This window comes from Canis lupus, chromosome 34, assembly GCF_003254725.2.
Source record: "Canis lupus dingo isolate Sandy chromosome 34, ASM325472v2, whole genome shotgun sequence".
Lineage (NCBI taxonomy): Eukaryota > Metazoa > Chordata > Mammalia > Carnivora > Canidae > Canis > Canis lupus.
Genome location: NC_064276.1, coordinates 10,029,778 through 10,173,956, shown reverse-complemented (window position 1 = coordinate 10,173,956; position 144,179 = coordinate 10,029,778). Strand labels below are relative to the sequence as shown.

The following is a 144,179-nucleotide window of genomic DNA, read 5'->3' as shown; positions in this document are numbered from 1 at the left end:
CCCCTCCCCTTTCAGCACTTTATAGATTTTATTCTTGGTCTTCTGGCTTTCACTGAGCCTAAGAAGAAGTCTGTAGTCACTATTATCTGTGTTCCCTTGAAACATGTACTTCCACCCCCTTTAACCCCAGGTGTCTTGTGTGGTTTTCTTTGTATTTATCTTGGTTGGGTTTGGCAAGTTTTTTCATTAATTTGTAAAAGTATGCACTGTTATTTATTCAAATATATTCTTGATCCCTTTCTCAGAAACTCCAAATATATTTATATTAGATTATTTGATATTTCCATAGGTCACTGAGGCTCTAGTTTTTGTTGTTGTTCTTGTTGTTTTGTCTTTTCTCCTCCTCTGTATGCTTCTTTTTGGATATATTGCTGTATCTTTAAGTCCCCTAATCTTTCCTTCTGTGGTGGATAGCACTCACTCGCCCTTTCGTTTTTGGATGATGGCTTTATATTCCATGGCATGAAAATGGATTACCATAACTTATTCACCCATTTACCCAATAAGAACACATCTATATTATTTTTAGGTGTTTGCTATTTTCACTGATCATACAAAAAACATCCTTGTGCATATATTCCTATTTAATTTTGTTTCTGTATGATAGGGTACCAGGTCTGAGATTTCTGAGTAAAAAAATATTTTTTTTCTCATTTCAAAAGTATTGCCAAGTGTTGCTGCTTTCCACATATTCTGTTTCACACATCTGTTTGATTATATTCTTATATAGTTGACAAAAAATAGTTAATGTGATGATTTCATACATTTTATTTCAGCACAGTCTTCCTTCCCCCCCCCCCCCGTGCTTGGATGTCTGCTCCCTCTGCCCTCCAAATTATACTTTTCTGTGGTACTTAATCTGCTAAGTCCATCAGTGATTTTTCTTTTTAGATATTGACTTTTTACCTCTAGAAGTTCCATTTGGCTCTTGGCTGAATTTTTATAAGGTACAGCATGAGAAAGCACAACACATAAAATTGAGCACAATATAAATCAATGACCCAAACCAACCAAACAAAACCCTGCATGTGCTTTTATGTAATAATATGTACATATTTAGTATAAGATACATACTAGATTGCCTAGGGAGAGGAAGCTATAACACTACTATAAATAATGACAAAATTAACCTTCTTATATGAGAACCTATGTGCATAAACTCTACAGTTTACAATGAAGTGGAAATGGTAGAGTATAAGACATGGCTTCCCCAACTCCACCAGATATTCCACCTGAGCTGGGTGATGGTGATGGAGATGATGAAGAGGATGAAGCTGAGGTCTGCATTTGACCACTGAATCTTTTTTTTTTTTTAAGTATATACATTTATTTATAATATTCTTTCTGGCCTCAGTTTTAGAAATGGATGTTATTCTTTTACTTTGTCCATTTCATTCAAGTTTTCAAATCTGGTTTAGGAAATAGCTTAGTCTAACCCAAGCAAGAAAATGAAAAAAAAAAAACATTAATGGGAAAATGTGCATACATATTTTCTTTGTCAAATATTTAGTTACTAAATACAAGTGAGTAATTGCCATTAGCCAGAGTGAGTATGCTTTATATGCCATGTTGAAAATTCATTAATAAATGAAACTTGCTGAGAATCATTTCTAAAAAAGAAAGACTTATATTTAAGAAATTGTGTGATTTCTCTTTATAAAACTCATTTTTTAGGCCTCTTGGCAGATCTCAACATCCTGTCTGCCATGGAAGAAAATAATATATCTGATATAGATGAAAATTTTCAAACATTAAATATGAGTCTCTTAGCAACCACAGAGATTTAAAGAGTTCACTTTCTTAATACCCATTGAGAAGTGTGTCAATGATTAAATGTTTCCTAAAAGAAAGATATGGAGCACCACCGACTTGGGAGGGTCTTGTGGAAGGCTCATGTGATTGATAGTCCCAACCCCCCTGATAACACTTGGCAGCAGTCTTGATGTATTGTCCACCTTCACAGCCATCTTGGTAAGTGAGGCTGTGTGTCAGAGTCTGGGATGGCAGTTAGTGGGCTTTTTGGTGACTTTCTGTGAGTAAGTCTCATTTGTAATCCATTTGATGATTTGATATATAGTATTATGTGAAAGCAAATGTGATATTTCTGAGGATTGATATTCAAATTCTTCACAATCCAAATATTTATACTCCGGGTTCTGAACCAAGCAGATAACAAGAGCTCAGTTAGTCATTTCTAAGAAAGAAAAGTTATATTCAAGGAATGGAATAATTTTACAAATATTATAGTACTTCCAGTACTTAGTAAAAATAAGTGCTCAATTTGAAAGAGAGTCTCCAAGAGGGAATATAAGACACCCAGTAAATGAGCTGAAATGTTCTCCTCACAGTAAACTTTTCTAACATGAGACATTTTTTAGACTTTTGATATGATCTGTAATTTAGCTCAAGTTTGGATCATTCTTGGAATAATAAAGAATCTCTCTGTTGTTTTCTGATGTCATGCAAGGCAGTCTTTTTCTTTTTCTTTTTTTTTCCCCATCTGCTTGGCCAGTTCTTCCGAGTGCTTAGTTGGTGTAGCTACCGGGGTGTAGCAGCCATGGAAATACCCAGCAGGGGATGGGGAAGTCCCTGTTCTCTGGATCTATGTTTCTAGGGACATATATGCTCATGGGGACATCACCACTCTGTGCCAACTGGCAGGATGGCACTGGAAGTTCTGTATGCTCTGTCCACCATGCCGCAAACTGTGCCATGACAGTCCCTCTGGGAAGGGTAGTAAGTTCTCCACCTCTGGAAAGAGAGTCAAGATCCTCATGGGGCAAGGAGTGAAAACTAAGTTCATATTTGCTAGGAAAAAAATCTAAGAGCACGCACCTAGTCAAAAAATAAAAGCAACTTCAAGATGTCAGATAGATGATGAATCATGAATCTCTACATAAGAATATATGTGAAAATGATTTAGGGCTTTTGATTATATATAAATTCCCAATACATAAGCAATGATGGGTTTCCATCACAACCGGATGTTATCTTAGTTCTTATTCATAAATACCTGGTATCTAGATGTGACCAGGAGGCTGTGCATGCTTGTCAGACATTACTCCAGTGGTGTGCTTAACTTGGGGGTGCATACTGAAAGAGGAAATATCTGGGTCTTGGGGGACATTTCAGTTATTGGTACTGAGGAAAAGAAACTTTTATTATGGAATAAAATATAGGGATTGCATCTCTAAACTGACACAAGTAGGATTTACTTCAAAAGAGATTATGGTCATCCTGGGTGGCTCAGTGGTTTGGCGCCACCTTCGGCCCAGGGCATGATCCTGGAGACCCGGGATCAAGGCCCACGTTGGGCTCCTTGCGTGGAGCCTCCTCTCTCTGCCTATGTCTCTGCCTCTCTCTCTGTGTGTGTCTCTCATAAATAAATAAATAAAATCTTTTAAATAAAAAGAAAGGCTGAAAGTATGACTAAACTTAAAAAAAAGAGAGAGAGAGATTTATTTGGGGGCTCCTTTAAGGGGTTGTTTATTCCAGTATACAAGGAACCTTGTTAGGAAGTCACCTGTGTATCCAGGAATCCCACTGAGGTTACCTGGAGCTCCAAGTACAGGTGACTTAGGGATGATGTGTCACTCTGCTGGGGTTGCTGTAACAAAATACCAGCCTGGGCCATTTAAACAGCACACTTTTATTTTCCCACAGTTTTGGAGGCTGGAAGTTTAATACCAAGGCACCAGCAGGAATGGTGTCTGGTGAGAGCTGTCTCCTAAGCTTGCAGGTGGCTTTTCTCGTGTCTTCTCTTCCTGGGACACAAGTCCTACTGGATTAGGGCCCATCCTTCCACCTGACTAACCTTAGTTACCTCTGTACAAGGGCCCCATCTTCCCGTAGCCACATTCTGTGCTAGGAAGTGCTAGGGGGCAGGATTTCAACATATGCATGGAGGGGGGACACAGTCGTGTCTTTCAGGGACAATATGAGATCTAAATGGTTTATCAGGGTGAAGGGGTCTGTAAGCAAGTTCCAAAGACTTGAGTAGGCTCTTCTGGAAAGTAATCGCGTTTGAGGAATTTTGTGTTTTCAAGTGCTTAATTGGTGTGCATGTTTTTGTGTGTGTGTCTTGATGTCTTCGGCAGAAGTGAGGCTAAAACCCCTTAAGATTAGCAACAGCATTCCACTTCCCAGAAATAATAAAATTCTGACTAGTCTTGAAAGCAAGAAGACCCTACCAATGGGGAGCTCTCCATTCTTCGAAAGGATTTCTCTGGTACTTTCTCCTACACACCCCATGTCGAGGCTCAGCAGCCCTACCATTTTTGGCACAGCGTGGATGCAGCTTCTGGCCCTGGCTCACGTGTCCTGGGTGTCCAGTGTGTGAATTTGTCACCAGCAGAGCCACACTCCTGGGGCTCCTAGGATCACGCTCTCCCCTCTCTCAGGGAACAGACCTCTAAGGGACTTAGCAACACAGCTATTTCTAACTTGGGCAGTTGTGGTCAGGAAAGCACTTGTCAAAACTTTTAGTAAGTGTCCTCGGGGAGCAGAAGCCACATGACCACCGTGTGACACTGTGATAGATTCTCCAGGCGGAGGGGCTGGTGCCTGGATCCCACGGCTAGAAATCACGAGGCTACATGAATGAATGAACGAATGAATGATCAAGTAAATAAATCAAATAACTGGAATCACTTGCAGGGACTATTGAAAACTGCCGCTCACATTTTTATTTTACAGTGCTGGTAATTGCTTCCTTTCTGTGCCCTATGGCTACAATAGATTTTTTCCTCATAATTATAATTTCAGCAAATTTTTTGCAATTGTAAAATACTGAAATTTTAAAGAAATCCAGCTGTCATTCCCCATTGAGCAGAGGTTCGTTTTATGCTGTTAATTCAGTTGTCTTCCTCACTCTGGGCACCCAGCTCCAAGGACTCTTTACAGGGACGGATTTATGATGGATGCCATCTGGTCTGATAGAAGGAAACAGATATTGATTCTTAATATTTTCTCCCAACATGTTTACCCTAGGATAATACAGCAGCTGTGTGGCAGCTTGTCTCGGAGTGGAAAGGATTATTACCACTGCCTTTTGATGAGATAAATTACCTAGGATGACTTGAATAGCTAAAGGGTATACTTTGATGTTATGTCGCTTCATTTACCCTTATGACTAAATGATTATTGATTTTATATTTTTAAGCTCTTGAAACGTGAAAATAAGTTGGTGGAGGAGCCTGGCTGTGTTAGTTTTATTAATTTATTTCTGCGGGGCATAATTCACTTTGGACCAGGTTGTGAAGGTTTTGGGTTCATGACCGACTGTAGATACAGTTGCAAAGAAATGGCTTATTTATATAGTCATTGCAAGTAGTCCCAAAATCAATACAGTCTGGGATTGGATGATTAAACTCAGTCCCTTTGTGGGGCTCACTCCTGTAGCCTGCTGCCGGAATCATCTTGACTACAGCAGATCCATGTGATCAAGTGAACAAATAGCAAGTTTGTTCAAGTTGAAATATTATTTTTTTTGCCATCATTTTTTTTTTTATCTGCTGGGCTCACTCAACGACATTTTAACAACCTGGGAAAAAAAAAAGTGGTTGATTGACTACTTCAATGAAATCAGTAATCTGCATTGAGAGTGGCCTCCTGGGCCTTCTAGAACACCAGAGTGTTCTGGACTCGGTGCACCTTTTGATCAGAGGTCCCGCAGCACACCAGGCTTAGTCCTGGGTGCTTCTGCCACAGAAGGGAACCGAGGTGTGCCCTAAACCACAGCTACTCTGCAGGGTTCAGGACTCCAGCATCTCTGCAAGCCCGTGGCAGAGACCCACGTATTCCTGTGAAGTGTTGTCTTTCCTGTGTTCCTTTAATGTGCTGGCACCGTCTGGGGCATACTTGTACCCCTCCATTCCTCATCCACTGCTCCCTGGTCAAAGGCACAAAAACTGTCTATAGAAAGTAGGGAAAAAAAAAAAAAGGACTGTTTTGCTTTAGTTTTCCTAATTTTCCACTTTATTTTTGCAGATTTTTAAACATAATTCACGACGTCTCACGTATTCCTTGTTAAAAATAAAATCTGATTCGACTGCTGAGCCTCAGGGGTATCTTTGAGATGGAGTTTACATTTGGAATTGGGATATTCGACTTTTTTTTTTTTTTTTAATCTTTGCTGGCCTCACACTCAGAGCTGGGGACAGCTCAGATGCTGGGTGAGGGGACCTGCGTAGAAAGGACAGATATTCTAGGAAGATCCTGCATTCATTTATGCAGACCGCCAAAATGCAGAATAAACTGAGGCCGGGGCGGGGGGGGCATGGTGAGGAGGGAAACCTAGGCCTTATTTTTATTTTAGCAAAGTTCCTAGTTGGAGAGTTCCCTTCTCTGGGCCCGTCCTCACCTTGGTGGCTGGACCTTAACTGTTTTAAGGGATGGGTGGGGATCATTCCCTGATGGGCCTCGTCCTGGGATGGTATTTTTAAAGCCAAAAGTATATATATATAAAAGTATATATGTGTGTATATATACATATATATATAAAGTAAAAGTATATATATGTATATATATATAAAAGTATATATATATATATACTGATTAAATTTGGTAATATTATTTTTTGCCTTGGAAACTTACTTCACATGCAGCTATGTGTTTGTACAACCTAAAACCTGCTAACCAAGGTAACTGTACTACAGACGTGCAGGAAGCAAATGCAAGGTATTTCATTTCCCAGACAGGACTTCTCAATGTTGTAAGTGATAGTGGCACGTTTTACAGAGTTAAAAAAGGTGTAAAACACTTCTTACTTTAGTCAGTGTGTATGTATAATTAATGTGTAGTAAATTATATGGCTCCGGTTTAAAGCTTGTTTAAATGCATAGAATTTGAAGTGGAATGAAGAAATAAAATAACTTTTGGAGCACTGTAATGTAATATGTTGATCAATTTTATAGGGGAGTGGTGAATATTTAATTAATCACCTTTTGACAATTATTCACACTGGTCGGGATCAAGGTCTCCATTAAAGCCGAAGAATAGCTTCATTACAAACGACCCATAAAAGTGTCAAGTGCTGGCTGGGAAGACAAGTAATTTCCTCTCCCTTTAAAACCATTAGATGGAATGATGGGGGTGGGGAAGGTGACCAAGTGCATAATCGCGTGATTACAAAGAAAAGCTTAAACAGTAAATTTGACAGCTAGGTTGGAGAGGGTAGTGGAGAAGGGTTATAAAGCGACGCCTGCATTCCTTCCAGGAGCTTTTAATTTTCTAAGATGACAGGAGTGACGCCATTCTATTTTTTGCTGGACTTTGTCTTCATCTTGCAGTATTTGCCTAGGGGTTAGGCTTGCCAGTTCTGTCCTACTGGCGGCTGTAAGGGAGGGGTACCACTGACTTTTTTCCGAGACGCCTCTCTGGGTGAGTCTCAGCAGAGGGAGGACACATTGGCTGCCATCCTGATCGATGCCTGCGAAGGTGGCCCATTGGGATGGCGTCTGGACAGCGGGAGGTGGGGGGGGGCAATGTGTCAATGGAATCAGCACATGCATTCTTGGGCTGGCTTTGATGACTCCCAGCAGAGTGACCATCATGGCTCCTATCTGCCCGAGAACAATCTAGAAAGTTGATAACCACTTACATTGTACTGGATCTGTTTCCTAAATCTTCGACACTGGCCAAGAATCCTTAACGTGTATCAGTGTTCAGACGCCAACACAGGTCTCGGGGTCCAGGAACCTGCACAGATAATTTCCCTGAATGAAGACTATTTTCTTTCCTGAATGTTCAGTGATGACAATTCGTTGGTGAGAATGTCAGGATTGCACGGCCCTCAAGAAACTAGTATAGAATAGACTTGTTCTTAGGATTTTTCTCCTCCCCTGCCAGCGGAGGGAGGCGTACTAGGTGTTCAGAGCAAATTTCAGTAGGAATCCTGCTGGATGGAAGGCCTGCAGGCCGAGGTCTCGGTGTTGTCATGAGGGTTTCAGACCCTGAATTTAGCTATGATTATACGTAGCCTCCTTAGCTGTTAGAATTTTCCTAAAACCGGGCAAAGCGCAAGCAGCTCCTCCTTGCTCTAATGGAAACAGGTGATACTTGGGATTACAGAAGTTCAGCAGGTCTTCGCTGACGCTGAGACGCGTTTCCTAAACCCGACTTCTCTTTATTTCTTTGAACCTCTTGGATTTTAAGGTCCTACACCCAGGGGCAGCTGGCTCTGAGGCACACACCCCCACACACAAGTTCAAGTGGCCACTCTTAAAAACTAATGGCTATTGACTCTCGTTGGACTTTCTGTGATGTTATCTGACCCCGTAAAGACTTTGCGGTATGCCATTTACATTGTATCTGGTGGTTGTATAATCATTATTGATTTTCCTTGTGTGTAGTACCTATGTCAAACAACCTAATATATTTAAATGGTGATTATTTCAGTTCTATATCTACTATTAGATAAGATCAAAGGTAGTTAAATGTGCGGGTAGATGGGGAGAAAGATAGCCTAATGTACTTGTGCTCTACTCATGCTATTATACAACTCAGCAACAATTGAGAGTATTTAATAATTAACTTTCTAAACGAGGTTGAGATTTTGGGCCTGCAGAAGAATGAGGCTGGCAGATGGGGGGAAAGCATCCCGGACTTGCCGCGGAAGGCGCCGCGGCTGTGTGAATGCCAGCCTCGGGATGGATTGCTTTTCAAAGATCCTGGGAAATCACTCTGTGCTTAATTTAGTCCTTGTTTTTGTACAAATGCTCCTGAAGAAATGAGAACCAAATCTAGACTGTTCTGTAATTTCCCGCAAGAGGTGGTCACAGCTCATCTGAGGAGTGGGGTGCCCCTGGAGCCCCAGCCCAGTGGCGAGCAGGCCCCCCAAGGTCAATCTCAGGGGTGGCATAACAATTGTGCTTCATCAACCAGCCAATGGTGCCCTGTTGCACTGCGGGACGTCGTCTGGCCAGGCACATTTATCTGAAGGCTCAGTAGGCTGATTTTGTGGCTGTTTCAGAATTTTCTGAATATCATTTTGTTTTCAAAATCATGGTGGACTTGGAATTCTGTGTGACCTGTGTAAATAGATGCTTATTATTTTGAAAAGCACTAATAGTACATCCAAGACAATCTAATGAAAATTAATGGCAGGTCCACAAAAAAACAAAACAAAACAAAAAGAACAACCCAAATCTTAGAATGAGGCTTAACATACATACCCCAATAGACACCCATGAAGATTATTGTTCGTCGCCTCTCTGCACCGTGATTTGTGCCACATTGGAATGATCCCTGTGCCCTGTTCCTCATCCCCGGGCCCTGGGTGGGGTGGGGGAAGGTGCCACACTGGGGGCCTGACAGGCTCATGGCCTCCATGGCGTCCTTAGAATCGTTCCTCAGAAGGTGTCCTGGGACCACACGTGTTCCCCTTCACATAACGTTTGTTGGAAGTTATCTGTTCAGTCATGGGGGCTGACGGAGCTCCAGGCTTTCCCCGGGGCCGCAGCTGCTGTGGGGTCAGGTGCACCTGTGGGAATGGTCTCATTTAACGGACTGGTTCGCATTTGCAGACAAAAAGTTCTTGGGGCAAAACTCACTGAAACATCTCTTAAGGTTTCTAAAATCTTTTGGGATCTGGTTTTATGTAAAGCCAAACAATACCTAGTGGAAGGGAGCCAGTCAGGGATGGGCCTGGGCTCCAAGTGGAGAAACCCCCGGGGAACCCGGTGAGGCTGCCCCCCGAGGCCAGGTGAGCCAGCACATACTCGAGGCTCTCTGCGAGGCATGGTGTTGTCCCCATCACAAGCCACCTGCTGTGGGACGTAAGGGACACAGATGGACATGCCGTTGTGCATTTCCCTCAATTTCCCCAAACGCCATGCTATAGCTGTGCCATAAAAACTGAGCTCCAAAAGATCCTTAGGTACGTTTTACCTTGATGATGGTGGAATAAAATTTTTTGGGTCATTCCTCTCAAAATTCAACAACCTTACTGAGAACATTTCATCAGATTTTCATTTGATATGCTGATTTTAACCGATTTCATATTTAGGATTGGAGCCTTGTTACAATATTTACCCTTTATAAAAAATATTTTATTTATCTGTCTCTCTCATGAGAGACACAGAGAGAGGCAGAGACACAGGCAGAGGGAGAAGCAGGCTCCGTGCAGGGAACCCGATGTGAGACTTGATCCCAGGACCCCGGGATCAGGTCCTGAGCCAAAGGCAGATGCTCTACCACTGAGCCACTCAGGTGCCCCCAATATTTCCTTTTTAAACTAATCTCATATGTTTAGTGACATTATTATTATTATTATTTTACTTATCTTATATTGTCTTCTTGTAGATCAAATCATGGTCAGCAAATATAAGAGATATTTTAAATTTTAGGGGGACGGTGTATCACCAACTGTTTTTTTTTGTGAGCAATCTGATCTTGGAACATGAATTTTATGCACTGCAAGAACTGGTCACTCTTGACCGCAGTGCGGTAGGAAGCGGCCGTCCTCTACACAATAGCACATCTGGTCGCCAGCGTTCGCAGCCTGGTGCAAGCAACCTCGAGGGAAGCATGTCTTGAGAGAACGGGAAGCCCCTCGTTCCAGTGTTCAGCGGGTGCTTCCCAGGTGTGGTGCCGTGCAGAATCAAGGCAGGATGGGCACAACCCATGGCCTTCCGTGGGCAGACGGGATGTGCACACACACGCTCATCCACGGGATGAGGACTTTGGGCTGTGCACCGTGGTGGCTGTTCAAGCCAAGAGCGATTCCACAGGCCGCAGTCACCGGAGTGGGTGGCAGCCCTGCTGGGAGCCGGCTCCCCCATGGGAGGGGGTCTCCACATCGGCTGGGGAGCACCTCAGTAGAGTCTGGAAAGCCTGGAAGCCCTGAAAGGAGACTGTGCTGCCTCAGGCTGGGTTCTCCCAGAGTTGGCTCTGGGCCTAGGCGTCCTGCGTCGGGGGGATTCCTGAAGGACCCGTCGGGGAGGCAGGCACAGGGCCTGGAAGGGGAGGAGCCCCGCTGGGCACAGGGTCCAGCAAACCATGAAGGGAACCCTGGATGATGCCCCAGGACGGGGTGGGACTTAGGGGTAAGGGTAGGTGGGACACTCCCTCCCCCACCCCTGGAGGACTGCTCAGGGCCAGCCCCAGGAGGATGTTGCTTGTCAATTCCTTGGCACCGCCAGCTCAGGGGAAGTAGGTTCTAGAAGGCCCTGGCTCAGGTGCATGGGGAAGAGGTCTGAGGGGGCACAGGAAGCACACAGACCAAGAGACAGGGAGACGTGTTGGCTCTAGACCATTACTTGCAGCTCAAGATTCTTTCCCCTGCAGCCTTGGGATTGGAACAAGCAGGACACAGAGAATGGTTTTACGTTTGACCAGTGGGCAAACATCCGCGCTGCTCACCAGGGCTGAGTCGGTCCCTGGGAGCCCCTGGCACCCTTCACGGTGGCATCCTACATGCACACACACTCATGCACACACCGCCTACTCCACAGACATCCAGCATGCGTGGACTTGGGCGCACACGTGAGCACACGCGCACTCACGTGTACCTCCTCAGTGTCTGCGTGAGCCCATGTCCTGCAGGCCCGTGTGATTGCTGCCCGTGTTCATCTCCTCTGATGTCCTCTGTCCTGTGGAATCACTCCAAGGCTGACTACCCATGAGTGGATTTCTATCTGATGCTGTAGGGAAATGAAGTCACCCGAGCATTGAGTTCCGGTGGAGAGGGCTGCTGCAGCGCCACCAGACGGCTAATCCATCCGCTCTTAACAACACGGGCTTCTCGGGGGAGGCATGTTTTCAGGGGTAACCATGGTAGGTCCGCGGCCTCCAGACCTGCTTTCTCTATAGTGAAGTTGACTGACTCTAACTACATCTTCAGCTACGGAGATAGCATTTTTCCTTGCTTATTATTTTGATATATTTTTACGCAGATTGCAAGCCGACTTCCCAACTTGTCGGAGAAAGCAGCTCTGGTTGTGATGGTTCAGCCGACGTGATGGCAAATGGTCTCCTGGGACCCGTAGGCCCCAAGGACAGAGCCTGCTCACAGGCGGGCAAGTGGGGTGCTAGCTTCATGCTCGCCGGCGTATTTACATTTCACACAGCAGGTCTGAGGACAGGTTTGAGTCTTGGCATTTTTTATTTCAAATTCAGGGAATATCTTTATATTTTATTTCATAGTGTATATTGGCATGAGAAAGAAAAGATAATGAACCAAACTCTTTCTAATTGAAAACTTAACGCAAACCAGAAGGGGTCACCGTTGGAGCCCCGTGGCCGACCAGGCTCCCGCCATCCTCGGGTCTCCCTTGATGCCATGGACTTATCCCTCTATATTCTCTTTAAATTTCTGTATCTTTTGCTTGGTAAAGTAGTTGTAGTGCTGGCGTATTTACAGAGTGCTTCTGTGACTGGCAGGTTCCGTCCGCTGCATGAGAAGATGCTTACAGCACCTGCGCAAGCTGCCATGGGCAGGACAGGTGCCCCGCGCCCCGTGCCCCAGCCCAGCACCCTAAGCCCCGCACCCCACATCCCAGCTCTGTGCCCTGCACCCCAGCCCTACACCCTGTGCCCTGCACCCTATGCCCTGGCCCAGTGCCCTGAGCCCCACACCCCGAGTCCCAGCCTTGCACCCTGAGCCCTGCTCCCCGCGCCCCAGCCCAGCGCCCTGAGCCCTGTGCCCTGTGTGCCAGCCACGCACCCTGAGCCCCACTCTCTGTGCCCAGCCCTGCACCCTGTGCCCCGCGCCCCGGCCCCACACAGGAGCTGTGTCACTTCCCTGCTCAGGGTAATGTCTCTGGCCCTTTGAAAACTCGCTTCCGTGTCACGCTGTGTCCCATGGGTGGGAGCCTCATTCCACCCTGCGTGAATCCATTTGGAACAAGCCAAGGGAGCAGAAGGGGAAGGAAGTGCTGGTTTTTGCTCCTTCCCAGTGATTTCTGCCCAGTGGCCCCAGCGACAACTTCCCAGCGGGATTACGGAGCAACCGCGCCGGTGAAGTCGGGATACATGGTCTTGGGGGAGGTTCCTAACAGGGGTGGTTTTATTTTTTTATTTTTTTATTTTTTAAATTTTTTTTAAAAATTTTTTATTTATTTATGATAGGCACACAGTGAGAGAGAGAGAGAGGCAGAGACACAGGCAGAGGGAGAAGCAGGCTCCATGCACCGGAAGCCCGACGTGGGATTCGATCCCGGGTCTCCAGGATCGCACCCTGGGCCAAAGGCAGGCGCCAAACCGCTGCGCCACCCAGGGATCCCCAACAGGGGTGGTTTTAAAGGTGGACACAGACATTTTAAATTTGAACATTTAACCCAGAATGACGTGTCCACCAAACACTTAATGAGCTCCTATCTCTGGAAGTCATAAAGCTAAACGCCCAGAAAGCCTTTTGACGTTTCTGTTGCTGTTTCCTGCGATTCCTTCCAGCTCATACACGGAACAGAGACTCAGGTCTATGGAGGTTCTGTGGTCTTTGCAGAAACCCTGACCCCGACGCATCCGCGCCAGTGAGCACTTATTGGGAAGCTCCAGGCTCCCGAGAGCGGAGTTGACTTTGTTTTCACTTCCACGTGCTGTGGAAGCATCTCTAGCCACGACATTTCTGTGAGGAATTATCTGCATCCCACCAAGAATTCCCCAATGCCACAGTGCTGGCTTCCCTCAGCTAATCAGCCCTGCCATGTATATAGAAATGTGCTTCATTTTTAATCAAAGAATAGCATTTTAGATCTCTCCCTGCCCCTTGTTGTCCTGTGGTTTAGTTTGTTTGCTTTAATAAGAGGAGCTTACTGGCTCTCACAATAGACAAGCCCAGAAGTTGGTATGGAAATCAGGCATGGCTTGATCAAGCCTCTGGCTGGTCTAGCTATGATTGTCTTAGAATTGCCCTCGTCTGCTAGTGGCTGTCAGCCCAGAATCACTTCTCTCATTGTGGTGAATGAGGAACAACTTCTACTCTGTACTTTCCTGAGGACAGGGTACGGTCCTGAGCAGGTGTTTTCTCCAGGTTCATCCACCCGAATGGGGTCACAGGGCTCTGCTGACCATGGGGTTGAGTACTCGTTGACCTTCCATTGCCAGGGGCTTCACTGCAGGTGCTACTACCACCTGCTTCCCCCAGAGCAGACCCTGGAAGGATGACGGAAGCCATCGTTGTCATGCATGTACTTTAGTGCACAGAGAGTAATCCAATAGCATTGATGATCCTGCTGCAAGTTTCAAGAATGGGTCACGGGGATGGAAAAGTCTCTGAAAAGAGGCCCAGGAGAACCTGCCAGTTCTTCCCTCAGCCTGAACCTGCCCATACCCTGGTTCACAGCACAGGGGCCCTGTGTTGCATGTCGTGAGCACTTAGGGTAGAATGTGTCTAACTCCACTCCCCCTTCCCTTTGACCCCACCTCCCCACAATGCTGAGCTCTTGGCCTTTCACCCTGACCTCAAGCCCGGCCTCTGGCTTCTTGCCCCAATATTGGGAACATAGCTCTCCCTACTACATTGAATTGAGTCACTTGCCAACCCTGGAATCAAATGTGGACTTTTGGAGACTTCCCCACCCTGGCCCTTTTCCTGGCTGGGGTCCCTCTGCACCTGAGGGCTGCCTGGGAGGACAGGGGTGGGTTTGGATAAGCACATCAGTGCTTCCAGATAGAGGAGAGTTTGTCACATCACCGAGCTCTCTGAGGTTTGACGTTCAGAGTGACCCAGAGGAGGTCAGGGCCATAGTACCTGTGACCAGAGGCCGAACCCATCAGAGGCTCCTAGAAGATACCAGGACCATGTAGTCAATGTTGTTTCAAGACAACAAAACAGCCAGGTGCTGCAGAGTAAAATGATGTTTAAAATCCGACTCTAGGCAAGCCTGGGTGGCTTAGCGGTTGGGCACCTGACTTTAGCTCAGATCGTGATCCCGGGATCTAGGATCCAGTCCTGCATCGGGCTCCCTGTGAGGAGCCTGTTTCTCCGTCTGCCTGTGTCTCTGCCTCTCTCTTCTGTGTCTCTCATGAATAAATAAATAAATCTTTAAAAAAATAAAAATAAAATCCAACTCTTGCCCTCAGGGTGCTTGCTTTCTGTCTTTTTTATTTTTTCCTCTGGGAGACAAGGGATTTATGCAGACAATAATAAATCTGCTGTGAAAGCACATTTTCCACTTAAAGAGTGCTGTGCTCATTATTTTCATAAAGTCAGCACTACTATAGATGTAGAAAGGAATAACCCAGAGGCCTGGGAGACACCTGCAGAAAGGGAAGCCTCTCACGCAAGGCTGGGTTTCTGCGGAGCCCCAGGGCCCATGGGTGGGGACATACGCGGTCCGTAAGAAGGCACAGCCAGGAGCAAGGGTGGGGTCAGGACACTGAGTCCCTGAATGCCCTGGGAGAGAGTGTGCACTTCATTTGTGGATCTGTTAGGCAGAAAGTGATGTGAATGCATTTTGATTTTATCAGGAAACTGGGGCTGGCCTGGGGTGAGTCACCGAGGGGGAAGTCATGAGCAGGGGTGGATGGGATGGTGAGGCCAGGTAAGGCAGGGGAAGGACAGTGCAAGAGCACTGTGGCCCCAGCGCACAGTGAAAGCAAGAGTGGTCTTGACATTTCTGGCCTTCAGGATGGAAAGGATGCAATACTGAACCAAGAAGCACAGAGAAGGTGCCAGTGAAGGGTGGGCCATCTGGTCGACCTGCATGCTCTGGGCTGGCACTGAGGACTGCAGGTGGAAAGGGGTGGAGAGGGGCCGTGAGTGACATGGTTGGGGTGCCTTCACTGTCTCGTCTTGGTGGGTCTTCCTTGGTGACACCGCCAATAGCCCCCAAGGCCACAGGTCTGAGGGGAGGCAGCTCAGCAGGCTTGTGGGCCAGGGAAGGAAGATGTGGGTCTGACAGTGGTTGTTATCATCATATCAATCCCCGAGGGGTAAGTAGGATTCATTCAGGTGGATGTGAGGGGCCGGACACACCTGTAGATGGAGCCTGGCAATGCGGGGAGAGGCAGAGGCAGGTCATGAGCCCCATCCAGAGGCAGGAGGAGCAAAGTCAGCCTGGCATCCCTGGCATCTTTATAAAGGAAAACACTCCTTGGAAAATAAGAAAGTGTGGGAACCTGGGTGGGACCCCCCGGCTCCATGAGTCGGTGTGACTCCAAGACCGGGCAGGGGGCCAGCGGGAGACCTCCCAGCAGTGGGCCCGGGGTGCTGAGTGTGCTCCTCTGCCATTCTGTTTGGTCAAAATGGGCTTGAATCACCACATTCAAAAGGTAGAGGCAACCACTCTGGGTGGATGAGGGGGGGATGCTGTGATGTACATGATGTATACAAAAGTTTCTGGAAGTTTCCCGTCGAGAATAGGAAGTAGCTACAGAAGTGAGCGGACTGCTCAGCAGCCTCACCGTGAGCTGACATCTTCCTCTCTGAGATCAGCTTTTATTTGCCAAGCGTCGCATGGAAAGCAGCAGACCCCCAGGCCCAGTGACCACCGCCGTTATGCAAACACGCGCCCCGACTGCGCGGCTGCCCCGGACCGCAGGCTCAGCCAGGACAAGTCACTCCCGCCTCCAACGTGGATAACGGCGTGTCCACAATCACATGCTCCAGATACTTAGGTCTAGATTTATTATTATTGCTAATAATAATGAAAACGAGGACTGCTTATGCTCTACCACCGTCCTCTACAAAAATTGATTTTCCTGAGGTCTGCGTGGTGTTCTAAGACTCCCTTTTCTTTAGTTTCCGAGGTGGATGGGTATTTCATTGCCTCCATCCCCTAAATTCCAAACGAATGATCGACAGGCTATTGATACCCTCACAAGAGGATGGTTTTAAGATCACATGTCTCTCTCTAATGCCTTTATGATTCAATCGATCACAGACATTGGGCAGACCCTTTGATTTGTACCGAGGAGCTCCTTTTAAGTCAGGAGAAGGCCCACGCATGGAGATGTCTTTCCCTCCAGACCCTCCAGCCCCGCGTCTTCTAAGCAGGCCCTCCTCTGGCGGAGGAGGTGGGTCTGGACGGGGGCTGCCCCGCTTTTCCCAGCAGAGGGCTTCCATCCAGGAAAGGCAGCCCCGTGTTATTAAGCGGTAATTAAACCCTCCAGGACCAGTCCTTCACGCTAGCTAATCTTGGTGACTGTTTACATGATACTATTTGTTAAATGGCAGAGTTTATTGATTTGGCAAATTCAGTCCCACATTGTAGATTTTCTCCCACTCTGTGTTGCTACATGTGGTTCAGCATTTTTAAATGTCAACTGCAAAGTATTATTGATCGGTAATTAAAAGTGTAGAGAAAAATTAGCATAGTAGAAGTTTACGGTCATTAGTACAAGTACCGTCGGGCAATTATTTAGTATGTTTTAACATTTATTTCCCTTCCTGTTATTGACATAGAGTATGATGCTCACCCAACAGTTTTTGTTTTGCTAAAAAGGAAAGTTTTAACATCAATAAGAATTAATGACATACAATTCTTTTTGAAAATTTGCCTGTCGGTTTCCCTGGTGCATAAATAAGCTAATCCAGAGAGTTCTTTGTGCTCTGAGCAGCATGAAAGAGAAGGCTCAGCTCTGAGGGGCTGCTGGAGGGACCACGTGGCTCCCCAGGACCTGGTGGTGGGTGTCCTGGCTGGCACCGTGCAGGGAAGCCTCGGGTGCGAGCTAGGCGGGAGTGACAGACCACACGGCACTTGGCCCCGTGTTTATCCCAGACATTCTCGGACACATCACGGGCTGCGAGGTTCCACAGTGTCTTTGTAAGTGGACCTATACTGAGGTGCTGTGACGGGTTTTATCCTGAAAACACGGTCCCCCCATTAGGTGTAACCACTGCCCTCAGAGAGCTGTACTCTGTAATGTTTAAAAATCTAAACCACAAAACCAACATCACAGGTGCGCTCCCTATGGGAGTGTGGCCTGATATGGGATGGGGACGAGAATAGCCAGAAGGTTCTCTGGGCTCAGGAGTGAGCTGCTGGCATGACCGCATTTGTGTAAGGAACGGGACTTGGGAAGAGTTCGTGAACTGGGGTGCTTGGACTGCAGGTGGAGTTCCTACAGAACTCGGTCCACAAGCTTGCTTCAGAAGCCTGGGTATGATGTATGTTATATATGGTTAAGGGCCTGGGAAGCGTGCTTCATAAGGGAAGGGTCTTGGGGAGCTCAGGGCAGTGGCTAGGGGCAGCATGGCAGAGGGGAGGGCAGCCAAGAAGGCACACAGACCCTAGTGGAAGGAGAGGTGACAGATGGAGTCATCACTGTTCCCACCCATCCATGCACCCCTCCTGCCCTCCTCCCTTCCTTCCACCAAATCAGCACTTACAAGACCTGTAGGTCGAGTCACTTTGAAAGAGCCTATTATCTACTAGAAAACATAGAACTTGAGCGACTTTGAAATAGAATGATGCCTTCCGTGGTATGCAGATACTCTGTTGCTGTGCCCAGATACTCTGGAGACTCTGAGTTGCATGGACAGGCATCTGCAGATGTTGGGGGAGCCTTTGCATGCCCGAGAGGTGATCGATTGGGAGCTTGGAGGAGGTAGGGAGGGGGGCTTTCCAGTTCGAATAAAGAGGGTTCGGGAATGCTGGCAGAGAAATGTCAGCCAAGGGTGAAGAAGACCCAGGAGAGCAGAGTTGGAGGTGGGAAAAGGTTGTTGAATTTGACAAGAACCAGGTGGTCATGACCTTTGGAGGGAGTGTTTTTGATGCCGCAGTAACATGAACTTACATCACGGGAACTCGAGAAATAGAGTGGATGGACTAACATAAAAGTACCTCGTGTGCGTGATAACTGCAAAGGGAAGTGCAATCAAATACAACCAGGTAGGGAGTTAAAGAAACAAGGGGGCCCAAGGGATGGGAAGGAGAATGCAACCTTGCCATGGAGCAGGTGGAAAGCAATCCCGGAGGAAGGCACAGGGTGGCTCGCAGGCCAGTCTTCTGCGGTGGCGGCCCTGTCTGCTCCCTCCCTCCCTTCCTGGCACCTGTTGCAATTGTTGGCATCTGGCTGCCGGTCCAGGAATACTGCTGAGTGGTCAAGTGATGAATGTCCGAGAGAGAGCCCTGAGGGACAGTGAGGAGATGGCCGGGCGGAAGGCATCTCAGGCCTAGCTGGACCAAGCCCGTGGGCCGGGTGGAGTCATGCTTAAAGGTGGACCTTGGTACCACATTCCCTGAGACACTATCGTGCCCCTGTCCCTTGTCAGGTGGCGATTTCTGACATTATAGTTACATTAACTTCCCCAGACCCAGTGCACTCACACAGAAACGGGGGCAAGCCTACTGCTGGCTTACAAGCTCTGCTTGGGGGGTGCCTGAGCAGCTCAGTCAGCTGAGGGCGGCTCAGGGGGCACCTGGGCAGCTCAGTCGGGTGAGCATCGGACTGCTGCTTTTGTGCAGGTCTTGACCTCAGAGCAAGACGGAGCCCCCGGTTGGGCTCTGCACTTAGAGCAGAGTCTGCTGGGGGTTGTGTCTCTCTCCCTCTGCTCCTCCCCACCCCTGGCCCTTGTGCACACAATCTCTCTTTCATAAATAAAATCTTAAAAAAAAAAAGTTCTGATTTGAAGGCTAAATGAGATAAAGTTTGTAAGATGGTTAGCAGTGCCTGGAATGATGACCATGCAATAAACGTGGGCTGTTTCTACCATTGTCTCAGGCCCTGGGGTTATCAAGCATCTGAAGTACATCTAGACAGAAAAATGGAATCCATGGACATAGGCACACGTCCACTGAGAGAGTGCCACGTGCGATGAAGTACGTTTCCCGCAATGATAGATCTATCATCTTACACACCAACATACATTTGGTCTGTTTGGGCTCAGCAGGCACCGGACAGAGGGTCCCACGAGCATGAGGGAGATGTGCACACAGGGGCATGGCCATGGTTGGGGAGCAGAAGGAGAACCCAGCGGTTGGTTAACCGTTCTGCAGGGATGGAAGGAAAATGCTCCCCAGGGATGGAAGGAAGCCAGGCTGGGACCGGGGGTGACCAGTTCATGCAAATGGCAGTCACGACACAAATAAGCATCAGGGACCACCATGGAGACGCCAGGAAGGGCAAAGGACTGCACGTGCAGGGGAAGTATACTATAGGAGTACTTTGGTTTTTGCCCTTTTTTTCTAGAAAACACACCTAAGAAGCATGTAGACATTACAGGGCACAGATTTTGGTGTGAAGGAGTGTGGCGATGCTGCTTCTGTACCAGACTGTGCTCCCCATCAGGGGAAATGTTCAAACAGCCCCAATCACCCCCACTGGGGGCCGGCATCCTGTGGGCGGCTGCCTGATGTGACCTATACCATGTTTCCATTTGGAATATGCTGGATACGGTTTTAGAGCAGCCAGGAAAGGGCAGACTGCCCACTCCAGGCTGGAGGAGACCAACAGGCACAGATTCCAAGATCCTAGGATATAAGAGTGTAGGTTTGAGGAAACAGGACTCCATGCTCCCCTGAAGCCAGCATGGTTCGGTGGCCTTGGGGAGTGGGTAGAGGAGGCATCAATGGTGTCCACTTGACATATTTGGGTCTTCTCTGGAACCCATGTAGGTTCATTTTCAGGAGCTAAGTGATGGTCCCAGAAAGTCAGAGGAGGCTCAGAGCCACAAAACCAGTTAATAAAGGCTGCAGGTCAGACTCAGACCAGGCCGGAAGCAGTGGGCCTGGTGTCCTGCTTCCCAGAGCTAGTGCCCATGCATCATCTGCTCCTTCTTCCCTGTGGGCACGTGTTCACCTCGTCAGCCACGCACTCATCCTCTCATCCCTTGAGGTTGAATGCCTTCCAGGTGGGCCCCAGAGATGCACAGTAGAGGGCTTGTCCATGCTGCCCTCACCTGGGGTGGAACCCACTCTGAAGCTCACAGGCTGGGGGTGAGCTTCTCATTTGGGGGGCATGGGGGTCGTAGCCCAGGAAACCAATGCCTGGGCCCTAGACCAGCCACTTCCAAAGCTCGGGTGTATCTCCTTGTTGAGGGGCCCCCCAGGAGAGGAGTTCCAGCTGCAGGAGACTCTGTAGCCCGCGGGGTCTCTGCCCACAGGTGGATGTACGTGGCCGTGCTGCAGGAGGCTAGGCACCTTGCGGCAGGGACAGAGGGCCCAGGTGCATTCCCGGGGGCTCAGAATGCACCCACCACGCTCACCTGTGGGGAGGAGGGCAGGCTCTTTGACTCCTGTGGCAGGGGAGTGGGTAAAACCCGGGCACGGCATTGGGGGTGGAAGGATGGTCCTTCTGGAGCAACTCATGCCAGATTCTGGGAAGGGGAGCCCTGCTCTGCCACAGGGGGCTTTTGGTTTTCCGCTGGATGATTGTCCTTGGGCCTCCAGTTATGTTTTCTAACACTTGAAATGCCACCTAAGGTCCAGAAATAGGTAGACTTTTTTTTTAAAGATTTTATTTATTTATTCGTGAAAGACACAGAGCGAGAGAGAGGCAGAGCCACAGGCAGAGGGAAAGGCAGGCTCCAAGCAGGGAGCCCGATGTGGGCTGGGTCTCCAGGATCATATCCCAGGCTGAAGGCAGTGCTAAACTGCTGGGCCACTGGGGCTGCCCTGAAAATAGGTAGACTTTAGATGTGGGGCTGGGGACAGGCGCTGTGCTGGTGGGGAGTCAGTTTTCGGATTCCCGCACCGCTGGCCCCCCTGGCAGGAGGTGAAAGGTGCAACTAGCACTGTCCGTGCCAGCCTGCTGCCCACTGATGTAAGAAGCCCAAGTCCTCAGCCAGCTCAAAACTAAAGATTTTAAATGAAATTCAGTGGAACGAGTTCGTTAGAAGCACTGCTCCAAGCGAAGGTGCCAGCGAGGTCCCCAGAGTTTGCGAGCCCCCAGGGGAAGGAGGTTTGGGCTAGGCTGGGACTGGCGGGGGAGCATCACTCCACTGGAGAAGCGCCGATCCCGCAGAGGATGTCACCATTTAATAATTTAGCAAGCTCTTCTGTAAAAGAATTGAAATCTATTAAAAGCCGTATTTCCATTTCATTAATAAATGCTATATAGGAACAACAAATAACCAAATAATTAAAGCAAATCCAATCTCTTAATGCAAACAGCCTTTAAACAATCCTTAATTTGTTTTTAAATATAAATATGAAATAACACCCAACCCTTCAAAGAATCCCTTCCCGAGCTTTGCTTTCCTTAGTTCTGCCTCTTTAGTTTTAGCTGTGAGTGGAAACTCTTTCATCTGGCGGCATCCGCTGCCCGTCTCTCTGCTGCCGACGGGGAGTTAGGATTTTTCTTTGCTGGTGATTGATTTGATACAGTGAATTAAGCATCTGTCACTTAAGGTCACTAACATCTTGGACATTAAAACTTGAAATTACGATTTGGAGTGTAAGTTTGGGCATAAAGTATCGTGAGACGTTCCATTTGATTTCTCTAATTTATATGACTCATTTATTTTTTTTTCATTTTTAAACAATTGCACAGTCTGTTACTTGGGTGTGTTTACTGAACGTCTCCAGTGCTGGGGATACCAGTTGTTCAACAGCTTTTTACTTTCTCAAGATCATCCTAAGAGAAGTAAAAACAGAGAAGAGTCACACATGTCTTCCTTTTCTTCTCCTCCTTATTGTTATGCTGCATTTGTGCTTCAAAGATTTTCAGGTAGAAAACTCTAGACTTTCTCCAAGATAATTCTCTGACTCCCACCTGCTGTCTGGCAACAGCGCTATGCTTATCTCACAGAGGGTAAGGATGAGGCTCAGTGAGAGCTAAGAGACGGGCTCAAGGTCAAGTGACAATGGCTGAAACACGGTCACATGGCTTCTGGCTAGCTGTTCACCGAGCATTATGCCATACTACATGTGGAAAATATCTGTTGCTCCACAAAATCACATCATGAGCATTATCTGTGATACAAATGTCTTTTATTTTCATGGACAAGCACATCCCATTCCAATAAAGGAAAAAAGGATATTTCTTTGCCTACCAAATACCATATACTCACAAAAAGGCATTTCTCAGACAATGTTCCAAAGTGAATGAGAAATAAGCCCATACTTATTGTCTGGAAAAAAAACATTTCTGCATTTCCTTTGTTAAAAAGTATCTCCCATTTAATTTTGTATCTTTATAGTTTCTAAGTTTGGTTTTTTTTTTTTAATTATAGATTGAATCTAATGGTATCTCTGGAAACTTGAGAGGAAGAGCTTGTTTACTGATGGTTCCTTAAAACAAAGTCTTTCTTGAAATGCCAAAGTCTTGAAGATTTAATATGATTATATTTTGGTAATCGGAAGGCTTTTCTTACATATGATATCAGAGAATGTCTCGAAGTCCTAGACTGCTCCCACAGCCACTTAGTCATCCTGTAAATGGGATATAGTCCTAAATATTCTCCTTTCCAATGCACAACATCGTATATATGTCTTGAAAGCAAGACATTGGTACAGAAGGCATTTGTAAGACATCAAGCATGATTGAATATGAGCCAGACCTCTCGTCCCAACCTTTGATGGAGTTGAAATCAATCCCTTTGAGTGGAATGGTCTTATTTCATCACCTCAAACTATGTATTAGCACAGGCCCTAGCTATAGGCTGCACCTGCTGACACACCATGGGGTGGTGTGTGGCCATGCTGGGTGGGCCCAGTTGAGCATCACCAGTCATGGAGTCCCTGACCTAAGACAGACAAGGTCAGGCCAGTGCTTGCTGACAGTGTTCTCAGACCATCATGGGCCTGGATGATCTTACCATTCCTGTTGCTTGGTCATGTGATATCTTCTCACCCCCCACCCGGCCCCCCATCTCACACCCACACCCCTAGGGCTGATTTCTTCTCACCCCTACCCTTAATCGAGCAGTGATTATCTCTCACTTGCTGGCCTTTTCTTTTCCAATAGCTTTAAGAAAGTGAAATCACCCAGCAAAGACAGACTCTGACTGACTGCTTCTCCCAGGGAATCTGATATAGAGTCTTCAAAGGGAACCAGGGCCAGTGGGTCAGTGTGGAGCCTGGCCTCCATCACCCAATGACACCCAAGTGTGCCCATGCTCTGCTTACCCATGAGCCAGGAAGTCAGGGCACCTCTCGGGTGGCAGAAGTGTAGAAGGCTGTCCCCCAGAGCCCGGGTCACCAGGATGCTGACATCTGCTGGGAAGGGAGGGCTGATGCTGGCCAGACAACTCTGGTGGGAGGAGTCCTTCCCTTATATCACTGGATGCCACAAACACGTCCTGTGGGCCTACAACCTTGAGGATTTGAAGGCAGGCTGCCTAGAGCTCAGATGTGAAGACCCTCCCTGGGGGCTTTCAAGCCATGCCCTGACAGGACACTCCAGGAAGGGAGCACTGCTTTCTGGGGGTGACAGGTCTTTCCAGGGAAGAGGAGGCATTTGGTGGGAGAACCTGTCAGGTTGTAGGGCTTGACAGGGAGATTTGGCTGGGAAAGAAGCAGCAGGGTGCAGATCAGTGGCCACAGACTGCTTTTGTTCCCCGCAAAGAACCAGTAGACCAGCCCAGCAGCGTGGGAAATCCTCCTACAAGCACAGAGCTTGGTGGTTATTTCACATCAGTGGGACAGACATCAGGTTTATTCTGTGACTGAGTTTTCACTTAGCGATGTGGGTCTTAGAGAGTCTTTGTTACCAGAATGTCTTATATGTGGTTGTGACTAAAAAGCCTCTGTTTGCCACAGTGAATTATAGCATGAACAAGAATAGTGTCAGATCTGCTCAATGTTCTTGCTTACTGAGTTTGCATTTTTGTGCTCCTGGGTGATAACTCAAAGTTGTATCAAAGGTCAGTTATTTTTTTTAAAGATTTTATTTATTTATTCATGAGAGACACAGAGAGGGAGAGAGGCAGAGACACAGACAGGGAGAAGCAGGCTAAATGCAAGGACTCCGATGTGGAACCCAATCCCGGGACTCCAGGATCACGCCCTGAGCCGAAGGCAGATGCTTAACCACTGAGCCACCCAGGCATCCCAAAACGTCAGTTATTTTTGTAAATGAGAAAGTAGAATAATACAGAAAAATGAAATAGAACACACAGAAAAGTGGAAATAATGTGACAATCTGATGAGCAATGGGGAAACTCACCTACATATGAGATACAGAATTAGTGGGTATATGTTACCAGAGCCCCCTTGCCTGTGTTGGAGGCAAGCATATGTCCACTAGCATATGTCTCACATGGTGCATGCAGTGTGGTGTCAGGGGACTGGACCCCCACACATTTAAATCCAGCTTCAATGCAGATAAAAATGGTGAACAAAAACAAAGCACTGTGAGAATATTATTGCAGAATCTGAGATGGATTGTTTTATTGCTAAAGTGGAAGAGGTTAGAGGCCCTGTGGGCACAGAGATCGCGTCTGCTTGGATGGTTCCCGACCTGGACTCACTGCTGCCCTGACGACCGAGTGCGCCTGGGAATGACCACGTCTCCAAACTTTGGTTTTTCTATTTGAAATTAGACATAAGAGCAACCCCCTTGGGCCATGGTGGGATGTAGGTGACCCTCATCAGTGAGAGAAGTGGCTGCCACATGACAGGTGCGTGTCCATGCTGAGGCCACCGCTGGGCTCTGACCAGCATCATGAGCCTCCCAGAAACACCCAGCAATTTGTTGTTTCTACCGAATGAATCTCATCAAAATTACTTCATAATGACCCCAAATATTATCTGTAAGTTGAATGCTTTTCTAATATATCCTGGAGAATATTTGGAAGATGTTCATTTAATTTTTTTAAGTTTTAAGTTTCCTTACTACAATCGGGAGACATTTAGTTTTTCGACCCAGAAATCCTAAATATTAATCTTGTGATTATTAAAGACATCATAAATTTGGGGGTCATGGACATATTCTGTTAAACATTTATTGTTTGAAAAATCATCCATGTAGAGAATCCTGTTATTTCCTCTGTGCTTGGTCTTGAACAGAGCAAATGATTATCACTGAAGCCAGTCTGAGTTCACTCTTTGCTGCCTTAGCTTGGTGCACCTTTCATCCAAAATTATTTCATTTGGAAACAATTTATTTTGGAAGCCAATGGGAAAAAGGTGCATGTTTTTCAAAATCTTTTGGATGAAAGGTATGATTGAGAGATATATTTTTTTTAATTTTTGGAATAACATGTGAATAAATCCCCTCCAGCCCGAGCCACGCAGAGTTCAGTTCAGAATGGCACCATATCGTGGGAAGTTGTAGACGCGGGGTGAGGCGGTCGTGCCCCGAGGCTCCTCTTCGGTCTCACGGCCGAGGCCACCGTGACTCAGGCTCCGGATGTGACACCGCTCCTAGAGGACGAATTCCCCATTTACCACACGTCTCTGCTGCAATCTGGCCGAAGCAGCAGAGGGGAGCACCCACCTGCCACGAACAGATTGTATGGCACTGATGTGGAAAGCTTACTTCATTTTTGGACAAACAATTTTATGGTCTTCAGGGCAAATGTATTTGTTGACCATCATAAGAAAAATGAAAACTCACATACCCTGAAATACAGAACGTGTTCGTTCTGCTTTTCCGAAAACAGCGCTCACGGTGCTCCGACCTGGACGTGCAGGTGCCGGGAGGAAATGCAGGGCCTGCTCGGGCTCCCACTCCATTTCCCACGGCCAAACAGCACGGACAAGGCACCCAAACTTTTCCGTCCATTTACATGTGCTTTTTGATCAAACTTGTCTCTGAATATGCCCGAATGAACTTGAGCTCTCTCCCCGTTTACTTCTCAGCCCCTCATGGATGTAATTTTATAGGCTTGTCGATTTTACGTGAAATGTGTCTATACTAACTAATCCAAAATAAGATGACAGTGAGCCCTGACATCTAAATCTTTTAACTCTGAACGCCTCTTACTTTTTCAATTCTCGGTGATATAAAAACATTACTGTTAAGTACATGTGTTAAGCACTTGTGTGGATCCCTTTGAACCCTACCCCGCTGCGTTCGTGAGCAATGGGTGTGTGTGCGTTTCTGTGTACACAAGCAAATATCATCAGAAACCCTTTCGCTGTGATGGTAACCTTTCCATACACTTTCCAACTCGTCTGGGTTTTCTCGAAGGTCGATTGGGTTTTCAGCTGTGTTATCTGCTAGGTGTTTGATGGAGTGGTCCAGATAACAGGCGAGAGCAAAGGGAAGAGAATTTTTTGAAGATCAAAAGTGGCTCTTCATTTTGTTATCTGACCCCATCTGTTGTCATAGTAACAGGTTTCTTTTAACCTCTGTCATGGGATGATTTGTCTCTATCTGCTCCGAATTCTCTTTTGACTGAGGAGCTGCTTCGACAGCGTCTCGGCCGCTCCAGTCTCCCTGTGAAGCCCCGCCGAGGGGGCCGAGGCTCGGCTCCCAGGCCGGAAAGGATTTAAATTACATTTTCAATTTAAGCTGCTATCTTAATTTCGGAGGAGATAAAGCCAACACAGACGCTTTCTCCCCTGGTTTTACAATGTATAAGTAAATGTCATTTAGAAATGAAATGAATTAACGTGTTGACTCGGTAACATCCAGGACAGGCTTAATATCGCGCCGCATCCGTGACAGCCTGTAAAGTGACCAAGCGCAGGACGCTCGCTGTTTGAAGCGAACTTTTAATGAAAGGGACAGAAGACGAGCTGATCTCATTTCCTCTGCTGCTCCGGGGGGAGGCGCGGAGGTGTGCGGCTCCCGGCATGCCCGCCGTGTTCTGCAGTCCGCGCACATCGGGCCACGAGCCACGGCAGTCGGCCGTTTGTTTTTAAACAAAGCTTTTGGAAAACTGCGTTTCAGAAGGTGAGATTTCTCTTGTCGGTCATTTTGAGCGATTTGATGCAAGTGCAAAATTCCTTTTAGGTTTTGCCCCTGAAGAGGCCTTAGAAATGACGGCTGCAGTGCCCCGTGGTCCGTGGGCAGGCTCAGAAGCTCCCGGGCCTGGGGCTGCTGCCCGGCCGGGTCAGGGTGGTTCTGGAAGCCGCCTGCCGCCCATGCGGGGTGCAGGCTGCAGGGTCCTGCTCACCGCTCCTTCTGCTCACTCTCCCTTCACCTGCAAAGGCCAGGCGGCTCCTCGGCCCAGATCACTCCAGTGGCCTCATGTCCACATGCCAAGGACTGGAGGTGCATAGGCTCTGTTAAGTCAAAATGTGTGACCCTACAGTTTTCCTTTGGCTAAAAACAAAACAAAACAAAAAAACAAAAAACAACACAAGACAAAGGAAAACAAAACCCTCCCTCGAAGCACAAAGCACCTTACACACATTCCTGAGAGGTGACTCCGTAGACAAGACCAGCCACTGAGCAGTTTCCTAACGGACTTTCAGAGACCAGTGAGCCGGTCCAGGTCCTGGCTCTAGACGCACCCGGTTCTGCTGTGGAAGCTTCCTTCTAAGAACATGAGGCTCTCCCAACGGCCACCTGACGCAGGGAGAATATCTCGGCCCAAATGGTCCTGGCCAGGACAGAGGCCACCACGGGGAATGGAGCAGACACCCCATGGACGCCCTTCGGAATGATGCCTCTCCTCACCTAGTCGGGCATGGCGCGCTATCCTCTGCGACCTCGCTGTGGTCATCTATGATGTGCAGGCGATAGCATCCGCCCCACAAGACTCTAAATAGACGACACAATTTTCTAGAATGCTCACAAAGAGCCTGATGTGGGGCAAGCCTGTTGTCCCTGCTGTCGGCGGCTGAGCATAGGAGCTGCCCCGGATGCCACCTGCCCTGCTTTCTGCGGTCCCTGTCTCCGCAGGTGAGATCGCATTTGGGGGCATCGCCAGGGTCAAAGGCACGTGTTGGAATACTTAGGGCTAAGTTTTGTAAACTCCCCACCAAAAGGTGGGGGACGGCGTAGGGATAATCACCTGCAAAACGTCAGAACTCCGTTCCTGGCCTGGGAGGGGACTGGCGGTGTCTGGTGGAGACCTCAGCCTCCCGCAGCTCTTGGTCCACGAGGGGGACTTGTCTTCTTGCCTGCTCTACAGAAGGTCTGACCTGATGGGCGAACGTCGGTCCTTCTGGGATCATCCCTTCTCTCCGTTAACCTCACCTTTGCATCACGCAGGCAACTCCAGCAGGAACACACGGGAGAAAGCTGTGAGTGGCCGGGACAGGTGCCAAACACACCAGCCCACGCTTCTCACAGCAAGGTGCTTCCTCAAGCCCCACTCGACCCCGGGCTCTCTTCCTAAGACCTGCGTAGCTCAAGTTTGCCACGTGTGTGCACAGCGGGTCGGGAGCTGCAAGCCAGCGAAGGGGAAGAAAGTTCTCAGGACCAGAAGCCAGCGGTGGCTGAGGCCAGGGGAGGCGGGAGCAGAGATGCCCCACCCTGCAGCCGTGGTCCTGATGCTGGGTCAGCGGAGGTAAAGGGGGAATTCTGACTTTTATGGCCAGAGCGGTGATTAATATCTTTTCATAATAAAATTATTAAAACCCACATCTCAATATTCTCTTATAACGATTATCAGGTAAAATGTTTAGAACGTGTTGGGGTGTGTTTCCTCCCCAGCACTCCGCAGGATGAAGGACTTGGGGATAAAGGGAACCAGGATGGTAATCTTGGGTCATTTAAATATTCACCGAGATAGTGAAGTCAACTTGTGAGATTTGGATGCAACTCGACATGCTTTCATTTCTGCCCATAAATGCTTAACAAAAACACAAGGGTTCCCAAAAGGGAGTGTAGGGAGTTAGACGGTACAGTGTATCGAATTTATTCCTCAGAATCTTGAGTGTTAGCCTCAAATTTGGTAAATTGGATGCATTTATTAATCTGACTTTCAAAAGGAACTTTTAGGTAGAATAAGTTCTGTTCTCTAAAAAGCTATCTAGGTTTTACTTTTAGGCCAACTGGTTGAAACACAACTTTCTGGACCTTCCAAAATATACTTTTAAAAAGCATTACATGTTCAACTTCTTAAAAACAGTAAAGATAATTTCAATGGGTTCACTTAGACTGTTGGCTACTAAATGCACATTTAGCAACATTTTTATTTATCTATTTATTTATTTATTTATTTATTTATTTATTTAGCCTGACATGTAGTTAAACTGAAAATATACATTGTTTTCCTTTATTTTGTGACTTCCTTGTCTTCCCGAGCATGTTAGGTGACATACACAGTTTATCTCTACCACAGGTCAGAACAGGCGAACAGGAAGCTCCTAAAGACAAGAGAAACAGGGTCAGGGGCGTGTTGCTTACAAAAGTGGTGTTTTTAGGGTTCCAGAAACAAAATCCTTCCTGGAGCAGGTTTTTCCAAAGAAGTGACAAAAAAACCCAATCCCCTGGCACCTGTGTGCAGGGCCATCCCTGACACCACCCCGCAGTACAGAAGCCTGGCTGTGTCGAGACACATGTCTGTAGGGACCACTTCATGCAGCACAGCACCTGCCCACTGACTGATATGGATGTGGGTGTGCTTGCCTCCCCGACACCAAAGTTTGCCGGGTCCTGTCCGACGGGCCGCTTCGCCACAGAATCCTCAGGCACATCACCTTTCTATGAACACCACACATTTCTTGCATTTAAAATCTTTAGTACCCTCTGACATTAGAGCTTCTGCAGTGTGTTACCAAGCTAGTTATGTCCCCAGCTACTCTTTGAAGTCAATTACACTCAAATACAAATATTAGCAGAGTTTAGATGCTAAAGCCATCAGTTGTGTGTCACTTTGAATCATTGTGTTTTCTCTGAACCATGAGGGAGGTCCTAAATGAGTAGGGTTATACTTCATGACCTCAGAACATGCCTCATGTTAGTAACATTTAGGAATAAAACCATGAAAAGCTCGTAGACAAACTACTGGACCGATGTTTTCAGGCAAACCTATTGCCTTGTTTTTGTTTTTACATGAAAATGGTTTCTAAAAGCCTTATGAACAGTTCAAAAAAATGGATCTTTTGCAATCAGTAGGAAGTCACTTATCAGTTGCACATGATATATGAGACACTGCTCAGAAATGATGTGATCAGACAATATACCTTATGTTAATTGTATTCGATACCTGGTTTGTTTGTTTGTTATTTATTTATTTATTTATTTATTTATTTATTTATCTCTCTCTCTCTTTTTTTTTATTGGAGTTCAATTTGCCATCATATAGCATAACACCCAGTGCTCATCCCATCAAGTGCCCCCCTCAGTGCCCGTCACCCAGTCACCCCCACCCCCCGCCCACCTCCCTTTACACCACCCCTTGTTCGTTTCCCAGAGTTAGGAGTCTCTCATGTTCTGTCTCCCTCTCTGATATTTACCACTCATTTTTTCTCCTTTCCCCTTTATTCCCTTTCTCTATTCTTTATATTCCCCAAATGAATGAGACCATATAATGTTTGTCCTTCTCCGATTGACTTATTTCACTCAGCATAATACCCTCCAGTTCCATCCACGTCGAAGCAAATGGTGGGTATTTGTCGTTTCTAATGGCTGAGGAATATTCCATTGCATACATAGACCACATCTTCTTTATCCATTCATCTTTCGATGGACACTGAAGCTCCTTCCACAGTTTGGCTATTGTGGACATTGCTGCTATAAACATTGGGGTGCAGGTGCCCTGGCGTTTCACTGCATCTGTATCTTTGGGGTAAATCCCCAACAGTGCAATTGCTGGGTCGTAGGGCAGGTCTATTTTTAACTCTTTGGGGAACCTCCACACAGTTTTCCAGAGTGGCTGCACCAGTTCCCATTCCCACCAACAGTGCAAGAGGATTCCCCTTTCTCCACATCCTCTCCAACATTTGTTGTTTCCTGCCTTGTTAATTTTCCCCATTCTCACTGGTATGAGGTGGATACCTGGTTTTAAGCACATATCTAAAAACAGGTAAAAAGGTCAAGAGAAAATGATGAAAATCAGTGGAAAAGGTAGAGAAGAAAATTTTTAAAAAAGAAAAGAGAAATAAAAAAGAAAAAGAAAAAAAGATCCAGTTATTTCTCCCCATGTGGATCACATCTAGTAGGAGAGACTTTATAGAAACTTAAGATGGAGAAAAGACGGCCCTAGGCCTTCTAATTAGAAAAAGCTATCACTGTTTTAAATGGATTAAATCAATATAAAAATAGCACAGAAGTAGTATCTAACAACTGTATCAAAAGGAATGAGTGGGTGCCAGCAGAAATGGACTTTCTTCACATGATCTACTGTCATCCCTAGTTGTCTTTCTTTTAACTCTAAAATCCCATTAAAATAAGAGTTTAGTTTTGAACATTGTTATGTATGTGGTTCCTTTTTCATTAAGACTTTCCCCCCACAGAAAGCATTTTCAAGTAGTTTTCAAAAGCTCTCCCACCAGACTTGTCTGTGAGAAGCAGGCAGAAGAGGGTCTGGCTTCTTCAGATCTGCAGACTTGGGCTCTCCCAGCAGGTCAGACCTCAGGAGAGGACTTTGTCATATGGAAATGTTTAGCGGTCCAGCTCATAGCCTGTGGAGGCCGCCTTTTATCTTTGCAGGGTTTGAACATGATCCTTTCAAAGCCAGATAACCCAGGAAAGGCCTTGCAGTGAGTGCCCGGTACGCGCTCCCAAGCCCCGGACGTAAGTCCCTGCGGAATCAGTTTCTAGAATTCGATAAGGAGGCTCTCCTGTAGGGGTCTACTTGGGCTTCAATCTTCATGTCTCTGCAAAATAATATGCTCTCGTCACTTTTTTTTTAACCAGCAGAAGCAATTTTAAAATTGAAAACATAAGTTAGCTATAAACTCAGGCTTTGAGATTTATTTGAATTTGCACAACTTTTAAGTATGTTGCAGTATTTGAAATCACCCTGAACACTCAACCTTGTCAGTTCTGTTTGAAGATCCTTTGCCTATGTCTGATCCCCAAATCTACACACTCTGACTTCTTAGCTAATTTTAGAAAAACAGTGCATTCTTACTAATTTCTCAGTAATAGAGCACTGCAAATGATAAAGATCTGGCATTTAGGACAGATGAGATCAGATGCAGATTGTTATTGGCCAGAATCTGTCAGTAGAGATTTTCCTCTCATGAGAGGAGAGTTTGCCAAAGAACCTGACCAGCTGCCTGTACAGCAGAGTGTCCTCTGGGTCTTTATTTCATGTCCCCCAGGAGTCCTGACGACCACTGACTGCTTCTCCAACTACCTGGCAGGAAGGACCAGGATTGCCCTACCTCCAATCCAGAGCAGACCATTTTATTTTATATATTTATTTTTTGGTAAAATACAATAACAATTAATTTAAATAATGAAAGAATAAACTTTTAGCTTACTAAGTTCAATAGACATAAAATTATTCTTTCTTAATGCTATAATAGTTGTTAAATGTTTACTTGAAATTTCTGTCTTTAGCTGGGACTGGACAGAGGGCAAACCATTTGCAGACTATCACTGCTAAACTGTGTCTATGGCCAATTGATTTTGAACAACAGTGCCAAGATCATTGAGTGGGGAGAGAATAGTTTTTACAACAATGGTACTGTGACAGGGACACCTGAGTGGCTCAGTGATTGAGCGTCTGCCCCTGCTCAGGGCTTGATCCTGGGGTTCTGGGATCGAGTCCCCTAGCGGGCTCCCCACAGGGAGCCTGCTTCTCCCTCTGCTTATGTCTCTGCCTTTCTCTGTGTCTCTCATGAATAAATAAAGAAAATCTTTTTTTTTTTTTAATGGTGCTGTGACAACTGGATGGCCACACGCAAAAGGATGAAGTTGGATCCTTACACCATTTACAAAATTAACTCAAAATGGATCAATGACCTAAACGTATGAACTAAAACAATAAAACTCTTAGAAAAACATTTAGGGGTAAATTTTCATGGTGGATTGTAGGTATGACACCAAAAGTATGAGTAAAGTACAAAACAGACAGGTGGGACGTCATCAAAATGAAAAACGTCTGGGCTTCAAAGGATGCCATGAAGAAATTTAAAAGACAATGGATAGAATGAGAGAAAATATTCACAAATTACATATCTGATAAGAGGTTTGTGCATGGAGTACATAAGGAACTCTTGCACTCAAAAATAAAAGGCAAATAATTCAATTTTAAAAATGGACAAAGGATCTGAATAGACACTTCCCCAAGAAAGATACACAAATGTGCAATAAACAAATGAAAGAATGTTTCATATCATTAACCACCAGTGAAATGCAAATCAGAATCACAACGAGATAGTACTTCCCACCTACCAGGAAGGCTAGAATCCAAAGTCAGATAAAAACACACATGGGCATGGATATAGAAACATCAGAACTGTCATACACTGTTGGTGGGATGGTGGAGGGTGCAGCCACTTTGGAAGCAGACTGGTGGCTCCTGAAGAGATTAAATTAAACATGGACTCACATAGGACTCAGCAATTCCACTCCTAGATATACAGTCAAGATAAAGAACAACGCTCTCCACACAAAAGTTTGAACACAGATGTTCACAGCAGCACAAATCATAATGGCCAAAGATTGAAACAACTCTAGTGCACATCAGCGTATGAATGGATAAGCAAATACGATCCATCCCTGCGATGGAAGACCACTCCTCCACAAAAGGGGGTGAAATCCTGACCTAGGGTATAAGAACCACAAAAACGTGAGGCTAGGTGAAAGAAGCCAAACAAAAAGCCACACATTTTATGACTCTAGGTATGTAAAATGTCCAGAATAGGCAAATCTACAGAGATGGAACGTCGATTAGTGTTTCCTTGGGGCTGGGGCCACGGAGCGGTAAGGGAGTTACAGCTAAAGAGTTTGAGGCTCTAATATTGACTGTGCTGACAGTCGCATATAACTGTGAGTGTACCCACTACTACTGAGTTGTATGTTTTGAGTAGATGAATTATTTAATATGTAAATTATATTCCAACAAAACTGTATCAAAACGATGTCCCAGGTAAACCCCTCATCCCGTGTGTACCATGTGTGAGCTCCCCACTGTCGGAGAAAGCCTATCATCCCGCTCCCTGAGGTGCTGCCCAGGGATGTGAAACTATGCTGGGCTGCCCTTCCAGTCCAGGACAAGTGGCATCTGTAGTGAATCCAATTGCAACCTCACACGTCCCAGAGGCAGGCTCCTTGCCCTGCCAAAGCACCAGCTGGTGTCCAGCCCTACAGACGGAAGGATGTGAAGGAAACTCCGTCCCTCCCTCTGGAAGCCCTGCGCTCTGCTCTCTTCCACAACCTTCTCTATGTGGTTTGCTCCCAGGATATTCAGAAGACCTTTTCTCCAGGAAGTAGTGCAAACGGAGGCAGAATGTCATCTCCCCGCGATTTGGGAAGAGTCTCCACCACCCAGCAGTACTTGATATCAGGATAGATGGTGGAGGGCATCCACCCTGAAAGACCATTTCTCTCACTTCCACCCTTGCTCACCATCTCACCATCTGTTCACTTACACAAACACTAGTCTTTCTTACTCAAGGCAACTGACATTTTGGGTGCCCTGGTAAACCTTAAGAGAGAAACGGATCCTACAGCTCTGGCCAGGTGCTCTTCTGGATTTCAGGTCTATGGAACGAATGCCGTTGACCTGTCAGCAGTCAGCCATTCAAAGTCTCGTCCCCTCCTCAAACCATGTGACATGATTATCTGCCATTTCTTTAAAGAGGCCAGGAGATAAATAGAATGCCACAGAGAATTCCATCACCCGTGGATGTAGCTGTGTGCATCAGAGCTTCTATGCAACTTTGCTTCATGAGCAGGTGGGGGAGCACCGCAAGGGAGATTCATTCAGCAATTTGGCCACTTTTTCTGGAAGCCTACTCCTGATTTATTCTACTCTAACTTTAGAATTATAAAGAATGTAGGATATGGGGCACCTGGGTGGCTCAGTGGTTGAGTATCTGCCTTAGGCTCAGGGCATGATCCCGAGGTCCTGGGATCGAGTCCCACATCAGGTTCCCCACAGGGATCCTGCTTCTCCCTCTGCCTGTGTCTCTGTGTCTCTCTCTGTGTCTCTCATGAATAAACAAATAAAATCTTTAAAAAAAAGAATGTAGGATATACAATGAAAATTAGAATGACCTATTTAAATGGACACTTTGTGCCTAATGAAAATAAAACCTCTTGACTTCATATAGAGACAAAAAGATAAAAACTGTCTATGCAAAAACTTTAAAACTTTTCGAGAAGGAAAAACAATTGAACTGCTGTTTTGGTTTTCATTAAGCTGTGCACAGTGTTGGTGGCTTTGGCCCATTTTGACACCAAAGCCTCGCGTCCCAGTATCTGGTCTGGGATCTGACACTTGCAGTCTGGGGGCATGACAAGCATGATGGCTCAGCGTGAGTCCACACAGCTGCTCGAAGGCCCCCTTTATGGAGGGAAATGAGGTGGTTGTTCCACAACCAAAGAGGTTTTGCTCCCCAGATGTATCCCTTTGTTCCTCTGTGGACGGCTGCCTATCCCCCAGCTTGTCTTTATCAGCGCACTTGTAGGTGAGCACAGGCTGGAATATTTGATGTGGGGCAAGTCAAGTTGTTTTTAAAAATTAAAAGTCATGAAGCTGTCTTCCTGACTGGTGGTATTTGATCCTTAGCACCGGCTTCCTAGCTCGTCCCTTAAAACACAGATCATCTTGGGGAGGAGGAAAGAAAGAAAGGTAGGAAAGGTAGAGAGTGTTCAGAAGCCCCTCTTTTGCTTCAGGTATTTCGTGTATCGACCACGTTCCATTTCTTATAACAATCCTTTGGGATCGATGGTATTATTATTGATATTTTAAAAATGAGCAATCTGAAGCTAAAGATGTTTATGGAACTGGTCAAAAATCACAAAAAAAGCTTACAGAATAGGAGCAAGAAAGACTGGACAGCCACTGTCTTGTGGTCTGCACACCGATCCCCGATGGCCAAGAGACACTTTCACAGGACGATTTTCATCCCCCTTGGGTAGGTCTAGGGGACCATGTTAAATTGGTAGAGTCTCACCTGGTTGCCTTCCTTCCTGCATCCCATGCTCTTCATTGCTACTGCTTCCCCAAAAGTTGTAGAACCCAAGAGGCTGGTGTTTGGTTGGAAAGTTTGATATGGAAATGGTGGTAACTGCTGTAAACATTCAGGTGTGCAATGCTGCTGGGAGGGTTGGCCTGTTTGTGGATTCGTACAGTGTGCAAATCACGTCAGCTGGCTGACATGGGCACTTCAGCTCTGGCTCAGTAAATAGTCACCCGGGTGCCTGGCCTGCTAAGTTTGCGTGTGAAATGGGCTTTTATAAAAACAGCCCCTGCAGTGCACGTTTATTCCCCAAGTGGGCTCCACTGCCCTCCGGGGGGTTTCCTCGGGTGCCCACCTCTATCATGCCCCATATGGAAAGGCTCTGCTGTGGACAGTAGCCTGGAAGAGCTCCAGGACACCCTCAACTGTTCAGTAGGAGCATTTGCTTTTGCATTTTTAAAAGACTTTACTTTTTTAGGTTCAAGTAGAATTGAAAGGAAGGTACAGAGATTTTGCGTAGAGTCCCTATCCCCACAGCAGCCTCCACCCCCATGAACATCCCCCAGCAGAGTGGTGCTATCGTTATGATGGATGAACCTACAGAAACACAGTTTACATTGGGTTCGTTCTTGGAGTGGTGTGCTCCTTGGGTGTGGACAAGTGTGATGACACATATCCACCATGAAGGTATCATACGGAGTATTTTCACTGCTCTAGAAATCCTCTGTGCTCTACTTACTCACCCCTCCTCTTTTACTGGGAAATCCCTCATCTTTTTACTGTCTTCATATTTTCACATTTTCCAGAATAGAGTTGGAATTATACAGTGTGAAAGCATTTGAAGTTGACGTCTTTCACTTAGTAATAAGCATTTAAGATCCCTCGTGTCTTTTGGTGCCTTGAAAGCTCATCTCTTTGTAGTGATGAATAATATTCCCTTATCTGGATGCACCACAGTTCACGTATCCATTCACCCATTGAGGGACATCTTGGTTGCTCCTAAGTTTTGGCAATTACGAATAAAGCTGCTATAAACACCCACGTGTGGGGTTCAGCTCCTTTGGATAAACACCAAGGAGCATGATTGCTGGGCCGTATGGAGGTAAGAGTAGGTTTAGTTCTGTAAGAAGTTTCCAAACTGTCTTCCAGAGTGGTTGTGTTGCTTTTCATCTCCACGAGCAGGGAATGAGTGCTTTCCTGGCTCCATCGGATTGGTGTTCGGTGTCGACAGTGTTCTGGAGTTCTGGATTTGGGCTCTTCCAACACGTGTATACTGGAATCTCAACATTATTTTTACCCTTGTTTTTCACCAAGCTTTTCCACATCCCTGGGATAGATTTTCAAACATCCAATAGATCTAGAATATAAAGCCTTCTGATATTCCTTGTCAGGATTTGGTACTTTATTCCCTGTGCTGTGTGTGTGTGTTAGAGGTGGGAGGTGCAATTGTAGACTAAAGGTGTCATTAGCTGACCTAACTAATGTTATCAAACCCATCTGCTGTAACTAATGTGGATACACAGAGCACCAGTAATAAAACGTCACCATCTCTTCAGCTGGATGGTTGCAGTCTGTGTTTATTGGTTAAATACTCGAGATAGAATCAATTCAACACTTTTTATGGTTTTTTTTTTTTTTGCTATAAAAGGTAGCCCAATAGAGAAAATCAGCATTTATTGAGTACCTACTGTGTTTAGAACCTGTGGTAGATGCTTTTGTGTTGTTATTTTTGAGCCCCACAACACCCCTAGACTGGTAAGATCCATGGACTCTAGATTCTGGGGCTGGGCCTCAGACGTTGTCAGTCACTGACTGCACAGCTGGCCCACAGTGGAGCTTGGGTGTTGGTGATACACTGCTCAGGCTCTTTCTCATCCACCAATAGCCCATGCGCCATCATGGAAACTTTGTAAATTAATAACTGTACTCACTGAGTCTGACCACATGCTCAGCTGGAGCCATTTGTTATTTCCCATCCAGAGGCTAAAACTGGGCTGTCTAGATGGTTACTGGAGTCTCTGTTTCACAGATAAGCAGAGGGGGCCATAAAAATCCTTGATAAATGTCCCAAGGTTACACACCAAAGCCCTGAGTCCCTTCCTGGTCTGCTAGCTTCACGTCTCCTATCTCCTTCATGCACTGAAAGACTCTATGACAGAAAACTTTCAAGAGCATAGTGTTTAATAAAGAAGTGTTGAAATACAAAATAATGTAATAATGTAATATCCTTTTTCTTTTTTCTTTTTAAATATTTTATTTATTTATTCATGAGAGACAGAGAGAGGGAGAGAGAAAGAGAGAAAGAGAGAGAGAGAAAGAGAGACAGGCAGAGGGAGAAGCAGGCTCCATGCAGGGAACCCGATGTGGAACTCAATTCCGGGACTCCAGGATCATGCCCTGGGCCAAAGGCAAGTGCTCAACCGCTGAGCCACCCAGGCATCCCAACAGTATCCCTTTTCAAACATAAAGACTCTTAACTCTGGGAAACGAACTAGGGGTGGTGGAAGGGGAGGAGGGTAGGGGGTGGGGGTGAATGGGTGACGGGCACTGAGGGGGGCACTTGATGGGATGAGCACTGGGTGTTATTCTGTATGTTGGCAAATTGAACACCAATAAAAATAAATTTATTATTAATAAAGAAAGAAAGAAAGAAAAATAAAAATGAACCCATAGAAACAAAATTAAAAAAATAATAACTTTATTTAAGTATGATTTAGATGTCATAAAATTCATCCATTTTCAGGGTCCAAGTTAATGATTTTCAGTAAATGTACAAGTCATGCAACCACCACCTGTCTAATTTTAGAACATTTAAGTCATCCTCCAAAGAAAGCATGTGTCTCCTTGTATGTACTCTGCATTCTCACCCCACAACCCCACAACCACTGATCTACTTTCTTTCCCTATGCCTTCTCTGGGTATTTCATATAAATGGAGTTGTAATGTGTGTAACTTTTGTGACCAACTTCTCTCACTTAACATAATCCCTTTCAGATTTCCCCATGCTTTGGATTGGTACTGCATTCCTTTCCATTACTGAATAGCATTCCATATATGAATATACCATTTCCTTCATTCATTTGCCCACTGATGACCACTTGGGTCATTTTCACTTTTGTGCTACTGTGAATAATATTCACATTCAAGTCTTGTCTGGATATATGTTTCCATTTGGGGGTTAGGTTCCTAGTATTCTCTCTCTCTCCCTCTCTTTTTAAAAGTAGGTTCCATGCCCAGCATGGAGCGCAATGCCGGGCTTGAACTCATGACACCGACATCAAGACCTGTGCTGAGATCAAAAGTCTGACATGTAAATGACTGAGCTACGCAGGCACCCCGTAGTATTATCTCTTTAATGCACATGTAATATTCAAGCTTACAAAGGTCTAAAATTTTTTTATTCATTTTAAAAGAAAGTGTAGTGTTTTGAGCATATAAATACAGGTGTATATGTTCTTTCTTACCTATGACTGGGGTGATGAGCTGAATGTATGAGAATGGATTAACATTCTGCAAATTCCCCATATGCATCACTACATATTTTCTTTCCTTTTTAATGTTATTGGAGAATCCGATTAAGCCTGTGATCTATGTAAAAGAACACAGGTGACAAATCTGTGTTGAAGGAGAGAGCAAGAAGAGTTTATTTCTAAATTAACAGGGTTGACTAAGCGATAGCTGCTCTATTGGAGAAAATCCTGCTATCCCTGTGAGTCCCGTTATCTCTCCAACGGGAATAGTGATTGTCACACTGATCCGAGGGGGTCATGGAGGTGAAGTACCTGAAATCTGTTCTGTGTAGAGAAAAATACCAGAAAACGTGTTTCCCAGGGATGAACGCAGGCAGGAGCTCAGATGTGGGAACTTACAAATCTCAGGTGTTGAAAGCTCTAAAATTACAAAGGACCAAGTATCTGAAGCACTAGGTTTCTAGGTGTAAGATCTGAGTACAGAGAGGAGAAACAAGATTTGGGTTAGTCAGATCATTCAAATGAGTGGATGATCTGGACTCATTATAATTTTTTCTATGTCATGTTTTTAAACTGAACAGTTTGAAGTGAATAGTTCAAAATGTAATGTACACATATCACTGGCGTGAATTTTATGAATTTGGGTACATATCTCCTTCCTATCAGCAATGACAATTACCACAATCAATGCTGGCATGACGGCACCATTTGATGAGCTCTGGAAAGCAGGGGAAGGAAGCTGCATTCTGTCCACTGGGCTGCATTTCTGGGCTCATTGGGTCTGCACCGTGATCCTCACATGCCACCTATAAACTAGACAAATGGAATTGGGAGAGTCTCTTTTTCTCCCCCAACACACACCAGCCTCCGGGTTCCCAGGAGGAAATCGCAGTGAGGTCTGTTCAACTGTTCACCTGTCATAGAACTTTACTCTGCAGGTTCTAGCCATGGATACAAAACAAGCTAACATACTGGAAAGAAAGAGACAAGAGTCACATCATTTTCAGAAAATGACCATTCCTCTAAAAATCTCAAGAGAAAGAATGAAAACTATTTGTTCCATGAGTTTAGCCAAAGATTTGGGTAGAGGACGTTGAGGGACGGCTCACTGTTCGATCTCGAGACTGGGCTTGTGTTCACGTCAAGAGCCAGGGAGAATATATGACAGTAGAGGAGTTCTTTCTCTGTGACAACAGAACACTGAGTGTTCTTAGAACATCAAGAAAGAGGGCAGCCCGGTAGCTCAGCAGTTTAGCACTGCCTTCAGCTCAGGGCCTGATCCTGGAGACCCAGGATCGAGTCCCGCGTCAGGCTCCCTGCATGGAGCCTGTTTCTCCCTCTGCCTGTGTCTCTGCCTCCCTCTCCCTCTCCCTCTCCCTCTCCCTCCCTCTCTCTCTCTCTCTCTCTGTGTGTGTGTGTGTGTGCCTCTCATGAATAAATAAAATCTTTAAAAAAAAGAACATCAAGAAAGAAACATACCAGAAACACACAGGATGCCAAAGAAGACAGTGATCTCATCTAAAGTAACCGGACTGGTGAGGTCAAAGCCAGGCTCCTGGACAAGATTCATCACTGTTGGTTACTCATCTCCCTGAGTTGATTTATAATACTATGCAATTCCAATCAAAATGCTAAGGCTCACCAAACGTCTAAATGGATGTTATAGTTGAGATAGTTTCAAAGAGTACTGGGAGAGCTTCTATAGTTGCCCGACAGCCCAAGGTGCACTAGGCTATGATACAGATCGGTGAGCAAAGGAAAGAGAGGGAGAAATAAAACAGGGTGGTCATACCAGAAACAGTCTGAATTACCACAAAACCTTCAATGGACGATGAGTGAGGCGTTTGGAATGATCCAAGAAAGGGTCACTACCAGGTCTCTGCTGTGTACCCCACGCTAAAGCAAACCCAGAGGGCTGGAACTCAGTGCAAGTCGGAAACAGAAGATGTCCACATGAGGGCAGACAGCACATCCATCTCCCTCAGAATAACATCAGAGATCACAGCCATAAGAGCCTTAATTAAGAAAAGTCGTTTAGTGTGTAAATCAATCAATACCATCAACACATTGACAGTCACGCAACAAAACAGGACAAAGTTGTGCCCCCCCATGCTCTCCCCACCACGGCTGACAAAGGATTTTTATTCTTTGTGTGGAATAACGAGAAAACCTATAATAAAGAAAAGATGTAACAATCCACATGAGAAATGATAGCAACCATGTTTTACGAAAGATAAATGAATGAGCCTTAAAAAAAATTCTTAGAAATAAGAAAAATAAAACTTTAGATTGTGAGAGAAGTTTTACCTGCCAGATTGGCTTGGATTTGAAAGAACACCACCGTTCAGTGCTGGCGGTGGCTCAGGGAGGCGGGGGCGGAAGCACTGTGCAACCTCTCTGACCTCTCTCAAGGATGTGGTGGCATCGTGTAAGCAAAATGTTCCCTCGCCTATATGTGTGTGAGAACTCACTTGGTTAAGCATGTGAACATACAGTAATACACCCACTAGGTATGAAGAGAACATTTTGCTCAACACATAGGTACACATTATCCTCCACAGAGGGTTGCATGGGGAGTTACAACAGACATATTACAAAAGAATAATGTTTCTGACCTTATGGTAGTAAAATTTCTAGTTTGTTTAAATCTGTTTTCTAAGCAACTGTGTTTTTGGCATTGAGGGTATTCTGATAATATAAGAAACACTCCTTGAGATTTTGGGGGCAAGATGGTGGAAGAGTAGGGGCCCCAAGTCACCTGTCCCCACCAACTTACCTAGATAACTTTCAAATCATCCTGAAAACCTATGAATTTGGCCTGAGATTTAGAGAGAACAGCTGGAACGCTACAGTGAGAAGAGTTTGTGCTGCTATCAAGGTAGGAAGACGGAAAAAAAAAAAAAAAAAAAGAAACACTCCTTGAAAAAAATAGAATGCTTTAGTTCATGAAAAAGTAATTCAATAAGTAGCCGTAATATTAATATATGAATAATTTAAAATAGGATACAACAGATGGTTTCTTCTTTAAATAACCCTTGTACTCCTGAAAAGAGAAAAGTATGAGCCAAGAGATAAGTACAAGAATAAATCTCAGCACATACAGAAAGCAAGGACAGCTGACTCTCTACTCTTCTGAGTATCCGTGGCAGGACATAAAGAGCGGAATAATCCCGTGTGTTGGAATGCACACTCACTTTTGCAGGACTTGGGATGTCTAATTCCCCCAAGGAGGCAGAGTTTTCGCAGAAACCCAGCACAACTGATCCCTGGAGGCAGAGTTCTCGCAGGAACCCAGCACAACTTGAAGCACCATGACCCTATTGGGGTCTGAACAGAAACATGCGGCAAAAGCGCGTGGCACAGAAAAGTGAGCCTGCCTCTGTGACCCTTCGAGAAACCAGGCCGCCTGACACAGAGACAAGGATGACAAAAGCAACACGCACAAAGGACTTATTTGAGTTCAGGGGCAAATCTTGTAGGGTCCACTTTCTGCTGAGCTACCACGTGGAACAAGATCACGATTACTTTGAATAAAATTTTTTTTAAACGGACTAAAATATTTTCTGTTTTTATAGCATTTGATAAAGTCAGGGAGTTTTTTGATGTGCTCCCTTTTAAAGTGAATGTATGCCTTTTTGGCAACTTTGATATTTCATTCGAAGGGAGTGTAATAAACTGTTTTCTTTGTATTGATTGAAGAAATATGGTGCTTATTTTTTTGCTCGGTTTTCTAGTAGTTGTTCAATAGGGTTAGAGGGCAACGCCATCTGTTTCCTAACAGGACATTTTGTGTAAGATTTGCAAGTCCTACAGGCACCTTTAAGCATGGATAAATATGCACCCTTGGTTTCAGATGGCTAGTTTTTTACTACCAAAGGATGATTATGTTGTGTGCCTTGAGACATTGGCCATAATATATTTCCTGTCCCTTTATTGCATTTTGGAATCATAAACAATGACTGTTTGGCTCAAAGCCATTTATTCAGCCCAAAAAGACATTATTTGCACAACAAAAATCAATAAAAATGTTACTAGGTCTGGCTGGATACTTTGCTTAACTGTGATATTTGTCTATCACTGATGGCATACCATCTCTCGCAGGAGACTGAGGCCAAAACGCAGCTATTGATCCAGTCAGCGATGATGGATACTGGCATTTGGAAAGGGCTGCTGTAGAGAATCTCGATTAAAAAAATATTTCTAGGTTTTGCCTGGAGCAGAGTCAAGATAACCCGACTGAGGAGATTTTCTCTGTTCTGTTGGGCTTCTCCCTCTTGTGGTGGAGAAGCGCTCCGGACCAAAGTCATTATTGAAAGAATTAAGTCAATCTCTGTTTAGCCAAAGGCTTTGGCATCATATCAAGCTTAGCTGATTGAGACCCCATCCCCTGTCCTTTTCATCACCTCAAAGCTTGGGGAAAGCATTTTATAGACGCCGAGGGTGGGGAGGTGCCCTGCGAGGCTCCGGTCTGCCTTTTCTCTCTTTCTGTGTCATCTGTTTACATCTAGAAAAATAGGACCAGCTCCCCCCCACCCAAATAATTAACTATGCAGCACCACTTTTGAAATGAGCAATTTGGTGAAGACTGAAGACGTTAGCTGAGACCGAGCTGGCAGTGATACAGAAAACATACCAAATAGGCTATAGACAATTTATTGCAGCGAGCTTGAGGAAAAAAAAAAAAGTGATATATTATCCTCCAGTCTCATAAATTTAAAATATGAAATTGTTTTTCATTTTTCACTTGCTATCTCCCCCCCTCCAGCATAAATCTGACCCATGGAGCCGTGGTGGAAGGTGGTAGGAGGTGGGAAATATTTTTATTTTATTTTACTCCATTTCATTTTATTTTATGTATTCATGTATTTATGCCACACCTTCTCCGAAAAGAGTCGGTGGAAAAAATGGAGCTATTTGAGTAGAGGTCCAGCGTTCCATCAGCCAAGGGCGGGCACCCCGATGGGCTCCCCGGAGGGCAGCTGTGCAACCCGCTGGGCGCTGCTGCAGGCTCGCAAGCTCGGAGCAGCTTCTGGAGCTGGGCTCTGGGTGCCGCCGTGTCCCCAGGGTAGAGGGGGGCACCCCGCTAGGGTGGCTCCTGTGGTTCTCCCACCTGCCACGAGCCTGCTCTTTCTCTCAACCATTCAGGGCCCTGGGCCAGTCCAGCGAGGTGGAGCTGCTGAGCCTTTCCCGCTCCATTGTGAAGAGCTGTTCCCCTTCTGCCCTTAAACCCACAACACTGGTTCTGAAGTCCTCGCATGCTTCTATTATTAACCATTAGTATTTTTAATCTCCAAAATCATCTGTTTGGGTCGCAAATGAGTTGAATCCACAGTTAGAAACCCACACATATTGCCAGCGACGCCTCTTCCCAGGTGGGAAATTCTGTGGGTGGTTTAGATCAAGTTGTGACTTTTGTGAGAAGTGAGTGCTTCTGACACATTACTCTGTATCCACGACTCAGTCTAGTGCATGTGAGATTTACACTGATTATAGTTGAGTTAGTCTTTTACATCATGTATGACTTCCTAGGCTTGTATTGTGGCTACATTTGTCAGTGGACAAAAAGCATCACATCATGGGAATTCAGAGCATATTTTTAGGAGGTTAAATGGCTAGCAAACATTTAAATGCATTTTCTCTTTACATAAAATGTTTACATTTCTGTTTACATTTTCTGTTTGCCAAAAGCATATATACATACCATGTATATCACATATAGGTACATTACATATGTGTATCTGCGACACACACGTGCGTGAGTACGTGTGTGTGTGCATGTGGTCATTTCCTGGCCTCGGTAGCTGTCGATGCATTTGCCCCAGTGTATTCTTACAAGTCTGTTTTCCACCATGCTGGATTTGTTCATGTTAATGAGCTCAGATGAGCAGACCTTTTGAGGTTAGCATTTCTGACGACTGCTCAGCTACTGCTCCACACACTTTAGAAAAACCGGCTCCGAGAGCTCTTTGCGGCGCTAGGTCCACCTGGAGACTTGCATGCACCTCTCTTGCTACTTTCCTACACATGCATGCTCACCAGTGATTAAAATGTACTCCCCTTTCATCTTGCAAGAGAGAAAAACCCAGTGAGGCTTCGAATCTGAAGCAGATGCCCTTTAAACACTGCGAGACAAACACAGACCCGTGGCTTGTTCCCCATGTAACAGCTCTCTCCAAATTAATAGGAGAATAAATACTATGAAGCTCCTTGTAAATGACAGTGAACAAATCAATTCTGCCCCAAATAGATTTTTGTCTTATCCTGCTGGCTCTCCTAAAATTTAAATGGGCTTTAAAGATGTCTATTTTGCAAGTTGAGGAATGGGTTGGCTGACACTCCTTCTTGCTCATCATCGCCTTATTTGTGTGGCGATTCTTTTCCTACAATCCATTCCGGTCCTGATTTAGCCTGTTTCTTTTAGTTCCTTTTAGTACTTGGCTTCATATTAATGGCTTCCATGTGAGATCTTAATTTTCATTCCTGGTAAAATGGGTAATAGTCTCTTCCTTATAGAGCAGAGTCCCGGGCTGCATATTGGACAGGAATGTGCTTGCGTCTGGGAGGGGTTCCAAGAACAATAGATTGTGGATGTTGTTGTTTTTAATCAACTGAGAAACCACCCTAATTAGAGGACTTTAACACATATTTGTTGAATGACTGTTGAAGTGAACGTGTATTTAGCTGAAGTTTAATGCTAAATCTAGTTAAGTTAATTGCAGCTAAATTGTCTTTTCAATGACTAATCCAGCAGAGTGTGAATGGTAAATTATCTTCATTTGAACAACAAAAGACCACCAGCCAGGAATTATTTTTGGAAAAGCCAGGGCCAAGGATAACGTCTGTTTTGCAAGTAAATCCAACCACAATTGAGATGGCTCCTTGATTTTCCAGCAACGCCACTCTCCTCTGCCTGGATGGTGCTGTTCTATGCTATTATTAGGGGAAAGCGATATTTTGTGATACCAAAACCGTGTGGGGGCAGGGGTGGGTGAAAAATTCATTTAGCATGTAATTCATTAGCAGATGTAGGACCTTGATGCAATATTGTATTCAGATGATGCTTGAGAGATCTAAACAGCCAGCATAGCACGTGGAAGAGATTGAGTAAATACTTTTCTTCTCTCGGATCGATTCTATTGATTGTCATTAAAGCAGCGAGCTCAAAACAATGAAGTGGTTTCTAATTTCCAGGCTCCAGGTGGAGCCTGCTCTGGCTCTTCCTCTTTCCAGTTAAGAGCATCATTAAATGTAAGAGCAAACAGCACATTGAGAGGCCAAGTGTTTTATTAATTCATCATCAGAATTATCTCCGTGCATTAATATTAATAGCCTCAAATTGGATTTCATTTAAGAGGTGAAATAAATATGCAGATAGTAAAAGCCTGCACAGCCCGAGCGCCTTGTGATGGGCATTCACCTGGAGCTCCACCACAGGAGGGCTACGCTCACACCTTCCTCCCTGGGCCAGAGGTGCCTGGAGGCAGAGCAGGTGTTTGCAAACGTCCACGTCCACCGCAGCTGGGGGACCCAGCCGGACCAGGGGGAGCAGGAGCAGGGCCCTGGCTGGGTATGGGGTCAGGGGCACAGGTGGGCGCTCTCCTCAGATACCTTGGGGTTCCTCATTTCTTATTCAGCACGACAGACATGATTCCACGGCATGTGTCAGCTGCAGTGACGTGTCTGATCTGCGGGCTCTTCCTCCTGTTGTGTGTGTGGAAGGGCTGCGCAAAGCATGAGGTTGAGTCACTTTGGTGCAAACCAAACTTTTCTGCAGATGACTTCATTCCCCGATGAAGATGAGAAGATGAGAGATGGGGTCATACTGCAGGATATACCAAGGTGAGAGCTTCCACGGAAGACGTAAAATTCTTCGGTTTTTGTTAGAAGGTCTTTGACATGATTGGAGTGAAGTAGAAAGTTCTTTGGGTATTTCCCAATCAGGTGTGTGATTCTCTGCTCAGGTACCCCCGTTAGCCAGGGCTGCCGCGACAAAGAACCGGGAACAGGTGGCTCACAGCAACCCAAACGATGGCCTCACGGGCTTGACGTCCAGTGTCCAGGCTCAGGGTGTATGCGCCCCCTGGGGGACCCTGGCCGGGCTTCTCACCTCTCAGCTCTGCTGGTGGGGATAGTCCCTGCGCCTGGTTGAGGCTGTGCGGCTCAGCCCCACTGCCCAGTCATACGGCCTCCTGTGCCCAGGGCTCTGACGTCATACGAGGACCCCTAGAGGGTCCCCCCCCCACCCTGAGGATGCCATCCTGACTGTACCTGCAGAAGCCCTCTTTCCAGATGAGGTCGCATGCACAGATAGGACTCTGACCTATATTTTGTGGGTGGGACACAATTCTCCCAATAACACCAGGATACTTTTGATAAAGGAAAAATATGTGTTTGTAGAGTAGTACAGCGAGAGCTGCAGGAGCATGCACACACTGCACACCTGGGAAAGGTGCAGGTGCTCAAAGACAGGAGGGCGAGGTGGCTGACCGTGACCTTGCAGGTGCTGATGGATGGCACTCACCGCGGCCCCCAGAAGGACCAGACCGCGAATTGTGTTGGACAAGGCCCATCTCACAAGGTGTAGCATGGAAGACACAGCCCTAAAGAGTCTCACACACCTGCGCTCCCTCGGCACTCAGGTCTCAGCCTTGCCTTGCAGGCTCTCAGGACACCTCACACCTCATAGGGAGCTGCTCACCCTGGGAGGAGGGATGCTGCCTCAGGGTGGCGCAGGGTCCAGAGGATTCTGGGTCTCAGGGGGTTTCGTGGAGAAAGGATGCAGAGATGTGAAGTACTTTCAGGCCACCCGACATCTTTCTCATAATTTTGTAAGAGGTTTTCTTTTGTGCCATGTAACCGGCCCCATTTAAAATCCTGCACTTCTTCGGGCAGACGTGGTGTCTGTTCAGGGGCTGGGGGGCTTTTGACAATTCCTACTCCAAGAGAATGTGCCTTTCCTGTGCATTATTCAAGGTGGCAGTGATACCCTTACCACCTAGGTGGGGCAGAAGAGAAGTCCCATCCTGCTCCCTTCCAGTCCAGAACACCTGCCTTGTCTGCTAATTCCTCGCTGCAGACCCACGAAGCCCTTTGACTTGTCCGTTCCCGCCTGAGCCCCTCAGCTCAACTGCATTTCAACCCCTCTCGCTGTCCAATCTACATTGCTGACACAGCTTCCTCTCCTTTAACTGCCTTATGTATAAAAAAATAAGAGCAAATTCTTATTTACCCACCTCAGAACATCAAGATACTTGCATTTAAAGATTAATTTGTTGTATTATAATGCATTCTCCTGTTAGAACATTTCAGAATAGACACACATATATTCCAACATAATGGATGATTTCTTTCTTAAATTGTATTTCAAATGAGCAGTTAATGATTTCTGAGGCTGGAAACTGAAAGAGAAAGGAAGTGAACAGAATCCTATAATTAATTTAACCATATACAAAAGTAGACTTTCGGGGAGGGGAAACACAATGGAAATGCTAATGTATTTTATACATAATTTCTGTCCTGTTTCAAAATAATATTGTATTAGGAAGAGGAGTTTTTAAGATAAACAGTTCTGAATCTGAATCAAAGTTCCTATACAAACACTTTCCGGACCTGAACTCGACACTCCTGTGATTCTGTTCAAGATTTCCGACCTCAAGTAGAGATGTCTCTTCAATGTCCATGTAGTGTTTCAGTTGTTTAGGCTTTGGCTGAAGGGCCAAGGAGTGGTTATGATGATGTCTAGAAATAAAGCAGGGCATTTGCAATACATTGCACTCATGCCAGATGGGCATCTGAAGCACCAGAGCACCAAGGATGGTGCAAGGTTCGCAGGGCACAGGGGCAGGGCAGGGCTCACCTCCAGGGCCTCTGTGGAGTTTTGGGAGGACTTGTGGACACAGGACAACCCTCTGGGCCTGGGCACACACATGAGACTGTGCCTCTGCCCAGACCCTCCTGGCGGGACCTGTGGCATTGATCGATCAAGAATGAGTGACCAGGGACGCCCGGATGGCTCAGTGGTTGAGCATCTGCCTTCGGCTCAAGTCATGATCTCAGGGTCCTGGGATCGAGCCCCACATTGGGTTCCCTGCTCTGCAGGGAGTGTGCTTCTCCCTCTCTCTCTGCCTGCTGCTTCCCCTGCTTGTGTGTTTGCATGTACACCCTTTTGTGGTTAAATACATAAATAAATCTTTAAAAAACAAAATGAAATAAAAAAAGAATGAGTAACCAAATGGGTCTGAGGCTCTGTCCTTTGTGTAATTTGGTCCTGTTACTTAACCCTTAATGATTTTTTGTCGCTGTCATTCTTGATCTATTCTTGTAGCAGAATCTCTTTTAGATGCAAACCTTCTATTTCTACTGGAAAGAAAGGAAACGAACAGAATCTTGTAAGTAATTTAACCATATACAAAAGTAAACTTCTGGGGAGGAGAATGCAGTCCTAGGTGTGCGTAGGAAGGTGTTTGGGCTGTGACAAATATGTGCTTACATATATACACACTCTTCACACGCACATATAAATGCATATGTCCATGCATATGCGTATGTGTATATACATGCATATACGCATATATGTGATTTCAGCTTTTGTTCTCCCCCAGATCATTTTACAAACACTTCTCACTATGGAGAAGAGATGAAGCTCATGCTGACAGTTTATGTAGCTTCTCCAGCTGCAGATCCCCAGCCCCTCTCTGCTTGACCTCCAGGCTGACAGTCCAGGATGAGTCGGTGGATTTACGCAGCACAGATGGGGACAGAGCATTCTCTAGGCTTTCCTTTTTTGTCATGGAGGAGGCATTGTTTTTGGACACTGCTCAGCATTGTTTTTGCTCATTCCACAAGGCCCTGTGACCCACTCTCTTGTCTATCTTGAAGCCCTATGTGTTCTTGCGTGGTGACTCTCTCACTCCTGTTTAGGCAGAACTGTGACCTGGGTTTCAATTCCATACACGGACATCGGCTTCATTTCAAATGTCCTGTCACATCAAACAATACAGATATATACATCTAGATACTAGGTGATTTTAATTATTGGCAATAGATTCCCAGGAGTTGGGCTAGACCAAAAAATATGTAATTTTCATTTTTAAAGGAGATTCCAGATTGCTTATCAAAAGTCAAATAACTCACAGCCCTACAAAGAATGTATGGGAGGATCTTTTTTCCTAGCGTTCCTGCATGGAACTAAGATATATTTTTTAAAGTTTTCTTTTCTTTATGCAACCCCGGGTGGCTCAGTGGTTTAGCGCTACCTTCAGCTCAGGGCCTGATCCTGGAGACCCGGGATTGAGTCCCACGTTGGGCTCCTTGCATGGAGCCTGCTTCTCCCTCTGCCTGTGTCTGTGCCTCTCTCTCTCTCTCTCTTTCTCTCTCTCTCTCCTGTGTCTCTCATGAATAAATAAATACAATCTTAAAAAAAAAAAGGTTTTCTTTTTTAAGCTGTGAGTTATTTAATACATCGTTTTAAAACTTCCAAGTTTTGAGATTTCCTTAAAATGCTCATCTGTTTTTTTTTCTTTTATTCTTGAAGATTTTGGCTTACATGATGCTACTGGGAACTAGCATTTACTGACATTTTCTTAAGGATGTCCCTAATTCATACAATTTTTGTAATAGTTTCATGTTTGAAGAGGATATACACATTCTTCTGGTTGTACTCTAACCGCAAAATTGTATTCAGGCCAGACTTATTCAAAGCAAAATTGTATTCTTACTTGTTTGGGGGGATATTTTATCTGGGCAAAGAATGTTCAAATAGTTCCCCTTGTATTCTGATGAACTTTTGCTTCATTGCAAAGTTTTATTGTTAGAGGTATGTGTTTTATTTACTTGTAACTCTTTGCTAGATTTTGTGTTTATACATATAGCAGGCCTCATAATAACAACTCATTTGTTCTTGTTAATCACCGTTTGCATGAACTCTATTTTCTCTGAGAGCCTTCTGATTACCATTTCCGTCCCAGATTGTTTCCTGATTTGCACTGCATTTACTTGTCACTTGCGGTGGGCAGGCCCTGACAAGCTTACAAATGATCTTCACTCCTGGCATCCAAGTCCTTGAAGATGGGCTTCATCTAGTGACTTACTTTTCAGGAGCAGAATGTGACAAAGGTGATGGATTGCCGCTTCCAAGAATAGGTTATCAAGAGTCATGCTTTCCCACTTCCCCTGTCTCTTTGCACTTGCTCCCTCTAATGAAATAAGCTGCCATGAGCTACCCCAGGTAACAAAAAAACAGTGAGCAAGGAGACCTGCAGTCCTACAACCAATCCTGCTGACAACCACCAAGTGAGTTTGGATTCTGCCCCAGTCGAGCCTAAGATGAAACCACGGCCCAGGGCAACCTCTTGACTGCAGCCATGGGAGCTAATAAGCATCTGCCATCTTAAGCCTCTGAGTTTGGGGTGATATCTTATACAGTAGTGTATAATGAAGACACAAAAAGAATGTATTTGTGAAGCCTCTCTAATATTAGACTCTTTTGTGAAATAATTGAGTTTTATCAATTCCATATAGTGGTTGTCATTACTCTTCAGTATCTTTATTTTTTTTTTAATTTTTTTATGATAGTCACAGAGAGAGAGAGAGAGAGAGAGAGAGAGAGAGGGGCAGAGGGAGAAGCAGGCTCCATGCACCAGGAGCCCGACGTGGGATTCGATCCCGGGTCTCCAGGATCGCACTCTGGGCCAAAGGCAGGCGCCAAACCACTGCGCCACCCAGGGATCCCTCTTCAGTATCTTTAGACTCATTTTTGTTGCCTTATTTTATTTAGTTTGGCTGTTCTTTTAAATTTTTAACATGTGAAATTAAGTTAAGTAAACGCACTTTAAATGATGTCGTTCTATGAATATCTAAACTTAGGGCATGTCCTTATTCTTCCACACAAAGCATTTGTGTTAGAAGTATCTTCGACATTATCTGTTTGAATCAGTTATTGTCTCTTTATGACTCAAACACTTATTGTATTTTAAAGGTCAATTTTACTGACTTTGTTATTCAATACGGACAATGTCTAAAACACTCTTCTTTTGTTTTCAAACATTAAATCCTTATCTTATTTGGTAAATGGTCTTAGAGTTTAAATATATGTATATCTATCTATATCTATCTATCTATATCTATCTATCTATCTATCTATCTATCTATCTATCTATCATCTATATTTTATTTGCATTTTTTTATGCAGAATTTACTCCCAGGCCATAAGTTTTTGTTTCTTCAGCTTCTTTGGGTATTTTTTTTCTTTTGTGCAACTTCCTTTTTGGTTTAGGAGCAATCTGCTCTCTCTCCATCGGGATCCTCTTGTTGCGGCAGGGAGAGGTCATGTGTGGGTTAACCCACCCTAAGCCCTGTAAGCTCTACCCCATATCTTGGGGGCTTTGTTCACCTGGACATGCTCAGTGACCAGAGATTCTACATTTAAACCCTTAAGTTCAGCAATTACTCTCTGTATTTTTAAACATGTGCAATAAAAATTCAGTGCTGTGTTTTGGGCCACTGACTGAGTCCAGACCCACTGCTTGGCCTGGGCATACCACCCAACTCCACCATCACAGTGAGGGAGTGGCACACACTGCTTCTGCAAAATGACATCTTTCAGACACTTGGTGGCCTTTTGGATGTGCTTACCCTTGATGGCCTGGGCACTTTCACCTGTGTTCTTAAAGTAAACACAATCATTTGAACCTCTTGATTTGCATGATTTTGTAGGGTTTTCTGGGTCAAGTGACTAGTAAACCATTTTCAGAGATCACCTAGGGTGCTTCAAAATATTTTTATTCTGAGCTTCAAAGCTGTAAGTATTGTTGTGTAGCATACCAAGGAGAAGTCTCAAGCCAAATGAAGTCTTGTTCATTTTTAAGAAATTCAGTTAGTGTTTTTTTAAAAGAATTTACTGTTTTCTTCTGATCTTTGCAGTTCTAAAATTTCATCAAGGGATGGATGCCTTCAGAAGTAAATAAAACTTTTAGAATTTATGATACTTAACCTTGTGTCTGTGTGTATGTGTGTGGCAGGGCCCAGGGCAAGTGTTTTAAACTGTAATATTCAAATTAAAGAATTTCTTCTCCTCCTCCTCCTTCTTTCTACTGCTAATTTAAGATAGATTCCTTTCCTTTGCTTCCCCTGGAACTCTACTGAACATATACTGTACCTTGTGCTTATACTCTACAGGTCTCCTAGATGTTCTGAGTGTCCTTGGCTCTGAGTAACACTGATGTTGCCGCTCCCTGAATTTGACCCTCATCCACACCTACTCTTCTATTCTATTTATTCAATTCAATTTGTTAAGAACTCATTAGTTTTTTGTTTTTTGCTTTGTGTTTAGATCTCCTCTTCTTTGTATGTGAGAGCCTCTTTAATCTCTCTTAGGATATCTGTTCTAATTATTTTAAAGTCTTTTTCTGTTTGTTTTATTCTGTCCTCATAGGGTTTCAGTTTTCCTGTTATTTAGATTAAGACTTCTCTTTTATTGTGTTAGTTTTTCTAAGTGTTTGCACGTTTTGGGTTGTTTGCTTCTATTTACATTGAGGACAGTTTTTCCCACGTTGCAACTGATTTCCCAGACTGGCATCATTTCTCTCTTAGTGCCCTGTTTCTACTTCATGGTATTTATTTTTACTCTCCATTTGGAGTGTCTCTGGAATCACCGTCACCTTTGTAGGAAGTTTGTCTTGTATTGGGGACTATGATTTCTCACTCTTGTGTTCCCCAAGCTGATTGGTCATCTAAGAATTTACCAGTGTTCCTTCATGGAGACAGTATTTGCTGGCTTCTGTTTTGTCTAATGACCTGCAGGATTTCTTCCTGTGCTTGTTATTTTTATAAAATTTGGCTGAAAGGACATGTACTCAGTGTTCCTTCTTAAGTCTCTCTGTAAACACAGTCCTATTCTTACGATGCCATGTGCTATTGGGAAAAAAAAATCATTAACATTGCCAGTAGTTATTTTGCTTATTCAAAGCTTCCCAGAAAATTTGAAATCACATAAAATTTATTTGGATGTGCTCTATTCCTCTCTCCAAGCAACTTTTCTATCTTGGTCAAAAAGACTGATCACAACCATTCCACATTCCTGTTATCAAAAATTTGAATATTATCAATAGTCTTATTTCATCATGTATATTTTATTAATTAGTATTATTGTATATTTAGTATTAATTAGAAAACACCTTTATCCATCTGTTATCCCTTTGTATAGAAAATCATTCTGATCTGTGGTAAGAATGAGCTGTCACAGCGTGCCACCCAGGCCTTTAGTGTCTTCTCCAAATCCATTCACTGTAAGCGTACAGGCTTCTTTGGGGATAGAAGCAAGCCAAACCACCTGGATCTCCTCTGAGAGTGCACCTGACCAGAGACAGGTGAGAAGCACCTCTTCAGTTTCCCATCAAACCAGACACGTCAGTGCAGTCAGTGGCCACAGGGTCAGACAACAGTGCATGAGGGGACATCGTCCTCTATGGTGGCCTCCCAGGTCCTCAGAGAAACATGTGTAGAAGTTGGGTTACAGCTTTAAAGGGGGCTAGAGCCCCAGCCTCCCTGACTTTAAATCATTAACCTGGGTAGGCCAACCCAATACAGCAAGGCAACACCTTGCTGAACCTCAGTAGGCACTTCCAAGGTCGCTTCCCATGGTTGGCCATCAGTGTTCTCCAATGGAGGAGTTTATGTGCTTGTGATATGGATTCAGGAGGACCAAGGCCCAGGGGCACCTGCTCTGGAATATTGAATCTGCACTGGCCATATGAACATCTTGACTGGCTTAGAAAATTATAGTATGCGAACTAATAAAAATCTTACACATTTCCCTCTCATACTTTTTCAGATTAAGTTGCAAGCACATTCCACAAAATACATACGGCATGAGTCAGTGGAATAGGGCCACATCCCCTGAGTATCTAGGCCAGCTAGGAGACACACTTGGAACCCACAAGACTGCCAAATACTGTCGTGGAAAATAAGGGATAATGAATATATAAATTAAAATTTATTATGTGGAAAATACATAATCTAATGGAGCAACTATATCTAGAAAAAATAAAAATTTATCCTAATCATTGAAACTTTAAAGAACTAAAACAATATATAGCAATTAATAAAGCAGGAAAATATTTCAATATCTACTTATGAAAAGTGGGTAAAAGTCATTAGATAATTTCCCTTGAATGCTCTATCTGCTTATAGATATGACTCTTTCCCCAAAGTCTCAATGTGATGTACATCGTAAGTGCTAAGATGATGGAGATCATCATTTGCTTTTTGACAAGGTAAAGAAGCATATTTAAAAATATTCCAGAGTAAATGTAGACAAGCATACCCATAATGTGTATGGTGTATGTGTGTGGATCTTGCTAATGTATGCACTATATGTACATTATAAAATGCTTTGAAATCATAGATTTTTCATGAAAATTACAATTCTAATACATTTGAGGCTTTTAAAGAATTATTTTTTAAAGAAGACTTTTAAATTCCCAGCAAAATTGGGCAGAAGGTATGGATATTTCTTATGATACCCTGCCCCGCCCCCCATGCACAGCACCCCTCCCATCAACACCTCCTCCAAAGGGGTACATTTGTTATAGCTGATGAGGCTGCACAGACATGTCATCATCACCCAAAGTCCATAGTTTACTGGAGGATTTAATCTTGCTGGTGTATGGATTTGGGCAAATTTGTAATGACGTAAATCCACCACTATAGCATCAGAGTATTTCACTGCCCTGAAAATCTTTTATGATCTGCCTACTAATCTTTCCTCCTTGAACCCCAACCACCCCTGATCTTTCTATGGCCTCCATAGTTTTGCCTTTTCCAGAATGTCATGGAGTGGGAATCATGCAGTGTATGATAGCCTTGCAACCAGGAATATGCACTTCTGATTCCTCCAAGTCTTTTTATGGCTTCGTAGCTCATTCTTTTTAATCCTATCCCTGAATAACATTCCATCACATGGGAGAACCAGAGCTCATCCACTCATCTACTGAAGGGCAGCTTGGTTGCTCCAAGGTTTAGCAATTATGAATAAAATTGTTATAAACGTCCATGTGCAGATTTTTCTGTCCGTACAAGTTTTCAGCCTCTTTGAGTGAATGTCAAGGAATGATTGTTGGATCATATGCTAAGAGTATCTTTATTTTTGTAAGAAACGACCAAACTGTTTTCCAAGGAGGCTGTTATATTAGCTTTGAAAATAAAATTTCTTTGATGATGCAGAGCTGTGATTTTGTTTCACAATTTCCAATAAATTTTTCCAAGTCCCAACACCATTTTAAGCTTGTTAGTTTTCCAACTGTTGGCAAATTTCATCTAGGGGAGGAGAAGCAAAAACACCATATGAGACCCCTGTGCCCAGAAGGTGATGCTTGGGAGATAGATTGGAAAGATAATTTTCCTTTCTACAGAGGTGATTAAAAAATAAACATAAAAATAAACATACACATACACATACATACACACATAGACACACATATGTGTGCATACATGTCTATGTGTCAGACACTTAGACACATGCACACACATATGCACACACACATAGGCACATGGACACATAGATGCATACACACATACATATGCACACACATAGACACATACACACGTAGATACATGTACCTACACACATGCACACATATAGACACATGCAGACACATGCACTCATGCACACATACATATACACACACAGACACACATATACACATAGATGCATACACACATGCACATATCGATGCATACACACATGTACACTCATGCACACATATATATGCACGCACACACATAGACACATGCACACACATGCATACACAGTCGATGAATGATGGAAGGAGATCTGCTGTACCACAGAACTACAGATGCTAACACCTGGCAGTGTGGACAGTGCAGAGGGAGCGGATTGGTGGCCCAGGGCTATGTAGTAAGTCAGCACACGCCAGGCGGCTTGAAACAGAAGTTTATTCTCATCATTCTAGAGGCCAGAAGTACAAAGTAAAGCTGCAACAGGGCTGTACTCCTTGCGAGGGCTCTAGGGTGCCTCCCTCTTTGCGTCTTCTGGTTTCTGGTGGCTTCGGTTGTCCCCGGGCTCATGGCTGAATCCCTTCAATCTCCCCTCTGTGTGTCTGTGCCTCTCCTCTGCTCTCAGGGGTACCTGCCAGTGCACAGAAGGCCTTCCTAGAGACAGAAGACCTCATCTTAATTATATCGGCAAAGACCTTCCTTGCAAACAAGGTCACATCCCAAGTTCCCAGGTGGGTTTGAATTTTGGAGGAACACCATTCAACCTGCTGTAGAGACAAAAGCACGGAAAGACAGAGAAGGGAAAGGAGAGGCGAAGAGGGGACAGATGTACAGACAGGATAGGCTTTTGTTGACGTTGGTCATAAATGAGTTCAGTGGAGCGCGGTCCCCCTGAAATGTGCAGCAAGTATTGAAATTATTAAATGAATTTTCCATAAATTTGTGTTTCTAAACATTTTTTAAAATCTAAATGAACAGAATATTTTATTACAGGTCCCAGAAAATAATAGTCTAATTTTAGAGCTGCAAGTATATAATCATTTATGAGCAGCATTTAATGTACACTTGTTTTTAGATTTTTCTGACTTCCTTATACTTTTAAATTATTATATAACAACACTTAGCACATTTTTAGTAAAAAGGTTAATTCTTAGATTCTCACCACATACACTTCATCAGTATTTCAAATTATTGTGTCCCATTAACTGTTCTCTTTTTTTTAAAGATTTATTTATGTATTTATTTATGAGAGAGAGAGAGAGAGAAGCAGAGACACAGGAGGAGGGAGAAGCAGGCTCCATGCCGGGAGCCCGACGCGGAACTCAATCCCGGGACTCCAGGACCGCGCCCTGGGCCAAAGGCAGGCGCTAAACCGCTGAGCCACCCAGGGATCCCCCCATTAACTGTTTTCATAATCTGCAGATCTGAGTCTTGCTGAAGTGATTCCCCAAGTGGTCCAAGTTTATTACTGGGGTCGCTCACGTCTACTGCAGGTGAGCGAGTTTGGCGATTGCTGAACTAGCAGCTCTGTGAGCGTACAGCCAGAATAACTGCAGAGCGAGGCTGCGATCTGGGTCTGAATCTTGTTGTTCTCGGTCTGGTACCTGTCATGGTTTGTCATCTGCCCTGGCCTTTGTCACCCTACCTGCAAATTCGGGCTGATAAAGCTCATTTGTCTGGAAATACTGCATCACAGGTTCAAAACCAGAAAGCTCCTCAGAGATGTGAAGCTTCTGGGAGAGTTCAGAGTCTATCTGCAGCCTCCGTAGGGGGCTCCACCCCGTGTGGTGGGACCATGTCTCCAGCCCCCAGCATCTGTCTGTCCCTGGGCGGGGAGGAGACAGCAGGCTCCTGGAGGTCTAGCTCCACTGTGCTCTCCCTGGACAGGGATTCCAGGTGAGACCACCCAGTGCTGATGGCAGTGCTGATCCCTGCACAGGCCACTTGGTGCTGGCCAGGCCTCCTGGGGGTGGGAGGATAATCATTTCCTCGAAGAGGAGACAAGGCTTGACCCACTTCACAGGAGTTTCTGAAAGCTCCGGGACCGGAGCAGGGCAGCACCGCCAAGGAAACACGGCCACGCACCCTCGTGTCTGTGTTCCCAAACCATCTCCAGCGAGCTGTGGCACAGCTGGGAGTCGGGGTGTCCGGTGTTCTCCACACCGTGCAGCTCACCACGGAGCTGCATGGCTGACACAGGTGTGGCAGCAGGCAGTGGGGACCCTTTATAAACTGATGAGAACCAGGACTATTCTGTCCCTGTCGGACATTTTTTAAAAAAGAAAACATTATTTGCTACCACCTAATTCAAAATGTCAATGCTATTTCAAATAAGGTGGAAAAAAGACACAATTATTCACCAAAACTTAAATAATTTATGTAGCTTATATTTAGAATCTCTGGTGTGTTTACTAAAACCCTAAAGAGCATCATATTTCAGACTGTGATGCCTTTTGACTCCTCTTTCTAGCAAGACTACACTTAGCAAATACATAAGCCAGAAAATGCCCAGTACAGGAAATTTTTCCCCAAAAGAAAGATTAAGTAAGCAAACCACCCGGATGTCCACTTAGGCCAAGCTCAGCCAGCTGCAGTAGAACTTCCACTACGTCTTCATGGGTTTGCACAGGACTGACACCACTGAGCGTGAAGGAAATGCATTATGCATAGCACTCATTTAGCTACGTAAAAGTTTGTCTTAAAATACTAGATTTCGAATGAGAGCAAGCTTGTCTACATATGCTTTAGTGGATAGATCTGAATTAGAACTTGAGGACAAAAACAATCTACCCAAGCCTCTACTTAAAACAAGGAACAAGAGATTCTAGTTCAAATATTGAGTTTTTAGGAGCACACTATTTTTAGACAGTAAATTTTCTTTTCTCCAAGTTTCCCCAGGATTTGCTCAGTTAAAGCCTGAGCTGAAGATTAAGAAAGAAAACAAAAACAAAAACAAAAACAAAAAAAGTTCCCTCTGACCAGCACTCATCCTTCACCTACTATGAACTGCTTATTTCCCGGTGGGGTCCCGTGGGCTCTGCAGTCGGAAACGCTGGAACTCCATCACGCGCCTTGGCTGGTTCTCCACAGGAGAGGCTGGAAAAGAATTGTAATGTGAAATTATTTACTTTCTGAGTCAGGTTAATTAAAACCCTCAAGTCTGTGCCTATTCGAGCTAAATAATGTAATTAAAAAGACATTTAGTTTTTCACCTGTTCATTATAGCATTTACAGTAACAAATGTTTTCCCTGAAATTACAAACTGGTTTCCATTTTTAATCTTCTGGTTCATGATTTTCTGCTCCCAACTTTCTGACCAATTCCCTTCAGGTGGGAGGCTGCAAGTGGATCTCACACTCGGCTTTTTTGGAGGTAGCTGCCTCCCCGTGGAGCGTGGACTGTGGCACACAGTTTAATAGGCAAATGTGGCAGGTGAGTGAGCAGCCAGTGAGCCCCAGGTCTGCATCCTGGTGGGGCGCCCTTCAGTGACCTCAAGTCTTGCTCTCTTTCCGTCCCCATCTCCTAAACACAAACTAAAGGCATAATAAGAATATGGATCATGGTTTGTCATCCTCTTGTTAAGGAAGAGCACGATTAGGGTCGGTGAGCCTCGCGGTGCCAAACGCTCCTGGTGTGGACGGTCGCCCGACCCAGCTCCCGTGTGCAGGTGGCCACCTGTCCCCACGACTATGGCTTTGTGGAGAGTCTGAAACTACAGCCCTTCAAGATCGGCGCTTGGGTATTTCTCTAGATATTAAATTTAAAAACAAGTTCATATAAAGTTCATAGAAAAGGTAAATTTGTCATTTTGAACTGCAACCTTACGTGAAAAGACAATGGGGAGAGCAAATAGCTGGGAGCCTACTGCAGTGTCTTCGGGGGACGGCAATAAATTGCCGGGACGTTTTTATGGAGTTTCTTAACCTCTGGCCTTTGGAGGTGGAGAGATCAATAAGATATTAAGAAAATCATGAATTAATGTTTCCTAGAGTGTAGACATCAGTAAGAGCTCTGCGGTTTCGGTGACTGTCCACAGCAGGAGGCGGGCGGCTCCGGGGGGCTGTGCGAGGTCGCGGGGCAGCCTGTCTCCACCCGCGGCTGCCGAGGGCTTCACGGGGCCACGCGAGCCTCGAGGTCTCGGAATGTTCCCCGGGACGTTGTGAAGACGTCTCTAGGGGAAAGGAAACACGAATCAGCCTCATCCATTAAGGGAAATCACTCCTGCGGCAGTTAGTAGGCTTTCGAATTGACTCACGTGATGTTTAAACTCCCCGAGGCTGTGGGGATTAGATTTCCTATGATTGGCGGAAATACACATTTTCCACCCTTCCATTATCTATTGGGACGTATGTCTGTCTAGGAGGCGTGAGGCGCCTTTCCCTCGTCTGCTTCTCCCTGCCTGGAGCCGAGGGCACACCCGCTGGGGCCGACTCCAGGTTTGTAGGTACAGGGCATCATGGCAGGGGGGACACACAGGCACACCTGGAGATGGGGATCCGGCCCGTGGGCGCTGGCCTCGGCTTTCGTGCCCGCTCGGCACTCAGTGCGAGTGGCCATGGCACTCCTTGCTCTGCGGCTGCACCACCAGACCTGCGACAGGCCGCATTCCAGCGGTCCTTGTCAAGCAGGTGAGTTCCAGCTGCTACACCCCCGTGTCAAGGGTGGAATGGAAAATTGTGCAAGACAAATGTTTACAGGCTCACCTGGACACAGTGACTCCTGGCTCAACGCAGTAGGATGGCTTCTGGGGACACTCAGAGTAGAACACCGACCCCACCAGGTGCCCTCCGGCCCCGGCCCACCACGACCTGTCCAAACAACATCTCCCATGCTCTCGGGGCTGTGAAAATCCATTGGCCACTCCAGCTTTGCAGCCCGGGGTCACCCTCTGGCTCCCCCTTGGGGGCACCTCCCTCTCCCTGCAGGCCTGGGCCCGTGGGGTCCCTGCAGGAGCATCCCCGTCCCCATCCCACCTCCTGGGACCTCGGCCATCTGTCAGGGACCTGTTTGCTGCTCCCTCCCAGCCCAGGAGGGCGGGCCCCAAGGCCAGGGCTCCATCTGCCCTGTTGGCCGTGTGTCCTCAGTGCCAGAGCAGCGCCTGGTGTCCCGGGCAGAGCCGAGGGTAAAGAGACACCTCATGGTATCCACGAGGTACCTGGTGGGGTTCTGGCTTTGTCCTCCTGACAGCTCCCGGAGCAGGCAGGATCTGCCTGTTTCATTCGAGAACACTGAGGCAGGGAGAGCCTGGTGCATGCGGCTCCCATGGGCAGCACCGGTATTAGCCTGGGAGCTGTGGATCCTGAGTCTGTCCTGCCTTCCAGTCTGCCCTGCCCTCCCCAGCCTCACCCTGCCCTGCACTGCCCTGCCTGGCCCGGCCTTGCCTTGCCCTCCCCTGCCCTGCCCTCCACGGGCCCACCCTGTCCTGCCCTGCCTGGCCCCATCCTGCCCTGCCCTCCCCTGCCCTGTCATCCCCAGTCCTGCCCAGCCCCACCCTGTTATGCCCTCCCCTGCCCTCCCCTGTCCCACCCTAGGGATTAGCCTTTGACATTTTCTACTGCCCTGCCCTCCCCTGCCTTGCCCTGCTCTGCCCTGCCCTCCCCTGCCCTATTGTCCCCTGCCCTCCCCTGCCTTGCCCTGCCCTCCCCTGCCCTGTTGTCCCCAGCCCTGCCCGGCCCCACCCTGCCTTGCCCTCCCCTGCCCTCCCCTGCCTTCTCCTGCCCGGACCTGCCCAGGAGGACGTAGTGCGTGTGTCGGCCTATCAGTGTCCAAAATGAGCTCCCGCCTCCTGTCCTCGTGGTCAGTGCTCGCAGGTGGACAGCGAGACGTCTGGGGTGTCTGTGGGCCAGGTAGACCGTTGGAAGTCCCCCAGCCCAGCCACAGTCCCCTCCCCTAAAGGACAGACACCTGCGGGGGGACCAGCCCCTGCTGTCCGAGCGGTCACCGAGCTGCCCCCACCCCGCTGTCTCCATCTCAGCCTGCTCTGAGTCGATGCTGTAACTGGAGCCTCGTGGCAGCGAAGGTCGGTCTCCACCTTCACGGGGGAGGACACAGCGGGGGTGGGGGGACATCCTGTCACTGTCCGGTCAGCAGGAGAAGGCTCCCCATTCCTTGGACGGTCAGGATCCAGTGCGATACCAGGGAGGAGCTAGCAGTGTGCCCCTGACACTCGGGCGCTGGCCGGGGCCCCTCGGCCCCCAAGCCCCGGCTGGGACGCGGATGCAGGCCCACTGGTGGAGAGCCAGGGCTGCCCCCGATGGACGGGCTGGGCGCTGGAGGTCAGCAGCCAGGCGGGGGTTTCCCTTCCACCCCTTTCAGCCTTGTGAGTTTTGTGCCATATGCATATGTCACCATCCAGAGCTTGTTTTTTGGCTTTGTTTAAAATAATCACCATAAAAACGGGCACGGAACTTCCAAGTATGTGACCTGGGAATTAGCCTTGACATTTTCTCCAGCCGATTCTGCTGCTTGGCTATGTCACCTCAGGAAGGTCATCCCTGATCAAGGCACATCCTACTCCACAGAGGGAGCCACTGAGTTCCCAGCAACCGCCTGGAAAGAGGAAGCCCGAGTGCAGAAGAAAGGGGCGGAGTCGTGGTACCTGCAGGGCAGCGTCGTGCCCGGTGGTTCCGGGGATTGAGATGGTACATGCCTTACGGGCATCACCACAGAAAGGGCACGTGCCCTTGGTGAAGGCGTGCATTGTCTTTCCTATTGGCTGAAAGTCACCTCCTCTGTGTGTGATGGGCTCGGGAGAGTTCTCTTAGGGAACTGTGGCTTATAAAACTGAGTGGAAACTGGAAATTTTGGATCTAATTGGGTACATCAATCAGCCAAGGTGGAGAGCTGCTTCTTCACTGGTAAGGGGAGCAGCAATCCTTTTTTAGGAGAATCTGAGATGAGGACACTTCTTTCCCAACAGGGCAAGTGGCATGAATAGGTCTGTAAGCACAGGTGATCCTGAGCACGCGGACTCACAGATTGTCCCCGACCACAGTAGCCCCTAGGCCCCTGTCACCGCTGCGGTGAATGGCAGCCCCGTGCTCCATCCGTGCTGTGTCCAGCGGGAAAGGCCGCGCCGCGTGACAGCCCCTGGAGGACCTGCCCCTCGTGGGCCACTGACTTGCCAGCCCGTGTCGGCCGGGCCGAGGGGGCTGCGCACCCCACTCCACTGCCAGCAGCCCGGGCTGCTCTCTATGCTGCAGAAGATGCCCGCCCCCTGGCACCAGCACCACACTCTGATGATGCGCAAAACTGAAAGTTGTCTGGAACACCAGATTCTGAACAAAATGCCTGTGAATAATGTGTGTCCATGTGGCATTGGCAGGCGGGTCCTGGTGGCTGTGTCTGTGATGGCGGAGCCTGGAGGCTTGGGGAAGTGACACCCAAGCCCACGCTGCCCATGTGTGCTTACAAACAGAAGCGGTGCCACTTGGAGCTTCCAAGGTGAGTAGCCACATCACGATGTGACTTGCCCGCCAGCCTTGGGTGAAGGGCATGTGGTGTTAAAAACCCATATAAAATGCTGCTCTTTATTTTGAGAGCTACAGGAGCAGAAGGCTTCTCTGTGCTGCCCAGGGAAGAGTGGGTCCGCGGCCGGCAGGTGCTCCACCCTTAGAAACCTGCCCACCAGACGGCTCCTGCTGCTTCTGGGCCGGGCCAGGTAGGGGGCAGCTGAGCCTAAGAAGCAGGTTTGCCATCTTCTGGGCCCACATGGGGCCTCATCTTGTCAGGGAGTCGGGAGCCCTGAGGACTCGGGGGCCTGGGGAGCCACAAGGGCTCGGTAGCACTTGTGAGCCTGCCAGATGCTTGTGTGGGTGTGGGTACCGTCCCCACCCCCAAGTCCCCGTGACCCTTGAGGAAGAAGCTTGGGTCATACCTGCTCCAGGTGCCCCTGTGACCCAAGCATGGCCCAGAGGCACATGGAAGGAGACACTAAGTACCCACTGGGTCTCCTCTCGGGAGGCCGAATCCTAAGTGCAGCATTACAGAGGTGGGGGGGCCTGTGGCCACGGGGACAGAGAGAAGCAGAGACTGGGGCACCATGGGAACCTTCCTGCACCTGAGGGGTGGCTAGACGCACCATCACATGGTCCACAGGATGTCCTGAGCCCCAGAGTCCTGCTGCTGAAGGTCACGGGGTGCTTTGAAGATCAGGTGACCAGGGTGGCAGGGGGTCCTCCCAGCCTGGGGTGCTGCTGAGTGTCGTGGCCACTGGCCACAACTGCCCGCATTCTGGTGTCAGCAGAAGAAAAGCTAGACCTGTCATTATTGGCATCATGCCTCAGGAAAAATTACAGTTTTATTAGGTGAACTATTAGAACTAGTAAGAGCTCAGGAAGTTTTCCATATACAGAATTCAGCAGCGCGTCATTGAACCAGCAATGGCCATTCAAAAGTACAAATTGTTCATGACAGTCCCAGATACTACAAAGGTTCTCCAGTTAATTTTACCAGGAACACACAAAGCCTCTATAAAGAAGCCTTTAAAATCCTAACAGAGGACATAGAATCTGATCTGAGTGAATTGGAGAGATTTTCATGCTCTTAGCTGGGGCGGCTCTAAAGATGCCAATTCTCTCAAACTTATCTCTATCATTAATGAAATCCCAATCAACAGTCTAGTTTGATATACAGTAAATTTATTTATTTATTTATTTTTTAAATTTTTATTTATTTATGATAGTCACAGAGAGAGAGAGAGAGGCAGAGACACAGGCAGAGGGAGAAGCAGGCTCCATGCACCGGGAGCCTGACGTGGGATTCGATCTCGGGTCTCCAGGATCGCGCCCTGGGCCAAAGGCAGGCGCTAAACCACTGCGCCACCCAGGGATCCCGATATACAGTAAATTTAAATTTTAGTGGAAGAAACAATAAAAAAAATAAAAAGTAAACACACACACACACAAAAAAAACAAAAAAACAAAAAATTTAGTGGAAGAACACAATTTCATGAAGATCTACATTAACCTTATAAAACAGAAGGCAGCAGGCTGGCCCTTCCAGATATTAAGAAATACATGGTCACACTAATAAACATGTCGGTGTTGACATAAAACCAGGCAAATGGAAAAATGGAACAGGGCAGAGATCTGTGTCTCGGAGGACTGGAAATACGATAAAGGTGGTCCTCAAACCACTAGAGAGCAAATTTGTTGCTTAGCAGATGGTGTTGAGAAGAGAGACTCACCACAGACAGTGGTGGACTTGAGCAACAGGCCTACATGTGACATGATGGCTGTTCAGTTACTAGAAAATGTGGGAGCCATGCAAGATTTGGGAGTGGAGGAGGACTCTTGAGATAAATCTCTACAAGAAGAGCCACAGGATGCTCCAAGAAGATGCTGTCAGGTGGGGATGCAAATGCCGGGGTGGGCAGGGGAGCTGGGGCAGAGGGACAGGAACGCGGTTGTACTCTCTATTCATATTTCCAGGCTATCCTTAAGTCAAGCGCGCAGAAAGTGGGTCAACCCAAGTGATGAATTGAGTGGGAAAAATGCTTTGGGAAGAGCCCATTATAAGGTCATCAATTTATTAAAGTAAGTGTGCAGTGTCAGACCATGCCAGCTTCAACTTCCCATTCGCATGGCTAAGAACGGATCTTTCCTATAATTTACTGGAATCATAATTGACAGAGATTCAATTATTCTTGAACACATGAACTGTAAAGTGCTAAAATGATAGGTTCTTTTTTATTCATGGGAATATATATTTTTAATCGTCTTTCAGAAAGTCATTAGGAAGGGACAATTGGGTAACAATTAAGTTTTCTTTTACAAATGTAATTAAACATACACTTTTGTGTTTAATTTCAGGTTTCTTTTGCAATGAAGCACAAGGGCTGCACTGAGGAAACCCCACACCCAGGCAGCACACTCCCCCACTCCACCCCTCAGAGGTTTTCTCAATGAGCAGCATGCCACTGCGTGAGGCAGGACTTGGTGGCCTCATGACCTCTCCCCATAGTTTACGGAAGTGATTCAAAACCATGCATCATAAAATAAATGAGTTCTCCTCCAAGCAGAGGAAGAAGTGAATTCTATGAAACCAGTAAGTAAACTGGAGGCTACGCAATGCAGCTGGCGTGCAAAGGGTAGTTGCCGTGAGGGTCTGCTGCTCATCCATCAAACGCCCGTGGCACAGGAGGGATTTCATGGGACAGTGCAGCTCCTGGTGTCCAGATTCAGCAAGATGGGCTCGGAGCCTGGGTCCCTGTCATGCCAGCTAAGTGCAGCAAGGTGCGTTGTCCACACTCTGTTCTCCAGGGTAGAAGTTAGATGAGATCAGTGGTGGCAATGCTCATACAGGTGGCATGATCATTATTATTATTTCTGTTTAGGTGCAAATAAAAGTACAGACAAGCCATTCAGGATCAATCTGTAGAGGTGAGATAAACAAATATAAAATCAAACTCAACAATAGTTGGATAGGATTACTGAAGGACCAGTGACAGGTTTTATGAGATCCGTTTAACAGACAAGCCACTGAAGAGCATATAAATAAGGGTGTATAAATCCCCATTCAGTGCCAGGAGAAGCTCTTACTCCTGCAGAGGTGGAGGGAGCTAACTACTTCCAAGTCAGCTTCTGGAGGGGTCTTTAAAGGATTTTGCAGGCTCCGTTTGCAGACCTGTCTCCTTCACTGCACTTTGAGCTGAGGTAGGTGCTAAATAAACCTCCAGGATTCACCCAGGCTCAGCAGACACAGCCTGCATGACTTCCGGGGGCTCTCCACTTGCAGGCAATAAGTGAGCAGGAATGACTCACTAGACCAGCCTGGAAATCAGATCTCTCTTTTTGTCAGATGTCAGCTGAGTATCTCTAATCAGGGGGACTTCTTCACAGTGGCAACACCAGCACAGTCAAAATTAGCTTGGGCTTGTTGCCATGAGAAGGGGCAAGTGTATCTTTTACCTATGGCCATTTCCGGGTGATTCTTGCTCACCTTGGTACTCAGTCCTGTGTCTCTCTCCTCCCAAGAGTGATGCCACCTTTCAGGCTCTGCAGCTTGTGTTACTGATGGTTCTGTGTTCTCAACCTCAACCCAAGGCAGGATGGTACTTGGTCACTTATTGGCGTTAGGAATGGGACTTTCTCCAAACCATAGGCTTTTGATAGTGGCTATTAGTGGGTATGGGTTATTATTGGAGATTAGCTGGCTAATGTTGATATTAGGTACTTGTAAATGATAGGAACAAAATTTCTATTCCTACCATAAATATTCAGAGGTGCTGGTTGCAGTTATTGTTAGCAACACATGGAGGTGTGCTTAAAGCTTAAAAAGTGCCTTTTGTGCTCTGGACCCCATATGTTCAACACATTATCCTATGTTCCAACCAGGCACAGTTGTCAGTGTGGACCAGCAGCCCACATTGCCTGCGTGGTAGCTCCAGTGGAGACCTCTAGCCTAGGCCCTTGGTACCCATGTTGGTGCCACAGAGAATGCGGGAGAATCAGTTGGCTCTAGAGCCTTCCCCCAGGACACTGGGTCTGCTAGGCTGTGCTGTGCTCAATCACTTGCTGCCCACTCCTGTGAAGACAGTTGTGTGTCCCTGCCCCCCAATAGCAGGTGTAGGTGTATGAATCACTTTGGCCAATGAAATGCTAGTGGGAAGGACACCTGCCATTTCTGGGCAGCTGCTTTCACCCAAATGCAAAGTGTTTTTTCCTTCTACCTCAACAGGGACTGCCATGGTCTTCAGCCTGAACCCCAGAAGAAAGGAGGGATGTGGAGCAGAGCAGCAGTCACCCTACCACTGGCATGTAGTACAAGAGAGAAAGAGACTATGTGAGGCCCTCCTCACTCCTTGAGTGGTTATGGTCACCTGTTCCAGAAGCACAGCGTCAGGAAAGCTGAGGGCTTCACCCTCATATACATAAAAGTGGTAAGAGAATTTTCATCCTCAGCCATTTACTGCCTTCTTAGAAGTCATTCTTGTGCATCTTCAAATGCAAAAGCACACCTCAGTGTACTGCCTTGCAGGTGAAAGTTTTTATGCTAACATTTTGAAAGTAATCACTGATAATAATCTGAGCACTTCCTATATACTTCAGGGACCAATTTGCTTAAGATAAGTCCGATGGCATCTTAAAAGCCATCTATGAAAAGCCCACAGCAAATATCATTCTCAATGGGGAAGCACTGGGAGCCTTTCCCCTAAGATCAGGAACAAGACAGGGATGTCCACTCTCACCACTGCTGTTCAACATAGTACTGGAAGTCCTAGCCTCAGCAATCAGGCAACAAAAAGACATTAAAGGCATTCAAATTGGCAAAGAAGAAGTCCAACTCTCCCTCTTCGCCGATGACATGATACTCTACGTAGAAAACCCAAAAGTCTCCACCCCAAGATTGCTAGAACTCATACAGCAATTCGGTAGCGTGGCAGGATACAAAATCAATGCCCAGAAGTCAGTGGCATTTCTATACACTAACAATGAGACTGAAGAAAGAGAAATTAAGGAGTCAATCCCATTTACAATTGCACCCAAAAGCATAAGATACCTAGGAATAAACCTAACCAAAGATGTAAAGGATCTATACCCTCAAAACTATAGAACACTTCTGAAAGAAATTGAGGAAGACACAAAGAGATGGAAAAATATTCCATGCTCATGGATTGGCAGAATTAATATTGTGAAAATGTCAATGTTACCCAGGGCAATATACACGTTTAATGCAATCCCTATCAAAATACCATGGACTTTCTTCAGAGAGTTAGAACAAATTATTTTAAGATTTGTGTGGAATCAGAAAAGACCCCAAATAGCCAGGGGAATTTTAAAAAAGGAAACCATATCTGGGGGCATCACAATGCCAGATTTCAGGTTGTACTACAAAGCTGTGGTCATCAAGACAGTGTGGTACTGGCACAAAAACAGACACATAGATCAGTGGAACAGAATAGAGAATCCAGAAGTGGACCCTGAACTTCATGGGCAACTAATATTCGATAAAGGAGGAAAGACTATCCATTGGAAGAAAAACAGTCTCTTCAATAAATGGTGCTGGGAAAATTGGACATCCACATGCAGAAGAATGAAACTAGACCACTCTCTTTCACCATACACAAAGATAAACTCAAAATGGATGAAAGATCTAAATGTGAGACAAGATTCCATCAAAATCCTAGAGGAGAACACAGGCAACACCCTTTTTGAACTCGGCCATAGTAACTTCTTGCAAGATACATCCACGAAGGCAAAAGAAACAAAAGCAAAAATGAACTATTGGGACTTCATCAAGATAAGAAGCTTTTGCACAGCAAAGGATACAGTCAACAAAACTCAAAGACAACCTACAGAATGGGAGAAGATATTTGCAAATGACATATCAGATAAAGGGCTAGTTTCCAAGATCTATAAAGAACTTATTAAACTCAACACCAAAGAAACAAACAATCCAATCATGAAATGGGCAAAAGACATGAACAGAAATCTCACAGAGGAAGACATAGACATGGCCAACATGCATATGAGAAAATGCTCTGCATCCCTTGCCATCAGGGAAATACAAATCAAAACCACAATGAGATACCACCTCACACCAGTGAGAATGGGGCAAATTAACAAGGCAGGAAACAACAAATGTTGGAGGGGATGCGGAGAAAAGGGAACCCTCTTACACTGTTGGTGGGAATGTGAACTGGTGCAGCCACTCTGGAAAACTGTGTGGAGGTTCCTCAAACAGTTAAAAATAGACCTGCCCTACGACCCAGCAATTGCACTGTTGGGGATTTACCCCAAAGATACAGATGCAATGAAACGCCGGGACACCTGCACCCCAATGTTTGTAGCAGCAATGGCCACGATAGCCAAACTGTGGAAGGAGCCTCGGTGTCCAACGAAAGATGAATGGATAAAGAAGATGTGGTTTATGTATACAATGGAATATTACTCAGCTATTAGAAATAACAAATACCCACCATTTGCTTCAACGTGGATGGAACTGGAGGGTATTATGCTGAGTGAAGTAAGTCAGTCGGAGAAGGACAAACATTATATGTTCTCATTCATTTGGGGAATATAAATAATAGTGAAAGGGAATATAAGGGAAGGGAGAAGAAATGTGTGGGAAATATCAGAAAGGGAGACAGAACGTAAAGACTGCTAACTCTGGGAAACGAACTAGGGGTGGTAGAAGGGGAGGAGGGCGGGGGGTGGGAGTGAATGGGTGACGGGCACTGGGTGTTATTCTGTATGAGTAAATTGAACACCAATAAAAAATAAATTAAAAAAAAAGATAAGTCCGATGGGAATGATATTGTTATTATGACCCACACACACTTGAACAGTGGCTAGTACTCACCTGTGTTGGCCAACTGGAGCTGGGATTTAAACCCAAGCACTAGAGCTCTGGCTCAAAACTCCACACACTTTCCCCAATGGTGCTAGTATCACCCTGTGAAAACCTGCATGTAATTATAGCCAACAGTGGGAGTGGGGTTGAACATGATCTAATTAATTCCACCCTGGAGGAAGCTCTGGGAAGAAGTGTATAAGCGCTTCCTACCACAGAAGGAGAAAGGAAAGAATCCGGTTGCACATAAAAGGATTCCCTTGAATCTGGATGCTGCTTCTGGACCCTGCTAACATGTTGCTTCTCCTACTGGCTACAGCCAAATCCTGCAGGTGTAAATCGTGATACTTCATTTCCACATAGTCTCTTCTGTTCCCCTCTTTGGGAGGACATCTGGAAGGGAACCTCAGCCAGAAGAACATCTGTCTATGCCCTCACCAACACCTGACCGAGTGTAATGGCTTAGAGCAAAACGACATCAGGGAGTTGACAGTGCTGACACTAAGGAGCCACATGGAATGGATGATACAGTTTTTTGTATTCTTTATTTTCAGAAAAAAAAAACAACATAAGATTTTCCTAATGATGAAATTGCTTATTTTGTATTTTATTGCTATAGCAACAAGATGGTCAATAGTATTATGATAATTTAAATAGTTGATGGAATTCTTCATTTTGTATGTTTTTATTCAGAGCAATAAGCCACTTTTACAGTTAATATCACTGTACTTTTTATGTATATTATCTTTGTGTTCATTAAATATACTTCTATCAGCATAAAAATCCACTCAACACATTAATTCTAAGTAGTAGCTAATTTATTATTTTTGTTTGTATTTTAACCTGTAGCAATGAAATAGATTCTATAAAGTATTGCTACATTTTTGTCTTTAAAACTTGCTGTAAATGATGAATACAAAAACTCAATGTCATTAGGTATACAAATGTTCTTCTTGGCAAAAAGTTGATTTTATTTATAGTGTAGGAAAATCTAATTTCTTTGACAGATTGAACGTGTGCCTATAGGAAGACCAGAGAAGTTGAGAACACTTGTTCCAGAAATGGTAATTCTATTTTATTATCATTTCCTGCCCACAGTTACAGAGCCTGGAAAAGTTGAGCAGAAGCCACATCACCAAGGCCTCCATATCTCCCTGAGTGCTGACATGACATCCTATTGTTGGCTATGAGTCACTTTGTTGCAGGGAGGTGTCTTTCCCAGGGCGATGGTACCTGTGGTCTGGTCCTTTCACCAGAACAATTTAAATACAAGTCAATTATCAGGAAGGTAAGAAAAGCAGCCAAGAAAGCTCAAGTGCAGTATGCCCATGGTGACCTCCACATGAGCAGACAGCCAGCCTTCTCCAGAGAAAGACTCCATCACAGTATGAGTGGGAAGCCTTTTCTACAGGCATTCAGCCCCTCATATGGTTCTTGTCTGGATCAACGTTGGCTTTATAAGAACCGATCGTCTGAAATGGAGTTAATGGGATAAGTCAGAAGACAGTTGTGCTTGCTTAGCTGGGCTCTGCCCAGTGAAAACTAAAGCCATGATTTAGTGCTTTGGAATCAGGAGAATGTGAACTGGTTTTGGAGAAGCATTTTGCAAGAAATCAAAGCAGGAGAGGTTCAATGGTCTAGTTCTTTAAGCATCTATACTGTTTTATGGGCTGTGGCCAATAACAGCAACAACCTTGTTGCATAAGCCTGCTTATCTCCCATACTCTCTGTTCTCACTCACCACTCTCCCATCTCTGGGAGCAGCTGGGTTAGGAAGGACACTGTGCAGCTTACAGATGTAGAGACAGTCATACAGATATGCTGCTGAACTTTTCAGAGGTACTCACCACAGGTCAAAGCAGGAACCACTGTTCTTCTGATGGCCCATCCCTTCTCCTCTGCACCACAGTGTGTGTGTGTGTGTGTGTGTGTGTATGTGTGTGTGAGCTTAAGTGAGTTTGAGTAAGTGTGTGTGAGCCAGCGTGAGTATACATGTGAGTGTTACAATAAAATTTGCAGTTTTGAAATCTCTCCCAAGAAGCAATAAGAAGAGTGAGTTTGTGTCTCTAAACTTTGTTGGTGTAGGTTTCTATTGAAGGTTGTTAAGAATTGGTGTTGAAAGCAGTACAAATAAAACTTAAAGTATGGTCCTCCTGACTAAACACTATTTGCCTTCATCAAAACCCATAAGAAGAAAAATAAAGGAGAAATAATTTTTAAAAAGAGAAATGCCATCTTCAATTAAACAGAAGAATTTCCACAACTAACAAAAACAAACCAGGAAGACAATGTGCCAAGTCCTGTAAAATTGTGCCAAATCCTCAAAAATGATACATATGTAATAACCACGCCAAAGATGTTTTTTAAGTGCAATGAGATCTAGGGCCGTGGTTGGACCACAGAAGAGCAAACCCAATTCAATACCAAGTAATGTCAGGGGAGAAGAAGCTGAAGGGAAAATTATGCTGACCAGCATTTCCATCATCTCCAGCTTGGCTCCTTTGCAGAGGAATTGACTCTGGGGTGGGTGGTAGGAGTGAGGCCAGACAAGGAGGCAGCAAGGACTGCTGGCATTGTGGAGAGCGTGGATGGAGAACTTCTGCAAATTACATGGTATGCATTCCTCAGATAAAACAATTATCAGATATTTCAAAATGTGTTTGATACCCCCTATTAAGTCTTGTTCAAAAGTAAATGTTTTTCCAAGTAATTTCCATGTGCTTCTCCCTAGGCTTTTCTTAACAAAGATCTGGCACCAGAAAAATGAATAATAATCACAAAGGAACTAAACAGGGACCTGGCCTAAAGATTTAGGAAATAAAAGAAGAAAAGTAGTATAAGCAAAAAAAGTAAATGAACAAAAAAATATGAAAATGGTTGCCAAACTGTCAGATGACTGGTTCACCATAATCTTAAAGATATTGCAGACAATATCAGCTATCAAAAAATAAACTCAAAAAACAAACATAAACGTTTAAAAGGGAGACTATACAATCATAGAAGAAAGGAATAATGCATTTTCAGAGTTCTGGAAATACATTTAATATGGAAAAGAAAGGCATTTACAGAAATTAAAGTTATGTTATAAATAAACCAAGGGAAAAAGCTAGAATAAATGCGATTTAAAACCAAAGAATATTGTAAAAGTCTTTAGCAAAACATAATATATTTAATGTAGTGAATATCTGTCATTTATTCCAGTCACCTAGCATATGAATTTTTTCTATGTTTAGTGAATATCTCATTTTTGCCATATTGTATGCCCAGATTCCCTTACGTATAAGACTCATGTGTCACTTGGGTGTTGTCACTTGCCAATAAACACCTATAGAAGACTGGGTAAAACAGAAGAAAGGATTAATGAATCTAAAGACAGGTTAGTAGAATGTATCCAAACTGAAAGAGAGAGAAAGAGAGGCAAAGAGAGAATAGAATTACACACATAGCTATGGTGAAGCCATTTCATGAGTACAGGTGGAGTCCAGAAGAAAAAGGAAAAATAACAGGCAGAATAAATACTGAAATAGATAATTACTGAGCATTTTCCAAAGTTTGTAAAAGAAGACATCAACCCACTGATTCTAGAAACTCATTGAACTCAAAGCAATAAAACCAAAGCAATTCAACAAGACAGACTTATACCTAAGTATATCACAGTCAAGTTCTTTAAAAATAAATTTTAAAATATCTGAAAGGAAGCAAAGACAAGAGAAACAAGAGACGTTGCATACGAAGGAGCAAAAAATAGACTTACGGATGACTTTTGAACAGAAATTATGAAAGATAGAAGACAATAGATATTTAAAGAGTCCACGGGGAAATCTACCAGCCTTAAATTTATTACCAGCAAACTTGCACTATAATAATCATTCCAGAATATTCTTCAGGATACACAATAATGTTCTATATGGAAGCACATAGCTTTAGGAAAGACCAAAAAGCACCTGAAAAGCATACGTCAGTAAACATATAAAACAATGTTGCCTATGTAGAGCAAAAACAAATAACTACAATTTGAAGTGTGTGCAATATATGTGTACCCATAAAATACATCACAAAATGACATAAAATGTAGGAGAGAGTAAATGGACATAAACTTATAAGATTTTTTTTCCAAAGTTTAGATGATAGTAATACTATTTTATTTAAAGTAAAGTATAATAGGTCAAAGATGCATATAGTAGCTTTGGAATAGCTACAAAAAGAAATTCTATAACCAAAGAGTTAATAAAAAATACATAATCAAAACAAGTTAAAGAGACAAAGAAGAATAAAAGATTAGAAATAAATGGAACAAACTGAAAACAAATATGTAGATGATTGACTTAAATCCAAATATGTAAGTAATTAGGCTAAATGTAAATGGGTTAAACATTCCACTTAAATTGCAAAGACAGTCAAGTTGGGTAAAAGTACAAAATTAAACTATGTGCTGTTTGCCATAGGTGCACTAAACATAAAGGCAAAGAATATGTCATTATAGAGTCTACAAACATGAAAAAGGCAATAAACAATTTTGTCAATCTATTTAAAATGAACATTTCTTAGAATTGATACACCCCTGGAAAAATACATGATGTTAGAACTGACAGAAGAATAAGTCTTAATAAAATCTTTAAAAAGGTGTGTGTGTGTGTGGGGGGGGCAGCCCAGGTAGCTCGGCGGTTTAGCACTGCCTTCAACCCAAGGCATGATCCTGGAGACCTGGGATTGAGTCCTATATTGGGCTCCCTGCATGGGACCTGCTTCTCCCTCTGCCTGTGTCTCTGTCTCTGTCTCTCTCTCTCTCTATCTCTCTCTGTCTCTCATGAATAAATAAATAAAATCTTAAAAAAATAAACCTTATGTCTGTCAACAATATTGAATCTACAATTAAAAATATACTCAGATACAAAGACTTCACTGGTACATTCTCCCAGATATTTAAGGAAGTGATAGGATCGATCTTACCCAAACCCTTTCAGAAAATAGAGAAGATGAAAGTAATTCTAAACTCACTTTATGAAACTTCATAATCCAGAAATAGAAATTTGACAGGCATGTTATGGACAAGGGAAATACAAACCGATGCCTTTCAGAAATCTAGGAACAAATAGGCTGAGCTCAATGCTAACAGAACCAGTAGTATGTCTGGTGTATGATGTGTCCGGAACAAGATGACTTCAAACCCTGGAAATTATCCCACGTGACTCACCATGGTAAAAGAATAAAAACGGGAATCACCTGATCATTGATTAGATTCCCTGAAAGCCAATGGTTAATGGAATTCCATATCTGCTCATAAGAAAAACCATCAGCAAAGTAGAATTAGAAAATGCCTTAATATGATAATAATTAACAATCTAAAAGGAACCTGTAGGTAACACTGCACTTAATGATGAAATATTGGACACTTGCTCCCTGAGGTTGAGAAGAGCCTGAGAACGTCTGTTCTCACCACGTCTGTTCCACAGTCTGCTAGAAATCCAAACAAATAAGGCAAGGAAAGTAAATGAAATTTGCAAAAATTAAAAAGATTACTCAATGTTGCCATGATTATGTTTGTAGAAAATCCAAAAGGATCTACAAACCAGTAAAACTGATATGAAATTAATAAGGTCATTGAATTAAAAGTCAATATAAAAAATCAATAGTATTTTATGTACAAATAAACAATCAGAAAACAATTTTTTATGAAATATCTAGTGTCAGCAAACTTTTTATTTTGCAAAGGGAGGTAGGAAATAATCCAGGGTTTGCAGACCATGTTTAATCACTGTTGTATGCCATTTCTTTCTCTCTGTCTGTCTGTCTGTCTATCTCTTTTTCTTTAATGATCTTTGGGAACATAAGAACTATTCTTAGCTGAGGGACCACACAAAAACAGATGGGTGGCTCAGCTTGGCCAGTGGGCCTCAGTTTGCTGGCCCCTGGTCATAGCAACAGAGAATGTCAGATAAACAAGCATAAATCTGAGGGAAGCTATGCACGACTTCAACCCATAGCTGAGAGAAAGTAAAGAAAACACAAATAATAAAAAATATACCATAATTCAAGAGGGATTATATTTTCAAATATTGTCCTGTGAGAATGCCATTTCTGTGTGGAAGAAAGTGAAGAACTTCTGCTAATGTTAAGAGAAGGAAATACATAAGCCACAGACTGAGAGGAGATATTTGCAATAAATACATCTGACAAAGAATGAGCATCCAGGACAGACAGGAGCTCTGTAAAATGAATAAGAAAAAATAAAAATCAAAAAAGGGTTAAAGAGGCTTCCACTAAAAAGGATATCAAAATGCCAATAAGCAAGTGTACTCGACATCATTAATTATTAGGGACATGCAAATGAAATCCATCATCTGATATCATCACATATCTACCATAATGGAAAACTGAGAGAGACAGGCAGGATGCAGATGACGAAAATTCTCCTCTGTTTGCTTTAGTGTGTAAGTTTGCACAACCACTTTTAGATCTGTTTGGTGATACATGTAGTTAAATATCCTTCTACACTGTGACCGAGCAATTCCATTGCTAAGTACAAGTCCAAGAGAAATTAACCTATCTGTGCTTGAATGAAACATATGTATAAAATGTTTATAGAAAATGTATTCATAATGACCAAAGAGATAAAACAAGAAAGTGGATAAAACTTATGGGCGGAGGGGGGCACTTGGGTGGCTCAGTGGGTTAAGCATCTGCCTTTGGCTCAGGTCATGATTCTAGGGTCCTGGGATTGAGCCCTACATTGGTCTCTGGGTTTGGTGGGAAGCCTGCTTCTCCCTCTGCCTCTGCCTCTCCCCCTGCTTCTTTTCTCTCTCTCTCTTTCTCAAAGAAAGAAAGAAAGAAAGAAAGAAAGAAAGAAAGAAAGAAAATATTAAAAAAAAAAACAGGTGAGATTGTAAAAAAAATAAAAAGCAAACAAGTTGTGAGGTCACGGAATATAACACTATACAACAGTAAAAATGAGTAAAGTGCCAGCTCATCCAACTACATGCATGACTCCCACAAACCTTATGCTGAATAACAAAAACCAGACACACAAAAAAGCATGCCATATGATTCTGTACATAGGGAGTTTGATAAGAGGCAAAATTAATCTATTGAGGTAAAAGTCAAATAGAGGCTACTTTTGGGCAAAGAAGTGGCAAACGGTAATGAGTGTGTTTTACCTATTATTGATCTGGGGGGTGGTCACAGGGTATGTGCAATGATGCCAATCCATCACCTCTTTTAGTACACACTTACGATCAACACACTTCACACCAATGCTTATGTGTGCTATTCTTTAAATTAAAACATGAAAGAAAGGAAAGAAAATGAAAACAAAGGATATGCTATCTTACAAAATTTGACTATTACAAAAAAAGAGTTGCTGTGGAGGAAAAGATAAATTTATTTGATCTCACTGTGCTTTGAAGATGAAGCACAATTGCATTTGTTTGTTGCCTGAGGTTATGGGTGCGGAAGGTTGGAGGTAAGGAAGCACACCCCCACATGCAGACCCTCCCCTCGGACAAGCAAGAAGAGGGGTATGTAGAAAGAGCATCCAGCATCCAGGGCAACAAGAGGGTTCCACAGGCAAATGACGTGAAGAAAGGAAGGGAAGAAGACACATATCTCGATAAGGAGTGGGAAGTTGAAAGAATGCACTCGTGACTGCTGGGTTTTCTCCAGTCTGGGCATAGCAGGCATCAAACGGGGCCAGGGTGGTGCCTGGAGACCTCAGTGTGGTCCACGGTGGTCACATCATGTGAGCTTCTCCAGCAGATCGGGGAGAAGAGGATACAGATCACAGACTGGATCAGCACTCAAAGATTTTCATGACAGAGGACGACAGGGATGTGAAGTGGTTACAGATGCCAGAGTGGGGATTGGATGGAGTTGGACCAAAGGGAAGGCTGTCAGTCTAAACACACCAGAGATACAGTCACAGCGTGGACTTACAGCACCAACCGGCACATCTGGGTTGATGTGAAGCAGCATTTCAGGAAGGAAGTATTCCAGAAGGGAGAACTGCCCAGCTGACCCAGAGGGAAAGAATAAACACCTGTTATTTAAGCCAATAATGTTTTGAATTTGTTGTACAGCAACAATTAACTTACACACTTTATAAAAAATAAGAGTGCTTCGATTCTTAGAACATTGGAATCTCTGCAATAATACTGTTTTTTTAATAGGTAAGTTTTGGAAGATGTTGTCTATTGGACTTGGGACTAAAATAGATCAGAATATTTCACCCTAGGGATGCCTGAGTGGCTCAGCCGGTTAATCATCCTGCTCTTAATTTTGGCTCAGGTCACAATCTCAGGGTCCATGCTCAGTGGGGCGTCTGCTTGAGGATTCTCTCTCTCTCCCTCTGCCCCTCCCCCAGCTGTCTGTCTCTAAAATAAATGCATCTTTAAAAGAAAAAGAATATTTCACCCCAAAATATGCCATTTGGGCACAAGAATTATTTTGAGCTGGAAATAATTGAGAATTAACAAATACAGAAGAATTTGCCTCCCTCTCTGTTTCTGCCTAAAATCGGGGCATACACTTCCTGAGTTAGCCTCTTAACCATACCACGTTATAGGTGGCCTCCTATGCCACACCAGGAAGGGGAGCGAGGTCAACTCCTGGAACTGCAGAAACACACCTCACTAAAATAACCCTAACCTCCCATTAGTTCTCCATATACGTCTTGGTTTCATGCCCACAATTGATCATCTCTTGAAGTCTGGACTCTTCATCCTTTGTTAAAATAGTATATAAGCCTTATTCTAACAACTTCTTTAAATTTCACTTTTCTGTGAACTTCTATGAACATAAAATATTAATACATTTGTACTGTACTTTTCCTATTAATCTGTGTTTTGTCAGTTAAATTCACAGGCCCCTAGTCACAGAACCTAAGAGGGTGGAGGAAGATGAAAAGTTCCACCCTCACAGTTAAATGGATCTCTTTTCCTTCCTGCCTCTACATTTCGGGATGATTTGTTTTTTTATAATAAGCCTGAGTTTCTTTTACTACTTGAAAAAAAAGTGTTAAAATGTTAAGAAACACTGTTAATCCAGCAAATACACAATATCACCTAAGGCCAAGGGTATGGAATGGTACCTGATTCTCTTGCTGATAATCCAGTTCTCGGTTATTATTTACATATATTCTGATTATAGAGAATGGCCACAGAAAGATGCATGAGTAAATGAGATCGGTTTCTCCAAAGATAATCAGATTGGCTGATTGAAATAGAAGTCCCCAGACCAACGTGGCCAACAGGACGGGCTTTGGGACAAAGCAGTCTAATTCTCATTAAAACATGCAGTGTTGCAGACTGGCTTTGAAGATTTTTCTCTCTTTAAATCTGCTTCAGTACCAGACAGAAAATAAGATAAAATGCCTTCTTTGCTTCTGAGCATTGATGTCTGTGCTGTGTTTCAAATTTAAAGTTTTTTTTTTTTTTTTAACTTTGCAGTGAAAATCAAAAACTCCGTAAATGGTGTTAGAGACAGCAGGAAGTGTGTAAGAATCACAGAGAATCTTGCTGCAGTTTATATTATTTCATTATCTAAATCAGTGGGTAATGATTTCTTATATATCAAAGCTGATAATTATTTTTCAGGGATGTGAGCAACGGAAGAGAAGTAGGAGTTTGAGGACGATGTCAGTAAAAGAGCCAGGGTTTCTGCAGAAAAGTGGAGGAATTTGCCCAAAGAGCAATTATGTAAATAAAATGTGCCTGGGGCTAGAATAATGTGACTGTCACCCACTGACAGAATGGCCCGGGGCTCAGGCCTATAAGTATTCACATAGGGAGGTAGGAGATCCAGTGGGGTGAAAAAAAAATTTAAAAAGTCAAAAAAAAAAAAAAAACACCCTTGTTTTTCACTTCTTTTCCTCCTGATTGCAGATTGTTGGAAGGTGGATCTTTTCTGTGTTTCTGCTTACTTACTGAAGAGATTGTTCTGGAGGGAAGGGTTTCATCAATCCCCCATCTCCCTACCTCCAGGCCCCTAACCAGCCCCACCCTTCCAATGGATTCCATACACGGCTTCCTCCCATATTAAAACAACCCCCAAACATCCACAAACACTGACGCTCACTGGCTCCACCGCTCTGGTTCTCTGTTGAGTATCAGATATTTTGAAGATGGAGATCCCTGGGTGGCTCAGCGTTTGGTGCCTGCCTTTGGCCCAGGGCGCAAGGGGTCCAGGGATCGAGTCCTGCATTGGGCTCCTGGCATGGAGCCTGCTTCTCCCTCTGGCTGTGTCTCTGCCTCTCTCTCTCTCTCTCTCTCTCTTCATGTCTATGTCTATCATGAATTAAAAAAAAAAAAAAAAGATATTTTGAAGACCACCTCCACAGCAGAAACCTTTGGATTGTAAGATGCATCACATCTTTAAAAATTAATAAGGCAATGACATCCTCTTGTTTGATCAGGCAAAGATGTTATTTTAAAAGGACAGTTACTATCAACAGTTTTTTTAAAAAGAAAGCATATTGTAACTCTAAAACCTATAGGAAGGAGATGATTCTGTGCAATACTTAGCTTTCTGAAAAACTCATGAAGATGCCGTTATTGATATTTTTCTCATGATTTTCCTGACCCAGCAGAAATGCTGCAGTGGACACCCTGCTCCAAGGCCAGGGAGGTGGCTGGTCCCCGCCTCCATCATCCTGCTTTCTGCCCTGCTGTTCTGCTCCCTGAGAGAGCCTTCCCTTCCCTCCTGACTTGCCTGCCTGCCCACTTCCCAGATCCTGGCCTCCCAGATCCCAGGCTCCCTGATCCCAGCCTCCCAGATCCTAGCCTTCTAGATCTCAGTCTCTCAGATCCTGGCCTCCCAGATCCCAGCCAGGGATGCAGGGCCATGTGTCCAAGGCAGGAACAGCAGGAACCTGGAGCCAGAGTCGGAAGGATGCAGCAGCAAACCTAGGTTGGCAGGACCAGTGGAGCCCTGCCTGCCGCCCCCTGAGGTGGATCTGAGCAAATGAAGAACCCAGCCAAGTAGCTTCCTTCCCTTCTGGCTGACACCACCAGCACCCATGGGTCAGTGGCTCCAGGGAGAGATGTGGCTGCTTGAGAAAAGCTCACTAATTAAGACCAACAGGACGAAGGTGATGAGTGGAAAGCATGAATCAGGGAATCTTTCAGGAAATTGTAGTTTCTTGATCTCTTGAGTGCAGGCAGCAGAGTGAACCAGCCCTGTCTGCGTCTCCCTGAGGAATCCCTGGCACCAGCCAGTGATGGGTGACAAAGCGGGGAGACCTGACTTCTGTGCCGGGAGCACCCTGCATGGGTCAGGAACTTGAAGCACGCCCCTGACAGCTGTTAGGGCAGTGGTTCTGGAGAAGGTCTTCCCTTGTCCTATGGAAACGGACTCCAGGTCAGCCCCCGTTGCCACATAGTAAAGCAGCCCTGTGGTGTTTTGTATCTGGGCTATTCTGGGTTGTCCCCGTGTGTGGCGTGTGTGTATGTAAGTTGTATGTGCATATGTGTGCACGATGTGTGCATATGTGGGGTTGTATATAAGCGTAGGTTCTGTGTGCATGTGCATGAGTGCCTTGGTGTGCATGGTGTATATATGAGTGTGTGCTGTGTGTGGTATGTGAGCGTTGGGTGTTTGTTGTATGTAAATGTATGTGTAGTATGTATGTTGTGAGTATCAGTGTGGTCATGAGCATGTGTGTTGTGCACACGTGTATGTGTGTCCTGTGGGGGTCATTGGGGAAGGTGAATGTGTGTGTGTTGGGTGTTTGTTGCTTGTAGGTGTAGATGTGATATATATGTTGTGAAAGTGAGTGTGTGTTCATGAATGTGTACATAAGCATGTGCATGAGTGTTATCATTATTAATGATATATATTTATATTTGTATTTATATATATTTATATATACTATATATACATATTTATATTTGTATTTTTTTTTACTTTGGGGTGTCTCAGAGCCTTTGTACCGTGTTGTTTCGGTCCCTCCAACCACCCCCCAGATGGTGATGAAGAAATATGTCCTGAAGAATCAGTTTACCCTACACAGAAGCCGAACTGTCAGGGGATGGGCCAGAGGCTGTGGAAGCTTCTTGATGGATGATGGGACCCAACGTCTCCTTGAAGGTGCACGAGGGACTGGGTGGCAGGAGGGAATGATATTAGTGGAGTTGGGAAGTGTCCAGTGAGCACTTTCTTCTCTTGAGGAAAGTTCTGTGCAGCGATCCCAACCACGTCCGCCAGGCCCCGAGTTCCACACCTCATGGAAAGGGGACCCTTTAGGATCGAGAGAAGGGGAGACGGAGGAGGGCTGACCATGTGCACGCCACCCCCCACCCGGGGACAGGGGGCTCTGGCCCACACCTTTGTCGCAAGGAGCTGAATCCCCGCAGCCCAGGGACTGAGGGGCCCTGGCGTCCGCTCGGCCTTGTCATGTCACTGGTGGCACGGCTGTCCAACAGGGCTACGGATGAGCAGCACGTGCAGTGTCCTCATTTGGGATGGAAGTGCCTTGAACTGAGGCTCAGGACCACACTCCGAAGGAGCGCATCAACCTGGCTCTTCAGGCAAGACAAAGATGTACTCCATACGTGTGCACCTGGTGATGGAAGCGGGAGCCCGGGGAGAGGGGGGTTTCTGAGACGGGAGTTCAAAGCATCCGTAGTTTCATTACTATTTCTTGTGGCAAATAGATCTTTTGTGAAAGGGGATTAGGTCTGTCTTGTTGGTAATGGGGAACCTGAGCAGGTTCACCTGCTGGGGCTGCCACACGAGATCCCTCAGGCCGGCAGCTTCAAATGATGGACTTGCGTTGTCTCCTGGTCCCAGATGCTGGAGTCCAAGACCAACGCCAGTGGGTGGGTGTGTCCCGAGGACTCTCTCCCAAGGCATGCAGACAACCGCCTTCTCCTCAAATCCGCACGTGGGTGTCCTCCTGTCTGCGTCCTGATCTCTTCTTACAAGAGCATCAGTCCTACAGGATCAGCCTCCACCCACAGGACCTCCTTTTAATTTAATCACCTGTTTAAAGATTGTATGTTCAAATACAATCACATGTAGAGGTATTGGGGCTTGGGGTCCAATCTGGGGACTCAGGGCAGCCTCTCATCTGGCCCCTGCATACCTGTGACCATGAGCTCACGTCTTCTTGAGGCGCGAGGACAAGGTACGCATGCTTGTACCTGAAGGGCACTCTATACATGTTCACATGGGCTTATCAAAGTGATTTTTTGTAGTCATGACTGTGAGGATAGTATTCGACTAGCATCTGATGTGATTTTCTTGCCTATTCCAGTTACTCTATCTTATTTTATTTTATTTTATTTTTTATTTTATTTTATTTTATTTTATTTTATTATTTTATTTTATTTATCTGTCCCCTTTCTTAGTTTTTTCCATGTTAAACCCTCAGAACAAAAGTTCGATAAAGCATTTCTGCTATTTACCGAAGGTAGAGGCCCGGTTGGTGCGTTTCTGATTCTCTGAACCGTCTCGTCTCTGGTCCCCTTACCTCGTGAAGCAAATATTTCCCCTACTTTTAATCAAGCAGAGCATTTGCACACAGTTTTTCTCTCTGCTGCTATGTTAACTTCTCTCCTTCCAGCTTCGTTGTAAGCGCGGTGGCACTAACTCATAAAATTAATTCCCTTTCCGTGGGATTGTCAGAAATGAGGATTGTTCTGACCCCTATTTGAACTCATGAGCTGGAATGAAGTTGTTCAGTGAGCTGGAGAAGACAAAGCTGGGTTCCAAGAGATTAATCAGCTCCATCAGCCCTCGGAAGAGGCCTGGAAACGGCCCCTTCACACTGACCCTGAACAGCTCCGACCCGCGCACAAATGAAAGCCATCACTCCTGGCCAGGAAGATACTAAATTATAGGCTTTTAAATTTAATTTTCAGTTTACTTGTGTTTTCGATTAGCGTGCCATGTCTCATAAAGACGGTAGTACCTTTAAGTAGTAAACACCTCCACCCGGTAGCCCGGGCTGCCCTGGTAATGAAAAGGCGCACCCCGACCGCGATCCGTTACCAAACACGCCGGAGTGGATTCTGGACCCGTGACATCTTAAGCTACAATAGCAAATTATTTTCTTCATACCAAAATCAATAACTGGCTTGGAAATAGAAAGTCTCCCTGGGCCTGGGGCCACAGGATTTCCTGACAGGCTCCTAAAACTATCTCGCGGTCGCCGGGAGGCCTGGGGACGGCCATCGACTTTCCACTCACAGTGGCGTCGCAGGGCATCTCCCCGGGCCAGGCAGCCTTCACGGCTGGATGACGGATGGCCAGCTGGAGGAGGACCGTCCTCGCCCACCGCACCCCGGTGGGACGTCACTTGTGCACACACAGGACGCAGAGATTTTTCTGTTCTCTGGAGTGAACATTAGAACGGTGGCTGCCGGGAGGGCGCTGAGGGCTGCTGACAGACGTGGTGGCCGCACCTTTGGTTATTCTGGGTGTAGGTTCATACTTACTCAGCATGAACCAGCCACTGTCCCAAGGGAAAGCTCCAGAGAGCCGGAGCGTGGGTGCACAGAGGATCCCGATGTGCACGTGCGCGGCCCGAGCCGTCTATGCACCTGCCGAGCCAGCGGCCAGGCCTTCCCTCCCCTCCAAGCACCGCGGTCCTCCCTGGAGCGGCCCCAGCAGAGGCCACCCGACCCTGACCGACGGCCTCGGCGCCGAGGCCACCGGCTAACACGTGGCTGTGCAGGGCCACACTTCAACCAGCCCGGTTCACGGCCTGCTTGGCTCACAAGCAAGATGGAAGCAAACAGGCAAAAGAAACGTAGGGAGAAGAAAGTCAGTTTAGCAAGATGGTAACTGGGGCCTGCGCCTGCTCTGGAAACCTCGCCCCTGACGTGGGTGGTCCTGCCTCCCTTCCCAGGCCTGCAGCAGGCTTCCCTCGCTTTCGGGACTGAGTTCTGGTAAAGTCCAGCACAGAGTGAACACAAAGGATAAGACTTGACTTACGTCCCCCTGCCCCCAGCGGCATTCCTGAGCCCCAACCAACAGGTCTGGGCTTCCAGAGAATGTTCCAGACCAGCGTTGGCACCCCTGTGCTGGGAGAAGCAGGCGGCAACAGATCACACCAGGTGTGCAACCTGGAGGGCTCCCAGCCGTGGCCGCAGGCTCTCCTTGGGCTCTCTGCACAGCTCATGCTGCAACCCTGCGAGGGCGCGATCCAGATGATGTTTTGGGACTTGAAGGTTGGGGATCATTTATCTTCTTGGAACCAAACTGAACAACATGTGTGCTTATGACCAGCCCCGTGCTGACCCCTCCAGTAGGTGCTTGGTCCCTCCCTGTCCACTTGGCCTCCCAGGTGCTGACCCCTGTGGCAGGTGCTCTGTCCCTCCCCGTGCCCCTGGTGGGCACCACACTGACCCTGTGGCAGGTGCTGTGTCCCTCCCTGTCCTCATCCCCACATCCCCACAGTCTGCAGGATGCAGCCCTGGGAGGAAACCTCTTCAGAGTCACACAGGATGGTGTGCCGTCTCCTTGTGAGTTAGTTCTTTGGATTCCAAGTCAGGGTGAGGTGATGATGTTTGAAAACCAGAGGGTCCCATCTTGGGGACACGGTTCCTGAGACAAGGCATGCCCCAACCTGGGATGCCTTCCCTGCCGGTAGAAGCTGAGAAGCCGGTCAGTGCAGAGACTGGCCACAGACAGCAGGCCACTGCTCTTGCCTTTTTGTTCAGTTCAGGCTTTTCCAATTTCACAAAGAGAAAGAGTAACACGCAAGAACCAGGCAAAGCTATTTCTTTGTATCTGTGTCACATCTTCCACTCACGTTGCTGATTCCTTTTTTGTATTTTGCTTTTTCATTCATTTGTACAGGAATACTCTAGAAGCAACTTGGCCTTGCACAGTGCTGTAGAACAAAATGCTTTAGAAATACTGAATTTAATGGGTACAACATGTAATTTTATGGAAAACGTGAAGCAAGACATATTTCATAATATCAATTGGTTCTCACTCCAGTTGGACTCAGAGCTAAGAGTCATCAAATGAATTGATTAGCCAAACGGAGAACACTTCTGGGAAAGTTTCCAAGTGAAATGGTACAATCGTTTGTAATCAGAATGAAGCTTCTGTGTTGGGTTCTCGGTGCTGAGGACTCTTGGCCAGTGGGGTGTGAAGGAGGAAGGATGGCCAGGGCCCTGCCCTGATGTGGGTCATCTACATATCCAGGTAAGAGATGCCCCAGCTGCTGCCTCTGCCTGAGAGCAGCTGGCTTCTGCTCCCTCTCTAGGACCCACAGGAGCTCTTTTCTTCCTCTCATTTCCTCTAAAAAATATAGGAAGGGAAGCAAATTTAAAAGCAGGGCAGCCCAGGCTAGTTCTCCTTAACCCACGGCTCAGGTGGGAAGGTCCTCTTGGACATCCGTCCTGGGGCAGGACCGGTTGGGCCTGTTTGTGTGCTGAGGGACCTTCCCCAGTAGACAGGGGTTTGGGATACCATTAGATGAATTATCACGGAGTCATCCGGCGGTATCTGAGCTAGCCCACCATGCCGTCCATCGGGAGAACCGTGACTGTGCCCTCTGAGCACGGGCAGTGCCCCTTGGGGGCAGGAGGGCCCTGAGGCTGGGCTGGCTTCCCGTGCCCAGGGGCCCCAGGATTAGTTGAAGCCTCTGCGGATGACGCTGTGTTGAAATTCTAAGCCTTTGCCTTTTGCACGGGGCCCTCCTACTTCTGCAGCTGGCCTGTATGGGGAAGGGGTCCCGCCAAGGACAGTAAATTGCTCCAAACGACACAGTGAGGGACGTGACCCTCTGTTGGCTGCAGCCCCGGGCAGTGGCTGTGCCAGTTGCCGGCAGGTGAAACGGTGCGTGAGGCAAAGTCAGGAAGGGGCCCCGTGCTGTGATTCCAGCGCAACTGAACGAGGTCCACAGCTGACGCCTGTATTCACTGACTTTCACCAGCAATTGCTGAAGTAACTGGGAACTCATAAGGTGTGTTCAGGGAGGATGGTTTTATTACTGATATTGTGTAGGATTGATGCATGATGGTCATGAAAGGGAAACTAATTTTTACCTAACTTTTATAAAGTTTCATATTCACCATTGCTTTCCCAGTGGTGGCTGGCACCCTGACCACTCTTGGGTGGCAGGGGCTGGAGGGGTGGGCATCTGGGGCAGCCCAGCTAAGGTGCAGAGGGGATTCCAGCCCCATAGCCTGGCTGCCCCACGAGGCCCTGGGCAGCACGCAGCAGCCTAGAGCTGCCCTCTGCCCTTGCCCCCTTCCTGACCCGAGAATCTGAGAGCAAGGGCAATGATGGTCCTGTGCCCAAGGCTCTGTGGTGACATGTTCTGTGGTCATAAATACCTGAAACACCTCCATTCATGCACCTGTCCTTTCATGCATCCACCAGGGCCCTGGGGCACACAAATGCAGCTAGGATATGTTCTCTGCCTCCCAGAGAACAAGGCTGTTTTTTCTGACATCTTTGTGGCTCCCGAGTCAGGAACCGAACCAGCCCCGGTGTAGACAGACCTCAAGAGCACGCCCAATTCTGAGGAACTATGTCCACCATTCAAACTCAAGGGGCTTCCCTCTGGACCTTCCAGGCTAGTAAGTCTTATAAACATAAAACTTTGTCTCATGGGCAGTTTCACCTGCCGGCACCCGGCGGAGGCCAGGAAGTGCACGGCCACCACACAGGGCTGCAGCCAACAGAGGGTCACATCCCTCACTGTCGTTTTGAGCAAGAGTTGCCCCCCCAGGACCTAAAGATTATAGACTGTGTTAGCCAATCAGTTCTCCTGTTTATTTACTGTTTTACCAGGGTTGACACACCATTTCACTCTCCCCTTCATTGTTCACTTCTGATCCTAAAAGAACTTTGAATTATACGCACGCTACTCTGTCTTCCACATGCAGGACCTCTTAAAATTCAACATTTCAGTATTGTGTTGTATTTCCAATCTGGAAGCTTAAGCCTAAAAGACTATGCATTTACTGGGTCGCCTGGCTGTCTCCTGGCTGGAGCTTGCTACTCTTAATCCCAGGGTGGTGAGCCTGAGCCCCACGTTGGATGTAGAGATGACTTAAACATGAAAACAAAAAACAAAAAAATGATGTGTTTGCTTATTCACATTTTACTTGTCAAATCCTTAGGAGGGATATTATTGTTTGACTACTTACTTACTAGGTTTTCAGGGGTGATCTGTTACTGTTTAGAAGACTTTTCTTGTCATTAAGTGAAAGAGGACCCATGTCCCCCGCAGCTTCATGGGGCATCCGCACGGAAGGCCGGTCGACCCTCATGGGGGATCCTGGGTGTCCCCACTCTTGGGCTCATTCCAGGGCTCCTACCATAGCCTGCTAAGACGCAAGATGTTTTCTGTTCCCAGAGCACTGCATTGCTTCACCCTGTTTAATGGGTTATTTATGAGGAAAAAGACATTGGGAGTGAAGAAATGCAGAGCTTTTTGTTCTGGGACACACAGTGCTTTTATCACATAAATAATTCACCCTTTTTGTCCTAGTCCTGCCAAGCACTTACCTTTCCAGGTGTGCTGGCTACAGCTGCACACTCCTTGTCTGAAATGTGTTCCATGCGGCCTGGCACACGCCCTGCCACAGCCCTCGGGTTCAGGGGCAAGTGTGTTGTGGTAACACATCGACCTGCTGCTCAGCATGAGCTCTGCGATATCAGACCATGACTCAGGCATGGCCTGCTGCCGGTCCAAATCCCACCATTAAAAGCACGTGTCCCCTCTGGGATGCCAAGGAAGACGTCTGCTGTATATCTGAGGGCTCCGATGGCCTGAAATGAAACCACAGTAAAGAGACCAAGAGCTGCAGCTGGGAGAGCTTTCTGGGAACACAGGCAATGTTGTCACCGTGAAGGCAAATTTTCTTTTCAACCTCGACTTGCACTCAGCACACGTTGTGAGTCAAATGGAAATCGAACGGAGGCACGTCTTAGAACACGGCAGACAGCACTGCTCACAATCCCAGACATGATCAAAGGGCCCCTCCATCGAAAAAGGCTTTCCTGGAAAATATTAAAGTGGCGCATCTTCTGTGGGGGTCTCTACAGCTCACAGTACAGGCGACAGTTCTCAGATGATACCCTGTAAGCCTGATTTGCATTGCAGATGAGAAATATTAATTAAACAGTAAATGTGTCTTTGCAAATGAGCAGCTCATGCTTTTAAGAGTCACAGGTTCTAAGCGGTGTTTGGAAATTTCTTCTGAACTTAAGACAGGTCAGGATAAACACATTACAACAAATTTTTATTTTCTCGCTTCAGTTCAGGTAAAGGTATTTTAGAATAAACTTAAACTCAGGACAGGTTTTTATTCTCCTGGGCTGTTAGTGGGAGGCCAGTAAAGATATTCCTGTAAGTATGGGAATGAAGGACAATTATTTTTAAAGTTTAATTTTAGTTTCCTGTCTCCTGTGTTTCTGAACAGGTTGGATTATTAGCTAAAAAGGACATCCTTTAAATGACTGAGACTATACACTTAATCTGCAGTTTTAATATAATAGTATAGGTTGATTGAAATCAGAATACCAAAAAGCTAGGTATTTGGGGTCATTCTCAATGACAGAGTACATCCAAAATAATTTAATTTTCAGGCGGTTTTGATAAGATGCATCAAGACAAAAATAAATTCATGTATGTGAAAAATTCATGAACTTGGTTTAGAAAATTTGAATCAGCAACAAGTTGTTGGCGCACTGGTGAGGAAACTGGTCCTGCACTTTGCCTTCTAAGAAACAAAATTGACAAACTCGACATTAGCCATGCTTCCCTGGTGATGCTGACATTCAGGACCAGCGTCTGGAGGAGAGAGCCCAGGGCCGTCAGTGGGTGATGGGGTCCCTGGGTCCTGGCTGTAAGTGGTATGCAGGGGTGTGTCGGGCAGCGCTACACCGCACAACTTTGCGGAGTGACCCCACTATGGCCCAAGGAGAGGCCCCTTTGCTGGTGGCTGAGATCTCAGGCCTTGGGTCTAATCTCCTTGGACATGGTGGGAGATGCTGTGGGGAACCACCTCCCAGGTAGCAGAAACATGTCTCTGCTGCTGTTTGTTCGCACACGTGAGAACATGGCCCCTCTGACTGTTAGACACACAGGCCTCAGCCACAGAGTGTGCAGCCCTGGGCAAGGGGACCTGTGGGACCCCGGTCTCCAGGGAGCAGACCCTTCTCTGAAGAGACACCAGGGACACAAACGTAGGCAATGAGCAATTCCTCTGCATTGCTGCTCTATGGGTAGATTAGATGAGGTGTGATGCAAGCCTACAGTCAACACACAAGTAATTTAACCCAAGAACACGGGGCCAGGAAAGTCAGAGAAATACATCAGTAAACGTGAATTTTCCCAACATTGTCACTTTATTTATTATTCATTTTGCTAAAAGAAAAAAAAGTTAATCTGTTCTTTTTTTTAACAAATAATAAATTTATTTTTTATTGGTGTTCAATTTGCCAACATACAGAATAACACCCAGTGCTACTCCCGTCAAGTGCCCACCTCAGTGTCCGCCACCCAGTTACCCCCACCCCGCGCCCACCTCCCCTTCCACCACCCCTCGTTTGCTTCCCAGAGTTAGGAGTCTTTACGTTCTGTCTCCCTTTCTGATATTTCCTACACATTTCTTCTCCCTTCCCTTCTATTCCCTTTCACTATTATTTATAAGTTAATCTGTTCTTAATTCCCCCTTCTAGAGCCCCATTATTACTAGAAGATACAATGTTTGTCCTCCCATTTACTTTCAAAATTTCTTGGAGCCGGGGCAAAAAGGAACTCCAAACTCCATCCCACCTAATGTTTCCTAAAGTGGAATTCATGTGAGTTGAGGACCCCACAACGGTCCATTAGGGGTCCTGCTGGTCCCATGCACTCGACACAGCCACGTAATACTCACATAGCATTTTCATATATTTCACATGTATGCATACTTGTAAGTGTGGTATGTATCCAAGTTCTCTATATAAACATCTATGCATGCTTTATTTTTATGAAAGATTTTATTTATTTTAGAAAGCACTTGTGAGAAAGTGAAAGCCCAGGAGAGGAAGAGGGGGACAGAGAGAAGGAGAAGCAGACTCCATGCTGAGCGAGGAGCCTGATGTGGGGCTCAATCCCAGGACCCTGAGATCATGACCTGAGCCAAAACCAAGAGGCCAATGCTCAACCAAGGAAAAGAAAAGAACCGTCTCTCCGTCCACTCTGCCCCATCTCCCCCGCAGACGCCGACTCCTGCTGTTTTCCCGGGGTGCTTTACCTGCTTACAGGCAGCACCCTGCCTTGACTTCCCTGCCACGTGCCCTGCCTTCTGCTCCCTGCGTCTTCCTCACCGGCGGGTCCGGGGGTCTCCCCAACAGCGCACACCAACTCTCTCCTGTGCATTTACATAGCTGCGGAGCGTACCTCCATATTCATTAATTAAATGTGACTTTTAACCCCGTCATTCTTGATGGATAATCTAACATTTTTAATGTTAAGAATATTTTTTTACAGATACACTTTTTTTCCATGTTTATGTAATTACTTTTTTCAATATTCCTTTTTTGGCTTTTGGCTTTGAGTGGTGTTTAGATAGGATTGTCTTCTCATGTTTTCTTCTACTATTCTCACTATTAATCATATATCTTTTATCCACCTGGGTTTTGACCTTTTCTGAAGGCAGTGCCGGCTTGTTTTTCCTTTCAGAAGACTACTCACTTTTGTGTGTGCTGACTTCCCTGACCCGATGGGGTGTTTCTGGGCTTCCCACTGCCTCTCCGTTCATGTAGCAGCACCTGCATGTGTTCGTCTGTGTTGCTCTATGATTTGTGTTATTACCTGGTAGATGTTGCTTTCACATGTCTTAGAGTTTTCATAAACATAACTTTTGTACCATTTACTTCTTGACACTCGTGCTGCATTCCCTGAGAAATTAATGATTTTATTTCTGTGCATTTAGGGGAACTGACTGCCCTTCCTTCCTCTCATTGCCTCCAGTTATGAACTGTGTCCCCAGAGGGCACGCCTCACTCATAGGAGGCCCCGGCATGCCGGCCCCAGGCTGGGCAGGTCTGTGTGAGCAGACACGGGTCCGAGGCGGGGAGACACGCCGCATGCTGCACCGAGGACATTCTCTGCCAGCGCGGGGTGCAGGCATGTGCAGAAGCCACCCCTGCATCTGCCCCCAGCTGGGCTATCTGCTGTGACCCAGGCTTCCTGGCTTTGCACATCCCCTCCCGGTGTGAGTGAGGGCACCCGTGTGTGTGCACAAACACACACAATAGACACCCCATATGCTATACATACATGTCGTACACATGGCACAGAAAATCCACCTCACATGCCACACACTCTGCCCACCAGTCTACAGGAAATACACATGGCACACACACTACACACACATGAAAATGAATTTCAAAAAGCCAACGCATGTCGTGCTCCTGTTTTCTGGGTTTGATGGCCTCTGATGGTTTCTATTTTGTTCCAATCTCTTCCCTTCTATTTGTTCTTTCATATCAAAAAAGCTGACTCCAGGCCTCTGGACTTCTGAGATGCTCTGTGTGGTGTGGACGGTGCTGCCGGCTGGTGGGCGCTGTGCCCACTCCGAGCCCCCTCCCAGCATGGGTCCCCACCCCCCTGCTGACCTGAGGCTCTCTTGCTGGGTCCACGGATCCTGGCTTGACTTCTAGAGGCTGAGCAGGTGCTCACCCTCAAGCATACAGAGAAGGCACAGACATATATTTTGTAGGAGCCTCCTCTTCCTTATCCAGGCCCTTGGCAACTGGCTGCTAGTACTGGCTAACTCTTGACTCCCTGAGCCAGTGATGCCCCTTAGGGATTAGAATCCCTAATCCCAAATTCCACCGTCAGAAAGTCCCACGGAGCACCTGCCGGGCACGCCCAGGGTTGGTGGGGCCGCTCCCCCTGGGATGAAGGGACCATGGGGCCTGAGAAGAGCTGTGAGCCCTCCAGGGAGCAGCTCCAGGCCAAGTCTGTGCCCCCAGGTCCCCGCCATGGGGCCGCCTGGGGTACTCAGGGAGACTAAGGTTTCCAGGGACAAGCGAAGGAGGGCGAAGTCTTCCAGGGACAAGCGAAGGAGGGCGAAGTCCGTGGGCCCCGGGGTCTGCAGAGGGTCTACTGTCCAAGGACCATCCTTTCTGTTTCTTTGTATCCACTTTTGAGCTGAGCCTTCCTATTCTTTCAGCAGGTAGAAGAAGGGGCCTCTTGGAGGCGGTTTCCATTGCAGAGCCTGGAAGGGTGGCTGCCCATCGGCGTCTCTAGGAAGGGGCGGCCTCCTCTCCCTCGCTCGGTGTGATACAGGATAGTCCGTCGTCAAATGTTTACATTAAGAAGTATACAGCAAGCCTTCACTTTAGAGGCAAATTAATAGTCGGGCGCCGTGAGAGCCTGACTCTATCTGAATATTGATGGTCTTCTTGTGCAGGTCTCCCCGGGCCGGGGTGTGAGGTGTTGATCAGTGCTTCTTACTGATAAGCAAAATATTTCCAGAGCGTGAAGAATTCCGCGGTGTGTGAAGAGGATAACCATAATCTGCCCCAGCACGCCAGGTCCTCGGCGGCGGCCGCATTGACAAGCAGCCGACGGTGCTAAGCTCTCTATTAGAGCCGCGCAGTGAAAGGTCCCCTCATTTGAATGAAGCCTCTTCTGCATGTGAAAACCGTGGCTGGGCGGGAGCGCGCCTTTAATTAGGGTGGCATTTGGAAGCAGAGGCCTTAAATGTTCACTTTTGTGATGCTAAATCGCCGAGTGTTTTTAAACACATTGTCATCTTTCGTAAACAGTTTTATTCTGACTTATTTCGTAGAAAGGGAATGAATGGCCGGCCTACAGCGGGCAGGAAAGGAGGAGGTGCACACGGCGATCTAGGTGATGGGATATTTAAATCCAACTGTTTGATGAAATGTAGAAATATGTTTAAATACAGGATTAGACTTCTAATATACGAAGCAGTCAGGAGATCAAAGGCTCCAAAGTCCTGCTGAAAAGGGGCGGAGGGCTGGGGGTGGGATTTGAGAGCCAAGTGATTAAGGAGAGTTTTCAATGTGTTTTATCCGATCTGACTTCAGCATAAAAATAAACAAGGCCGACGTGCGCAGAGGGTGGCGGTCCTCCGGTCGCCCTGGACCCTTGGATCCGGAGCCGGCGCCTGGGCTCTGGTTCCCGCTCCGGCACTCAAGGAAAAGGAGCATTTGGCCTGGACAGTGACCTGAACGCCCCCAAGGGCTTCCTGATGGATACCCACGTAGGTTCCACGTGCAACCAACACCCACGACAAACAAACCGGCCTAAGCCTGCTGCAGCCCAGCAAGCTCAGGAAGGTCAGATTTGGGATTTTGGAAGGAGGCTCTGTAGCCACACAAAACCCGAGCCCCGATGGCCAAGCAGAGGACACTCGGGAGGACGGTGTGGTGCGGAGAAGCCGCCGGGCAGATGACAAGTCAGAAACCCGGACCTGCCCTTCAGTTTTTGGCTTTTAAAAAGATCCTCCTAACATGTTCCGCACGTCGGTGCCCATGTTTGAGAAGGTTCGCAGGTGCAGCAATGACTAACCAGCGGATAAGATGACTCAGCGTAAATCAACCATCCAGCCAGGATTAGGAAATGTCTCGTTTCTATTCCTACATTAAGCTGCCAGACTTCATATTTTATTTGTTCGCTCATAGACGGTTCCCGTCTCTGTCTCTCTCTCTCTCTATTTAGCATTTCATGCAAATGAAAATTTAAGAACGGGACTTTTAATAACCAAAGAGGCCCATTTATCACTATTTGGGATCTTATTTATATGACCATTTTCTACAAATATAATCTTATGAATCACTCTTTACGTAAATAAGTATAGCACCAATCACGTTCTGTATTAGAGACATTTCCATGTTTTCTAACTCTTGTGCAGCTCTGCAATGTGTCTTATAACAGTATCTGTCTCAGCAGCCTCCACTGGGTTTAATTAGCTTAAATGATTATAAGCCTATAGTTCTTTCTCCATTTTAGAGGTTTTTAGGTATGTTTTGAAAATGCAAGTTATGCGCCTGTTGGTCAATTTAAGAAGATGGCAGCAGCAGCAAGAAGCATTCTGTGCACCGGAAGGGGGCTTCAGGAGGCCCCGGGCGATGCACCATTCACCAGCACACTTCCCGCGGGCACGGCCTTCACACCCTTCACACGGGTTGTAGCGGTCCACCAAGCCTTCGAGGCCAGAGGCATAGAGTTACTGGCACACACTTCTGAATCAGAGGGATCTCTGTTTATATGGCGCCCTCTCCGTTTCCCAGTTCTACAATATTGGGAAATTTACTCTGTAAGCCTTGATTTCTTTATCTGTGAAATGGGGATAGATGGTGGTGACCCCGTGCACCTGCCACTGAGACAGAGCCCCACGGTCACATTCAGTCCCTGTTAGCCCTCGGGGTCATGCTCTTCCCTAACAGAGACTGGCAGAGAATATGCTTCTAAAGCCACAGATAATAACCTGTGAAGTGTTTTTAACGCCCGCAGGAAGGGAATTTATAAATCCATTTTGATTAGTTTTGAAGACTGGAGAGTCACTACAACTATTTTTAAAAATCTTAGTCATTTCATCGATATGTAATGGGCCTAATGCTGAAGCCAACAGTCTTGATCTGGGCACGGGAGAGCCCCGAGAGCACTGCCACTGCGTGCCGAGGAGGAAAGAGGCGGTCGGGGTCTCCGGGGCACCTCCTGGGCTCCCCTGTCACTGTCCTCTGCAGAGGGACCCAGAGAACAGCATCTGCTCGGCCTTCTCATGTCCCAGGTGTTGTCCTCCAGAGGCCGACCTCATGATCACATACGTGCCAGGACCCCAAATGTGATGTGAAATCATTGTTGCCAGAGGATTTGGTTTTAACTTGTATTGTATTGTATTTTTTTATTGGAGTTCGATTAGCCAACATATAGGATAACACCCAGTGCTCATCCCTCAAGTGCTCCCCTCAGTGCCCATCACTCAGTTACCCCAGCCCCCCGCCCATCTCCTCTTCCACTACCCTTTGTTCGTTTCCCAGTTAGGGGTCTCTCATGGCTTGTCTCCCTTTCTAATTTTTCCCACTCAGTTCCCATCCTTTCCCCAGTAATCCCTTTCACTATTTCTTATATGCCCTGTGTGAGTGAAACCATATGATAATTGTCCTCCGACTGACTTACTTATAATTCCCTGGGTGATGCCATTTTATGCATCAGCCCCAGGTGCAGCCCATGGGAAGCAGCAAAGGGGCGGGGCTTCTAGTCCCCTTCCTCCAGGGGACCCAGAAATTCCCATTGGATTCCAAACACTCCACCTTTTAAGTTACATGCCATTTCTGGGCAAAGTTACCAGCCCATCCCAGGGTGTTGCTTTGGCCTTGTCACTTGGCAGGGGGGGAGCACAGGAACCTAGTATCTGCAGAACCCAGAGAAATCTAGTTTACTCCGCCAGGTTATGGAGGTCAGCAGACACCTCCTGGGGAGGCTGTCAGGGCCACAAAAGATGCCTTTATGTGAATATCGGTGCATGTTTTTGTTTATAAGGATAAAATGGACAATAGATTTACATCTTCCACTTATGCTAGATTCTAATTACTTGGAACCAGATATCTTGTTTTCTGAGCTACATATTTGCTGTACTTTCCCAAAAAGGCATGGCTGTGCCTTCTAGTCGTATCACATCTGTTTTGTGTGGTGATGGTTCTGGTCCATCTTTCTCTCTGGGCTCATACCCTTGCTTCACACTTGGAACCCCCTCGATGTTAGAAGGCTGCCCAGTGTGCAGCCTGTGCACTGTGGCGAGAAGGTGCGCCCCTCGTCTGCGGAGCCAGGACTGTTCAAGCTTTAGTCCACCTGCCCGTCCCTCATGTCTTTGCTGTGCAGTCAGACTGTTCACACATCTATCTGTGTACTGTCATTGCTGGTAAAAGAGCATGTGGTGAGGGGTGGCCCTTTGGCTTCAGGGATCCTGGGGCTGGGTCACTAAGATTCCCTCAACAATCATAAAGTGGAACAGAGCGTGGGGCAGAGGGGGCCCCATCAGTGCCACTTGGTGTGTGTTGTTAGACATCTACATCAGTGGATGCCCCCTGCCCTGGCCAGCTCCCTGCACTAACAGGTGCCACAGCAGCTCAAGGGGAGCTTAGATCTGGGAAGAGCACCCTGAAAGCCAGTGTGAGCCCCTGACACAGGCTGAGCATCGAGCCCACTGGCTCACCTGTACTAACTCCTGCCCCTGTTCCACGGACACCTGAACCCTCCCTGGGACCTCCCCCTACCTCAGTCTTCTGGGATGAAGAGATGCACCCAACTCAGCGACAGCCAGCCTCCACCTTGAAAGAGAAAGAAAAAAAGAAAACTAATGCCTGAAAAACAGAAAAGCAAGAGGAAGTTTTTCTAACTGGAAATAGAAGACACGCATGTCACTGTGGCCCCTGGCTCCCAGGGGACAGAGGGTCTGGGGCGGATTGTGAGTGCTCCTCACACATTCGAGTTGCTCCGGCCAGGCAACAGTCAGTGTTCTTGTTTCCCTTTTCCCTCTGCAGTGGTTGAGCTAAAAACAGATACCAATAAATTAATTAGCTAATAACTATGTGAAAACTTAGCTAAAAAATATAGAACCTCTATAAACATGATGCTCAAATCTTCTGGAAAACTCTTTTTGTTTTTAAAACTCTTGAATTATATTTCACAGTTCTGATAGGAGACATTGAATGATACTACATGGACTGTAACTTCGACCTAAGCTCCAACAGCCTTTTCAATGTCGCAGAATTATTTTCGAGTTCACCTACAGGATTTTTTTGAAAACAACACTAATGGGAAAATTTGCAATGACGGACCGAAAAATGTGATATAAAGTTAAAATAATCCAGGCAGCACGAGGATTGGCAGATACATTGATAGAATAGAAGGAAAAATACCAGAAATGGTATAAAACATTTAGGATGTGATAAACTTGAAATTACAAATGAGTGGGAAAGAGGGATTATTAAAAACATCATTTTGGGGCACCTGGGTGGCTCAGTCTGTTAAGGATCTGACCCAATTTCAGCTCAGGTCATGATCTCAGGGTTGTGAGATCAAGCCTTGTGTCAGCCTCTGCCTGCCCTGAGTGGGCAGTCTGCTTGGGACTCTCTCTCTCTGCATCTCCCCAACCCCCTCTAAAATAAATCAGTAAATCTTTGAAAACAAAAGTCGTATTTACAAGACTTGCTTACTGTTTGGGAAAAAAAATGAAAATTGATTAATGCTACACTATGGATTTTAAAATAAACATTTATATAAAAAAATTAAATCCCCAAAAAGAAAACAGTGATATTCTGAAAGGAAATATGCATAAATATTTATTTCATTTGGAGGTAAATATTTATTCTTAAACATGACATCAAAGGTAGAACGACTTAAGAAGTTCAATTGCTTTTGCTATCTAAAAGTTGCGAAAAGTCTGTAGAAGTATAATACTATTGTTAATGATAAAAGATAGACAGTAAGCTGGCAAGGTATACGGGAGACCTTAAAGCTAGTACCTTAATATATAAAGTGTTAATATAAATAAAGAGGCTACCATAATTTTTAAAAACGTACTAGACAAAGGATATAGATGGGTAATGTATAGAAGAGAAAAAAAAAACACAAGTGTCAGAAATTAGGAAAAAAATACTGCAGGTTCGCTAGTGATTACAGACATACTATTGCTGCTGTTATAAATGCCCACAACTGGCCTAAAACAACGCAAATTGTCACGTTCCGGTTGTGTCTGTTAGCAGGCTGCGGGGGGGCTTCCTTTCTGGAGGGGAGGGGGGAAGCTCCTGTGGTTTCTGCCCTCTGCCCGCACCCCCAACTCCCCTCCCAGCGAGGTGGAGGCAGGTGCTCCAGGCACCAGGTGCTCTGTGCTGTCTCCTGCAAACTCCCACCTTGTCCACCACCTAGGAAGGCTCTTCCTTTTCGGGGGTGAATATGACTACACTGGGCCCAGCAGGTAATCTGGGATAATCTGTCTCCAGCTGCTTCATTTACTCCTATTTGCAAAAGTAACTTTTCCCATGTCAGGTGGCATTCACAGAGTCTGGGAAGTAGGATGTGGACATTGGGGGTGGGAGGCACTAGTCTATCTACCACAGGCCTATAGGAAATTCAGTATCACTATATATAGTGATACTAAATATATAGATATACTAAATATATACTAAATATCTATATATAATACATATATATACTACATATAAGAAATTTAAATATACCTTTATTACATATACATATATGTTATAATGTATATTATATGCTATATTACAATATGTAACATGTTTATATTATGTATTTATATTTACTATATATAATATATAATGAAGGAATGTTTAATTTCTTAATGCAGTCTATGACATCTGTTGAGATTATATAATATTTTCCCATGAAATTGATTTTTCTAATGTTAAACAATCTTTTGATTGCTGGCACAAACAACTTGGGATGATGTATGGCGTTTGATTTCTTGTGTTTGGTTTGCTCCACGACTCTTGCATGTATGTATATACGTGAGCAGGGCCTCTAGTTTTCCTCTGCTACACTATCTCTGTCATGTTTTGGTTTCAGGGTTATGCTACCCTCATAAAGTGAATGGCACAGGATTTTTTTTTGTCTTTTTCTTCTTTATTTTATTTTACTTAATCTAATTCAATTTTATTTTTACTCTGAGCATGTCTGTGTAACATTGAAATTGTTTTTTCTTGGCTGTTTCACAGAACCTGCTATTCAAACCATCCATGTCTAATTTTGTCTTTATGGGACAATATTTACTTGCTAATTTCCGTTCTTTTATGGATCTGAGGTAAATCAGGTAGTTTATTTTTGTTATCTTAAAAGATTTTGAACGTCATTCATTTATTTATATATATAGCTTATTATCTCTTTCAGGACATGAATTTCCAATTTCCAAAAAATTCTTTAACCACTCTATGTCTCAGTAAAATGGAGTTAATGGCAGCACCTACTTTCCATGGTAATCATTAAAATTAAATAATTTAATATATGCACAAGTCTTAGAACACTGCTTGCACATGGAAAGTGCTATGAAAGTGACCACTGTTAGAATACTCACCTGGCTCTCACTATTTCCACAGCAGTTTCCTCTCTGTGCCATGAGTTACTTCCAAGGGTTTTTGGTTCCAGTCTGGGCCAGCAACGCGGGCAGGCCCTGCACTCACTACCCCATGGACACACCGAGTCTACACGTGTTCATAGAGCACTTCCTCCTGGGGAGGAACTCACAGCTAACTGAATATACGAGTGTCTTCCTTAGATTTCCACGCCTATGTTTTCTATACCTATTTATATATTCACTATTGATTCTTAACTAAACTTCAAGATGGTCAGAAAACATATCCTGAGTAGTATATAATGCTTTGAAATTTATCAAGATTTGCATGATGGGCCAGTATATGACCAAATCACCCTAATGTTGGATTTGAGATACACGTTTGCCTGACATTACCTGGGTGCTTGAAAAAAATTTGTATTTTGTTATTTTTGGAGGGAATATTTTAGATCAGGCTTATTCAATATGTTGTACTAATGTTCTGATTTTTATTGATTTATGAAATCTGCTTATCCTATCAGTTTTAAGTTCTTTTTTTAAAGCTTTTATAATTGTAGATTTCTCTTTATAATCAAAAATGATTTTTTAAGTTTTTATTTGAATTTCAGTTAGTTAACAGTGTAATATTAGCTTCAGGAGTATAGAGCAATGATTCAAGAGCTCCATACAACACCCGGTGCTCATCACGACAGGTGTGCTCCTTCATCCCCATCACCTGTTCCCACCATCCCCCACCCACCTCCTTTCCGCTGACCATCAGTATGCTCTCTGCAATTGGGAATCATTTCTTGGTTTGTCTATCTTTTCCCCCTCATTTGCCCCCTTGTTTTGTTTCTTAAATTCCACATACGAGTGAAGTCATATTTATCTTTCTCTAACTATTTCCTTAGCATAATACCATCTAGCTCCATCCATATCACTGCAAATAGCAAGAGCTCATTCCTTGTATGGGCTGAGTAGTATTCCGTCCCATATATACACCACATCTTCCTTATCCATTCATCTGTCGATAGGCACTTGGGCTGTTTCCATGGTCTGACTACTGTAGATAATGCTGCTATAAACACAGGGCATGTATCCCTCTGAATTAGTATTTTTGTAATCTTTGGGTAAATGCCTAACAGTGCAAATCAATTTTTAATTTATGTGTCTTAACTCTGTTATTGAGTTTGTGTGAATTTAGATTGTTATATCATGTTTCTGAAGTGACTCATTTATCAGTATGCAATGACTTCATGTCTATATGCCTTTTACCTTAATGTAACTGGAAAAATTTTTGCTTAGTGTTTTCCTGCTGTATCTTTTTTCATCTTCTTGTTTTCTATCTTTCTGTTCCTTATGTTTTTTGTTGTCTCTTAGAAAGGTTTATGGGTTTTGCTTTTCCTTAATCCAGTTTGATAATATTAAAATTTTAATTAAAAGCTCTTAGTCCATTCATAGTAATTATATTTGATTATTTAATTAGATTTATTTCTATCATCTTATTTTTTGGCATGTTTCTTCTGTGGCAGGGCCAATGTCCTGTTCGCGACACGGCCTGCTCCAGAGTGCTCCCCCAGGTGACCAGGGAAAGCTGGAGACAACCTGGAGGGGTGACAGCCTGGCTGCCCTTCCATTCCCACAGTCAGGTGTCTTCAGTGCATCCATATGGGCCTTCCCCATGACTGAGGGACAATCTGTAGACCCCTGCCTCTCCAGGTGAGGAAAAAACAGCAGATCCCTGTCTTTGCCATCAGACAGCTTCACATGGCCTTGCTTTCCCGCCGTGGTCTGGCCTGCTTCATATCAGAGACAGATCCCACCTGGAATGCGCATTCCTCTCCTGGGGCTTCAGAGGCCCTCGGGCAGGCCATCAGCCACTAGCTCTCCCCAGTCTGCCAGTCCCCTTCCCTCCTGCCCTTGGCCCCACACACCGTAGCACTGCGTTCACTCCATTTTGGAAAGGACTTTCCCAAACCACAATTTTTGTTTGCAGACAGTGCTCATAAGTCAACGCGTGAGCTTTGCTTGGTCATGGCCATCTCTTGGTCTTTTCTCTGCCTCTCCCTTCATTCTAGAATTTTCATTATTCGAATACTAGAGTGAGACTCCCGCAGGCTGTCCTCCAAGCTGTCAGAGGGCCGAATAGAGTTCTGCCCTTACCTTGCTTCTCTGGACCATTTGACACTGAAACATTTGATTAGTAACTCTCCAACACCAGTTATCTGATAGACACGGTTCAAGATAGTGAATGTATCAGTTTAAAAAGTAGGTAAAAGCACTCTTTTTCTCATTGTTTTGTTCATTTTAGTGGAAGGGGAAGGAGTCATTAGACAATGGCCATGGTAGATAAGTAAATTACATGCATTGTAGAAATTACATTGTAGAAGGTGATGGAGTCCATAGGAATTGACAGGCAGGAGCAAGCAGGGTGGGGGCCAGAGGTGGGGGTGGTTGTGGCCCTTTATAAAGGACAGCCAGGTTAGGTCTCACAGGGAAATGCCTTCTCACGGGAAGGAGATATGGATGTGAGCCAGGTGAACACCAAGGAAATGACCACTCCAAGGTTCTCAGTACGGCCACACTTGCCACCTAGGCTCACACATGAGACCAGTATGGCGGGAGCAGGAGGTGAGGACAAAGCAGGTGGGGGCACTAGCTCTGCAGGGCCTCTTGGCCTCTCCCTCCCTTGCCTTATGTCTCTGCTTCCCATGCATGGACCATTAGTCCTCTCTCCACAACCACCCAGTACCATCTCCATGACCTTAGACACTCTCTTCCTTAGTTAAAATCTTAAAAAATTTCATGTCTTTCCAATCCATCTTTCACATTCCAGACTGAACAACCTTCCTGACATCTAATTCTGATCATAGAAGCTTTTCTCCATCTCCTCATCCTTCCCCACCTGTACAGGTGCACACACAAGCACACACACACACACCTTCTGTGTTCTCCCATAACTCTCTGGAACAAGGTTGAAGTACCTTCCTCTATGCCATGGAGCCATTGTAAATTACTCGACATCTGTATCTCTCAGCCCCAGCATCCTTCTGCCGGACCAGCAGAACCTCCTGTGCTTATCCCCAGGCAGCACAGTCTCTAGCTCCTGGTTTTCATCTCCTTCCCAGTTTCCCTCTCTCATGGACTCTCAAAGTACATCCTACAATGTCCCATGTTCCATGCCCCTTCTCAGTATGTTTACCAGTAGCAAAGTGCCCCCACACACTAAAGCATGAGTTAGATGGCTTATTTTTCTTCCCTATCTATCTTAAATTCCTTGAGGACAGAGATGTACCCCTGTATCATTCAACTTTCCAGCAATACCAAGCACCCGTGGGTCCTGGCCCACAGCTATTCATGTCCTGTAATGCTGATGGAAGGCTGCCCCTTCCCATCACCTGGAAGAACCCAACTCATCCTTTAAGACCCAGATCAAATCTCCTCTTGCTTTTTCTACAACCCACTCAGTGGAAATACCTGGCTGTATAAGCAATGTCACTTTTTGTTCTAGATATTCTCTTGACCTTTCTCTTAATAGTCGAAATCTTTTTATATCTGTCTACACGTCTCCAGTACTTAAAACTAGCCTGACAAATAAGAGGTACTCAAAAAATATTTATTGAATGAATAGATAAGCCAACTAGTCAAAATGTGCTAAAGTAAGGATCAAGATACTGTACCTCCTAATCTAAGGAGGACTCCAGGGAGGAATATGGATGAAAAGTGCTGGGGTGTGTGACCCATTTACACTCATCCCCAGAGAGACATGCACCTGTTTCTCCACCCTTTGAATCTCGGTTTGGTCATATGATAATGGAGACCGTGGGGCATTAGCAAGTGTGACTCAAGCAGAGCCTTCAAACATGCTTGTGCATTGGGTCTTCCCTCTTCTCTCTACACTGGGGCCTGGCACGCTAAGCCTGAGCCAGCCTGCTGGAAAGTCCCCTGGGGCAGAACCTTGGAGCCCAGCTGACAGCCATGCAAGGGAGTCCATTATAGACATCCAGCCCCAGCTGCACTCACTCCAGGTGAGACAAGTAGGAAAAATTACCCACCAGTGCCCAGTTCAAATTGTAAACTAGTGACTAGTGATTTTTTTAAGCTATTATGCTTTGAGGCCACTTATTACACAGTAAAGATCAACTGATATTGCTTGTAAATTATGAAGAAACTACTTGCATTATAGATTTATAAGTACAAATTTAATTTCGATAGCAATACAAAGTAAGCACAGGCTGTCCTTCTCAGCAAATTTGTGTGCTCCTATTGAAAGTCATTTTAATTATCATTGTTGTTTTGTTGTTTTTCTGTAATACTCTCACCCTGTACCACAAGTTAATTATGTCTACCTGAGATTGTGTAACTTTGAAAAAAATGGAAGCAATTAACCACCTCCTTCAAAAGGCTGTGTAGGAAAGATGTTTGCAATAAATGAAGAAGTTCATATTTGCCCCATTATTTCCATTCAAATGAAGAAATTCAGTATTTGGCAACTGCAGGTTTAATAGTGAAGGCTTCAGGAGGAAAACACAGTGAATCTGAGACTTGAGCCAAGCCCTTTGAGAAATAATGGTATATGGGCATTCATGAACTGTATGGCATACGGGCAGAGGGCAGACAAGAAATATCCCCAAGTCCATGATAGAAGTGACAATGGAGGCTGAGTAATATTCTATTGTATGTATAGACCAGATATTCTTTATTCATCCATCGGAGCTTTTTCTATAGTTTGGCTATAGTGGACGTTGCTGCTATAAACATTGGGGTGCACGGTACCCCTTTGGATCACTTAATTTGTATCTTTTGGGTAAATATCCAGTAGTGCAATTGCTGGGTCACAGAGTAGCTCTACTTTTAACTTCTTGAGGAACCTTTACACTGTTTTCCAGACTGTGCCAGTTTGCATTCCCACCAACAGTGCAAGAGGGCTCCCCTTTCTCTGCATCCTCCTCAATACTTATCATTTCCAGACTTGTTAATTTTAGCCATTCTGACTGCTGTGAGGAATATTACTCAGCCTTCATTATGATTCAAAAAAAATCTTACCATTTGCTACAATATGAATGGAACTAGAGGCTACTATGCTACGTGAAGTAAGTCAATCAGAGAAAGACAATTATCTTATGATTTCACTCATATGTGGAAATTAAAAAAAAAAACAGAATCATAGTGAAAGGGAAGGAAAAATAAAATAAGATTAAATCAGGGAGGGAGACAAACCTTAAGACTCTTAACCGTAGGAGACAATCTGAGGGTTGCTGGAGAGGAGGTGGGTGGAGGGATGGGGTCACTGGGTGATGAACATTTAAGGAGGGCACGTTGTGATGAGCACTGGGTGTTATATGCAACTGGTGATGAATCACTACATTCTACCCCTGAAACTAATAATACACTATATGTTAATTAATTGAATTTAAATTTTAAAAAAAGTGGCAGTGAAAATTTCTATCACATATGGAGCCTTGGGAGGCATGAAAGGAAGGGTGTTCCTAATCAAAGTGGTAAAGGCTCTATTGCCTAAAAACTACAGAATACTTCCGAAAGAAATTGAGGATGACACAAAGAGATGGAAAAACATTCCATGCTTATGGATTGGAAGAATAAATATTGTGAAAGTGTTTATGTTACCCAGGGTGATTTACATGTTCAATGCAATCCTTATCAAAATACCATGGACTTTCTTCACAGAGTTGGAACAAATAATCTTAAGATTTGTATGGAATTAGAAAAGACCCCAAATAGCCAGGGGAATATTGAAAAAGAAAACCAATGCCGGGGGCATCACAATGCTGGATTTCAAAGCTGTATTACAAAGCTGTGATCATCAAGATAGTGTGGTTCTGGCACAAAAGCAGACACATAGATCAATGGAACAGAATAGAAAACCCGGAAATGGGCCCTCAACTTATAGTCAACTAATATTCGACAAAGCAGGGAAGAATATCCACTGGAAAAAGGACAGTCTCTTCAATAAATGGTGTTGGGAAAAGTAGACAGCCACGTGCAGAAGAATGAAACTGACCATTCTCTTACACCATACACAAAGATAAACTCAAAACAGTTGAAAGATCTAAACGTGAGACAAGATTCCATCAAAATCCTAGAGGAGAACACAGGCAACATCCTTTTTGAACTTGGCCATAGCAACTTCTTGCAAGATACATCTATGAAGGCAAGGGAAACAAAGGCAAAAATGAACTATTAGGACTTAATCAGGATAAAAAGCTTCGCACATCAAAAGAAACAGTAAACAAAACTAAAAGACAACCTACAGAATGGGAGAAGATATTTGCAAATGACGTATCAGATAAAGGGCTAGTATCCAAGATCTATAAAGAACTTATCTAACTCAACACCCAAGAAACAAAAAATCCATCATAAAATGGGCAAAAGACATGAACAGAAATTTCACCAAAGAAGACATACACATGGCCAACAAGCACATGGGAAAATGTTCTGCATCACTTGCCATCAGGGGAATACAAATCAAAACCACAATGAGATCCCACCTCACACCAGTGAGAATGGGGAAAATTAACAAGGCAGGAAACAACAAATGTTGGAGAGGATGCGGAGAAAGGGGAACCCTCTTGCACTGTTGGTGGGAATGTGAACTGGTGCAGCCACTCTGGAAAACTGTGTGGAGGTTCCTCAAAGAGTTAAAAAATAGATCTGCCCTACGACCCAGCAATTGCACTGTTGGGGATTTACCCCAAAGATACAGATGCAGTGAAACGCTGGAACTCCTGCACCCTGATGTTTATAGCAGCAATGTCCCCAATAGCCAAACTGTGGAAGGAGCCTCAGTGTCCATCGAAAGATGAATAGATAAAGAAGATGTGGTCTATGTATACAATGGAATATTCCTCAGCCATCAGAAAGTACGAATACCCACCATTTGCTTCGACGTGGATGGAACTGGAGGGTATTATGCTGAGTGAAGTAAGTCAATCAGAGAAGGACAATCATCATATGGTTTCACTCATACGGGGAATATAAGAAACAGTGAAAGGGATTATAGGGGAAAGGAGGGGAACTGAGTGGGAAAAATCAGAGAGGGAGATAAACCATGAGAGACTCCTAACCCTGGAAAACAAACAAAGAATAGTGGGAAGAGGAGGTGGGCGGGCGGATAGGGTGACTGGGTGATGGGCACTGAGGGGGGCACTTGATGGGATGAGCACTGAGTGTTACACTATATGTTGGCAAATCGAACTTCAAAAAACAAACAAAAAATGAAAGGAAAGGCATTTGGCAGAGAGCAAGCCCAGAGCTCAGCCTGAGAGTGGCAGCACATAAGCATATATGAGGGGAAGCGGGTTGAGTATCAATTTGATCAGTTTTGTGTCAAAGGGACATTACAGCCATGTGCTTATTTAGTGAGTGTGAAAAGTTACTTTGACCTCCTTATTTTGGTTCTTGGCAAGTATGGAGCTGCTCTACATTTCCTCATGTTTGAAGATTATATTATAGATTGACACAGGCTTCCATGATCTCAATTTGTTCTCGAGGCATCTGTCCCAAGCAGTGCTGGCTTGTTGAATTTTGCCTAGAGGCCTCATGGTGGGCATGGGAAAATGTGGAACACTGAGTGATGAACACAGAAGATGCCATTGGCAGAGGCAGGTCATTGGGGCCAGGCAGACCTGGGTTGGAATTAGGATTTATATGAACCAACTCTAGTTATATAGCTTCCCTGACCCATAGTCCACTCATCTACAAGTGGGGACAAGAATATCTACTTCACAGAATTAAATGAGGCAACATGGAATGCACATAATTCAATTCTTGGTACACCTCTTTGCATGATGATAACACATGACTTTCCCAACAGCTCTTTATCTCATCTTTTACACACCTCACCTAAAAGAGAAGTGACTCAAATTCCAAGACAATCAGCTGAAAGTTCATGAAGTATCTTTCATTAATTTATTCTAGACTAGATTTGCTGCCTCTGGCAGGTTCCATCCTCTGGGAATGGGGAAGTAGGTTTGTCTGGTGTGTAGGGAGCCCACACACTCTGCCATAGTACTATGCTAGTAGTCCTCCTATTTTTGAGAATAACCTTGCTGCTGACACATAAATTGAAAGAAGTTTGAAGCACATTTTTACGTGAAAGAAAACACAATTATATACATAGGTAGAGTTTACAAATAAACTATATCTTCAGTGAAAATAAGGCCAAAGAACAATGTACAATTAAGATATGGCCATAGTTTTTTTTACCCTAAAATCAAAATTTTACAGTCATTTCCCCTCTCAACCAAACTGGGAACCTGTAATATATTGAAATAAAAACATATTTTTAACATACTTAGGAAACTAAGTTGAAGGGCCCTAAAAATATATACATTGGAATCCTTGAACCTTTTGGATGTTATCACAGAAGTTGTGACTGCCTTGATCCTCTGGCTTCATGGACAAATAGAGATCAGAAATGTACTCCCTCTCCTCATACAACTATACTGGGAGGTTTTTTTTTTTTCACCCCAAACCATATAATAGCTGAAAACCACCCCAGCATGCTAACTGGGAATACTGGAGCAATGATGAGGACCAGAGTCAGAACAGGCTAAAGGCAAGTGGTTGAAATCAAGGATGTCAGTGTGGCTCTGTGTTAGCAGGTCAAAGTGCTCCTCACATCACCTCAGGGCCTAGCTCAGGGCTTAGGATATTTAAGAGCCTCAATAAAATGTTTCCTTGGTATCTAGGCCATGGAGTTGTGAACTAGGAATTTTCGTTGTTTTACAGGCACACGGTAGTCCTGGGCCCTTGTGATGCCTGGAATTACAGCACCTAGTATCAACTGTCACCCTGTATTGATGAGAAGCTCTGACTAAATTTTTAAAAAAGTGTTATCAGGATGAGAGGTTAATTTTCCAAAACCTCTTTGGAAAACTGAAGTATCAAAGTTGAATTTAAAATCTAGCCATTAAAAATAAATAAATAAAAATAAAACCTAGCCATTTCACTCTTAGTCATATAAACTATAAAAGTGTGTACAAAGAGAAAATCTGGAAAACAACATGAGAAAAACAATTATTCACATACAAGGGAACAATAGTATGATTAATGGCTGATTTCCCATCAGAAGTAAAGGAGACCAGAAAGCAGGTTTATATATGTAAAGTGCTTAAAGAAAAATAAGTTTTAAAAATATCAAAGAAGAATTAATTATTCAGTTAAAGTATCTAGCAAAAATGAAGGTAAATATTCTCAGATAAGCAAAGACATACTAAAGCTAATTCTGGACTTATTCTCTTCTTTAGAAGATATAAATAGTATAAAGAAATGATTATAACACTGTACTATTGAGTTTATTATATAAACTCACACTCATATAATTATATATAACATATTGATATATAGAGAATGATATATTTATATATAGTGATATATATATATTTAGTATGTGACAATATAGATATATTATTATACCATTATTATATATACTGCCATATATATCATAGGAAAATAATAGACAAAGGAAAGGAAAATAAATGGAACTATATTAGGGAAAAGTTTCTACATTTGACCATAATTAAATTAATACTAATCTTAAGTAGATATGATAAGTTAATATTGTAATCTATACAACAAACAAAATAATTTTTAAAACTAGTTTTACTAAATTCTACTCCTGAAACTCATAATACAGTATATGTTAACTAAATTGAATTTAAATATAATTTGTTTTAAAAAATCTATAGAATTAAAAACACTAAAATGTTTATTTTTCACAAAAGAATAAAGAGAGAATAAACCAGAAAAAAACATGAGGCACTTAGAAATGAAATAGCAAAATGACTGACATAAATTCAATATTAACCATGAATAGACTAAATACAAATTGCTAAAGTGGATAAAAAAACATATCCAGCTATATATTTCTATGAGAGATATTCTTTAGATTCAGACACAAATAGGTTTGAAAGTAAAATGGTGGAATAGACATATCATGCAACAGTAACCATAAGACATCTGGAATAACTATAGTAACATCAAAAAATATTATCACAAAGAGAAAATTTTCATAATGAAAGGTTAATTAATCAAAACAATCTCAGTAACTGAGAAGTCAATTAAACTGAAGGAAAATAAAAAAGGGAGTTAGAAGACTTGAACAACAGGACTAGCCAACTTGACCTCACTGACATTTCTGGAACACTCCAGCAATAGAAGAATATACATTCTTTTAAAATGCACATGGCACATTCTCCAGGATGGACCTATGCTGGCCCATAAAACAAACCTCAATGCACTGCAAAGGATTTTAATTACACAAAGTATGTTACCTGACCACAGCAAGATTCAATTAGAGCTCAGTGGTGGAGAGAAATTTGAGTAACGACCAAATGTGTGAAAATTAAGCAATGTATTTTTAAATAACCTATGGGTTAAAGTAGATATAAAATATGAATTAGGAAATATTTTGATATAAATAAAAACAGAACACACCACTGAAACTGATGAAATGCCCCTGACATAGCATTTAGAGGGAAATCTAGAGATCTAAGTATATATATTAGAGGAGAAATTCCTAAAATCAATAACCTAAGCTTCTTCTTTATGAAACCTCAACAAAGAAAGAAAATTAAATCCAAATTAAGTAGAAGGAAGGAAAATAAAAGTGTAAATTATAAAAATTATAGTAAAATCAATTTTAAAAAACCCAGAAAAACAATGGAGAAAATCTATGAATCTAAAAGGTGGTTCTTTGAAAAGACTGACAAAACTCATAATTTTTATCTGGGAAAACAATAAAATAAAAAGAGAATATACAAAATACCCAAATCAAGAATAAAGAAAGGATATCCCTGGTAACCTACAGAAATTTAAAAAAGATTACAAACAATATAATGATAACTTTATGTCAAGATATTAGACAATATAGATAAAATACACAAATTCCTAGAAATGCACAAATACCAAAACTGACTAAAGAAGAAACAGAAAAATCTGAGTAGACTATAACTAGTAAGGAAATTAAATCAGTAATTAAAAACATTTCCACAAAGAAAACCCCAGGTGCAGACTGCTGTATACATTACTTCTATCAACATATAAAAAAAGATATAATACCAATCTGACACAAATTATCCCAAATAATACAGGAGAAATTAACACCTTTTAATTCATTCCATGAGGCCAGTAACACAGTGATGCCAAAGCCAGATAAAGACATAAAAAGAAAAAAAAATACAGATCCCATAAACATGGACTAAAAATACAATGTCTTAGTAAATCAAATCTAACAGCTTATAAAATATCCAGAAATTTATACCAGGATTACTAGATTGTTTTAATATTCAAAAACATGTAATTTACCATATTAAAAGGTCAATGAACAAAAGCCACATGAATGTCTCAATGGGTGAAAAAAAATTGACAAAATCTAACATTCATTCATAACTTTTTAAGTGTTCAATATAGTAGGATTTTTTCCATCTGACAGAAGACTCTATAAAAACCCCAGAGCTATCATCATATTTAATAGCAAAGGCTTGAATGTTCTCCCCTAATTTCATGAACAAGGCAAGGACATTCACACTCACCACTTCTATTCAATATTGAATGGAAGATTTAATACTGTTTTTTAAAAGAAATTATAAGTATACAGATTGAACAGAAGAAACAAAACTTCTTATTCACATGATCCAGTATGTGGAAGATCCTAACACACAACACACAAACACAGAACCCAAACTAATAAATGAGTTTTAAAAGATCTCAAGATACAAGATCGGTATTTTCAAAATTATTTTTATCTGGATTTTAGGAACATAAAAACTGAAAATTCAATTTAGAATACAATTCCTAATATCAAAGAAGGAAAAATAGTAAAATACTAGGAAATAATTTGGAATATGTGAAGACTGGTACACTGAAAACTAGAAAACAATGAGACAACAAGGAAAACATGAAACAAGAAATGCCATGTTCACACATTGGAACACCAAACATGAAGGTGTCAATTCTCTTCAGACTGATCTGAAAATTCAGTACAGTCCCTCTCATAATCCCACCAGATCATTTTTATGTAAAAACTGAAAATCTCATCATAAAATTTATGTGAAAACTCAATGAGTGACTAAAAGCTTAGGGAAAAATTGTGGAAGACTTAGACTATCTGAGTTCAAAACTAAAAATTTACAATAATCAAGGCAATGTGGCATTGGACTAAGGATAGTATATGTAGATGAGTGGAATAGAGTTGAGAAGCCTGAAATAAACCCTTTCATTATGGTTAATAGATTTTCAACATACAAGCCAAGGTAACTCAGTGAGTAGAATATAAACTGGTCAATAAGTAGTCCTAAGACATTTGGTTATCAATATGTGAAAGTAAGCAAACAATCACAATAACAATAAAAGAAAACAAATGGGGATCCCTGGTGGCGCAGCGGTTTGGCGCCTGCCTTTGGCCCAGGGCGTGATCCTGGAGACCCGGGATCGAATCCCACATCGGGCTCCCGGTGCATGGAGCCTGCTTCTCCCTCTGCCTGTGTCTCTGCCTCTCTCTCTCTCTCTCTGTAACTATCATAAATAAATAAAAATTAAAAAAAAAAAAAAGAAAACAAATGAAGACTTAAGAACCTTATCTCACACCACACATAACATTAAGTCAAAAGTGGATCTTAGACCTAAATGTAGGAGTTAAAACTATAAAACGCCTAGAAGACAACACAGAAGTAATCCTTGTGAACTTCAATTAGGGAAAGAGTTTTTATTATGGCAGTAAAAGCATAACATATACAAGAAATAAGTGAATAAGTTGGACTTTGGTAAAGCTGAAAAAGCTTTTTTCAAGGGATCACTGGGTGGCTCAGCGGTTTAGCACCTGCCTTTGGCCCGGAGCGTGATCCTGGAGTCCCAGGATTGAGTCTCGCATCAGGCACCCTGCAGGGAGGCTGCTTCTCCCTCTGCCTGTGTCTCTGCCTCCCCGCCCCCATCTGTGTCTATCATAAATAAATAAATAAATAAATAAATAAATAAATAAATAAATATCTTTAAAGAAAAAAAAAATTTTTGATTTCCAATGATGACATTACATAGCTGAAAAGACAAGCCACAGATAGGAAATATTGTGGAAATAATATATCCAATAAAGGACTTTTATTTAGAATATACAAGGAACTTTTGAAACTCAGTAACAGAAAATTTCTTTTTTTTTTTTTTTTTTAATTTTTATTTATTTATTTTTTTTTTTTATTGGTGTTCAATTTACTAACATACAGAAGAAAATTTCTCAATGAAAAACAAAAAAACAAAAGACGTGAAATTGAAGTTTACAAAGAAAGATGAACAAATAGTAATAAACACATGAAATGATGCTCATCATCATGAGTCATTAGGAAAATCCAAATTGAAATCACAATAAGAAACCTCTACTGTCTCACTGAAATGAACACAGTCAAAGAAACTAACCACAATCAAATATTGCAAAAGGTTGGGAAACCAGAACCTTCAGGCATTTCTTTGGGAAAAGCAAAATGTATAGCTACTTTTTAAAAGTTTGCAAGTTTTTCAAAAGTTAATGCAAAGTTAAATAATAATCCAGCAATAGATCAGCTTCTTGATCTAGATGTGCAGGTCATGAGTTTTTAGTTCTTCTTTTCTTACATGTGCATCTCAGTCTCTGAATTTCTAAATACAGCTTTAGGTACATTCTTGATGTTTATGTTTACTTCTTGAAATTTAGTTTAAAATATTTCTAGGTTCCATTTAGTTTTTTTTTTTTTTTTGACTCATGGGATATTCAGAAATGTCTTGTTCAACTTCTAAGGATTTAAATATTTTATACTTCTAAATTAATCTATGGCTTAATTTGACCATGGTCAGAGTACGTGCTCTTAATGTTTTCAGTTCTATAAAATGGTGAACATTTTGTGTGTATTAGAAAAGAATGTGTGTCCTGTTGTCCTCGGGTTTAGTACATGCAATCTACCAATTTTGTAAATCATCTAAATAATCTAACCATCTAAATCTATACTGATTTTTCAATCTTCTAGTTCTACTAGTATATACCTAATAATATAGCCTCACATTTTCTGAATAGGAAACTACACAAAGAAACAATGAATTGACATAGTGGATATCTAACATGGTTAGTAACTACAAGAACAAGTTAGGTATTATGTCATACTGTTGAATTAACCACTTATCATTGTGAAATATCTTAATTTCTTGGTTATATATCTAGCTAAATAGTTAAAACCTATTTTGCATGATGTTAGAATATATATACTAGCTTTCTTTGGCTTCATTGTTGCATGCTATATATTTTTCCAAACTTTTGTTTTCATACATATGTACTTTTGTCTTTTATAACAGCATATAGTTAATTTCTTTTGAATCCAGTCTATTTATTTATTGCAATGTTGTAGCTTGTGAGGCCCTGAGCAGAGGACAGAAGACTCTGCTAACTCATGCCTGGGGTCCTGAGCACAGAAGCCATGGGATAATAAATGCATGCTCTATTAGGTGCAAAGATTGTAGTGATTCATTATTCAGCAATAAACCAATATACACAAGCAATTGTCCAGTGTCTAGAGGAGCAAAGATGTAGCGAACTTAAGACCTATTTCAATGCATTCCTCTTCTTTCCAAGACACTGGCCTCTTAGGTCCTGGCTTAACTTGGATATTTGCCTATACCTTTAAGCAAATTGTCTTGTCTTTTCTTTTCTTTTCTTTTCTTTTCTTTTCTTTTCTTTTCTTTCTTTTCTTTTCTTTTCTTTTCTTTTCTTTTCTTTTCTTTTCTTTTTCTTCCTTCCTTCCTTCCTTCCTTCCTTCCTTCCTTCCTTCCTTCCTTCCTTCCTTTATTCTTTTATTCCTTTCTCTTATATATTTTTAAAAAATCCTACCTTTATACTGGTTCTTGAGGTGTAGATTAATATAGGTTACTCCTTTTTAGATAAGCGGATCAGAAAGTCAAGAGAACAAGTATCAGATTAATTAAATAAACTTGGCAATGTTGCTAGATATAAGATTAATATACAAAATTTAATTTTTATTTTAGAAATATATTGAATTATATTCATATGCATATATCAACAAAAATACTTTTAATATTATTAAATATATAAGAATGAATCTAACAAAATAGTTGCACTGAAACTCACAGAGCACTAATGAAAACCTATATAAGCAATGAATGTGCCATGTTTGTAATTAGAAGATTCACTGCTATAAAATTTACATGTAAACTCAAAGGGCTTAAAATAAAGATGCCAATCTCAAAGAATGACAAGGAGGAAGGAATCATCTGATCAGATATCAAAACTCATTTCAAAGTGACAATAATTAAGGCTATAGGTATTATCAAAATACGGACAAGAGAAACACAACAAACACCAAGAATCAGGACTGAGCACTTGATTTATGACACAGGAGAAGCTGAAGAACACTGATGGTCAATAGTGGTCTTTTAATAAATGGTGTCAGAATAAGACATGGAAATTTAACCCATACTTCACAACATAAAATATATTTCAGGTGAATTGTTGATCTAAAAATAAGGGGCAAAATAATTAAAGTTCTACCAGAAACTATAAGAGAATATCTTCAAGACCCTAAGGTAAGAGAAGGTTTCTTAAGTAGGAAGCAAAAAGGGGGGAAATCGATAAATTTGCTTTATTAAAATTAATAATTTCTGTTTTTCAAAATCACTATTAAGGACCCGAAAATGAAGCTACAGAGTAGGCAGAGATGTTCTTAACATACATGATGGACAAACACATCAAAAATACAGAAAGAACTTGCAAATTGATTTTTTTAAATTATGCAACTCAGTAGAAGAAAGAAAATGAAAAGGGACCTTGAAGAGGCCATTCACAAACAAGGATATCCAAATGGCCAAAAAAGAGGAAGGAAGGAAGGAAGGAAGGAAGGAAGGAAGGAAGGAAGGAAGGAAGGAAAGAAGGAAGGAAGGAAGGAAAGAAGGAAGGAAAGAACGGAGGAAAGAAGGGAGGAAGAGAGGAAAGAAGGAAAGTTACAGAGTTAAACACAAATTAAACCATAATGAAATATAATTTCACAGGTGCCCTAATGGATAACATCTAAAGGAAAAAAATCATCAGATAATTCAAAATGTTGAGAAGATGTGAAGCAAGGGGGACTTCCCTGCATTGGTACAACTGTTTCTGGTACATTTTTGGGATGTAAACTGGTACAATTGTTTTTTCTTTTTTTTTTTAATTTATTTTGTATTGGTGTTCAATTTGCCAACATATAGAATAACACCCAGTGCTCATCCCATCAAGTGCCCAGTCACCCCACCCCCCACCCACCTCCCTTTCTACCATCCCTAGTTCGTTTCCCAGAGTTAGGAGTCTCTCATGTTCTGTCTCCCTTTCTGATATTTACCACTCATTTTCTCTCCTTTCCCCTTTATTCCCTTTCACTATTCTTTATATTCCCCAAATGAATGAGACCATATAATGTTTGTCCATATAATGGTCTTCTGAGACCATATAATGTTTGTCCTTCTCCGATTGACTTATTTCACTCAGTGTAATACCCTCCAGTTCCATCCATGTCAAAGCAAATGGTGGGTATTTGTCGTTTCTAATGGCTGAGGAATATTCCATCGTATACATAAACCACATCTTTATCCATTCATCTTTCGATGGACACCGAGGCTCCTTCCACAGTTTGGCTATTGTGGACATTGCTGCTATAAACATCGGGGTGCAGGTGTCCCGGCATTTCATTGCATCTGTATCTTTGGGGTAAATCCCCAACAGTGCAATTGCTGGGTCACAGGGCAGATCTATTATTTTAACTCTTTGAGGAACCTCCACACAGTTTTCCAGAGTGGCTGCACCAGTTCACATTCCCACCAACAGTGCAAGTTCCCACCAACAGTGCAGTTCCCCTTTCTCCGCATCCTCTCCAACATTTGTTGCTTCCTGTCTTGTTAATTTTCCCCATTCTCACTGGTGTGAGGTGGTATCTCATTGTGGTTTTGATTTGTATTTCCCTGATGGCAAGTGATGCGGAGCATTTTCTCATGCACTTGTTGGCCATGTGTATGTCTTCCTCTGTGAGATTTTTGTTCATGTCTTTTGCCCATTTCATGATTGGATTGTTTGTTTCTTTGCTTTTGAGTTTGATAAGTTCTTTATAGATCTTGGATACTAGCCCTTTATCTGATACGTCATTTGCAAATATCTTCTCTCATTCTGTAGATTGTCTTTTAGTTTTGTTGACTCTTTCTTTTGCTGTGCAAAAGCTTCTTATCTTGATGAAGTCCCAAAAGTTCATTTTTGCTTTTGTTTCTCTTGCCTTCATGGATGTATCTTACAAGAAACTACTGTGGCTGGTACAATTGCTTCGAGACACTGTTTTGTACATTTGTACAACAGCTAGTAGCTGCAGTAGCTAGTAGAAGCAGTCACATTGAAACAACTGTAGCTGGACAAAACAAAAGGTGGGCTCTCTCTAACGTAAGTGGAACAAAAGAAGCTGGAAACTTCCCATTCATACAAGAGTTGAAGAAGTTTCAAAGATAAATTGGAGTACTAGAAATGAAGATGGTGTGCACCTCTGACGGGGGAAGGTGGACATTATGATTTGGAGGAGAATGAATGGGCTCCTGGGTCTGGAAATATTCCATTTTCTAACCTCGAAGTTCACTGGGCTGTATCCTTAGGTTTCGTGCATGCTAGTGTGTGTGTATTCAACTAAGTCCACAACAAAAAGGCTTAAATAAAATTGTTATTTGTTTTACTAAATAGAGACCTATTTTTTGCAGAGGGTTACTGTGTAATGCTCAAATATGCAGATTCAGGGAGGCAGAAATAAAAATGGGAACAGATAAATGGACAGAGTCTCCTCACTGTTAGAAATGGTTTCTTCTTGAACGTCAGTGGACACCCTCACACTGCAGCTGCGAGGGTCCTACCACTGCTCTGGGCAGGGTGGTAAATGCATATAGTCCTGGCCATGACCTTAGGGAAAGTTTTGTTTTGTTTTTAAATGGGAATAGTCAATGTCTAGTTAGAGCTGATCTTAGTTCCAAAGCCCAGTGACACTGTCATCAGTCACTTACCGTGGGTGGGAACTGCCTGTCCCCAGTGCGCACTGTCCCTTCTGCAGGCCAGCTTCTTGCCCTCTCATCTCTCTCTGTGCCAGACACCGAGCAAAGCACTTCACGCGCGTGATTCATTTAATCTGGGCAGAAGCTCTCCATAGGAAGCACCGACCAGGACACGTGTATAAATCATTGTGGTTGCTGTTGCTTTTGCTGCTGTGGTGGTAGTGCTTTTGTTCAATATGACCAGCTAAGAGAGGGAGGGTGAGGAACCACAGCAAGAGCAAATTCTTACACCATTTTGTACCCCCACACCTGTGTGGATATGCAGCACAGGTCTGCTGTGAGGGTGAGGAGCCTAGTTTCCTCCTAGGTCTGACAGAGACTTACTGAGCAGGACTGGGGTCTCTCCTATTAGAAACAATGGACTTCACCATCACAGAAGCTTTATTAAATCAGATGGTTAAGTAATAAATTAATACCAGATGTCAAACTGTACATATAACAGGGTAGTTACCTTTAGGAACTTCAATGATTAAAAAAGAGAGAGTGTACGCCCAGGGGTTTTCTTTGAAGGAGAGAAGTGACTGGTATGAAGGCCCTTCAACTTTCAACTTGGCAGCAAAAAAAAAAAAAGAGGCATAGGTACCAAAGACCTCAAGCATTTTCCAAAGGATGAGAAAGGAGCAGAGGGCTCAATGATCTTCATACGCAGGGCATAATCCCTTACACTCAGGACACAATCATCTCTAGACCTGTCTTGAAACTGGCAGGTGTGCAAAACGAGAACCATTTAAAAATTTGAAATTATTTCATGATTTCATCCTGTGCAACTGACTGCTATCTCTATGTATTTAAAACTTTTTAGTCTTAAAGGCAACAGACAGCATTGTCACGATGACAGATGTCTCATAGTGGAATGCCGAGGAAGGTCCTGGTAAGGTCATTGTGCAAGGTCACCACTGGGCTTACACCTGATGGGGTCTCAAGTGTGGAGGTCTCAGGCCCAGGCAGAGTTGTGGAGTGAGGGGCCATCAGCCCTGGGCTCCGGGGCGCCAGTGTGGATGAGCCGTGATGAATCAGGGATGCCAACAGTCTCCTTCCATCATCGTGTGAAGCTCTGAAGTTGTGTTAGCACCTGGGGATGTATTTTTAAGTGACTGCCCCTCCTGGTGACTGGGGCTGATCCATTATGGCAGCTCACTGTGACATCTCCAAGGAGCACGCCGCATCCTCCAGCCCAATCACAGTCATCTTTTGTCTTTGGATACATGTTTTAATTTCAACAGACCTACAGACATGGCCATTTAAAATATTTATCAATTTAGACCATGCCAAGTATTCCGTTATTTATGAAGAAACTGCCCACTTACCCTGTGTCTGTTGAACTATTTGATATAAAAGGTAGGTCATCTTCTTTCCATTTCTGCAAGAAATAACTCTGAGAAGAGCAGAAATACGTGGTCAGGAAGTGAATGCCCCTCCTGGTGACTCGGGCTGATCCATTACGGCAGCTCACTGTGACATCTCCAAGGAGCACGCCACATCCCTCATCCAAATCACTTTCAAATCAATCACCGTCATCGGGTCGCTTGCTGCGGTGGATGACTGCAGGACAGATGTTTCGGTGTCTGGGATGAAATGTTAGGTGTTGCAAGAACTTTGCAGAGGAAGGCTTTATGTTCAAGCCTGACAAATTGTGTCAAGAGCAGGAAATGGAATAGTCCTGGTTGAAATGCTGCATTTTGATCAGTTAATCCTTGATTTTTGATGCCAGAGACAATGCTAACCAAACATTTTCAGATTGCATCTCTTCTCCAGGCCTCATTTACACCCAAAACGTCTCTGCAATATTGCCAACGTGTTTGTATGTTTACCCCTGGACGTCGGCTGAACGTCTGGGAAAGTGAATCCAACACCAGGAAGCTGGTGTAGCACAGATAACTTCAGAAAGTTAGATGTTTCTTGAGACAAAAATACTCGTGTGTGTCTCTTGTGTGGAATGAGTTTGGACGGGGTGCCACTTCCTTTCCCTAGCAGCACCCCACAGGCTCTGTGAAGGTGGTTATAACACACGTTACATACATCAACACACGCTTTGGGTTTTCTGACTTTTTTTGCACACATATTATATTATCAATGCCTTTTAATATTTCTGCATAATGTTGTATTTCCTCTAACGATGTAACTCGGGTGGCATTTGCTCCCAGATGGCCTAGCTATACGGTTATCCGGTCAACTCTAACGTATCACTTTGTAAACTACGTTTTTGTTGCTTGTTTATAATTGAAAATAATGAACAAAACTGTCCTGCATCACACAGGGAGCATGTGTGAGGTTGTAGGCAAGTACTTGAGACCACTAGACAAAACCAGACTGTGGAGCCCTGCCTTTGAAATATGATTTAAAACAGAATTTATAATGTCGCGGAATTACATAAAACTGTGTGAAATTGTGCAGATAATCATTTAAATCTCCCTACATGAAAAGATAATTGCTCCAGAAATTAACTGTACCTGGGGTTCATTCATTTGGTCATGGCTAGTTTCTTGTGTAGCGATGATTTGATATTAGAGCTAATTAAGATCAGGTCAGAGTTGCTGAAGGTCAAACATTAATGTGTGGGATCATTGAAATGATAATTATAAACAGATTAGGAAGCCACGGTCTTTCATGAGGGGTTATTGGATAATTGCTACGAGGGGAACGGCTTACTGTAATAATGCATTATCAACTACTTACAGCATTTTAAGGGCGAGACTGTATTACTTCCTCAAGGACTAAAGAATAATGTTGTCAAAACTCAGAGCTCAGTAAATAAAGTAGAAGGATGTTGGCAACGCTCCTCTTTCACCTAGAAATATTTTTATTTTGGGGGGAATGCCTGATGCTGTCTTGGTTTACCCCCTATGGAAAGGAGGCAGACCCCGGGAGGGGCGGAGGAGGAAAATAATATGGGCCTTCCCTAGTGTCAGACACATGAGCAGTGGGACGTGAAAGGCTGTTCTTTCCTCTTTGGTTCATTTATCCAGGCTTTCCCAAATATTGGAAATCTATAACGGCGCACAGTGGAGTGGAACCAGGTTAGGCCCATTTTGGTGGCCTCCAGCACAGGCCTGCATTTGGTTCAGGGGTTACCTTCTCTGAACATTCGGACAGTTAAATGAGGTGAAATTTCAGGGAGGCTGCGGACACCGGGCCGTCCAGAACCCGGGGCTCCCGTGGGGCTGAGGTCCCTAAACTCAATCCCCATTGGCTGGCATCACCTGCAATGCCTTTGCCTCAGGTCACTTGACAGAGGTAAACTTTGCCGAGACATAAGCTCCTAAGTAGGAAGAAATATTCAGGCTTATTTTCCCAGGCTCTCAGATCTGAGTGTGCTTGAGTCTGCAAACCTCCTCTCTCAGTGCGATTTTGATAAAACAGCTATAATTCCTTTCAAGCCTTCATCTTCTGTGAACACACGGCCCCACGGTTTGACAAGCAATAGTTGTGCTGTGGGCCAGGAAAGCTGGTGGGGAAAATGTGGCACGTGTGTGCTTATTCGGATGCCGCTTTGTTAAAACCAGCAGTCCCGAGCAGGGCTTCCGGGGAAACCTCCAGCTTTGGGGGTGAGGACACGTGCAGTACCTGGCGGGCAGGAGCCGCTGGCACCCCGGGGCAGGCTGGCGCTTCGGCGACGAGGCCCCAGGACGGCCATCGACGTCTGAAAAGGCCAGAATCCAGCGTGACATAAACTCAGGCCCGGCATTGTCCCTGAAGTGAGGCCTGGATCTGGGAAGGACGAACGAGAGTGGGGATGGAGGCTGAGAAGGGAGACCGTCCAGGGCTCCAGCCTGGCCTCCTGGGTGCCTGGCGGGCCAGGGATTGCTGAGCACTCCCCAGCAGGCCCATAGCAGGCCGGGTCCTGGCGGCTTAGTGAGAGGCTGTGGGTCCCACCCTAGGGACCCCTCCTCCTGGAAGCATGGCTCAGCCTCCCTCCTCATGTAACCACTTTCACAGATGGCTTTTCAGCAGAGCCTGACTCTCCCACATGTCCTGTGCATGAGTCCTCAGAGTTTTCCGTAAGCTGCAGTAGAGGCCCTGGACCGGCCCCCTGGCCGCATAGGTGCATGGCCATTCGCTTCTTCCTTCTTGAGCAACATCTTGGGTGAGAAAGGGTGGCCGATCCTGGGTGGGCAGGTGACATTGCCATCCTTCTGGGGCTCCGTGGCAGGTGACATTAGCCCGGCACCTCCACGCAGAATTCCAGCTCTAGAGAAGGTCCTCACATAGGTGGTTTGAATGTACCTCCCACTCGAAATCTGGGGTGCTCTCCCACCCCAGAAGAAGACACTCTTCTCTCTAGGAAATATGCATAGTCAGAAACACACTCTGCTTGAAGCTTTAGGAGTCCCCAGAAAGGCCGAGAGGACCTCCGACAATCCCGTCCCAACGGGGCAGGCCGGCACATTCACACACAGTGGTTACTGCTCCTGGAAAGGACAGTACTCACTCTGTCAAGTGCACAGAAGATACACATCTGAAGTCTAAATGTGCTATTTGAAGTCTGTTTTCAGAAGAGCACAGCAGGATCTCACTCTTGGCCCTCTGGTCGTGGGGCCCAGGACTCACTTCTTCCACTGAAGCATGTGAGTCCTGGGGCTCTCTGTGGTGGCTCTGAAGTCCAAGGGAAGCCATCCTAGTGTGTCCCTGGCAGCGAGGACCCTCCCATGGTGGAGAGTCGGCGGCAGTGTGTAGTGCCAACCTTCCCTCTTGATGGAGGAAGCCGCAATTCTGAGGTCCGGGCTCCATTCGCTTCTCATGAATGACACTCGCAGGGTCACACAGAAAAAGAAGACCGTTCTGTTTGAAGTTGAGGACTGGAGCTCCCAGTCCCCCGGCCCCCTAGCCTGTAGGTGACACACCGTCATGCAGGAAGGCAATGACACTGTGCACATTGTCACGGGCACGTGGCACAGGCTGTGGGCAGTGGGGGGAAGGCTCCCCCTTGACAGTGGTCTCTCTTCTGACATCACAAGGTTGAAGCAAGCTGCAGGCTCTGTATGGAAAATGCAGGCACAGGAGGAAAAGTGAGAAAGCAGGAGGCATGAAGCTAATTGTTAGCAATCTCAGACCTGGGTCCAGTGGGGACCCTGAGACCCTGTGTCATCTGCTGAAAGGGATGGTGGGGGCGGCAGCCATCTGGCTGTGGCTGTGCTCCAAGGAAAACTCTTGGTATAGGAATTTCTGAACGGCCAAGAAGATTTCTGATTCCTTTTTAAATGTTTGTATTGGAGCTCATGTCTTTCTTGCTAGAATCTCATTCACCCAAGACTCAAATGGCCTATTTCATTACAGATGCATATTGGAATCTGACCAAACACAGCCAAACAGAAAGTGGGGTTTGCAGTCCCCCTTACCATCATGGAACTCCGACCATCCTACCAGTGCTTCTAATAGTCACATTGTTCCAAAGAGACAGTGTGGCTCCAGAAACTAGGTGAGTCTTTGCATAAGTGAGACATTTGGTAACAGACTTTTGGGTTTAATCGTGTTTGTGGTTGTCCAGCCAGATGTCATGCTCTCCTGCAATCCATGACACATTGGTCCGGTTCCTTTAAATTCAGAGTAAAACAAAACCCAGCCTTTCATCAAGGCAGGAACTCTAGTACTCCTGAGATATTCTGGGACACACAGAATCCATGCCCAAATAAGTCTGGGAAGCGCAACGTGCAATATTTCTGTCTTAGAGACTCAGAGCACAGATCAGTATTCTGAGGTTGAAAATTCCAGTAGTAAATAAATAGAAGCCACTTCGTATGGTGCCCATTTCTCAAACTTCTTTGATGACAGAATAGCTTCTAATGTGAGACAGTATTAAGGTTCCACAAAATGGTTTCCAGAATGCATCCTGGGTCATACCTTTTTATTTTTAAATGCAGCAAATGGGAAGAACTGGATTTGTGTCCATTATATCGGTTGAGCACATGTCCGAGTGCAGGGATTCTTACATGAAACAGTCTCTATGGTTTTACAATTCTTCACTCAAAGTTTTCACAGCAGGAAATTGATCTCTCTCTTCTGCCAAGTGGCTTCATGAAAGAGTTATTTGTGGTAGTTCTTAGGAATCTACTTTCAGTTTTCATTTAGGGACGTTTAAGTCATATGAATATAAGCTTCCTTTATCTTTCTACAAAAATTCATTACTAAATATGGTAGGAAAGACTTAACCCAGCCAGGGTTGAATTGGAACAGAGCTTTGATGTGGGCAAGGCAGCCAGCGCCATGGAGATCAGTCCATTTTGATGTAAATTGAGAAGCTCACCAGTCCAGGAGGAGCTTGTCCTCAAACCTGAGGCTCACAACAGAAGCAGAAAGGCATTCATAGATTGGGTTTTTGAAGATCAATGACGATTTGGATTCAATTCAGAAATGTTCTACATTTTCAGAGCACTCTTACCAGACAGAATCAACATGTTTTATTAGGATTTTAAAAATACAAGCTTTAGGTGGGGGCCTACCCAGGATGTCTAAAATTCACTCCGCGTACTAAAGAGCTTACAACTGCCAACCCTAAATAGAAATCTAAGAAACCCACCAATAGTTCAAAAATTTAGTCATGTTGACTTTTCGGAATAAATAGACTCTGTAAAATCTCTTTCTTGCTTCCTTTCTTTAGAAGTAGCTGTAGTGTTTTGTAACTCAGAACTACACACTATTTAGTATAACCTCATTTGGCAAAGGACTGGGTTTCGGTGCCCCAGCCCCAATCTGACAGGGGGCCCTCGCCCCGCCAGACCCCACACTGGTGGCCCACACCAGGATGACCCCCAGTTTCTTGGTCCATGTTTCATCTACCAAAGATACACCTGGACTTTTCTCCCTGTTACCATTTACTAGCCTTGTACATTTGTGCAGGAACTTCTTTCTGAACCTCATTTTGGCTCCTCTCAAATGTCAGGGCAGGACTGTGTTCCTGCTCCTCAAAGGTGGGGTAAAATTAAATGATTTCATGAAGCAACCATCGGACACAGTGAACTACTATACGACTGTATACGTTAGATGAAATAAATTAGATCAAAAAGATAAATCTTTGATAACTGGCTTAATACTACAATTCTTAGAGTGTTATTTATCCTTCAAAGAAGAATGCATATACCCAAAGGTTTAGCTTTCCCAGCGGAGTGAGCCAGATGGGTTCCAAGACCCGAGGAGGATGCACGCTCCTCCACTGAGCTCATTCCTGTCCTGCTCAGGCAACAATCACAGAAGAGGAAGACAATGTGCATCTTCAATAGCTGGAAATTCTGGCTTCTTGTTCATTCTTATATGTATGGAGGAAACACTAAGGATGCTTTACTATTGCCAACCTTGGTCCATAGTTTTTAATCTCTTTATGCTCAACCAATACATTTAGGGACAGAATCTTCTGAAAGCTACACATCATCACTTGAAGGGTTCTTCTTCCTTCTATGTGGTTGCCCCTTGGCAAACTGCATCTACTTCTGCACACACACAAAAAAGCATATTAGCAAACAAGTTCTACGCAGACAGCTCCCAGGAAGGACTCTTTTTTATTATTTTAATTTATAAAAGGAGAGGGTCGGTGGTCTCTGTGTCCGAGTCCCTGAAGAACACCTGAGTCTCCCCTGGGAGGAAACAGATTCTGCATGTGAATGGACCCAGGGCCCCCTCCTCTGGAGGTCTGAGGGTGGCCAGGGAGGCTGTGGTCCACACAGGTCTTCTTCAGAAGGCCCAGATCATGGGTTGGTGGAATCTGAGCCACATGCACGAGGCTGCCGCCCTCCCCTGAGTGATCTTTGTGATTGGCAAGGATATGTTGGAATTCAGGAAAGGAAAGACCCAAAGTGCTTGAAAATTTCCCAGGCAAAATTGCTGCATGTAAAAGCCAGGCTACACTTGACAGTGTTTTCCGACTTAGCGGGGAAGCCTGGGACACCACTTTGGTTGTTGTCCTTGCGGTATTATTCCACATCCCGCCCCGGAGGTATAGACTCAACATGTGGTTGCAAAGCTGTTATTTTACAGTTGGTTGAAAGCCCAAGACATCTGTATGTATGTTAAAACATCTTTACTGTGCACCTGTATTGAAAGTTCCTCATCTATTTAAACGCAATCTGAGATTGGCTGAACCTAGACCCCGAGAGGAAGCTTACTAAAATAAATGGGTTCTTTATCCTATACAAATACTATGTTTTGTTTGATTTATTTATTATTTTTGTTTTGATTTTGTTTTAGGAAGTTGATATTTGTAGGTATTTTCAATCTTTTAATCATTGGACTCTGGTCAAAACTGTGCCATGAGCCCAGACTAGTGCAAGCAATCACACTGGTTTTAAAGACGAATAAAATCGTGACATTTCCTTTTTAATGTCATAAGTTATGGATGATTCTATTAAATTCCCATATAGCATTCTTACAGTGTAAACATATGTCATCAAAGGGACTCACATCTGGGCCATAAGAACTCTGGTGGCCCACTGTGAACTGTTCTGGCTGGGTGTTTGTTGGCTTGGCGATGGAGGGAACAATATATTGTTTGGGGCCCAGCACATAGTAGGCGTTCAATAAATACTTGCTTGAATGATTAGGGGTAGCTCACCAGGCATTTAGTTACTTCGGTGCACCTGAACGTCTAAAATGTCTTTGCTAAGTCTATTTGACAAAAATATATAAGGAAAACCATTGTGTTCCTCAATATCTAACTAGAATTTTCTTTTTTACAGTCAAAGTGCTTGGATAGTGATCAATCTGACTGAAATACATCGGCCCTATTTCCTCTCCTTGGATGCTCTATTGTGACCCTACCAGTTGTCTACCCACAGGCCATGAGTCCCCTCATCCCTCCCGGCTCCCAGCTTTCTCTGTCCCCTGCCCCCACTTTGCTTTCAGATGCCTGTCTGAATCCCCATCCAACATGGCCCAGGCAGTGTCCACGGTCGGCCAGAGGCATGACTGCGAATCAATGTGGGTGAACGGTAACTCCCTGTCAGACACTGGAACAGCTGGGAGTCATGCCTGCCCCCACCCGTCAACTGAGACTGTGAAACCGCATCCAACCCGGGCCCCACCCAGGGTGGAAAAGCGCCTGCCCTCTCTGCTGAGAGGCTCTGGGGAATCCCCCACCCGCCGGTGTCCATCAGATGTGCTGATGGGCATGAATGGGGTGGAGGGGAGAGTCCCTTGCCTGCTTGCACCTGTCAGCAGAGCTGATGGGCAGGGAAAGGTGGGGGAGGCCCCCTCCCATGCTGTCAACCCAGCTGACAGACAAGTGTAACTGGGCAAGGCCCCTGGCCTCTCCTAGTCAGATGGGGGAGTTGTTTGATTGGGGAGTGGATGGGGGTTCCGCTTGCCTGGCAGACTGAGGGGCTGTAAGCGTTGGAGGCAGAAGGGTCTACATAGACTAGACTGAAAGGCAGGGCTGGTGCGCGTGTGTGTGAGTGCGCGTGTATGCGTGAACCTTTTTTAATGTGAAAATGTGGCCCCACACGCACACCGTGGTGCATTCACTGAGCCTCAGCATTTGTCTTACAGCAATTGGGGTAATGGCAACCTTTCATCCATGGAGTATCTCCCCAGAGGCGACTTTCTTGTAAATATGCTTTCAGAAATGAAGGAGGGATACAAGGGCCATGTTTGTTAAGTTTGAGCTTCAAATTTGTAAGAAAAAAATACTTGAATATATATTTCATATTTATAACCCAAACTAGTAAACTTGTCTCTTATCTCTTGGTAGGAAAAGAATGTGGTTTCTAAATCCTTCACTGAGTGGTTTCAATGTTTTTCTTTATTAGGTTAGAATCCCTTGATACCAGTGACATCCAACACAAAGACCTGGACACAGGTCTCAGGCATGACAATTTGTTTTTGATGAGAAATATTATGTACCGCTTATTTAATTAACATTTTTACCAAGTTGAAATGTTGAAAGTTCCTTTAAACCCAGCTTTAACCACATTTTCATGGAAGTTGAGGACTTTCCGGAAGTGAGTCCCATGGTGAGAAGGCTGGCAATGGAGCCACACCCACTGGAAAGGAAGTAGTGTAGAGTGCTGTGTGACTTGAATCTGGCCAGCTCCACACAACCTGCAAAAACATGGTAAATGTTTTAGTGATTCATGAGATAAACAGAACATTTTGTTTCATAGAAACTCAAAAAAATATGCAATTGGAAGAAGGAATTTGGGATTTACTCCAGTCCCATTTTGTTTCCATGTAATAAACAATGAAATGCCCAGTTTTGCTTAGCTGGAGAGTTGGGTGTCAGCAAATCAAGAAAGAGCTGTCAACAAAGTTTTACTTAAGGCAGAACTCTGTGTTGTCCTGAAAATTAATTGGGGTTAGAGTGCTTTAAAAAAATGTTTGATCACTTTCAAAATTTCCTGATTATGATCTCTTGGAAAAGTTCAGTAAAACTGATCAACAATCAATGGACCATATAATCTCAGAAATTTCTGTGGGAAGATCTTACAGATAGTTCACCATTTGAACCCAAAGTCAACCCACTACTCAAGAGTATATACCTTCTCTCACCAGAGTGACACTAGGAATAATGGAAACAAGTAGTTGAATCTGAGGGATATTAAATATATCCCCTACACTTTGAAATACACCTGTTATTTCCACATTCATAAGCCCTAATTTCATCATCTTGACTCATTGATGAATAAAGTATCAAACCAGGTTTTCAAAAGTTACGGAATTTGCTGTTTTTCAGCTTCTTTTTTTTTTTTATTTTGAAACATACAGTGTTTTTCCTAACTCATCAGTAGAGATTCTGTTGGTAGTGCAAATGTGCTGTGGTGGTATGGAGCATTGTTTGTGGCTCTTCATTACCAACTTGGACATTAATGGTTGGGTTAAAAAAACAAAAAAAAAAAACTTGTCTCAAATGGACCAGGAAAGAGGCTTTTATTTCTGTTTTGCTTCGTTTTATTCCTGGGAAACTTGAATGTGCAATCCATACTAATATGGCAAGTACACTGTGAAAGGCAGTTCTTGTCTTTTCATTTGGAGCCATGGATTTATCTGTACTCCTTATGTTGGTCTTTACTTCAAGCATAAATCCACAAAAAATAAAAAAAAAAAAAAGAAGTGAGAATCATTCTGTGAGTTCCTGGACTGGTTTCCTTTTATGCTCTACACTGGTCATTTCATACCTGCAGTAGCACATCCGGTTTGAGAAGCCACATTTAGAAAAGAAGCCTGAAGAGTTTCTTTACGCACAAATGACAAAAGTCTTTGATGACCTGATATGAAGAATACCTGAAGACACTGGAGAAATTTAAATCAAGAAGTAGAATGTTTAGCTGAGGCCTAAAAGGATTTGTGAAATACATGTGAAAGAGACATTCCAGGTTAGTTTTTGGTCATGTTGGAAAACTGAGCTAGGATCCACCAAAGAGTCAATGAAGAGGACATGGGGCAAATTAAACAATGGCCTGCTCAGTAGAGTCTTTAGCACACAATATTTAATAAGTGGCTGGGAGACATATCTCAGGAATGTTGGAGAGAGGATTCCTTCCTTTGAGTGGGAGTTTGAAGTGAAAGAGTCTACGTGTTTCCTCCAAGGGTGTATGATTCAATCACAAAACTATTTAGAATACTTGGGTCAGGAGGGAGCCAGGATTTCCCTCTTCATTATAGATCATTTGAGCTTTTTCACACTTAACACTATGAAGGTTTGTTTTTAAACATAATAGAATAGATTTATCAAGTTTTCTCATATTAAGTCACAAGTTGATTGCATATTCAGTTTTGGTGGTTATATGTCACCTTGCAGACAACCAGCTAATATGAAAGAAAAATGGAATGAGCCTTAAAATGGTAAATTTTGACTGCCTGATAAATAAATATACCCTAAAGATTCAATAATTCAGCACTTTGAGTTATTTATCTCTCTCAAAAGATTTCTGAAATCATTCTTTACTGTTTCGCTTGATTAATTCTTTCATCTCTACGATGAAGATCACTTTATCCATGGCCACTGCACAGACTGAGTTATTAAACAAATGGAAAGGTGATAAACAGGTTGGTGTTAATCAGTTAAAACTGTAAAGAGCCTGGGTGAGCAGACTGGAAATGACAGCCTTAATACTAACCATGATTTTGAGAGCTACAGCTGCTATATGTCTGTATATTCATAAACCATAAGTGGCTGGTTTGTAAGCAAACTGGTCATCAGAGCAATGCTATCTATGTGGCAAGGAGCATGGCTGAATTACTTATGTAAAGTATCTACTTGAATTTTTTTAGGGCAATTGGTTGCCAGCCTTTTTTTTGAGAGATGAAAACTGTAGCCATGGTTGGAGTTTTATTATGACACCTAACTAAAAATCTGATAATCACATAGACTTCCAAAAAAAAAAATCACTTAGAGAGAGTCATCTTCCATTCCAGGAAAAGAGTTTGTGCATACGCAAGGACTGAATTGAATTTCAATGGTGTATTATTTTCATATTATAAGAAGCCTGGACATAAGTTATTACACCTTTTTGTTCTTGACATTCCTCAGACATTCTGAACCAGGACCTAAAATGTCATCATAGCTGGTGGGTAAGAGGTGACAAAGGTGTGCAAAGGATCAATCTGCACAAGCAAAGATCTGAGTCATAAAACAGCCTCCTTGAAGCTGTCTTTTCTCATAAATGGACATAACAAGCTGATAAAGCATTTGTGGATAGAAGATGTTTCCTTTGGTAAAAAGATCAGTGTGGTATGTGGTTAATATTTAAATATCTGAGCAAGTGGTTAATGCATGAAGCTGCTCTCACTGTGCAGACTGGAGTTTTAGGGGGCTGGGGGCCTCCAGAGCAGGGAGCGGTGAAGGGCTTAGAGTCTCCACACTGGATTACAAAACGAGGTTCATGGCTCTACACCTCCCCCGAAAGATAAAGCAACACAAGTAGGAGAATAAGGATAAGAAGTCAGACTTCTCATTTATCTCCCCCAACCTCCTTCCTTTCACTGTATTGATTCCAAAAGTTGCACATGATGGTTGGAGAAAGGACACTTAGCTTTATTTATAACAGCACTTACCAAATTACAGTAGATTGTTTTTCTGGAAAGAAGAGGAGTTACAGGGACATCTCCATTATTTTTTTTTTTTTTATGATAGGCACACACAGAGAGAGAGAGAGAGAGGCAGAGACACAGGCAGAGGGAGAAGCAGGCTCCATGCACCGGGAGCCCGACGTGGGACTCGATCCCGGGTCTCCAGGATCGTGCCCTGGGCCAAAGGCAGGCGCTAAACCGCTGCGCCACCCAGGGATCCCGGAACATCTCCATTATTAACTGCTCCTGGGCAGTCCAGGAATAAGCCAAGCCCAGTAAGTTTCCTGGGGTTTCAGGAGCCTTTGGTGTGCCAATGTTGTGCTCCAAGATGGACAGCCTGTAGGGCTTCCTGAACTTATTTGCCCATAAAATCATTTTTCATGGAATACCTATTAATATCTCAGAGCACAGTATGGAAAACTCTGGTTTACTCTATTAATTTGCTTACTAAACCCTTTTTCCATGGATAAGGCAGTGGCAATCACGGTCCTTGGTCAAGTGTGAATTTATAACAAATTCTAAATTGGCGAAGACAAATTGACATTTCACCCTTGTGATATTTCTTTTTTTAGGATGTGTGTTAAGCAGCAGCTACCATGATACCCAAAGTATGCCCATGGTTTACCTGTTCTGTGAAATGTCTTAAGAATAAAAGCCTTTAATGATCCAGTAACTTCAAGGACTACTTCAAAATCTATTTGCTTTTCCTGACACCAAATTCATGTCATGGAGATTCTCCCAAATAATAGTAATAATAATCATAATGATAATAATTCTGAAATGCATTACAGGAATAAATGAAAAAACAGGAACAAAACCCAAACCCAACAAAAATCTGCACACGTCTTTAACCTAGCATTCCATAAACATGATTGATTTTAAATTGTTTTTTGCAACTTGAAAAATAATGTCACCACAAACTAGTCTTCTGGCACACTCTAGGGGAAGCACTGGCATGCACATGTCAGTTGAAAACATCTTTGAGAAGATAAAATTGTCTTAGCTTCCTGCCCTTGCAATGCTTAAGAGACCTTTAAGCAGGAACCAGGGAGGGGTGTTAATCCATAACATGCCTGAAACTCTTTATGAAAGTAAAACAAAGCTGGAGATATGATTTAACTATCTTTGTTTTAACTGAGCTGCTATGAAGCTCTGCTTTGTAACTCTTTTTTTTTTTTTATGCCCCTGCTGGGTTGGGGGTTGGGGGGTCATGGCTCAGACACACCCGGTTCTAATTGAGCTCATTAACACTGTTTAACACTCACCCTCCTCTGTATGTAAGAAGACACTCGATATGTGTATGGGTATTTCTAAAGTGTAGCTGTTCTATTTTACAACATAAATAAATCTAATCTCAGCATATTGCAGCAAACTGACACTGTCAGATAAGTAACAGCACTGTCATGGATGTATTCTGAGTTAATTCACATATTCAGACTTTTAGAATTCTTAGCAAAATAGTGAAAATTATTTGTAATTTCATAGCATGTTAAGATTTCCTAAAAATAATCACAAAAATTATTTAACTGTCAATGCACAATGACTCCTTGCTTTATTACACTGTATTGAGTTTACAGAGAACACACAAGTCTTCTTTCAACCTGAGATCTTTCTTTAGATCATTGTTCTGCAAGGTCCACAGCTTTGTTTTTCTTCTCTCAGAGTCAAACTTCTATCACCTTTTGTAAGATGTAATAATTTCAAATATCAATATATTCTTTCTATGGTGTGATTAAGTTTAATAGATAATGATCAGATGATACATCTATCTGGCAGCTAGAATTATGATATCAAAACCATTGTTGCTATTATCACCATCATCATTAATACTACAACAAGTAGTATTTGCAATAACTCAATAATTCCAACTATATTAATGGAGATTTTTTAAAAACGAATAACCTAATTAAAATTAGAAATAAGCAGTTTTTCCTTATTTTTTGAAAGCTAAAGCAATGTAAAATAATTTATAATCCCCATTCATTTAGTTGTGCTCCCAGAAAAAAAAATAATTACCAAGAAAAGAAGTTTTACAAAAAAAATAAAAAAATCAAACTGAGCACTGACCATGTATTAGGAATTTTCCAGCTGTTATTTCTAACACATATAAATCTGAAGGTTTTTGCCTACAAGGAAACTGAAGCTTAGAATATAAAACAGTGAGGGTGAAGTCAGGATTGCAGATTCTCCAATTCCTTTCTAGTAGTGTTAGGCTCTTTCACTGAAAGTCTCTCAGGAGACAAAGTAGTATGTATCCCTAAAAGAATCACAATAGCCAATATAGCCACAATGGCTAATATTTTAGACTTTAACCTAATAATATCACTTAATTTTGTTCAGTTACATAAAATTACTCAGTTTTTCCTATTTATTGCACATATGAATTTGCACAGGGAATGGTATATGTAATTGCAAGGGTATCTGCTTTACTTGGTGAATATATATTTGATCAGTTTTGCTAAGAAGTCATCAGGTAAGATATCAGTGCACATAGACCAATGTTACAAACTTGCAACCAGTAATCCTTCCGCCATTTACCAATTGTTAGAGTCTCATGGCCAATCTAGAAACATGATTTCAGCACCAAGTGGAATATCAATATTGTCAATTTGTTCAGCGTTTTTGTAGCATTTACTTCAAGTATGTTTCTTCTGCTTTAACTGAAACACACTTGAGTTTCTAAGAGCACTGGCTTGTTTGTCCTGTTAGGTCTCCTCCCTGATGGTTTCTAAAGATGACAAATTAGAGGACTATATCCATTGTCCCTGAGCCCCCAGCTCTTCAAACCTGATAGACTTTTCATCTCTTCAATGATTTTTCTTGTTGAATTCTATTTATTAATATAAAACACTAAATATGCTTACTACTACTAGTGGAGAAAGCACAGCAACATAATTTTTATTTATTTTTATTTATTTTAAAAGATTTTATTTATTCATGAGAGAGAGAAAAAGAGAGAGGCAGAGACAGAGACAGAGACATAGAGAAAGAAGCAAACCCCATGTAGGAAGGCCGATGTAGGACTCTATCCAGGGACTCCAGGATCATGCCCTGGGCCAAAGTTCACAGGATCAACCACTGAGCCACCCAGGCATCCCTGGACTGGTAATTTTTAAAAGGTAAATATCTTTCTTCATTTTCTACTCATATATTTGTTTTGGAGCTTAACCTGTTAATAATTGTGATCGCTGTCCTTTCCTTCATATGGCCAAGTGGTGTGTAAATGCAACAGCACACACAGAGAGGGTTATTTGTTGTGATTTAGAAATCATAGACTAAAAGATCATATCAAATCTATTACACTACACTTTTCTCAATATTGCATCACAGATATTTCTGCCAGCCAAAAGCTATACAACTCATTAATCAGTGTATAATATTTCAACATAGGGGTAGATATAATTTATTTACTCACTAGTCAGTATTAATGGGTATCCTTATTGATTTGGATTTTTTGATACTGTACATAGAACAATATTTACATATCCTTACATATTACTTATTTTTATATTTCTGTATTTTATGTTTCCAAAAAGAAAGACTGCTAGAACAAAGACTATGCTCTTCTTGATTTAATAAAAGACTCTCCAATAGACTGCAAGAATTAAAATTCCTAGTAATAATTTGTGAAAATGAGTATTTCCAAGTACTCCCATTCATACCACCTATATTACTGCACTTCACCAATTCAGGCAAAATTAAATAAAATTTTCTCACTGTTGTCTTAATTCACATTTTTCTAATAATGGGGTTCAGCATCTTTACTCATGTGCATCAGTCATATAGATTGCTTTTTCGGTACATTGACTCATCATTAAATCTTGTTTGTCTTTTTCCGATCAATCTGAGGAATCTTGGTGATATTCATCCTCTCCCATTTGCATAGGTTGCAAGTATATTTCTAGTACCTTGTTTGTCTTTGACTATTACCTTTCACCATTTAAAAAAATGTAAAAAAAATGTGATCAGATAGGTCTCTCTTTCATTTCTGGATCTTTGTTTTTTAAGAACACAAATCCAAAGTGTTCTCAAATTTCTGTGTATTTTTAAAGATTTTAAAGAGATTTTCTTTAGTGTATGGTATAAATATGGGTTGAGTTTTGTTTTCCTCAAAATGAATAAATAGTTATGTTCAAACCGTTTATTAAGTACCCCTGTTTCATGCTCCTGAATTGAAATGTCACTTTTGTCATACATTGTTTCTGTTTGCACTTTCCATAACCATTTCCTTAGTATGTCCTCTCACGCTGGTGTCATATTCCTTTTCACCAGAATGATGTTATGTACATTTGAAAATCGTTTTTTTAAAGATTTTATTTATTTATTCATGAGAGAGAGAGAGAGTGAGAGACAGAGAGACAGAGAGACCTAGACACAGGCAGAAGGAGAAGCAGGCTCCATGCAGGGAGCCTGATGTGGGACTCGATCCTGGGTCTCCAGGATCATGCCCTGGGCTGAAGGCGGCGCTAAACTGCTGAGCCACCCAGGCTGCCCGAAAATAGTTGTTAAGACACACTATTCTGATATTTAGAATTCTACCATCCATTCAAAATATTTACTTTCCCATATTGTTTCAGTCAGATTAGGCTAGGCAAAGAGGAGACAAATAATCCTGAAGTATTAATGTTTAATTCAGGACAGGTATATCTCATTCAAATGCCATGTAGAAATGGGTTATCGCAGTTCTTCTCCACTTGATGACTCCAACTAGATCCAAGTCCTCCAAATTGGGGGGGGGGTGCATCATTTCAAAGTGAAGCTTCTAAATTTGTCTTCACAAGAGGAAAGTTAATAAAAAAAAAAACACACACTCATTCTTAAGTGCCCCATTGGCCAGGTTGATCATATGGTCTCAAATAAGAACAGAGAAAATTGTGATATGCTGATAAACGTGGAATTTTGGTGAGCAGGATTGTCTCTGCCTCATACCTCATCTTTTAAGCCATTTACACTCAGTTCAAAATAAACTTTTATTCTGATTAAAATTGCATCACATGTGCATGTTATTTGGGAAAAATTAAATGTATTTTATAATTTTAAGATTTCCTACTCAGGAAAATGATGTTTGTAGAGAAATGTCTACCTGACCTGTTTTATATTCTTCAATAAAATTATGGCACACATCTTTGATCTTTCTTATTAATCTTTTTACTAAGTATTTTTATAGTCTCTGTTTATTTAGAAAAATGAAATCATTTGTTTCCATTTGTATTTCTAACTAATTATTGAAAGTATAGAGGAAAACTGTGGTTTTGTATATTTAGCTTATATCTAGCCACCTTACCAAATTTTATGATACATTCTAGTAATTTTTTTTAGTTTCTTTTTCTTTTTTTCTGGAAAGACAACATCATCCACAGAGTTAATGTGTTTCCTGTTATTCACTATAATAAACCAGTTATTTAAAATTTCTTCTTGAATGATCTGGATTCTCAAAAACAATATTGTGTAATAATTGCATTCCTTTTCTTTTAGTGATAGCCCAGAAACAACCACAGTAGAAAACATTGTACTCATCTCTGTCTTGCAATTTCCTTTGAAGCCCATATGGGATCCATCATGAAGTTTTGAGCTCTATCTCTTTTCTTTACTTTGATAGCTTCAGGTCATAGTTCCACATTAACCAAATTATTAGAATTACTTTCCTACTGTATTCTGGATAAAATCTAGTCAGCCTCTAGAGTTGCATTTCCATACCAAAATCTAATAATGCTCCTTTTGTTAAAGCATCCAATTGCCTACAGTCTAAAGACCAGGATTCTTAGCATTTACTCTTCACTCATTCCCCTGTGTTTGTTTAATCTTCTGGTCATTATATGTAATCTTTTGGTCACTATGAGCTCTGTCAGCATGTCTCTGTGAGGATGCTTTCTCCTCAGCTCAGAAGCACCTGACTTTTCCTATAAATGTGGTTCACTTGAGGCCAAATGGATAGTCCTTCTTTGTCATCACAATGACTTCTTTCTTGCAGGGATTATGACTTTTTAACTGACATGACTTTCAGAAACTGTACAAAACCTTCAGATTGTTAATGTTCATTTCCTTTCTGATCAATGGAATGATTCAGAATGCATAAGATGACAGTGCATCTGACCAACCACTAGATAACACTTTTCTGGAGTACTGAGGTACTTGATGAGCAGAGTAATGTTTCTATAGGTATGAAGAGATTGAAGTAGCTGCTCAACTCAAAAGGGTCAGAAGATGGCATATTACAATATAAAGGATTGTGAACTTTGTGAAAAAGTAGTAAATTGACCTTTTCACTCTAGTTATTGTTGCTATTATTATTATTTCTAAAGGAGATAGAAGTGAAAACAAAACAAAACAAAACCCTAAAAGGCCTAACATTGTTAAGACCAGATATACAGACATACACAGACTTCACTTTTACCATTTAGGCATATTTATCCAGAAGCAGTGGAAAATATTACCAGGATGAAGTTTCATGAATTCAAATTTCTGTGTCTTTCTCACTTACATACTGTTAGGAGCTGTCTGCCTGCCCCAGAATATTGAGGCAAAAATTATCTTCTTTTTCAGCATTTTCATTGTTGAGAGGAGAGAGAAAAGCCCAGTCTCAAGCCAGTTTCTAAGGCAGCTACCTTCTGTTCTGTGCTATTTAACTCATCTAACATCTCCTGTGCCATGCTTCTTCTAGTCATCTGATGCTGTGATTTTTGAGTATATATATTTCAATATTTATATGATTCTGTGTTATAACAGAGTTATGAAATCTTGGCTATAGATCCATATCATCCAGTTTTTCATACATGAAGCTTCTGTGAAGATTCAAATTCAGTGATGTCTTTTAGGAATGCACTCAACAGGGACAATGAGATTAAAGATGCTACAAACATGACCTTAGCCTTTTTCTTATCTTGAGAAATAACTACCAAAAATAGGCCTAGTAATTCCCTTGTAGAGTAAAGAAAACAGTGGTATAGCTTGCAAATTATCACTTACTCTTTGTTTATAGAACGTCAAGGTCACAAGAAAAGCACTGATTCCTGGAGAGCTGTGCTCCATTTATTCCTCAGTAACTTTACATTTGGATCCTTTAGTAGCAGCTGGCTAATAACCAGTTAAGACAGTCCCCTGCCTGACTTTCCTCCCCTTCCTTTCTTCTTCTGTTTTCTTTCTTGATGTTGTGTCCAGAACAAAAGCACAAAATGATGGGTAGACTTGCAAGTATGATCAAGAATGTAGACCTTCAGTGTGGAGGGAGCAGGGGAGCCATGCCTGAAATTCCCCAATGAAGTACCAGGTTCTGCACAGATGCTGAGCATCAAACCTTCTACAACAAGGCATGATCACCTGCCTACATTCTGGGAAGTCCATCTTTCCAGAAAACCCATTAGTTTAAATATGATACTTTGTCACTTTATCACTCAATTTTATGACTTCAGGTTCCTTGCATCTTCCCTCGAAGGGGAAGTCAACCCCAAAGGGAGGGCCTGACTTGGCACATTTTCCACCCTTCTCTCTCAGACTTTGGTCAAGTTGTCTAGTGCTTCCGATCAAATTTTGTAACTCTTCACTGCTGGCTAGACGGACAAGCAGAGACATAATATGCCTCTACTGATCTCATCTTTATCTAAGTGAGGCTTTGTTCATCATGGATTTTTTTTGTGTTATTTTTATGATGTATATGATTACCTTGCTTACATTCTTTGGTGCCTTCTTAAATCTTGCATCCAAGGTTAGTTTTTACCTCACACTGGTCCCAGTCCTCAGATTAACAAATAAGCCTAGGGACACGGAAAATGCTAACTGAATTGTCTGATTGATTAAATATGTTTAAGAGCAGTTAATTTTTACTTCACATGCTTTGTTTTTATCCACAAAAATTAAAAAGACCTTTATTTTACATGAGAGGAAGGAAAAAAGGGATGAAGAGCTATCCCAGATTATTCCATACCCAGGACAAAGCATTAAAGTAGTTTTAAAAATAAACTATAAACTTCCTGAACAAGTATTTTGACATTTGTGGCTTGAAAACAACTACAAAATTGATTTAGTTTTTTACACATCTCATCAAACTTGTGGTCACTCACTTATGAGAAGGCATTTGGAAATCATCCTGAGTGATTCATGCTGTGGAGCTCTGCTTTTGTTCCGGAAAACAAGTTATCAGAAGAGTGTATTGTGGAATTGTAAAGAACACAATACAAATGCACTTCTTTTTTGTGCACAGAATATTTTCTTGAAAATGTAGTGTGGCTTAAATTATATTCTACAAACCTTATGAAAAAGAACATTTTAAAGTTATTTTATAGAGAAAATGGTTTAATAGTCTTTTGTCTGCTAAAAAATATTAAAGTATGAGCTTTTTTTGTACTGAGCAAGATCTAGTGCCCATCCATAACTTAATAGATGAGAAAACTGGACTAAACAGAAAGAGGAAATTTTTACATATTGAATTTTTAAAGTCTCATTAGGCGATTCCAATTTATTCATGGAAAGCTTGAATGTCCAGTATTTTATGCCTTAAATAGTGAAATCATTTGCAGTTAGTTGAATGCTGGGACCTACCAAATATTTTTCTTCTAATAATAAACTTTCCCCTTAGGAACCAGGACGCTGGTCATTCTCCCTTAATGTGTGCCTCTCCCACAGAAGGGAGCACCCCTGATTTTATTTCCCTCCCTTGCATCAGATCACCTTCCCCCCAAGTAATAACGGATTCATAACATTATGGAAACAAATGAAGGATACCGTTATGTTTGTTTATTATTTTTTAGCCCCACTGAAGTATTAGATAATGTACCACAGAAATAAATTTATAGATGACAAATGGTGTGACTCTAGGTCATTATCAGTTATTTACATTTGGTCTCTACTGTAGCAATATAATCAAAGAGAGAAATGAATGGACTAGAAATAGGAAGAAGATTTCATAAGACCAGCTACCCTGAAACCCAATGTTTCTATCACTTACTTTCTTCTTTTCCTAACTTTTTTTTTTTAAGATTTTATTTATTTATTCATAGAGACACACAGAGAGAGAGGCAGAGACACAGGCAGAGGGAGAAGCAGGCTCCATGCCGGGAGCCCGACGCGGGACTCGACCCAGGGTCTCCAGGATCACGGCCTGGGCTGCAGGCGGCGCTAAACCGCTGCGCCACCGGGGCTGCCCCTCCTAATGTTGTTTTGAGTTGTTGATGAATATCTTTCAAAATTCCTATTTTTACAGTTTAGCACTTCCTTCCACTAGAACAAGCATGGGTTTGTGCGCTTGTGCGTAGTGTATAACATATTAATGCATCTATTAATCTGTTAATATAAAATCTATTTTTATTTATCTAATCCAATAAAACATCTATTCATGTAAAATATTTTTGCTCTCCATTGTCTGAATAAACATTTTAAAATGCTGCTAAAAATATTCATAGCTCTGTCATACAGAATAGTGTATAGCTGCATAGCTGTAAGCCCCATGAAGATAGAATTTGTGTCTTTTTCTATAGACAGTACAGTACAGTTACTGGCACACGTTAACCACTGAAGAAACATTTAATAATAAATGAATAAGTATAGAAATGAAAAAACAAATATTACTAAAATTTCTTAACTCTGTCCTTTTGAGGGACAGCTTTAGTTATTTATAAACTTAACAATTTCTGTAGATCGATTATATATTGTAATTTTACGTACTATCTTTCATGGACTTTAAAGAACAATAAAAATATAATTAATGTAAGAATTGTTATTTAAACAATGGATTCAATCACACATTTTTTCCATACACTGAAGTTTGCCATTTCTCTAAGGTTTATAATTGCAAAACTATCTAAACATCACAAATTTGAATAATTCCTTTTTTATCAATTTGTCTTTTAGAATTCAGGAAGAATATTTTAAGGATATTGGATGTACACTACACATTAGAAGGAAATTAATGTGAAGTGCTCTTTTCAACATCATTGGTCCAAACTGCCTCTCCAGTGAGGTGGTGTCTGGATACCACAGATGTGCAGTGTGGATTCCAGCTTTGAACTTAGCTCTGTACCACCCAAGCCAATGGCCTGACTGGTCCTAAGCCGTGCAAACATGCAGCCTTCCTGCCAACTCTGCACATTTCACTCAGAATTAAGGAGATACCAACACACTCCATCATCAAGACAAGTAATATGTCAGTGCAATATTTTTAAAAAACAAAAATCATTGCCAGAAAATTCCATGGTAAACAAAACATCATGCTTCAAATAAAGACAAGATCAGAAGAGTGTTGATGTCTCTGATTGTCCATCTAGCCAGCAATGAGGATTGTGCAAACTGATCAGAAACACTGGGCAATTTGACCTGAGTAAAGGGTGGAATGTTCCCCCAGTCAGACCTCTTGCTGGATTAGACTTCCTCTCCACTTCCAAGTCCTCCAACCCCCAAAGGGCTATGGTCTGTCTTCTGATTGAAATTTTCCCATCCAGTACCTCTCGTCTTGGGCATACACTTATTTAAAAATAATGCACATAATATCTGTAAGCTTAGTATAACAAATTTTTAAAATATCATCTGTATGAAAAGCTGTGTGAAGTATTTTAATACTTTGGCTTAAAAATGTGGTCTTTATAATATGAGATAAAAATATTAATTTTGTTCTACAGAATAACTATCATAACACAACCCATTATTATGTGACTTTTGGTTATCCAGGAGTCTAATTAAGCAACTCAAGCAAAATAGCTGCATCTAATAAAATACACAGCAAGCCCAGATAGCCTACCAGTCATTTCTAATCCAGAGCATAAGTATTCAAAGAACTACTACTCAGTGGATAAGCGTTATTTCCAGTATATAATGAACACCTGTGATTGTGCCTACACTGCCCTGGAAAACAGTCTATCTCTGCACTGGTGAAAAGATGAAGTAAATTAAATCAGAAGAAGTGCATTGTGTGTGTAGTATGGCGGCCAAGGATAAGAAGGATGCCCAAGGAAGGAGAAGTTGTGTCTTTGTTGCTAAGATTCTATGCACTTGTGTATTTTATGCACTTGGTTTCTTACAAACATGTCAGACAAAATAAATCCTCATGAAAATGCTCATGTGTTTGCCCA

At 43.6% G+C, this 144,179-nt stretch overlaps 1 long non-coding RNA gene across 1 annotated transcript; it reads right to left on the bottom strand.

Moving 5' to 3' along the window:
• Positions 1 to 39,509: 39,509 nt before the first annotated feature.
• Positions 39,510 to 41,401, bottom strand: LOC112662834 (uncharacterized). The gene is made up of 4 exons (XR_003138873.3): positions 41,332 to 41,401; positions 41,137 to 41,193; positions 40,902 to 41,028; positions 39,510 to 40,546 (listed from the first exon to the last, which is right to left on the bottom strand). It is a non-coding gene; the product is annotated as an uncharacterized LOC112662834 (long non-coding RNA).
• Positions 41,402 to 144,179: the final 102,778 nt, after the last annotated feature.